The 140,900-nt window shown below is 40.5% G+C and overlaps 9 protein-coding genes across 21 annotated transcripts in view; 3 read left to right on the forward strand and 6 right to left on the reverse strand.

Moving 5' to 3' along the window:
* Positions 1-2,908: 2,908 nt before the first annotated feature.
* Positions 2,909-25,786, reverse strand: LOC308074955 (MICAL-like protein 2). Its single transcript, XM_080414522.1, has 16 exons — positions 25,386-25,786; positions 22,362-22,410; positions 19,081-19,222; positions 17,415-17,617; positions 16,521-16,651; positions 14,533-15,345; positions 14,071-14,279; positions 13,444-13,513; positions 11,636-11,739; positions 11,496-11,554; positions 11,093-11,219; positions 9,665-9,761; positions 8,898-8,971; positions 7,994-8,108; positions 6,813-6,859; positions 2,909-5,629 (listed from the first exon to the last, which is right to left on the reverse strand). Exons 1-16 carry the CDS (start codon positions 25,526-25,528, stop codon positions 5,559-5,561), a joined length of 2,454 nt encoding a protein of 817 aa, XP_080270648.1. The 5' UTR covers positions 25,529-25,786; the 3' UTR covers positions 2,909-5,558.
* Positions 25,787-30,956: 5,170 nt separating this feature from the next.
* On the reverse strand, positions 30,957-44,180 carry gaa2 (alpha glucosidase 2). Of its 3 annotated transcripts, none has more exons than XM_080445345.1 (21): positions 43,990-44,180; positions 42,955-43,052; positions 41,721-42,278; positions 40,435-40,580; positions 40,094-40,259; positions 39,693-39,789; positions 39,172-39,291; positions 38,784-38,902; positions 37,876-38,007; positions 37,674-37,784; positions 36,355-36,468; positions 36,135-36,219; positions 35,934-36,051; positions 35,622-35,755; positions 34,772-34,923; positions 34,469-34,617; positions 34,245-34,386; positions 33,989-34,087; positions 33,568-33,732; positions 32,635-32,781; positions 30,957-32,534 (listed from the first exon to the last, which is right to left on the reverse strand). In XM_080445345.1, exons 2-21 carry the CDS (start codon positions 43,039-43,041, stop codon positions 32,469-32,471), a joined length of 2,907 nt encoding a protein of 968 aa, XP_080301471.1. In that variant the 5' UTR covers positions 43,042-43,052; positions 43,990-44,180; the 3' UTR covers positions 30,957-32,468. The 3 variants fall into 3 exon arrangements, with proteins under 3 accessions (XP_080301471.1, XP_080301470.1, XP_080301469.1); XM_080445344.1 differs by having other exon boundaries at positions 30,957-32,531; positions 42,946-43,052; XM_080445343.1 differs by having other exon boundaries at positions 42,946-43,052.
* Positions 44,181-45,015: 835 nt separating this feature from the next.
* On the reverse strand, positions 45,016-52,418 carry LOC308104288 (uncharacterized protein). Of its 3 annotated transcripts, none has more exons than XM_080454685.1 (6): positions 52,222-52,418; positions 50,421-50,557; positions 49,070-50,016; positions 48,183-48,369; positions 47,954-48,073; positions 45,016-47,433 (listed from the first exon to the last, which is right to left on the reverse strand). In XM_080454685.1, the coding sequence occupies exons 2-6, from the start codon at positions 50,536-50,538 to the stop codon at positions 46,277-46,279; spliced, it is 2,529 nt and encodes an 842-aa protein (XP_080310811.1). In that variant the 5' UTR covers positions 50,539-50,557; positions 52,222-52,418; the 3' UTR covers positions 45,016-46,276. The 3 variants fall into 3 exon arrangements, with proteins under 3 accessions (XP_080310811.1, XP_080310813.1, XP_080310812.1); XM_080454687.1 differs by having other exon boundaries at positions 50,421-50,607; XM_080454686.1 differs by having other exon boundaries at positions 52,021-52,418.
* A 710-nt stretch (positions 52,419-53,128) lies between these two features.
* On the reverse strand, positions 53,129-63,849 carry LOC308103065 (uncharacterized protein). The gene is made up of 11 exons (XM_080452913.1): positions 63,639-63,849; positions 62,203-62,616; positions 61,674-62,099; positions 60,954-61,295; positions 59,919-60,407; positions 58,830-59,549; positions 57,803-57,864; positions 57,512-57,664; positions 56,831-57,062; positions 55,752-56,018; positions 53,129-54,451 (listed from the first exon to the last, which is right to left on the reverse strand). The coding sequence occupies exons 2-11, from the start codon at positions 62,294-62,296 to the stop codon at positions 53,823-53,825; spliced, it is 3,414 nt and encodes a 1,137-aa protein (XP_080309039.1). The 5' UTR covers positions 62,297-62,616; positions 63,639-63,849; the 3' UTR covers positions 53,129-53,822.
* Positions 63,850-65,190: 1,341 nt separating this feature from the next.
* On the reverse strand, positions 65,191-74,756 carry LOC308100148 (uncharacterized protein). Of its 4 annotated transcripts, none has more exons than XM_080449064.1 (12): positions 74,620-74,756; positions 73,080-73,859; positions 71,539-71,719; positions 70,998-71,053; positions 70,014-70,179; positions 69,736-69,828; positions 69,555-69,635; positions 69,357-69,449; positions 69,190-69,270; positions 67,724-67,804; positions 67,305-67,547; positions 65,191-67,056 (listed from the first exon to the last, which is right to left on the reverse strand). In XM_080449064.1, the coding sequence occupies exons 2-12, from the start codon at positions 73,284-73,286 to the stop codon at positions 66,245-66,247; spliced, it is 2,094 nt and encodes a 697-aa protein (XP_080305190.1). In that variant the 5' UTR covers positions 73,287-73,859; positions 74,620-74,756; the 3' UTR covers positions 65,191-66,244. The 4 variants fall into 4 exon arrangements, with proteins under 4 accessions (XP_080305190.1, XP_080305191.1, XP_080305189.1 ...); XM_080449065.1 differs by having other exon boundaries at positions 67,739-67,804; positions 71,527-71,719; XM_080449063.1 differs by having other exon boundaries at positions 71,527-71,719.
* Positions 74,757-85,025: 10,269 nt separating this feature from the next.
* Positions 85,026-96,960, forward strand: LOC308073873 (bifunctional apoptosis regulator-like). The gene is made up of 9 exons (XM_080413099.1): positions 85,026-85,201; positions 86,613-86,942; positions 88,265-88,363; positions 88,779-88,872; positions 91,091-91,263; positions 91,759-91,903; positions 94,152-94,334; positions 94,913-95,109; positions 95,240-96,960. Exons 2-9 carry the CDS (start codon positions 86,620-86,622, stop codon positions 95,445-95,447), a joined length of 1,422 nt encoding a protein of 473 aa, XP_080269225.1. The 5' UTR covers positions 85,026-85,201; positions 86,613-86,619; the 3' UTR covers positions 95,448-96,960.
* Positions 96,961-99,200: 2,240 nt separating this feature from the next.
* Positions 99,201-108,623, forward strand: txndc11 (thioredoxin domain containing 11). Of its 2 annotated transcripts, XR_013932470.1 has the most exons (14): positions 99,201-99,493; positions 100,059-100,155; positions 100,347-100,466; positions 101,187-101,284; positions 102,582-102,711; positions 103,470-103,563; positions 103,710-103,822; positions 103,953-104,156; positions 104,520-105,252; positions 105,535-105,707; positions 106,096-106,208; positions 106,388-106,468; positions 107,125-107,956; positions 108,000-108,623. XR_013932470.1 is itself a non-coding variant. In XM_080418903.1 (13 exons), the coding sequence occupies exons 1-13, from the start codon at positions 99,369-99,371 to the stop codon at positions 107,651-107,653; spliced, it is 2,610 nt and encodes an 869-aa protein (XP_080275029.1). In that variant the 5' UTR covers positions 99,201-99,368; the 3' UTR covers positions 107,654-108,623. The 2 variants fall into 2 exon arrangements, 1 of the variants encoding a protein (XP_080275029.1); XM_080418903.1 differs by having other exon boundaries at positions 107,125-108,623.
* A 1,362-nt stretch (positions 108,624-109,985) lies between these two features.
* On the forward strand, positions 109,986-113,986 carry LOC308078061 (lipopolysaccharide-induced tumor necrosis factor-alpha factor homolog). The gene is made up of 4 exons (XM_080419121.1): positions 109,986-110,041; positions 110,803-110,835; positions 111,085-111,217; positions 113,237-113,986. The coding sequence occupies exons 2-4, from the start codon at positions 110,808-110,810 to the stop codon at positions 113,343-113,345; spliced, it is 270 nt and encodes an 89-aa protein (XP_080275247.1). The 5' UTR covers positions 109,986-110,041; positions 110,803-110,807; the 3' UTR covers positions 113,346-113,986.
* A 129-nt stretch (positions 113,987-114,115) lies between these two features.
* The window catches only part of mslnb (mesothelin b), a 55,662-nt gene continuing 28,877 nt past the window's right edge, over positions 114,116-140,900 (reverse strand). For 4 of the 5 annotated variants that reach the window (XM_080419082.1, XM_080419083.1, XM_080419084.1 and 1 more), the window contains 51 exons: positions 140,673-140,767; positions 140,463-140,575; positions 140,168-140,335; positions 140,052-140,083; positions 139,834-139,931; positions 139,673-139,695; positions 139,554-139,575; positions 139,026-139,053; positions 138,834-138,918; positions 138,199-138,345; positions 137,844-138,055; positions 137,566-137,666; positions 137,054-137,166; positions 136,757-136,924; positions 136,639-136,670; positions 136,433-136,530; positions 136,291-136,313; positions 136,172-136,193; positions 136,043-136,070; positions 135,865-135,949; positions 135,582-135,743; positions 134,744-134,955; positions 134,113-134,216; positions 133,797-133,915; positions 133,344-133,499; positions 132,813-133,027; positions 131,996-132,081; positions 131,769-131,905; positions 130,816-130,941; positions 130,169-130,359; positions 129,592-129,680; positions 129,345-129,472; positions 128,703-128,830; positions 128,343-128,460; positions 128,036-128,254; positions 127,696-127,866; positions 127,214-127,357; positions 126,795-126,847; positions 126,435-126,564; positions 126,027-126,112; positions 125,238-125,367; positions 124,629-124,819; positions 120,643-120,733; positions 120,066-120,198; positions 118,912-119,102; positions 117,924-118,085; positions 117,550-117,686; positions 116,874-117,016; positions 116,477-116,571; positions 115,588-115,984; positions 114,116-114,961 (listed from right to left, as the gene is read on the reverse strand). In XM_080419082.1, coding sequence (XP_080275208.1) covers positions 114,870-114,961; positions 115,588-115,984; positions 116,477-116,571; positions 116,874-117,016; positions 117,550-117,686; positions 117,924-118,085; positions 118,912-119,102; positions 120,066-120,198; positions 120,643-120,733; positions 124,629-124,819; positions 125,238-125,367; positions 126,027-126,112; positions 126,435-126,564; positions 126,795-126,847; positions 127,214-127,357; positions 127,696-127,866; positions 128,036-128,254; positions 128,343-128,460; positions 128,703-128,830; positions 129,345-129,472; positions 129,592-129,680; positions 130,169-130,359; positions 130,816-130,941; positions 131,769-131,905; positions 131,996-132,081; positions 132,813-133,027; positions 133,344-133,499; positions 133,797-133,915; positions 134,113-134,216; positions 134,744-134,955; positions 135,582-135,743; positions 135,865-135,949; positions 136,043-136,070; positions 136,172-136,193; positions 136,291-136,313; positions 136,433-136,530; positions 136,639-136,670; positions 136,757-136,924; positions 137,054-137,166; positions 137,566-137,666; positions 137,844-138,055; positions 138,199-138,345; positions 138,834-138,918; positions 139,026-139,053; positions 139,554-139,575; positions 139,673-139,695; positions 139,834-139,931; positions 140,052-140,083; positions 140,168-140,335; positions 140,463-140,575; positions 140,673-140,767 — 6,229 coding nt within the window. In that variant the 3' untranslated portion in view covers positions 114,116-114,869. The remainder of the gene's footprint in view (positions 114,962-115,587; positions 115,985-116,476; positions 116,572-116,873; positions 117,017-117,549; positions 117,687-117,923; positions 118,086-118,911; positions 119,103-120,065; positions 120,199-120,642; positions 120,734-124,628; positions 124,820-125,237; positions 125,368-126,026; positions 126,113-126,434; positions 126,565-126,794; positions 126,848-127,213; positions 127,358-127,695; positions 127,867-128,035; positions 128,255-128,342; positions 128,461-128,702; positions 128,831-129,344; positions 129,473-129,591; positions 129,681-130,168; positions 130,360-130,815; positions 130,942-131,768; positions 131,906-131,995; positions 132,082-132,812; positions 133,028-133,343; positions 133,500-133,796; positions 133,916-134,112; positions 134,217-134,743; positions 134,956-135,581; positions 135,744-135,864; positions 135,950-136,042; positions 136,071-136,171; positions 136,194-136,290; positions 136,314-136,432; positions 136,531-136,638; positions 136,671-136,756; positions 136,925-137,053; positions 137,167-137,565; positions 137,667-137,843; positions 138,056-138,198; positions 138,346-138,833; positions 138,919-139,025; positions 139,054-139,553; positions 139,576-139,672; positions 139,696-139,833; positions 139,932-140,051; positions 140,084-140,167; positions 140,336-140,462; positions 140,576-140,672; positions 140,768-140,900) is intronic. The other variant, XM_080419085.1, reaches the window with a different exon arrangement.

Here is a 140,900-nt window from a genome sequence, read left to right on the forward strand (position 1 = left end):
CACTTCTACACCTCATTCTCAATGTCTGTTTTAACAAGGTAAAACTGCTTTGTGGTGTGTGTGTGTGTGTGTGTGTGTGTGTGTGTGTGTGTGTGTGTGTGTGCACACGCGTGTCTCCCTCCTAAAGAGTCTTATCCAAACACAGACTAGAATACGTACAGCTGTTTTAACCTGTAAACCGGCCTGCAAAATTACATTATGGTACTTTAAACCTTCTTATATGGTCCTCTTTAGGAGCACTTGCTGATTTTACAAGAACCTCACAAAAGCCATCAGCATACACAGACGGACGGGAAGGTCACTTCTCACTTGTAATCACACCAAAGTTACGTTTATAGAGAGGATAATTTCATACTTGCAGCTCCCGCTGAAATACAGGAACCTACAATACACGTAGACTGACTTAGGGGATCAAAGACTGCGTTCTGAATGGAAAACCAGACACAGTGGAATCCTGAGTTAATTTAACATTGAGAGTGTAAGAATGACCTGTAAAGGTTATATTTTACATACAATTTGTCTCTCACTCACACACCAATTATTAAAATGTTTGTATGAAGTGGTGACGTTTGAATGTAGGCATGGGGCATAGAGTTAAAATGTGATTTCTGGGGGCCTCAAAGAGGCTTTGATTTTGCTCATTTCATTATAATATCCCAAAAAGTCCAAAGGAGATACTTTGTTCATTGAAGTAGCACCGAAACATGTGCAGAACATTTTTCTTTCCAGCAGCCTACTGGTGTTATGTTTTGTGCCAATGCAAATACGGAGGCAATACTCATAATCCCCCATGTACAGAGCTAAAGTGAGACATTGGCATTTTGTTAGCATCCCAGTTTTAGCGTCACAGGACAGAATTCATGTGCGCAACGGAGATAGAGAAAGAGTGAGAGAAAGAAAAAGATAGCAGGACAAAGAGAAATGGAAAAGAGGAAGGAGACGGTGTAATTGTGGATGCAGCTTCTCTCATGACCATGAAAGAGGGAAGAAAAGAGGATGAAAGTGTGTCCAGCAACAATAACAGCGAGTTGGACTGGAAAACATGGGAGATCAGACTGTTTAACATGGATAGAGCTCCGCTTCTATAAAAAAAGAAAACATAAAGAGACCATGGTTCAATCACATTACTCACAGACTAGGGCAGCTAGCTGCACTAAAACCCACTAAACTGGTTAAAGACCCCTATGAATGTGTGTACTGTGTTATGTAAATGAACCACCTCAAGGGTATAATTGCAGTCGGTTGAGCACTGAGGTTGCACTCTCTCCGTCATTATAAATGTACCTTACTGAGTCACCTTCTAAAAACACATTTTCACCCCCCCAAAAAAGATAAACACTTGCGTTCCAGTTAGGATGAGATGTGATTGATTCAGACACATGGCAGCGGAGCAGCGATGGAACAGTTTATTACCGTATGAGGAGGGAATCAACAAATGCTTTCACACGTAACAACAGGAACCGATGTTGCCTTTGGAGGGGATGAAGTTACAGAGGCTTGTATTTTCACACCAACAGATAAAAACAACCAGAAGCTAAAAGTCAATTTCCCACCCCCCTCGGTTTTTATTTCTCGCTTTCTCTCTCTCTCTCCTCCTTCCATTAAATGGATATTTTATCACAGTGAGGAGAATTCCTGTAATGTCTTTGCGCTGTGACCCCATCACTCCAAAGGCCTGTTGCCGTGCTTTTGTGGCAGTAGAAACTTCCCATAGTGGCGGACATAAGGGTCCTTTTGCAGACTTTTTCCTTGTCCAAACACAGTTTCTCTGTATATGCTCTACATACAGTACGTAATGACTCCCCACCTTCATGGTGCTGCAGGAAATGACGGAGAGGGAAGTGCTCACTTTTATTGAAGAATCCTGTAGGCTAATGCCAGCAGCCAACACATGGGGGGGCAAGGGGGCTTTGAACAGCTATGTGTAGGGTTCAATTCATTTCAAGAATAGCTGAAAATACTCCAAAACATTCAGAATATTGTTTTATTAAAATGTTTTATTCCAAATAAAGTTTTTGTCTTGATGCTATTGTAGCTGCTCCATGGTATTTGTCTACTATAGAAAATAAACACACAAGGTGAAGGTGAAAGATGCATGCTACCCCCTGGTGTTAATATGGTGGAAATGCCTCATGGCTGCAATGCATCCAACTCAGCCTCCTTGACAGACATCATTCAGTCTTGGTTCAGGGTATGAATTAAGCATCAGGATACTATGTGCATCAAATGAAACACAGTCAGATTCATGTAATGTGTATCTCCTGGATATGTACCTGAAGAAGACCGTTTCAGGTCTAAACATGGTACAACAACATTAACTAGTTTAATTGGGAGCATTCAAAGGGGATGTTTTTTCTTATGTCCTGGATCTGAACTTCAAATGCTGCATATGATACACATTCAGTCATATAATATGTCAAATATTTCCGTGATGGCTTAACAGGAGATTCATATAAAATACCAAAGGGTTTCTGGCAATCGAGGAAAATGTATTACCTTTAAAAGGAGTAGTTCACCCCAAAAAATTACTTATTTTCTATCAATTACATAAGCCTGAATTCATGGAGATTTGTTAGTTTTTGTCGCATTCCTGAGACAATAATTTGATGACCGGCGGAGACTCAAGAGTCTCCTACTGAGTCTCCTACTGAGCGATGACCTGGTCATCAAATTATTTGTTTAGGAATGTGACAGAAACAAAGCATATCTCCATGAATTCAAGACTTCATTGGATGCGTAATTGATTGAAAATAAGTATTTTTTTGGGTGAACTCTTAATGGTGCAACTATGATTATATGGTTTCAGTCATAAATAATGTCAATGTAGTGAAGAAAGTCACCTTTCTTAGCATAATTACATTTAATAATATTATTTCCCACAAAAGCAAACAAAAGTCACAGTGCCAAATTTCAAGATTTAAATGATAACATTTATGCATGGTAAGGCTAGTGCGTCCAAATTGTAGTTTGGTCACACCACAGGCAGTTCAGTGTTTCTGAAACAGCAGATACAAGCTCTGACACGCACATAACATCATGTACAATCCTACCATATCGATATCGTAAAAAACAACAACAATAATCTCCCATTAATGAACTTTCTCTTTCTAAAAAAGTGCTTTTACAGTTCATAGAATGCATGAAAGCAGATATTTCAGTTTGGCCATTGTGCTGCTAAGACTCAAGCCTGATTTACAGTATACTTCGCCATGTGACAGTATTGTCCGCTGAAAATAGACGATCTACAAGCTCACAGCGCATCACATCACGATGCATTGTGAGCTTGTAGATCTGCAATTTTTAGCATGCGACACCATCTTACGACAGTGTATGAATTAAGCATAGGTTAACATACAGTGCACTTGTCTTGCATATCGTTGCGGTCGGGTGGAAACCTTGCATCTCCAAAACTGTTACTTTACAGGAAATGGAAAATAATAACCTCCGTTCCAATGGATCCAGTGGTTAGTATTTAGTCACAAGCTCTTTACTAATACTTTTCTCTGGTTAAATAATTATTTATAAAACCCAGAGACACACTTAACCACTTTCATTTTCACTATAAATATTTTCAAAAATAGCAAAAAAAACAAGACGATCTACAAGCTCACAACAAATGTGACACGTTGTGAGCTTGTAGATCGGTTAACTTTGCTACTTTTGTGCAACACTGTAGTATGACGAAGTAGGATATTAATTTACAGAAGAAAAGAAAAGTTGAACAAGGTTTCTGACCCGACAGCAACGATATTGAACACAGCTCACTCACGCTGGGAGACTGAATATTTATGCAATCAACCAAACTTATTCTTAATTAAAAGACTCAGTCACACACACACACCATACAAAGAAGAAACATACCCCTCCACTGTTTTCCTAACAATAAAACTAAAATGATCACTGTATCTAACACAGGAGTAGCAGGAATGCAGTTAAAAGTAAATTATGAGTATACAGTCCACTGCCCTGCGTTCAATTAAATAGAATATTGTATATGGATAGTAATAAAAGGAATCAGCGCGCGCGCGTGCGTGCGTGTGTGTGTGTGTATGGATGAGGGGGTCCAAGAATCTTGTCAAATTGAAATATCAAAGTAGGTCTGGAGAGGATAGCAATCCGTGAAAACTGTTCTATGATGGTAATTTAACAAATGGCATGTTATTATATCAATGGAAACGGTTAATGGCGCAACAATAAATTAAATGTATTGGTGTAAACAAATCAACTAGTTTGTGTAATAATGTATGTAATCCTTACTCTATATAGATTAGCTGTCTCTTACAAAGTGTAAATTAGACCCCACAGGCCTGAGGGCATGTATATATAAAAACACACTCATCTTAAAGAGTATGACAGGGTCATGACCTGGAAGTTACACATTCACAAGAAGGGCAGAATAAAACATGGTCAGATCTACAGAGAGCATCAACACGAGTCGTGTTCTCCAGGGCTCATAGTCACAAGTGTACTGTATACACACAACATTTCAATAAGCCGCGCAAGTGATGGGTTTTGCGCAGTTTTGTGTGTGTGTGTGTGTGTGTGTGTGTGTGTGTGTGTGTGTGTGTGTGTGTGTGTGTGTGTGTGTGTGTGTGTGTTAAATAGAGTGTATGCGTGTGTTAAATAGAGGGATTAAGATTAGAAGAGGATTAAACTAACAACTGGGGCATTGAATCAGTCACATCACTGCTAATACTGGTGAGTCATTAACCTTTCAACATTATATATGTATATGCATCGGTGTGTGTTGTGGGCCAGGTTGATCCTGAATGATGAAATAGACAGAGGGAAGGGCACTTTTCCTCAAGGCACTGGGAAAAATTACACACACACACACACACACACACACACACACACACACACACACACACACACACACACACACACACACACACACACACACACACACACACACACACACACACACACACACACACACACACACACACACACACACACACACACACACACACACACACACACACACACACACACACCTCCAAACATGGAGTATAGGATCATTGACATAGTGTACCATGAATCACAGGCCAACTGGCATTAAACCCATCAAATCCGGGAACGCATCTCTTGTCATTTTAGATTTCTTTGGCTATTCAAAAATAGCAGATATACAAGCTCATAGCGCAGCACCGAGTGCCGCGCTATGAGCTTGTAGATCTGCTATTTTATTTTTTAATCGTGAAAATGTGTGCAAATCCTTGAATATATATTTTTTAAAGCGAACATTTGTAAAATATTTTGTTCCAGGGAACCCCAGAAGCAAAGATTTGAGTTACAAATGTTCGCTAAAAAAAACAATCTATATATTCAAAGATTTGCACAAATTCTCACGATTTTTCAAAAATAGCAGATATACAAGCTCATGAGTTTGTATATCTGCTATTTTTGAATAGCCAAAGAAATCTAAAATGACAAGAGATGCGTTCCCGGATTGAATGGGTTAAGAAGACCACACAAAGAAAGAGCAGCAAAAAAAACATCATTAAAAGCAGCAGCACACGTGCTTGTTTCCCAGAGTTTGTTTGTTTCCCTCGGTATCATCCCTCCTTCTTGTTCCCCCAGGGAAACTTGAACGGAGATTTTTTCTTCGGCTTGTCTTTCTTTAGGTCTGACAACGGAGGGTGGGTTAGGGCAGGGGGGGTATTAGGGGAGTTGATAGGGGGCGATACAAGATGATACAAAATTAGAGATGAGACAAAAATGGCGAATCGAAGTCAAGAACACTCATCACCTTCAAATGATCTGCTGTATGTGCAAGCCAGTAATCAATGCACAAGCGAAAGCAAGCAAATAGAGAAGGTTCTACGGAAACCGTAAGAACTAAGCAAAAATATTATTTTTTAAATATATATATATATATATATATATATATATATATATATATATATATATATATATATATATATATATATATATATATATATATATATATATATATAGTATAAACTATGAAATCAGTTGCCAGAGTGGGAATGAACTGTGAAACTTTTATATTAACTTTTTGAATACATTAAATCTAAATGGCTATTCTTTAGCCTGCGGTCGACGTTCACTCGTGGTAACATAACGACCTTACGCTGGAGCTCAATAAATCTCCTCAATTTCAGCCCTGCTTTCTCAGTCATGAATTGCAAATTGGGCGAAGCTTTAACTCTGTTCTATCGGTGGGTCAAATTAACCAGCTACATTATCCATTTGGCTAATAGGAACTCAGCTGACAAAAAAGAGGGGTAACATTTTTTGTTTGATGCTTTTTCCATTAGCAGTCATTAGATCAAATGAGATGCAAACATCGCCCAGAAGCACCTTCAACACACACCTACACACACACCCACACACACACACACACACACACGTACAGAACATGTCCGTTTCCTAAAATCCACAACGGGAGAATTCTATCTGCGTCAATTAGAGAGGTTCATGATGGAATTCCAGCAGTAAATTGGATATCGTCGCCGTCAGGTGGAAAACTTGTATCTCCAAAACCGTTCCCTTTTCTATTATTGTCATTTGTTTTAGATTTAAATAGTGAAAATAGCTGATCTACAAGCTCACAACGTGTCGCATCGCGGCACGTTGTGAGCTTGTAAATCTGCCGTTTTCACTACTTTTGTGCGACGTTTATGACTAAGTAGGGCAATACTTTACAGAAAAACATTAAAAAGTTGAAATATGGAGATACAAGGTTTCTGACCGACAGCAACGATATATCCGAAGCCGACTAAGCGGAGGTGACAGAGAGGTTGTGATGCCTAATGGACAAATGGCCGTGGGGTATCGAGACTCACCGAAAGTCTCCATCATCTTGTTTAGCTGCTCGTCCTCCTCTACCTCCCTGAGAAAAGTAAAGAGCACGTTACAATTAATATGCTCATTGATGGAACAAACGCACACAAAGAATGCACACAATGCATTAGAATATCATGGTGTTATGGCTCTGGGTTTAGAGGCTCACAGGGTGGTGCAGTTAACTCATAAAGACCGGGAACGCATCTGTGTAATTTTTTTTATTTCTTTGGCTATTCAAAAATAGCAGATATACAAGCTCATAGCGCGGCAGAGAAATGAAAAGAAATCGTGAAAATGTGTGCAAATCTTTGAATATATATATATATTTTTTAAACTAAAATCTTTGCTTCTGGGGGGGTCCCTGGAAGTGAGAACCACTGATATTATAGCAACATACGTTTTTTTTCAAAAAAAAAAAATTAGGATTTAGAAGACATTTGTAGAATCCCCAGAAGCAAAGATTCAAGTTAAAACATTTCGCTTTAAAAAACATATTTTCAAAGATTTGCACAAATGTTCACGATAAAATAAAATAAAAAGCAGATCTACAAGCTTGTAGCGCAGAACTCGGTGCTGCGCTATAAACTTGTATATATCTGCAATTTCTTTATAGCCCAAAGTGTAAAATAATGGTTATAGCTAAAAAAAATCTAAAATGACACAGTATATGCGTTCCCGGATTGAATGAGTTAAGTGCCAGAGTAAAGGAACCATCATAAATAAGTTTAGCATAGTGAGAGCAGGGTTCTTGTCATTGAATTAGGGTGTGATGTTCATTTTCCTGGGCTCAAATTGAACCAGGGAGAGAGTGTGATTGCCCAAACCTATTGAATATTTAATGAACAATACACTGTGGGGTGGGCTTTCTGTGAAAACCCCTGGTTGTGGCCCAATAGTGTATCCTTCCAACACAACTCTAGCAGCTTGCTGAGTCCATGCACAGACAAGACTGAAAAAGGTGGGCCAATGCCACCTTAAGAAACCTTTAGAAACTTTGTGCACGTGTGTTTATTTTGGTTTGTACCATGCACACCCCATTTCAAATTAAGCCTGATTCATAGCCAAGTTGTGCTTCAGTTAAGTGCACCAAAAATAGCAGATCGACAAGCTCGCAACGCGTCACGCTGCAATGCCTTGGGAGCTTGTAGATCTACTCTCACACACACTCACACACACACACCTTAGCCTGTCTTCGTCCAGATTATCAACGATGTTATTTCTGTCATTGACGATCTCAAACAGCTTGGTCATCAGCTCTTCCTCTCGCCTCCGGTCCCACGATGTCTTTAAATGTTCTGCATGTACAGTAGACAAACATTTTAGCCTTGTAGGGCTGCATCCAACAGCTCTGTTCATAATCCATTCATCTGACCATTTGTTACACATGGCTTTGAAAGAGGTTAGCTGTCTATAAGAGGGTCTGTCTGTCCGTCTGTCTGTTTGTCTGGACTGATAAAAGCTACATTTCGAGTGCGCACCGTCACTAGGCTAACGTAGAACCCCACTAATTTGTTTTCGCATGAAGTCTGAGATACACATGAACCAACGCTGTTAATAGGCCCCATCTGGTTTTACTTCGGATTATTCGATTCATCTATATGTGATTAATTTAGTTATTTTGATTTAGTTGATAATGACGGAGATAATAAAGCATACAATTATGGCAAATGCTCATCACATCTGTCAACCCAAAACATACACCAGCAGTCGAAAACATAACTTTTCATTTTATAATTTGGAGGGGAAAAACAGCATTCACATTATGGTTATATAACACATTATGTTACACTGATATACATCGTCTCTGGCGGGTGGAAACCTCATATGTCCAAAACCGTTTCAGGATTCAAATTCAAAAATAGCAAAAGTAGTAGATTGACTTTGGCTTCGTGCCGCTTTTCGAGGTTTGCAGATCTACTACTTTTGATGCTTTTGTGTGACGCTGTAGTATGAAAAAACACAAAAAGTAAAAATATGGAGATAAGCGGTTTCTGCCCGACAGCAATGACGATATGTAATTTGATAAATGTTCTGTGTCGCAGATCCATGCATGTTGATTCATGTAAATATAAGTGTCTCTTCACCTGGTTTGTCCATCAGTCTTCTGAGCTCCTGTTCAACAGTGGGCTGATGTTCCTCTAAGTCCTGGTTTTTCGCTCTACACGCCCCAAAACACAGGAGAGAGAGATAGAGGATTCTCAAAATGCATATATAAAAAGGTGGAGCACATGGGAGCTCGGGTGGCATTCAGCTTTGTCGAGCGTCTATACGAACACAATGTTCCAGGGAGGGAAGCCGGGGTAAAAAGCAACGAAAATAAATGGGGGGGGGGGGGTGGGTGCACACAGGTTTAAGTGGTTAAGCATTATAGTCACAGCTATACCGTACAATGTTGGACACAAAAAACAGGTTTCCCCCTTTGGCTACTTATAAGCCTAAAGCCAACTATTAGTCCCGTGCGAATGGGGCTTTAGAAACAACTCAAAGAAAAGGTTTTAAACTTATTTAATTTACGGCAGCCAGCAGTCTAATGAACAGACGCGTTTGGGCCCCTCATGCCTGTGTCCGTTCAGTAGACTGCTGCTGCGGAAAACATTTATGAATTTTCTGCGAGTGCGGATTGTTTCTTAAGACTGTTGGCTGTGAGTCTGCACTCTGCACCCATCCTTGATTCTCTAAGCTCCTCCTGTCAGTAGAGCACACAAAGTTTGGAACTAAGCACTTCTCTAAGCACAACTAAGCACACACAGGATTAACTGAACACCTTATCATTAGTTGTTGAGGGAGGTGATGAACAACATTACTTCAATGTTCCACAGAATGGTCAGTACCAGTTCATGATTGTACTTACATGTGGACCAGTTCTGACTCACGGCGCATGGCCTGCTGCTTGTTCCTGATCAAGGTGAACCATTCAACCATCAGCGCATCAGAATCCTCTTCTCCCTCTGACACATACACATATTGATTCAATCTTTATTTGACAACAAACATCAATTGAGAGCAAGCTCTCCTTTACAATGACATAGAAAGCTTCGTGCATTTTGAAAAGTAATCCCAGAGTAAATAGTTTTGAACTCTTTTTCATATAATTCAAAATGGTGGGAGATCTAAGGGTCCGAGGTCATAGATTACAGCACCACATTTGTTCCTCATAAGGAGACGCATATGTGTATTGAAGTTTTATTGCTGTCGGTCAAACGGTTCATGAGCTATGATGCCTGTTCAAAGTTTGCATTTTCAATTGATTGCTATAGCGCCACGCTTTGGCCAATGATTGTGGGTTTTGTGTCTTTGTCATTTGACATGGCCCTCTACCATATTGCAGAGTTTCGTAAAAACAGACTGCATGGTTAGGCTAATACTGCGAAAAACGGCAGAAGAATAATAAAACCAAGGAAAACAATTGGGGACCACGGCACTAAGTGCTTGGCCCCCTAATAAAGACCTTAAATGATTCCAACAGGGGAAACTACTTTTCAGCTCGACCCAGCTGAGGTGGTCATATTTAGCACTCAAGGGAGCAATTAGGGGTTAGGAACCCCACTCATGGACACCTCAACCCATGGCCGGTGACAGGACTCGAATCCTTGACCTTCAGACTCACAGGCTGCCACACTACCAATTGAGCTAGAGCTTTGGCCAACCTGATGGTGTCTGTTGAAGAGCATAAACTCTTGCCTTCCGTCATGAAACAAGCCCCTGTTTCACCAACACTACTCTAGATCGGTGGTTCACAAACCATTTACCGATAGAGAAATTTGATGTCTCCTCGGAACCGAAACTAGTGAAAACAGCCGAGCTACAAGCTCACAACGCGTTGCTATCCAAAAAGTTGTGAGCTTGTAGATCGGCTATTTTTGCAAGGAAATGTGTCATACATTGAAAATAAATACCCTGAAAGTAGCATTTCATGTTATCTTTAAAAAGTGTGCATTAATTAATACGGTCATGATTTGTGCGCTGCAATTTAAATGAAGCCTGCATAAGGTAAGGCATTACCATATTGCCGAGTTTAGTAAAAACCGACGGCATGGTTAGGCTAATACGGCAATAGAGAAACAATAGCAGACCATTAGCACTATGTGCTTGGCCCCCAACAATCAAATTGAAATGTATCGTGTTAGAAACAGATGCAGATTGTGGAAGGATTACTGGTCGAGGATCTTCTCATGGCCCTGTTTTGATTATGAACCTTAGTCGACATTGCCAGCATATACTGTGTAAAGGGGAGTATTACTGTACGTGTGTGTGTGGGTGTGTGTGTGGGGGGTTCCACCTTCTTCACTGTCCCGAAGGCGCTTCTCCAGATCCACTCCCCTCTTCTCCAACTCGTTGAGATTGTCTTCAATCTCCTGCAACTCCTTCAGAATATTCTCCTTGGGGATGTAGTCTGGCTTTATATGCTGCACATACACACACACACACACACACACACACACAGAGTACACATTCAACATGGGGGACAAATATTTAAAAAACACAATCCAATCAAGATGTACAGTAGTGTAGAGCCAAGGATTACGTAACCGATTATAGAGGGGTTGATAAAACTGATCAGATACGTTACATGTTCACTTGGACTGATGAAACGTTTTATCTAATATTTATCTAAATACATGTGTGCGCAGGCAACGCCAATCAAACATATTTTCCCAGTGAGATATGGAATACATAGCCACCTTGGAGGACTTTGACTCTGTCTTGGTATTATTGGCACTTGCAGCTCCATTCAGAAAGCCTGAGGAAAAAAAGAGAGGAAATGAATGGAGTAAATAAATAAACGGGTGTGACAAGTCTGCAGATGGGACAGTGTTCTTACCTCTGGTCCCTTGTTGAGAGTCAGGTGTGCCAGCACTGGGGAGATGAGTAGATGAAGGACCAGATCCAGGACCCCAGGGCTTAGAGGGGCTATCTGAGACAAGCCTGAGGAGGGATGGGTGGAGGGATAGATGGATGGGAGAAAGAGAGAGACAGACAGACAGTCAATTTGAGTAATGAGTAGAAATCAATCGAAACTAGAAACAGAGGGATAGTTTGGAACATGCCCTTAACACAGTCCTACAGCATAATACATCTCTTGTGTGTTATTCTTCTATTTTTATTTAGGAACCTCACTGAGCACATTAGAATCAACACACTCTACACATGTACAACAGCAGGTAGAAACTGTCAGACAATTGTCTTTCCAGGTGCAATGAAATAAGCATGTGCAACTCCCTTAATATATAAAAGGATATCCACAGGAATAAGATAGAAGAAATAGAGACAATTCAACATACAATACTAAAGCAAAGAAAGGCTGTACCAGCCAAAAAATGGACAAATATAATGTACAGTAACAGTAGCATGATTTCTTATGGAGGCATTGCGTGCTGATCATAGTAGACGCACATTGCACTCATAGACACACAGTGTCTTTGTCTGCATTGCACTTGGGGGAGAGAGAGAGATTGTTGTCTTTATAATACTGGTGTGTGTGTGGGTGGGGGGGGGGTATTGTGCTGAGCATGAGCATAAATTCAGTTCAAGTATTGTCCATTGTCCTAGCAGACGGAGGAGGGCATGGCTGGGGTGTTTGGTGGATGAGTGGAAGGATCTAAATAATATGATACTGCCATGGTGCCTCTAGTGCAGCGGTTCTCAAACTATGGGTCGCGACCCAAAGTGGGGTCGCGGGAAGGTGCCGTTGGGGTCGCGCTTGGCAACCAAAAGAAAATTATTGCTTTGAATCAAGAAACGGTAATATTAAAAAAACGCCCACTAGTCAAGTGGGCCTCATAGCCTACTCACACAGCTCCGCCTCCAACACCGACGGAAAACAAGCAGCAACACGAGACAACACACAGAAGCCCTTGCAGAGGCTGAGGCACACAAACTGATTTAGGGTCCATTTGGTTCCATCTGTACCCTCGCAGAGTTGAGCCGTGTATATTTTATCTGTTGGAACTTGTAACCAGCAAACCAAGCCCCCCGAATTGGCATTTGAGTCAACAAACCGTTCAATTTACGGAATTGCGATGTAACATTACCGAGCGGGCCAGGGAGAACATTCTCACAGACAGACACCCTGAACCAGATCAGTTACCAACAGCTGTCGCGATGGAGAAAAACGATGGTCGGTGGCCAATGACAAAGTCAAGAGTTGAATCAAGAAACTCCAGTGGTTCTAGCAACATATTTTCGCTAAATGCGCTTCAGTTGTGGGTACAGAACCACTTCCATAGCTGTTATTGATATCGTAGTGTTTTTGTTCAGATCTGCTACTTTTGAAAAGTAACAGTTTTGGACATGTGACCCGACAGAGACGATATGCACCTTGTGAGCACAAGGACCTGGGTTCGAATCCAAAGCAGTCTTATCGCACATGTCTCTCCTCTCTCTCTGCCCTTCGTTTCCGGTCTCTCTACACACTATCTGAAATAAAGCATAAAATGCCTAAAATAAATCTATAAATAATCTATTGATACTGCTGTGAGGTCGATCAGGTGAGCTTGCCTCCTGCTACAGCAATGGGTTATGAGTGGAAATGGACAAATGTTGGATTCACATAACAAATGACAGGATAAGAACGATATAGTAGGATGAATGTCAGGGTAGGAATCATTTAGGTCGACATCACAATCTTACTTGTTTTCTTTGTAGATGGGTTTGAGTCTAGACCTCCACTCTGCAGGGGCACCACTGTTCTCTGACGTTTCTGAAAGAGAAATTTGGGGAGAACATCAGCGATTTTCCCCTTTTTGGGTCAATGTCTTCATCGCACCTCTGTTTTACACCATTTCCTATCATATGTCTTTGTTATTATATTCAGGGCATGGTCTGTATAATTGAAATGTCATTTGTGACCTAGAAGACAAAGGACTACTGAAAAGAGTAGAAACCTTACAGAAGACAATTTGCTGTATAATTAAGGTCAGGAATAAATAGTTTTGCACTAGTTTGCAGTGCACAAGGAATTATAGAATGTGGAATTAAAGGTTTTGAATTAGTCATGAAGTCTGTAAATGTCATATATTGGTAACTAGTCAGCCATAAAGAGTAATGTAGTCTTGGTCAAAGAAATTATCTAAATAAAAAAAAAGTTATTTTTAGCCAGCACACACAATATCAGGAATTGACACACCCCCCCCCCCCCCCCCCCCCCCCCCCCCCCCCACACACACACACACACACACACACACACACACCCACACCCCCCCCCCTGGTGGACAAACCAATCTGTGTAGTGTTAATGGAAAGTATTGAATTTTTAACCTGTGGTATTGGGTGATGCTGTGTTGGGAGGTTTGAGGGAGCCGGTCTTGCCACCCAGCCCACTCCTACTAGCCAGGCCTGGAGTAGGGCTAGGAGTGTTTATCACAGACGGAACGTACAAGTCGGCCAGAAGCGAGGGATCTGCTTTTAGCACCTTTTTCCCTCGAACCCCCGCTGTCTCATTCTTAGGAGGCTGAACTGGAGAAGATCTGAGAAAAGCGATTGAGTACTAACTACAAATCTTGCATAGCAAAGGTGCATCTAGTTTTTTTTATAATATTTGCTGCAGTTGATAGAGAGGGAAGGGTACAATGTATGTATGTATGTATGTATGTATGTATGTATGTATGTATGTATGTATGTATGTATGTATGTATGTATGTATGTATGTATGTATGTATGTGTGTGTGTGTGTGTGTGTGTGTACGCGTACATGCACACATGTGTGCGTAGGTTACTAACTTGTCAGTCTTTTTGAGTGCTGCATTGGCCCACGTTGGCTTAGTGTTGTTGTTCTCCTCAGGCAGTTTCTTAGAGAGGAAGGCTGCTGCCTGGCTCTTGCTATTGCTAGTGTTCTCCTCTTTGGACCAAACCTTTCCAGAAGCTCCACTGGGTCCAGCTGCTTTAGCCCCATTTCTAGACCCGTCATGATCATCCAAACCAGCCGTACTCACAAACACTCTCACATCCTGCCCCGTCCTTAACCCCTGAACTTGACTGTCCACATTCAACCACCTATTCTGGGCCGGTGTCTTCTTCTTGTCCTGCTCTTCAGCAGCAGTGTTATCAGGCCCAGTTTGGAAGAATTTGAGCTTGGCCTGGTGTGTTTTAGTTGAGGCGGCTGAGGTTCGTGGGGATGGAGTGGGTGTGGCGGAGATCGTGGATGTGGGGATATGACTACTCCGTGGGGATGCAGGTGGCCTTGGAGTGATGGTGATAGTGGTGGTGGTGGTGGTGGTGGTTGTGGGGTCACGAGTGCTCCGTGAGGCTGGGATGGGGAAGGGGGTGGTGGTGGTGGTGGTGGATGCAGGAGCACCTCCAGAAGAGAGACCCGAAGCAGGCCTCCATGGAGATGAAGTGGGCAGATTCCCAGAGGTGGTGGCTTGAGGGCTGGACTTCTCTGTCTTGGAGTTAAACCAGGTAGGGCCCAGTTTGGAAGGTGCAGGTGTCGGGTTAGCAGTGTTGGTTTTTAAAGGGACTGATTGAGGTGCGCTTCTGTTAACTGCTGTGTTTTTGGCCACGTCTCTTAATGGTGTACTTTCAGGGAACACAGACCTGCAGCATGGAGACAAAGGAACTCAGAGTGAATGAAGGTTATTTTTATTGGCTTCAAATGTTGTATAATAGTCAAGAGGAATTACCGGCACTCACAAAAATGTCCTTCAGGCACTTTTATTCAGTTGGCACGAGCAGCAAACATAGCTAAGTATGGCTATCTTATGCAGCGTTATACCGGTTATAGCGCTGAATAAGCCATTCCCTTTACGCCAAAACGTGTACATTGCTATGTTTAATACCCATACATAAAGGTGCTTGAAGCACATTTCCACGAGTGTTGGTAAGTCCTCTGACTGAAAATAAGCTTTTTGAGACTATGCACAGAGTAATAAATTGCCAGAAGAAACTTGATCAGTGCCCGTATAAGTTATATACTTCAGCTTTAACCCACCTCTTTTGGACTTCTCCAAATTTGCATAATTGTCTAGTGTTTCAGTGGTACTCTACTGTATAGGCAAGTTGTGCAAAGGTATAGTACATATTTGAATTCCTATTTGATTCCATTTTTTTCACATACAGTGGTCTCCCTCCTCATGCATTTTACTCTGCTGTGTTTGAAATAGAACCTGACCCAGAAACTGCTTTGCTTGGACAATCCACTATTCTTATAAGACTCGACCCCAGCACCCATGCAGTGGTAGTGTATGGTATGACAAGAGATGCCTTCTTAGGCTGTGGAAATAGGACGCTGTTGCCTACTAGCCATGAGTCAAACTGAGGGGTTTGACTCATGGCTGAGAGAGCTGATAGGCATTAAAGACTGAGGTCGGATAGGCTGGTAAAATTCTCTGGAATATAAGGCCCGGTGCTTTTTTTTGCGACAGGCAGGCCGTGCTGGCCTGGAGCCTATATTTCTTCACTGTAAAAATGAAAGTCACTACCTTTTGAGAACTCAATGGGCCTTAGGTTTTGGGGGAGGCAGATTGTCGAGGAATTGGTTGGAATGCAACCAACGTCAGGACATCAGCGCTGCTATGTAAACTCACAACCAATGACAGTGATGAAAATAGAGAACCCAAAAACAGAATAAAAATACTATTACAAAAAATGATATACTTCAAATATATACCTTACAGTAGCAGTTGTGGAAAACAAACAGGATTATAAATAAACTAAGATTATTTACAGTTACAAGACAAACTAAGAACAGTGGAACTGGAACAAAACCTTACTTTGCACAGTTCCTGTGATAGAGCTTCCCATCCACTAGATGTCGCTGCACCAAGTGAACATGCGTGTTACAGGACACACACTTGCTGCTTAGAGTGCCTGCCCGATTGGAGCGGTCATGTAACACCTTGGTCTGATGGGAGATTGAGATGGAAGGAACCGGAAGAGAAAGGAGTTACTGTACAGTTGAAGGAGTAAGAAAAGCAAGAAATTCCAAACTTGAATGTATTTAAAAAGGGTCACAGACGTATCAAAGACTTCATGAAGTCAGAGAGAGCATTGAAGTCAATGTTCTGTTTTACAAAAAAGCTACTGCAGTCTGTTAATCTGTGTATAAACAAAGTAACTAAGAGGTTTTTGATATGTATTAGGTAGGTATTTTTGCTAGCTATGGAAATACTCTTTGGCTTGTCATCTCCTCAAAAGTGCCTGCTTAGATAAATTACATAACTCCCGTCAATATATTTCACTCAGAAGTGTAAAGCCACCGACTACCCAGCAATGGAGGGACAGGCTAAAACGCATATATCTGATGGAAAGCATTACAGCTAGACTACATCTGAGGACAGAGGATTTCAATATCAGATGGACACCGGTAGTACTGCAGCTGAAGGTCATGTATGGACGATTGGTGCTGTTAGAATAATGATCTTTGGTTGCCTGTGTCTGTGATGAGTTTTTCTTTGATGTGTCTGATGATGTTGAATGTGTGATGCGATTACATTTTTTCGTTTTTGTCTGTTTTTGTCCATATAATGTGATTACAGAATGTATTAAAATAGAAATAAAAGTTAAGTGCAAAAAATATATATATTTCACTCAATGTGTGTTGTTTAAGGAGCCAATCAAAGTTGTAACTCTGTGGGGCTGAAGTGCAATGAGACCAGGCAGTCTACCTGTGATGTAGCGCTGACTGTTGTTGTTGAGGGTCTGGCAGGTGAGGAGGTGGGGTTGATGATGGGGTTGGAGGAGGGAGGGCGGTTCTCTGTGGCAGGTTTGGAGGAAGGGTACGCCTTAGCGACCACAGGCTGGTTCTTCTTCCCAGATGGTTCTTCTGCAGAGCCATCTGCTGGGCGCTTTATACCTGCCATACCTCCAACTGCAGTGGAATCACAGACACAGACACAGACACACGCACACGCACGCGCACGCACACGCACACGCACACACACACACACACACACACACACACACACGGTCAATAACACTCTAATTTATCTGAACAAGCTGCTGAGGTAAGGCTAGTGTAGTACAGTACTAGGATTTGAACTGGACAATCTGGAGGTGGTTGCAGAGGAAAGGGTGAGGAGGAAGTTGGACGCTATCCTGGTGAACTCCTCCCATCCCCTCTGTGATATGCTATTGAAGATGAGGAGCACATTCAGCCACAGAGTCATCCCTCCTCAGCACTATCCACAAAGCGTCTTGGACGGTCCTTCGTGCCGGTAGCCATAAGGCTCCACAACCAAGCTTGAGCCCGGCTCATATGACCCCAACTTTCAGACCTGCACTGTCTGTCTGCTACTGACTTTTGACTACTGACACCTGCATGGACTCTGGCACAATTGCATATGGACTATTAGGATGTACATCGCTGAACTGTCTGAGAGATGACTGTTAAGCATGACTGTACTTATATTCACTATATTATTGTTGTTTGTTGATAGATTGTACATATTCATCTGGATACATCTGGATACTCACAAAGTCTGTTGACTTACTGTATATTCATTCTCATATTCACTGTTGATACTGTACACTACCCCAGTATATACAATGAATTTAAGAATGGGTATGTGTACAGTGTACACATAACCATTCTTAAATTCATTGTATATACTGGGGTACATACATACATAGCCTCAAAGAGACCCGGCCACGGCCGGAAAAACAAGCGCTTTCCCACATGAACATTAATTAATACGTAGCCTGTGAGGTTAGTTCAGGCAGTATATAATCGAGAGGTTACATGCATGCTCATTACTCATGTGGGTGTATACAGTATTATGCAAGACCCATTCGTCATACACTGACATGGCAATCAGCTGACCAATGGGGCGGGTTATTTAAGTTCACCTAAATCTGCGTTCCTTCCACTGTATTGTGTCCTGGTTTGTTGTTATGCGGCTGTTTGCTCCCGCCGCCACCCCAGCACCACCAGTGGGCTCTGCTATTGGTTCCGTTTCCCATGGGGGGTTGTTATTGTATATCTATCTCCCTGCTCTTAATGGTTAATGATGGTTGTCTAATTGTGCCGAGCAGGGAGAAAAATGTAGCAGAGCCACACTTGTATTCTCATTCTATAATATTGGTTCAATCTATTTGTTCTATTATATTTGTTCAATCTATTCGTGAGTTATCTGACTGAATTACATTTATGTATTCATTCACTCTTATTTATCTTGGTTTGGTTCTTCATTCTCACTGCTGTTGCTGCTTTGACACCTCCGGGGATCAATACATTTTAATCTTATCTTATCACTAGGCCATCCTGTCTAATACACAGATGAAGAGCAGAGAAGAGAGGCAGAACCAAACAATAGGGAAAACTCTTCAACTCACTCGGCGAGCGACCATGGAAGTAGTTGTAGTACTGGGAGACGTATGTGATGACACTGAGGCGGTCAGGGATTTTCATAGCCACCATGTCCTCTGCATCCAACAGGGCTGGAATCCCCAGCTGCTCATGTGCCACCTGGAATGCCTAGAAATAAAATGAAATACATTTTACCCAAAAGATTAAAATGAAGTTCAGCCTTGTTTTGGCAGCCATGGGGATGTGGTTCAGGGATGGCACTGACTTGAAAATAATTAAAAGCAGATTTTTATAGAATTGAAATATTTCTCTACCTGGCCAGGCTTCATCTCATTCTTTGCACACTTCTACATAACTCGGTGTGTGTGTGTGTGTGTGCTAAAACTAACGTCTTTTTTATTTATTTAGATAATTTCTTTGACCAAGACTACATTGCTCTTTATGGCTGATTTGTTACCAATTGGGGATCAAACATCATACAGTACATGACATTTACAGACTTCATAACCAATTCAAAACATTTCATTCCACATTCTATAATTCCTTGTTCCATTCTTGCAATGACAATTTGAAGTGATTTCCCAGACAGTGCAAAACTATTTATTCCCGACCTTAATTATACAGCAAATTGTCTTCTGTAAGGTTTCTACTCTTTTCAGTAATCCTTTGTCTTCTAGGTCACAAATGACATTTCAATTATACGGACAGTGGTAGTGGTGATTTTTTAACTGGTGGGACGCCATTTTAATGATGTCACTCTCACTCGCGCGCATGCATTTTACTAATACCAATAATGCTTTTGTAAGCTTTGGTAAGCCGTGTGAATGGTTGTTTTTGATCGATACGCGAGGTAGACACACTCTGAAACCCGTTGTCTCCAACCTTGGAGTCAAATTTGACAATGTGCTCAAATTAGACAAACAGGTAAATGCTGTGGTCAGCTCCAGTTTCTATCATCTGAGACTGCTTGCCCGAATTAAGTCAGTTCTTTCTTTCGATGATTTTGAGCGCGTCATTCACGCCTTTATTTCCACACGCCTTGACTACTGTAACGCTTTGTATGTCGGGCTAAATCAAGCCTCCTTGGCACGCCTGCAGCTGGTCCAAAATTCTGCGGCACGCCTCCTGACAGGAACCAGTAGGCGTGAGCACATTACGCCCGTGCTGGCCTCACTCCACTGGCTACCTGTTCGCTTCAGAATTGATAAAAAATAATTATTGTTTGTTTTTAAATCCCTGAATGGCTTGGCACCACAGTACCTCTCTGACCTCATAAAGGTCTATACCCCCCCAAGGTCACTGCGGTCTGCCGGCCAGCTAAATCTCGAGGTCACAGTAAAGACAAACTTAAAGACCAGAGGCGACCGAGCCTTTATACCTTGGCCTTTTAACCCCTCTTGAGAGTTTCTGTGGTCTATGTCTTATGTGTTTTCTGTGTTTTTGCTGATGTTTTTTAGCATGTTTTAACAGTGGATTTTGCCTATGATTTTCTGTACAGCACTTTGTAAACCCTGGTTGTGAAATGTTCTATACAAATAAAGTGGATTGGATTGGATTGGACTCTCACAGTTACACACATAGACGGATGTGCGTGCTCCTGCTCAAAAGACTGGCAGGATGCCGTGGTACAGCGTGCAATGATCACTGCACCACTGTATACGTACCATGCCCTGAATATAATAACAAAGATATATGGTATAGGAATTGGTGTATGGATAATGTAATACAGAGGTGTGATGAAGACAGAGGTGTGTGTACAATTTGTTTTTCTTATACTCCCATATAAGTGTGTGGGAAAAACAGATTGAATGACAATACACTAAAATGGCCTAATGTTTGTTTGTGAACCAAACAAAAATGCCATATTATTTCTTCCTGACAAATCTACACGTGTGTGACACAGAGAAAAGAGAGAAGTGGAGTTTATCACCTGGATTCCATAAAGCAGTTCCAGGGGAACTGCAGGAGGGGAAAACAGACTTAATGACAAGCAGAGGCATGTCCTCAGCAACACACACACACACACACACACGCACACACGCACGCACGGCGCACGCACGGAGCACGCACGCACACACACACTTCCTGAGCTATAAAACTGTGTTTATTATCATAAAGCCTTTTGAGCCTTTGCTATTGTTTGTTTCAATTTTAGTTTCCTATGTTTCATTGATAGTTTTAATGTGATAATGGAGTAAGCAAAAACAAACTTGAAAGTATTTTGTTTATTATATTAGGTTGTTGTCACCATGTATGCTTGGCTCTTTCATAAACAGCTATTTGCAGAAATTACACACAATATTTCAATTACTCATCATTATTTCATAGAGCAGACCTAGCCTTTACAGTAAGTTGGGAGGAGATATTGTGTGTACACAATGACAGAGCATTTTCTTTGAATGAGAACAGCATATTAATAATTAATCTGGAGGAGTCTCTCTTCTCTTATCTTAGATTATGACAAAGCTCAAAAGTTTAATTTCATATTTCAGTTTCTATGTCTAGTTTCCTTTGGTGGCTTTAAGCTGCGTTCACAGTGGCAGATACAAAAGATACAAAGATGCAAAGATACACAGCATATTTGTAGCTGTGTATCTGCAGTTGAAACCAGGTCAACTTATTTGTAGCTTTGTAGCTGTTGTAGCTTTTGTAGCGGCTACACACATAAGATGTATCTTTGTATCTGCATGTCGCTGGTGTCCATTGAAAAATAATGGTAGCCTGTATCTTTGCATCTGCCAGTGTGAACGCTCGATCATTAGAGCTGGTTTCAGGCCAGTATATCCTTATATAACTACTGTGATGACACTTTCACTTTTGAAATGAGGTCAGCCTGTAGAATACAGATTGTAATGTTAATTCACTTGACAGAGGCAGGCCTTTAATTTCTCTAACTAACACCACAATCATCCTGGGAATGCATTGTGTTGCAATACGTTGCTTTTCTCAGCCACATGTACACCCTACAACTGTTATTTTTACTTTCACTTCTCTTCAATTTATACGACAGCTGTGACATAAATGTCACATTTATTGACCAGAGAATGAGCTGCACCATCTGTCCAACCTCAAGCAGCGCTGCCATTCTGTATACACGACCAAGACAGTTTTGTGTTAAACCAAGGAGCTGGAGTGAGTCAAAAACAGAGCATTGGTGATGGATGAGAGATTGTGAATGAGTATATGAAGCAAAGTTGCATCCTATAGTATTTATTCAGTTTACTGATAATGGTACATTAGTGGCAGAATGTTGGGGAATAATTCAATATGCCATGCAAAAAAATTGCACAATCCACACACATCTTACCAGTTTGTTGTTTTCATAGACATCGTCCTTCTTCAGGGATTCAAAATTGCTGCCAGAGAGAGAGAGGGGGGGGTTAATTAAGTCATATTATCAATGTAACCAATAATGGCACTTCATTATTTTGTTGACAAATAGTGTTGTTCTTTGTTTGTCTCATTCAGACATTTATACACAAATCCCTCATAAATTATCTGACACCCTTGAGCGTCTATAATTCTACCACCAGTGCCACTTCATTTTGTGACTAATATTCACTTTGAATGGATGTTCTCATTGTGGCATTCTTACATTCATTTACAAAACTGAATAAAAGTTATGTAACAGACAAAAGCGTATTCAAAATGGTTCCCCGGCCTCTAATGACATTTTCACAGAGATTGCTTTGATAAAAGCTTGTCAGAATTATTTATTATAGCGACTCAGCGAGTAATCTTGTGCCCAGAAGTCTGCACACAGAGACACTCAAGTGCTTCACTTGAGATATCTAAACAAAACAATCCCAAAACAAGTCCTGGCATTTTTGCTTGCCCAAACGCATCAGCATTCCAACAACACAGATTTTTTTTTGTTTTTCGTTTTTTCTGTCGAAAGAATAAAAGGAAATAAATGAAGCAAATTATATATTCAAGAGCCTTGAACCTTCTGGGGGAAAACAACCCAAGAGGAGCCTTCTTCCAATGTGTTGTCTTTGGATTATTTGAAGCACCTTCAAAGAGCACCATGACTACAATAACTCTGTGACTGTACAGCCCAATATTCCCAGGTGAGTGCATACAATCCCAAAACATATTTGATAATGTACTACAAGCTGTTTAACCCATTAAGACCTGAGGCTTTCCGGTTTTCTGATAAATATATGTTGCCATATCAGTGGTGCTCAAACCTTTTCATGTCAAGGACCCCCAAAATTATATGTATTTGGCCGCAGACCCCCCCCCCCATCTCATTTGTTTTTATTCCCAGAAGCAAAGATTTGAGTTACATTTTTCACTTTTTTTATTGTGTTTATTTTTTTTTTGTGGAAACTTACTAGCACTAATCGAGTAGTAGTTAACTCTCTGGGCCCTAGGCCCTGGCTGTCCCTCTCTGAACCCACATTATGCCCCAGCCTGTCCTTGCAGCAGCACCAAAAGGCCTCTCTCTCCCATGATTCCCTCACAGCCTTTCTTATTCTAATGAAGACAAAATACCAAAAGAGGGAGTGGATCACCCAGACACCCACTCTCTTTAAACAATATTTCATTAAAAAGGAAGAGGGAGCAGCTCTTCCTGCAGTAGTTAAATCACTAGGATACCATATATCATATCATAAGTGACCATGGCATGGGAGGTGAGAGTCTTTCACCTCCCATGCCATGATCACTTATGATATGGTATCTCGCAATGTGTCATTTCAAGCTCAGTAAGAGTAAAAGGAACCTACATTCACAGGTCTATACGACACACACTATGCACCAAATAACATCTGGGTGAGGCATAAATTGCAGAGAAAATGCATAGCTGAGCATACAGTAAATAGCCTAAATAAGATGGGGGGAAAAACATTATTCTGACCAGGTGTAAATTACAAAATTCACCATAAAATTACATCAACAATAACCCATGGGGTCAGTGAGGTTATTGCAGACACCCTCTGATACACAGTAGATGTGATTCTAACCCGTTTTCATTTCAAGGAACCCCAATTTGATATGCATGTTTGTTTACCCAAGATACAGATATAGTTAAACTGATCAACTGAACAAAATAGCCATTCTTGTATGTGCTCTGGATATGCATAATGGTGAAGATTAACTATCAGTGATTTAGCTGGAACACCCTCAAGGACCAGGGGTCCCATCATGACTCCCATCCCCGGACAACCAGACCACTAGCCTGCCTCAGTGGTTCTCAAATGGGGGTCTCCAGAGGGACCCACAGGGTTCCTTTGGGGGGGGGTTCCAAATGGACCCTACAGGTCTGAAACTCTCAAAGAGTTATGGGGGTCCATTCAATTAAAACGTTGTTTGAGAACCACGCTAACAAGGCACTACCTGAACTGAAACTGAATTCTGGACTTTTACTTGTAACAGAGTATTTCTATATTGCAATATTGGTACTTTTACTTAAAGTAAAGAATTTTAGTACTTTTTCCACCACTGAACATCACTGACATCTCTCTAGGGGGCGTAACGTCCTCCCTCTAGGGGGCGCCCTCCCACCGTGGTGTGCATTCCGTTCTGCCACTCCACACATATTCCCCAGGGTTCACTGACATTCATGTAGTCACTACATGCCAACAGAGCAACAAATCCCATTCCCAACAAAACCTACAAGTTACATACTTTATGTTATAGCCTGTTCACATAATAGCTACACGAAAGACATTTTGCGACGTGAAAGAAGTGTTGCAAGAAATCGTAACTAAGCATGCAGTTTTGTGCTGTGCGAGAGAAGTGGCTGTAAGTAACGAGTGGGTTGTAGATGGTGTGAGTCCTACGGTAGGACTCATACCAGTGGTGGAAAAAGTACTACATTTGTTTTACTTAAGTAAAAGTATCAATACTGCAATGTAGAATTACTCTGTTACAAGTAAAAGCCCGGAATTAACAATGTACTTGAGTAAAAGTACAAAAGTATTGGCGTCAAAATACTTAAGTACTAAAAGTAAAAGTACTCATTATGCACAATATCGCATTTCACATGTTTCCAAATGTATAAAAAATACTTTGGAAAAATATCAGATCTACAAGCTCACAACGCGTTGCTTTGCGACGCGTTGAGAGCTTGTATATCGGCGCTTTTCAAATAGCCATGGCTGAAGTGGTAACTACAGTAGTAACTTTTTTGCAAAGTTTTTCAAATAATGATAGGAGTAAAAGTACAATATTTGCCTCCGAGATGTAGTGGAGTAGTTCAGTATTAAGCATTGAACATTGTTATAATACTCAAGTAAAAGTACAAAAAACTACTCAAAAGTACTCAAGTACAACAGTACTTGAGTAAAAGTACTCAAGTTACTTTTACGGTCCTTCTATTACTTACATGAGGTCAGGTCTGTGTGTGTGTATGAGGGCGCAGAACGCCAGGCCGTCCCTGAAGGACGTGGTCATGTTGGTGACAGCGACGTCCCGGTATCCCTGGACCTGGAGCTTACACCACTGCTGGAGAGCCTTCACGGCCGACATGATGAGCACAAACCGCCGGACAACAGCTCACTGACTGACTGGGTGGTGATGACGGTGTCAGAGGAGAGACCAAGCCCCCAACGGACGGAGGAGAGGAGAAACAAACCCCCAAAAGTTTCCTAGTCAGCCAGTAATAAGGCTGTGTATATCCGGAACATGGGCATTCTGGGGAAGGCTTTCAGTTCCAGAGAAACTGGAAGTCGTGGAACGTAGGACTCATGTACTTGACACCTGCAAAGGTCTCTCCAGTGACGTAGCATGGGTGGAGTTCTGCTTTTTATGGCTTTGTTTCTCCCTCATGTTGTACATGTAGGTGTGTGTGTGTGTGTGTGTGTGTCAGTGACTCAGTGGTGTAAAGTAATTAAGTACATTTACTCAAGTACTGTACTTATAAGTAAACATTTGTAGGTATTTTTACTTCACTAGAGTATTTCCAATTTTCCTTACTTTTACTTCTACTCTCCACTACATCTCAAAGAGGCAAATATTATACTAGGCTTATAGATTTGGATTAATATTATAAAACATACATGATTAACCTAACCACTTCAGCTCTGTATACAATTCGTTCATTTGAAAATAGCAGATCTACAAGCTCACAATACGCATTGTGAGCTTGTAGATCTGCTATTTTCAAAAGATTTGTATACTACATTTTATACATTTTAAAACTTGTGAAATATGGGACATTCTGCATAATGAGTAGCCTACTTTGTACTTTTAGTACTTTAAGTACATTTTGATACCAATACTTTTGTATTTTTACTCCAGTAAATTTAGAATTTCTGGACTTTATTGTAACAGTATAAGAGTATTTCTACATTGCAGTATTGGTACTTTTACTTACTGTAAGTAAAACAATTGAGTACTTTTTCCACCACGTGTGTGTGTGTGTGTGTGTGTGTGTGTGTGTGTGTGTGTGTGTGTGTGTGTGTGTGTGTGTGTGTGTGTGTGTGTGTGTGTGTGTGTGTGTGTGTGTGTGTGTGTGTGTGTGTGTGTGTGTGTGTGTGTGTGTGTGTGTGTGTGTGAGAGAGAGTCTGAGAGAGAGAGAGAGAGAGAGACACACACACACACACACACACACACACACACACACACACACACACACACACACAGCACACACAAAGCACGCATAATAGTCCACTGACCAACACACCCAGTTTACAGTGGATAAAGCAGAAGAGTCTTAATCTTAATGCGTGCCATGTCAAGGAACTGCGTGAAACCACACAAACACAATAGGTGTGTCCCTTTTGTACAGGCTATACAGCCATAACCTGCCCTGTCCTGTCCTGTCTGGTGGGTGTGTTCACCAAGCAACATGACACCAGCCACACAATTCTGTATTAAATGCAGGTCATAAAACGGCCCACTGAGCCAGTGGACCTTTGGGACACTCACACTCCCATACAAAAACACTCACTCAAATACATACTAACATTAGCGGAGGCATCAAAGGTAAAGTGCCTGTGTTTTTGATTATTTTTGTTTAATAAATCAGCATTTTTACATATCCACTTCTCGTTGCATGGCTTTGTTGTAATTTGGATCAAAGGTCCCTTTTTAAATTCACATATTTAGTCAAACAAAATCCTCTGTCTGCGAAGGTCAGGGTAGTGTTGTTGATGCAATGTTTTGGTAAAATAAAAGCTTTTAGCGTTCATCCTGTGAAACACAAGCTATATCTCTTTTGATACTTGATTTTAATCTGTTGCTGCAGAACCTGTGGCAAGAAAGAAGATCTGGCAAAAAAGTGGAACTATTAGTATTTTCTTTAAGAGAACTAAATTCATAACTAAAGCAATGCATGGATTATGGGTTTTGGAATAACATGTATGAGTATATTAAATGATTTCAAACTGGATGAGTGTGTGGGAAATAATACATTTATATTACTTAAGTATTCCAAAAGTAATTTCTCTTGGTACAAATCGAGAGAATTGGAGTGAATATCGAATGTAATTGGTTCTGGTTGCACAACAGTCTTGAAAAGGGATGTATAATTGATTCAGATCATCTTACTGTATGCATGCAGTCTAAACCAAACTTTACCAAAATGCTTGAATAAAATTGCCTGTAAAATGATGTAAGCATGAGTGTAAAGTTTTATGTATGTATGTTTGTATGTATGTATGTGTATAATTTATATAATATGATCAGATTTTTCATGTTGCAATATTTTTCTTGTTAAAATCTGAGTATGAATTATAAATGTACATTTATGAATAATTGAGTACAAAGGACCCCAATGGAAACAAGCCAAAGTGCTTTCTTGGGTTTAAAATCCTCTTAACAGACCTTGTATTGAACTGTACTTCCCTGTGCTTGTCTTTGCAAACTGTAAATAAAGTATTCAATCAATCAAAAACATATGCTAACATCCACATAAACTCTGTTTTATTTGTTTATTTGTTTGTTTGTTTGTTTGTTTGCTTGAATTATCCGTATTTGGATTGTGTGTCCCACTATACACATGCTGACCTCACACACACACAAACGTAATCCCTGAAAATCCAGACAGGAAGTGTCCCAGTCAGCAGAGGAGAATGCATTTGACAGAACCCTGCTGTCTCTCGTCCCTGCACTCTCTCTCTCTCTCTCTCTCTCTCTCTCTCTCTCTCTCTCTCTCTCTCTCTCTCTCTCTCTGTGTTTCTCTCTCTAAAACCTTGTTCCCTGTTAAATGATAGGCCTATATATGCCCTGTAGACAGTCCCATCTGGAAACAGTTAGCCAGCCAGTGAATGTTCGCTTGGAGCCAATGAAAACATGTTGATTGTGAGAGCAGTTTATCAGTAGTACTGTGTAGGTAATAAGGTAGAGTGGATATTTGCTTTCACTTGCAGGGACATGGTAATTGAGCGTATCACCTGTGTGTATACATGTATACGTTTAAGAAAAAGAATGCTGTGTGGTATGGTGGCTTGTTATCTACAGTATTTTGGCATCAGTCCAGGACCCTGTTTTGTCCATATATCCACACCATCTATGGTAAAGAGAGCAGAAGTTGTGAGATATATGTGCAGTCAGTGCAAGTGGAGGAGCTGTGTTTAAGTGATTAGAGAGAAACCCATTTATCTCAGTTCTCCCCAGAGACCACCTTATCTTAATGACACACACATCCTGAGACTCTCCGCTTATGACAGGTCAGGTCCAAGTTTATTTGTCATGTTTAAAAAACAGACCGCTGTGTAAGGAACAATGAAATGCTTATTTACGGCTCCCTTGCGACCAACTCATCCCAACAATTGCAAAAGACAGGGCAACACAGATAACAGTCATACAACACGCTAATGAGTCACAGCACACGAGTCAACACAATAATAGAACAACAGCAACACTTAAGTTAAAGTGCAGTCATGCATTAGTCCAGGCATTTGTTGATAAGCATATGAATGGCATGGACAATATAGTCATTGTTCATATGCTGTAGCGGGGGGGCCATGGTAAAGAATATAAACAATAGCAGCATAGAGAAATATTGAGATTTCCCATCCTCAGGGATGAGAAATGTATTAATGTGACACTTGACAGATGGTCTCAAGTAATCTAAAGTATACATTGATGTGAACATGCACGGTACATCATTATCAGACTTCATTTTATCCTTCAGCTACTTGTTTATGCACCAAAATGACATGGTTTTGTAGCAATTTGTAGCAATTGTTGAAATATTAGACCTTAATTATCGAATGTTTAAGCATGTTCTAACCATGTATACTTTACTTTGCTTAAAACATTTTCCAAATATTTAATGTTTTTAAATATTTTGGAGAAAATAGCCAATTTAACACTGAGGTGCCCACTCTTCCTTGGTGCCCACCTATCCTCTTACCACTGAGAGAGCTAAAGAGAGGACTGAAAATAGAGTGCCCTATAGTGCCCTGAAGATACCAAAAGAGACAGAGGTGGACAGACTGACATGTCTGTTAACGTGAGCCTGCAGAGATTTCCTAGAAATCTTTCAATTTCAATCAGGCTTGTGTCTATGATTATGCACAAATAAATAAACAAATAAAGGGCCCAATTAAGATCCCACAGGCCTTCTACAAAGGCCCTGAGAGCATCCTGACTGGATGCATGCACCTGGTATGGGAACTGCACGGCCCTCAATTGCAAAGCACTGCAGTGCAGACGATCGTGTGGACCGCCCAGAGCATCAGTGGATGTGAGCCTCCCTCTATCCAGATTTCACCGGCCATTGTGTCAGTAAAGCCCATCGGATTATTAAGGGCCCTAGCCGAACCATGGACTGTTTGTTTCTGCTGCTAACGTCTGGCAAGTGGTTTCGCAGCCTCAAGGCCCGGACCGTCAGGCTGACAGGCTCTGAGAGTTACTTCCACCAGGCATCTAGGCTTATGAACAATAGACCCTATAAAGGCCTGTTGCCTGTCTGCCTACCGCACGCACGTACACACGCACAGACACACACATGCTTCACACTCACTCATTTATGAAGGTAGGACCTACAGTACACACATAGAACCATGACTATAATATTTCACTTTATATGACTGTACTGTACACATAAACATACATACCCACAGTAAAACACTTCACAAAAGCACCTCAGAGGTGTGAAATGATTACTGTACATATTAATGAAATGTATAGGCTATATTATTATTATTATATTAATTGCCTTGCACAAGGAAAAAAATAAGCTTGCACACTCAGTGGCATTGCTCAAGAAGAATAGCCAGCACTCCGAAGTCCTTCTGGTACACAGACGAGTTTTGGCATCAAGCCTTCCTCAGTTTGTATCAGCAATATTTAGCTTGCCGCCAAAACGTGTCTGTGTATGCCCCATAGACTGTACAATGATATTCCCATGCCTTATTAATTAAAAAGTACCAGAAGGACTTCGGAGTGCTGGCTATTCTTTGTTTTAAAGCAGTTGTTATTCGCTAACCCCTGCTACATTTTCTGGTTTTGTTTTTTAAACTGATTTCTCTAAATCTGACATGCTCAAGGCAGGGCCTAATGTTATGTACAATCAATGGACCACTAGATAATTAAATACAAACTAATGCAGTATACATGTCCTAAAGTGGAATATTAATGTTAAATATCAGAGGGGGCTACTGGAATGGCAATAATACAATTAGAATCAGCAAAACAATTATAAAGCTATAGAAAGGTATATTCTATTCTACAGTACAGCTAGCCACTGGTTTTGCGTTTGCAACTCATTTTATTGGTTGTATTGATTCACTTTTGTTTTAACTTTCTCTTCTGTCTGTTTTTCTTGATGCACTTGAGAGTTTCCTTGAATGGGACATAATGTCATATTGATAATGGTTAATAGTACAATGGGGGCATTGAACTGTCATGTAACATGAAATGAAGAAAGTGGGACCCCTAGTGGTACTGTGGATATCATCTTGCACCTGAGAAAGAAAACAATGGACTCGAGCTCAAAAGTACATGGTCACCATGAAAATACAATTTATTTAAAAAAAATACAAAACAAAAATACTACAATGGTGTTGAAAATATATTGAACATGATTCCATATATTATGAATGAAAACAAGAAAACAAACTATAACTGCATTACCCCAAAAAAAACACCACCCAAAATGCAGCCTTCACATTCCAAAATGTTATTATAGTTGGTTTTGGTGTCACCATATTGCTGGTAATGCCGCTTCTCAAAATTCCTTTCACACCAGCCAGTTCTACAAATAATGTACATTTATAATAAATTCTCAGATTTTAACAAGAAAAATATTGCAACATGAAATATCAGATGTTCATATTATATAAATTATACACATACATACAAACATACATAAAACTTCACACTCATGCTTACATCATTTTTTACAGGCCATTTTATTCAAGCATTTTGGTAAAGTTTGCTTTAGACTGCATGCATACTGTACAGTAAGATGTTCTGAATCAATTATACATCCCTTTTCAAGACTGTTGTGCAACAAGAACCATTACATTCGATTTTCACTCCAATTCACTCAATTTGTACCAAGAGAAATTCTGATCAAATTAAGGGTTTCAAATCTGGTTAAATCACCTGCACTTATCTTGGACATTTTACTGGACTGATAACTTTGCTATATTTTAGGTTCACAGAAGGCCTGTTCACATAAAAAGCAATTCCAGAGCACTTTTAGCTGTTCTATAGCGGGTTGCAACTAAAGCTGTCCTCAAGTATAGTAGTTCTATAATCCTTAGGATTCACAACAGGCTTACAACACATGACTGATCAAGGTTTCTCATGGAACTAATCCAGAGACACTGGAATATTAACATAATTTAGATCCTTTGTAAGGCACCTGCAACTACAGTCACAATACTGTCAGATTCATTAGTGCAAAACAGGCTTTTGAACAATATTCAAGTATACAAATACAGTATTTCATGAAACAGTTTGATCTGTATGGTTGCCATCTAGTCTCTACATTCAAGCGAAACACTCATAGTTGTGGGGGAAGTAGAAAGTCATCGACTATATATTGCGCCAAAACGTGTACGTTTGCTTTGTTTGCTACCCCTGCCAACTAAATAAAACTACCTGAAGGACATTTCCATTAGTGCTGGTAATCCCTCTGACTGTAAAAGTATTTTTCTACACAAATCACCCGGTAAGAAATTACTAGAAGAAATTTGAGTAGTGCTCGCATCCTCCTAAGTTATGAAGTATAAATTAATTTCATTTATCTCTTTCATTTATATTATTGCACTTAAACTTTTGACCAAAAAAGAAAAAAAAATCTACTTGTGATCTAAGCAGCAAAGATGTGCCAATCCAAGTATGTTGTAGCTTGGGATTCTTTAGCTAAGTCTAAATCAAGCAAACAAAAAATGTGCATCATCAAAAACAACAAAAAAACTAAACAACAAAAACACAGTTGAATTTCTTTTTCTTTGATCAACCTCTCAGGTTGTGACAACAATATCCAGTGAGGAAACCATCAGACAGGTCACATCCAGCCGATGGTGAAGTTCTGGGTAAGGTTAAGCCCGAGATCTGTTACCGTTAACACCTGCTGGAAGGGCAGGAGAAGAAAAAAAACAACCAGAAAAAATTAAAACAGCCTTTCACTGGTCTGGTCTGATGAAACACAAAAGCTTTGCACCCGGCCTCACCTGATTGGCTCTGTAAGTGAACACTGCATCCTGGGAGTTTACCAACACTCTAGTAGGCTCCTGCTTCACGCCGTAGAAGGAGGTCGTTTCCACCGTGATGTAGGTGGCCTCCGAGTGGCTATGGAGCACCTGTGATGTCATCACATTCTGGGAAGCAACATGGTGTGGTAATTAGTCACACATCAATACATGGAATTCTCAGTTAAGCATCGCTTAAGCTCTGGAAAGCAAAGGAGGATGGAGGTAAGGTGGCATTAAGACTAGGAAGGAAGGCTTTTTATAAAGCAGTTTTTTATTGTAGCAGATGTGTAAATGCTAAGGTAGCTGACCGGATAGTGTGTCGACCAAACAATCGCAACATCCCCCAAAAATAATTGGCCTGAGACCTAGGTTGTCCTTCCACCTCTCTGCCCTCATTTTTCTTTCTCTCTACTGTCTTGTCTTATCTAGATAAACAGCCTAAGCAAAACGTAAGAGTCTAATGACAGTGTGACCTTCCTGTTCAACCTTTAGCTATTAATAGATAGTTAAGTAACTAGGTGTGCAGTTTAAGACCAAAGCGGCTCAGTATTGTATAAACATTAATAGTGACCCTGTGCAAATAACATTTTTGCTGAGCACGATTTCCCGTTTTAAATAGCATAAATTTAGCCTAAATTATCCTTCTTAATTGGCTGTTGCCAAGCTGTTGTTAGACAACTAACTAGCAATTCCAGAGCTGTCCTTCCAGGTTATGGGATATAAACAGCACACAGGGCTACCGGGTATGGGAGCGAAAATGATAATGTGCGCACAAAGAATCTACGGAATTGTGATCCATTTGGATCTAAGAGCTCTAATTTTGGGAAGGCAACCCTGTGAGATATGAGAAGCATGCACAGAAGAGTGTCACGTAAGATTGGAAAAGTTGAAAATGACAAACAAAACATGTACCTGTGTTACGTTGAAGATTATGTAAGCATACTGATCGTTCTCGTAGGTGTCAAGGCTCTCCCCGTCATCCCAGAACATGTCTCCACTGGCTGAGCCATCATCAGAGAGGGCAGAGATCAGATGGAGAGGCTGACCACTGCTCACCCACAGAGTAAGGTTGGGCCTCTACACACACACACACACACACACACACACACACACACACACACACACACACACACACACACACACACACACACACACACACACACACACACACACACACACACACACACACACACACACACACACACACACACACACACACACACACACACACACACGGAAAGGTGAGTCGAAATGTATAAACTTGAAAATACTGAACTGAAATAAACCATTGACGTGGTCTTTGTGTTTTTTGGGGGGATAAAATCATATTTACCTGAGTAGGTATGACAGTGCCCTCCCGCAAATGCAAGTTGATCTTATCCAGAGGTGCCTGGAGCCTCAGCTCTTCTCCTTTACTATGCACCGAGTCACCCTGGACAGAAGAACAGAGCTTGAACTGAGCACCTGCTTTTGAGCAGGCTAGTATCTACAGATGTGCTGAACGATGTAATTACGTAAATAATGTAGATAAAAACTGGTAAATTCATCAACGGTTAAGTAAGTCTGTGTGAGATGCATGCACATCTTACCGTGAAGTAGTCATACCACAGTCCCTCAGGGAAGTAGCCAGCGACGTAGTCTACACCAGGATCCAAAACTGGTGTCACCAGTAAACTCTTACCCCAGAGAAACTGCCTGTCAATCCCATATGTTCTTATATCCTGGGGGAACCTAAATAGATACAAGATGCAATAAAGTAGGAAAGGATGTACAACAACTGGACTGTTGGTGTGCGTTCTGGTGTGTTACTCACTCAAACATCAGGGGTCGTGCGACAGTATGTCCAAGTACGTGTGCATGATGGAAGAGTGTGTAAAGCACAGGGAAGAGAGAATAGCGCAACAGCAATGCCTCTTTCATGGCAGTACGAGCCAGCGGGCTGAAGACTGTTGGGTCTTGGGGCTAAAATGGACAAAACAAATAACAACAAAACAGGTCAAGTCTAAAGTAGTTCAGTGACTCCCCTGAAGGGAGCACTCTCCCTCCCTCCAGACATACACAAGTTGGTATTACTCTTCTGCTGTTTCACATGGGCACGGTGGCACCGATATCCTACCTTCACATCCAAAGTATTGTGGTTGCGTGTGAAGGGGTAGAGCGCTCCCAGCTGTGTCCAACGGACACACAACTCCTCCTGCGGCTCCTCACTGAAGCCACAAATGTCTGCTCCCACCAACGGAATGCCCAAAATGTTAAAGGTCAAGATGCCTGGAGGAGAGAGGAGAAGTGGGCAGGGTGACGTCATGATAGGAACTCTGCGGCTGTGATAATGAGTAGACAACATGACAATGAGAGATCTGAAGCCTCCATAAGATGTCCAACCAAATATCTGACTGGCCTTAGGGCTCACACTTTGCCTGTCACTTTTCCATAATTAATAACAGTGTGGCCTCTGTGTCAAAACTTTAGCTATCAATTTTAAGTTACTATGTGAGTATGTGTGCAGTCTATGAACAAAGCCACAAAAAACATGATAGAGTGTTGGTTGAGTGGCGAAACCTCACTATACAGGCTGGCTGCATGTGTGAATGTCAGCTAGTGTGGAGACGTTCTGGGCCTCCATTGGAGTCAAAAGAAATGAAATTTTATTCATAAGCAGTAGACACACTGGGGTGTCACTGACCTGAATCTTTATTTCTGAAAAGATACATGCAGACCTGTATGTGCTGTAAGATGACTTGAGACCATTAAACTAGAAATTCTAGTAACCTTCAAATAAGTAGTTTCATAAAAGCTTCATAAGCTGCATAAGAAATCTCAGCAATGGAGATGTGTCAGTGGACAGAGAAGTTACAATAAATAAACCTTACGTTTGGATCATCAAACTCCAGAGATACTGGGCCTACTGCAGTACCACACTTATGTAGTTGAATAAAGGGTGTATGTATATTTATATGTGCACTGACCTGCTATAGAAGTATAAAGGTCTTTCCACTGGCTTCGATTGTCTCCCAACCAGTGACCAGAATAAAGCCCCTGACTGGGGAAAGTGGAGCGCGAGATCACAAACGCTCTCTTACCAAGAATACGTTTCAGGGCACTGAAAAACAAGTAAAGAAAGGGTAGAGGAGGAGAGGGACGGATGCACAGACAGACAACATGACAGATTTAAAGAGGCAACAGGCACAACATGGTTGAAATAGCAAAAGCAGTTGTTTAAATATACTGTATCGTAATGTATGTTTGTATTATGAGTGCATGTTTGTGTTTGTGGGTACCTTGCAGAGGCCTTCGCCTCCATAAGTCCATAGAGACTGTGCATGTTATAGTGCGAAGACATTTTCTGCTCTGCTGACGCACACACAGTTTTAGCTCTTAGCAATCCCCCAAGGACACCTACAAGTGAAAGATTACAATTTGGTTTACAGACAATTACATGTGTGTGTACTTGCGTGCGTGCGTGCGTGTGTGCGCTTCACCTGGTGTATAAGGTGGATTTTCCAAACTGTTTGATGGACAGCCCTTGGTGGACCCATCCAGGAAGTTGGATGGCTCATTCATATCCTAAAAGCAAACATGACACAGTTCAAAGGAGCGTGGCATTTGATTTTAGACTAAAGCGTGTCAAAAGCAAATTGTAGTAATACTATAAATCAAAAGTCAAGTCTTTCCAATGTATTTTTCCACCCATACACTTACGATCCACAAGCCATCAAACGGCACCTTCTCATGGAACTTTCTTAGGTTGTCATACCACCATTCATGGGTCACAGGATCAGAGAAATCAGGATATGCAGTCAGACCGGGCCACACCTGCAGGGGGGCAAGGAGAGTTCGAATTCTACCACACTTTTATAGTTTACATCTGAAAACAAACAATAGCACAGACATACAGTACCCTTTACTAAACTACTCCAAAACCAGAGATGTGATGTTAAATCATTTCTACTGAAACAGCAATCCTCTATATATACTCAACCAATAGGGTCATTACTTGGTCCCCTCCTTTTTTACCCTTCTACACAGACCCCTTGGTCCTGTCATCTCTGAACACAAGTTATCGCATTACCGCTACACAATTGACAAAGAACTGTGTTTTTCTCCTTTCCTTCCTCTGCCAGTGCCACACAGGTCGAAGAGCACATCTCTGAATGCCTCCATGTAGCTTACATATCATTGGATGTCTTCCGCCGACCTCAAGCTCAACATAAACCAAAAAGAGCTTCTCTTCTTCCCTGGCAAGTCATGCCTCCTCTTTCAATTTCCATTCACAACACCCTGGTGACTCCTGGCCATTATTGTCAAGAACCTGGGATCCTAAACAGCGATCTCTCCTTCAAGGCACACATTGCAGCAATCATTTGGTCCAGTAGGTTTGCACTTTACAACATCCAGAGAATCTGAACTGTCAAGGAGTTGGCCCAACTCCTTATTCAGGCATGTTTCTGTCATCTCTTAAAATCGCTCTGGATAAGAGCGTCAGCTAAATCCCTAAACTGTAAATTGTCGCCGAAAATAGTCCCTGGAGAAAAGATTGATTTACGAATGAAAATTTGCACATCCATTACTTATTAACCACGCAATGATGTTTAGCCAACACCGACTTAATTATTCAGTTAAGTTTAGTAATGTTGCAATGAATATGGAGGCAATGTAAATTAACATGAAATCGAAAAATAAAGCCATTAACGGGAAAATAGTCTGTTTATGTACGACAGCTTTTATGGACAAACTTGTGAATAAACATCAGCATGTATTGATGGTCCTTTAAGATGAATAAATAAATAAAACCATGTAAAAAATTAATATGAAAGAAATTAAAATTTTGACTTTAAATCAAGCCAAAATACCAGGCCGTACCCATGCACTCAAAGAATGTAGAGGTAAGGAGAGGGAAATACAGAGAGAAGAAATGTATAGATAAAGAAGATATTCATTAAGGTTCCAAATTATGAATAATCTACTCAATAATTTAACAAATGTTACCAACTGCTGTCCACTAGGTACATGTGTCTCACCTGTCCAATAAGTGTGTCGCCAGAGGAGTCCTTAATAAAGATTCCTTTCTTCAGCCCTTCATCATATGGCCAGTACGAGCCCTCAGCCTGGGAGCTACTGATACCTGGATCCTAGATAAGGAGAAATAAGGGTTGCATATTATGAACTTCCCACCTTCGTACATTAACACACAGGTGCTCACACTCATTACAACAGACGTACCAGGATCATGACGTAGCGCTGGTCATGAGCGTGGAGGTCCTTGACCATGTCAGGAAGTGTGGAGAAACTGGCAGGGTCATAGGTAAAGTCCAGGAAATGCTCCATGTAGTCAATGTCGTTCCACTGTACATCCTACAAAACAACAAAGACACGTGTACACACACACACATTATTTCACAAATCTCTGGAAGGTAAGACGAGCAGAGGTTATATAGTGATTTTTGACCCATTTAATCCGGGAACGCATCTGTGTCATTTTAGATTTTTAGCTATAGCCTATATAACCATTATTTTATACTTTGGCTATTCAAAAATAGCATATATAAGCTCATAGGCTATGAGCTTGTAGATCTGCTATATTTTTGTGTGAAAATGTGTGCAAATCTTTGAACATTAATCTTTTTTTAAACAACCTTTTCAACTAAAATCTTTGCTTCTGGGGGTCCCTGGAACAAAACTTTTTCATGTCAAGGCCATGTTGGCCACGGACCCCCCCCCCCCCCCTCTCAAATGTTTTTGTTCCAGGGATTTTTAACAAAATGTTGAGTAGATAATTACATGCCCATTTGCCCAAAATAGGGATGTAAGGTTGATTTTTGGTGCCCTCCCAAGGTGAACACGGACACCAGGTTGGGAAACACTGGTTTAATTTAACATTTTTGGTGTATTGAATTTAAATTAGTGTGTATTGCACACTTGATGGCAGTCATCTTCATATTTGGGCAAAATTTCAGCCCATTTAAAAGGTGCTGGAGCTGAGCAGCAGGTGCGATTTGGAAGGAGGTGGTGCTCAGCTCAGACTGGCTCTGTCTCCCCCTGTTATAACGTGTTTCTTTTGCTTAATGATTAAATTGCCTTGCTGTTGAAATGTGCTATACAAATAAACATGCCTAAATGTTTTGACTCACCTGGGGTATGCCATAATTTCTCAGTTTCTTGACTACCTCCCAAGTAGCATTGCTAGAGTTGTAGCCCCAGCGACAGAGATGGTAACCTAGCGCCCAATAGATTGGCATTGTAGGGTAGCCTGTGTGGGAAGGAGAAGTGAGGAGAAGACAGAATAGGAATAGAGAGAGACAGGGAATTAAGAAATCCTTTGTCAATGTTTGTGTTGATTTTTTTTTGGTGTGTCTTTTGCCAATATATTTTCTTGCTTCCACTTTATTAGTTGAGAGCAAAGCAAAAACTACTGTAATAAAGCTGTCTTTTTGTTAGTTTGTAACATTATCTTACAGTTATCGTAATGCATACACACTGAACTGTCTGATGTTTACTAGAGGTTCCTGACATACTGACCCACAACGTCTAGGTACTGTCCAATTACTGAAGCAGGATCAGGACCCAGGAAAACATAAAAGTCTAGGATACCACCAATCGTACGCCAGGTGATGGCTGGAGCAGGCTGGAGGGCGACATCTGGCAAAATATATAGAAAAAACAACAACAATTATGAATAAATAAATACATATTTATAAAGTATCAGCTTGAAGGTATCATGAAGCTGGACTTAATTAATAAAGTTGTACTGTATATATAGCATGGGTATAGGATACAATGAGTGTTTGTCATTTAGTTAATGCTAGTGTCCAATTATACTACAGATCTTACTTTAGCACAACTGGGCACTTCATTCATGTCTTAGACAGCTCCACCTATGACCAGCAGGTGGAGCTGTTGAGTGGTAAGCATCAATAAAATCCCTTAACTTTTGCACATGACTATGGTGACTTCAGGCTACTTCCAATAACTGACCTTCCATATGGCATGCATACATACCAAATACTAACATAAGACTGAATTCAAATTCGCACACTGACCCATTGCGTTGCTGTTTAGGAGGAAGAAGCCATGTGCATTCCCTCCCTCTTCCATGGCAAGATAGAAAGGATGTGCTCCATATAAGTTAGTCATTTCCTAGATGGTAGAGAGGGAGACATCGCTGTCAGTGCTACCAATATTCAGGATGTAATGTGAGTTTGAAGGCAACTTTTTCAAAGCAAGTAAAGTTAAAAAGTTAACATTATAATGAAGTTAGCATTGCAATAGGCCTTTTTGTTGTAGATCTGCTATTATTATTAGGAAAAAGAAAAATAGGAATGACAGGGGAAGACCCTAGAGGTTAGCCTCTTCATTGGCAACAACTATTTATGTTAATATGGCTACCATGAAAAAGGTCCATTGTATGTTAGCTAATTAGGTGAGCTTGTGCTAACATTACCATAGGAGGCACATCTCTTGCCCACATAGTAAGGGTGTTCCAGTGGACATCGTGAAGAAAAGAGGAGCGGTGCTCACCCAGGCCATAGACAAACTGGGTAGGCAAGGAGCTGGAGAACTGAAGGAACTGATCTGCATAGAACAGCGGCGCTACGGTCGTGTCCAGACTGGGAAGAAACAGGAGCAGAGCAGCAAATCAAATACACTTCATTTATTTAATGTCCCTTCGAGGGAAACTTAGTACTATAATTAATATTCAGTCTAAATGGTATATTGGAAATGGTATTTTAAATCCAGGCACCGACCTAAATCTCTAAGCAACGTAAGCATAACCAAACTTACAGTATAGCTCCTGTAGAGGTCCTCTTGACAATGAGACCAAATGGTTCCTTGGATAGCTCAACGGTGTAGGCTGGACTTGTTGCCTTCTTTGTGGCATCGGGGACAGAAATTGGTACTTCGAACCGTGAATTTGAGGGGTCTGTAATCTAAATATGGAAAAAATACACACAGAGAAGAGGGCAGTTTGTTAGAGGCAAGTGATATTCAACTGGCGGCCCGCGGGCCAAATTCGGCCCGTGCTGAGTTTTCTTGTGGAAACACATTCCACTCTCCAAAACAATTAGACTAATCTTGGATGGTTGTACGGGATGACCATTTTGAATGTTTTTCATAAGCGTTAACCAAAACTCGTTAATGGTTAATAATTAAGGGGCCATTGTGTGCTATAGTACAACATGATGTCCATTGTTATGTGCTATAGGTCGGTAATGGACATATTATGTCCATTTTGGTGACATACTACTTTTAGTTTTTTGCTTATTGTTTATATGCAAAAATACATACAGCCATGTACTCATGACATTCAGCCTGGGACGCTATTATAGGTGATTGGAGTACACTCAAAACTCAAAAATAGGTAGCTACAAATTGAGGGAGATGGCATGTAATGGGCGAACTGCACTCAAAATTCATGTTGTGCTCTTCCCTGCTGATGTGCCACTGAAAATGTAGGGATTTAGCTTTCATTCTTAAAGTTGTGAATCTAGTCAGAAGCTACTTGGCTAAGCTAGGCACACTGATGTGTGAAATTATTCACCTGAAAGAATGGTATTGGGACAAATTATCCAGTCTCTTTATTGCTTTAACATAAAAGTTAAAATCATTCATTTTAAAACCTTAATACTGATTGCAATTATTAAAATTGCAATCAGTTATTAAAAACAAGCAACAGACATAATTATTACACCGGGAATGCCAGCCGTGGTCATTTAACACTTCCTGCTCCAAGAACTGATCTCCTCAAACACACAGTTATTTATCAATCAATATCAATCATATTTATTTGTGGTGAGTTTACGGAAATGGTGCACATGACAAACACCACACTGGCAAACAATGTTTTCTACAGCCTTGTCGAGGCCTTGGACATAGTGGGGTTGACTGGATTCACACACAGTGGGTAGTTAACTGCGATCTATTGCTTTCCAAGTATACACAACAGCGGTTGTGTGTACTTCCCAAAATCATCCCTCGGGCCAGATTTGACTGCCACTAGCTTGATACCTCTAGTTTGAAGATGGAAGGAGTTGTATCAATGTGTCTGGCCATCAGAGTGCTCTACTCACCCTGACACGTAGCCTCGTCTCCGTCTCGTGGCGTATCTCCAGATCTAGAGTGAGGATGTCTCCAGGGTAGTAGGTCTTAACCTCTTTCACCAGCCTGCCTTTCTCTCCCAGAGCTGTGTCATCCATAGACACCACTGAGTAAGAGGGGAACTCTGGGGGGTAGAAGCACCAAGGAACACCGTTCTTCTTACCCGACTCTGGGATGAAGCAGCAGTTCCTGGCTTCACACAAGTCTCTGGTCACGACCACCCCTTTCTCCGGGTAACAGTCAAACCTCCAGGCTTCAGAGGTAGAACCGCACGCCTCAGACTCATGACCGGGCGCGGCAGGAGGATCCCCCTCCGTCCATCCTTCGGCGTGTTGTTTCCATGCAGGGGCGTGCGGCGGGGGCCGGTGTGGCTGTGGGATGGAGGGAGAATGCAGCCAGAACATGGTGGCGAGGAGCCAGCCCCCGCAGAGAAGCAGCAGCAGAGAGCCCAGCGCCAGGAGGGCTGTGGTCGCAGAGCAGGATGGCCTGCGAGGAAGCAAGGCCTGCTCACATTCTTCTGGCTCCGTCACCTTGAAACAGAGACACAAAGTCAGATACAGACAATATAGGCCTATATACTGTATATACACACACACGCAGTACTGTGTAGGGTGATCCTCGACTAAATACATTCTTGATTCTGGATTTGTTTATTTCATCGACAAATTTGTCAAATATACGTCTTTAAATCTAGTTCAGGCCAGTGATGCACTAATCATCTTTCAAGAAATAAGTTTGAATAAGTCTTTCAAACTAGTAAAAAACATAAAATCGACTAATTGTCTAAGTCTTGGCCAACTGAGACCAAAGATATACGGCATGTCTAGCATGACTAGACTGTTAGCAAAACCCTAACCAGAAGCAGAACATGCAGTATTTTGTCCCTTAATCCAAGGAATCACCTGAGCGACAATGAGGGCATGTCTGTTCTTAGCCCACATGCAGTTACGTACCTGTGTTTAATTCAGAAAATCATCCAGACTATGTCTTAAGACAGTTGTTCTCAAACCTTTTTAAGGACCCCCGTTTGATTCAAGTTTTATCTCTGGGACCCCAATCTGTAGTGTCAAATCCTCAGTGTTAATTTAACTCTGAGAGTGTATTGGAACCTAACTATCAATTATTTCGCTGGGTAGTGGGCCATGTTGAGAACCAGTGTCTTACGACATATACAGTATCTATCTGCTATTAGCTCACCAGAACTACCTCTTGGACAGCAGCAGGATCCTCTGGCACTGCTGCAGCATTGTAAAACTGCACATCCTCTGGGTTCAGGCGCTTGTATGATGCCATCCTGATTGTGTCTGAAGGAACATTTGAGTTAGGTTTGGGGGGATAAAAAAATAAAAATAACCCTAAATGTATATCTTCAAATCAAAACAATGATGGATTGGGCGTTTAAAGCCAAATACCACTATTTGTGAAATATTTCTATAACCCAGGAAATTATCTATTGATCAACTTCAAATCAAACACATTTAGAGGAAATCTAAGAATGTGTTTCATGTGTGAGTCTGCAGTTCTTTGTTCTTTAATCCATTAAAACCGGGAAAGCATCGGTGTAACCACTTTAACTATTATTTTATACTTTGACTATTCAAAAATAACCACAACAACCAGCATAGTCGTCAACATCTTCTGCATTCTGGTACAGTTCCTGACACCATAACCACAAATACCAGTAAGGGATGGCTTAAGTTAAAAGCACTTATACACATACATTCTCAATAACTGAGGTTGTAGATGGAAAATATGTGACTTTCTTACCCCATCAAAATAGTTTACAAACATTACAGTTATAAACAAACCTATATTACAGACCCCAAAACAGTTTTTCCCACTAGCCTAGGCATTATAGTCCTATAAAGAGCTGAGTCAATAATGAAAATGTCTCCACTGCTAATTCATTTCTGGAAGATTGAGCCTTCTGTAACATGAATAACATGATCATGGCACTGACTGACTGTACATTTGGTTAACGTACAAACTTAGGTCATTATGGCTGTGTTGTTAGCTTGCTAAACCCAAAAGACAAAGTTCACCAGCCCAGAGAATCAGGTGCTTTGGGCTAGCAAAATAATACATACACACATACAATTCAATGACTTCCCAAGTAATACACGATCAAATAAGTGACAGTGTTACTTATAGTTAAGTGACATGCATCATAAAATCTATTTTTAGCAGGACTGCCATTATATTAGCAACCAAAACAAGGACACCACATCATGTGTTGTTTACCTGCTTATGTCTTCATTAATAACGAGGTTGTTGGAGAATAGACCAGCAGAATGTCCACTGACATGAGGCTTAATGGACGGCTGTCACTGTGTGCACGGCCAGCACAGCGTTTGTTTATGTTTACCTAATGTTCTGGCTGCTAGCCTAGCATGCTAGCCGTCTCCAGATGATTTTGTTGATCCATCCACAAGTTGCCTTCGCGAGAACTCGTAAGTCGTAATCAGTGTTGCCAAATTTTGTGAGAGAAATAAGCAACCAGGTCTAGGAAAACAAGCCCAAAAGAAGCAACTTAGGCCACATCATGAGTAGCCTGGTAAAGCCCCTCCCTCCGGAATTCTCATTTCCATTTGATTTCAGGAGTGAAATAAAATACAAATGAGATTTCTGGAGGGAGGGTTTACCAGGCTACATCATGAGCACTTGTATGTGCTTTTTTTTTTTAAATAGCCGATCTACAAGCTCACAACGCTGTTTTTTTAAACCATGCTAACAAATGCTCCCCTGGGCACAAAGCATTTTCATGAACATATTTGAAAACCACTGGTTTAAATAATAATAATAATAATAATAAATAAGCAACTATACACTTAAGAAACAAGCCCAAAAAACGCCAACCCGCAACAACTTTTTACAAGCAACTTCACCGAAAAATAAGCCCAAAGTCGCTTATAATAAGCCGACATGGCAACGCTATTCGGAATCTCGACGATGTTCAGTTCGGCTGTAGTGCACCAGTCAGAGGCAGGGAATTATACCCATAGTTATAATATATATCAAGAATAAGATTATACTAAGACGTTGCAAATTAACGTTCTCTATAGTCTTGCTACTAAACGTCACAGACGCTTAATCAATTACCCATTGCTTCAGGTGCAAACTATTTGAATGAATTATCATCAAATTAAAACAGTTTAGTCTGACAGTTTATAACTGTTATATTGACTCAAATCTGTTTGTCCCATCAGTTTCAAGAATCATTCAACTAGTAAGTGATTTCCATAATATTATTTTATTTTTTTAGATCAGTGTATAGCACATATTCCAGACAATAAGACATGAGCAACAATGGGCAGTTAGTAAAATTACCCATCAACAATGCTTATAAAGGCTACCTTTGTGACATAGCTTAATCAGGATAATACCAGTTTTTTGTTTTTTTTGTTTTACAATACTCAAGATTTGTATTTGGCCATAAGACTTGTCTAGGAACCAGGTGAAACTTGAAGGCACGGTTTGGTTCAGTTTTAATTGCAGACAAACCGTAAAATCGAGCTGCTGATAATGCTACATGACTGGGAATCATAAGACAAACAGTGACATGTTGCATAAGTATTAGTTAAAAATACCACCAATCAATAACACTTTTCATAATATTATTTCTTCCAAAAATGCTGATGGTCCTCTGACTTGACATTCATTTACCACTGGCAGCCGACATTTGCATGGCTAGACCTAACAATTACAGTTTTACTTGTTTCCTAGACTACTCTCAGACATTATTATTCCATCTAATAATCATTATAATCCCTTAATATTTCCATCAAATATCCACATACATAAGTTTGAATGTAAAGTACTGCATGGATACAATTTATATTCTGCCTTGAAATGAAGTTATTTGTACTACGACAAATCATCTTAATATTTGTGTGACTTGATATCTAAAAAAGAATCACTTAAAATGTCAATTAACACGTTGCATACCCCTCCTACAGTAGATACACGGTCCCATACTGTATGCGTTTCATTCAGTGAGGTCAGAGTACAGGGTCACCTGTAGATGTGAATCAGCCACCCTCCAGTCACCTGGAGTACACACTCCTGTTCATGCCGAGGATCGAACCAGCAACCTTTGAATCACCAGTCCGCCTCCCAGTCCCTACGTCAAGGGCAACCTGCCAAATGTGACAACTGCAACATGGAGTGCTTAACAAGTCAAGAGATCTCACAGGGCCCTTCATACATTAATGATTTAAAAAGACACAGTTTCTAATTTTTTAGGGATGTGCGGCCTCAGATGGATGTTTATCTGGACTTTGTTGTCATTGTTTGTTGCGGGCTTAAAGCTTTCATTTGCTTGCCTGACCTATAGTCTCATTTTAACAGTGTAGAGCCAAAATGGCATTCAGTGGTCTAGGATGGGCATTATATGTTGAGGCACTTCCTGGACTGGTCCCTTTCTCTGTATATATTTTTTAACACCTAAAACTTTACAAACTGTGTCTTTGATATTTGATATAAAACTTCTATTTATACGTCTGTGGTTCATACACTGACTAATACGTAATTAGTCATTCTGCTCTGCGACACAGCTGTCATCAACAAGAGAATCATTGTCATCCTGTGAAGAGTAGTCGTCTTCATTCAGCTCTCCAACACAGGTGTCATCAACATGACAATCATTGTCATTCTTTGAAGAGTCATCTTCATTCAGCTCTCCAACACAGTAGTCGTCATCATCTGGAGAATCATTGTCATTCTGTGAAGAGTCATCTTCATTCAGCTCTGCAACACAGCAGTCATCAACTGGAGAATCATTGTCATTCTTTGAAGAGTCGTCTTCATTCTGATCAGCAACACAGGTGTCATCGACGGGTGAATCGTCATTCTGTGAAGAGTCGTCTTCGTTCTTCACACAAAATAAAGACTCGTCGTCGGTCTGACCCTGCCCGTGCTTACGCTTGTGAAGCCTCAGGCTCTGAGAGCGACTGAAACCCCTACCACATATGTTACAGCAGTATGGTCTCTCTCCAGTGTGAAGCCTAAAATGGTTCTTCAGACTCGATGGTCTCGTGAAACTCTTCCCGCATTCGGGACAGTCATACTTCTCTCCAAAATGAACCTTCTCGTGTTCCCTCAAGCGACCAGACTGGTTGAAACTCCTGTCACACACAGAGCAGTGGTAGGGCTTCTCCCCTGTATGTGTGAGGCGATGCCGGTTCATCGCCCCGGAATGAGCAAAACTCTTGCCACAGTCAGGACAAGAAAATGGCCTCTCTCCAGTGTGAACTTTCTGGTGGCCTTTGAGCTGACCTTTCTGCGTAAACTGCTTCCCACAAACATTACACTGAAACGGCTTCTCTCCTGAGTGAATTCTCATGTGTATTTGCAGAGCAGACAGCTTATGGCAGTCTCTTCCACACAGCCCACAGCAGTAGGAACTCTTTGTATCATTAGTCTCTCCAGTGTGAATTTTTTGGTGGCCTTTGAGCTGACTTTTCTGGGTAAACTGCTTCCCGCAAACAGCACACTGAAAAGGCTTCTCTCCGGAGTGAATTCTCATGTGTATTTGCAGTGCAGACATCTTATGACAGTCTCTTCCACACAGCCCACAGCAGTAGGACTTCTTTGTGGTCTTGTTCTTCGTTTTCTGCTGATGGTGTGAGGCGGGAGGACTTTCCTCCTCAGCAATAATGATGTGATCAGGATCATACGCTGATAAGTCTGAAACAGAAATAGGTAAAACATTAAATATACACATATACACAAGTGCTTTTGTTCTCAAAATTTACTAGCTTACAGTGCATTATCCCACTTGCACCATGGCTAACTTGCAAAGATTCTATAATTGCCCAAAAATATTAAATGTTACATTACATATTCCATGATTCTCATTGATCCATTCAGTTATTGTACAGTAACATATTTTTGTCACCACCAGGTGTCACTAATTACAACATGAATGAATTAAGAAGTACATTGTACAGTAAGGTGTGCACATTTCATTTTTTTATTCCATCTGTTCTTGTTAGCAGGGTTGTAGATAAATAATGATCACTCTCGGACAATCAGAATAGAGTATTTTGCCAAGATGGACTGTTATTTATTTATGCTTGGATATGATATTGTATACATACTTGCTTATCATTCACAAATGTCACACAAGGATTATCTTGAGGATCACTTTGAATAATGACTCCACAATTGTCATTTACATTCCTATAATACATTTTCCTCATCTTACCATCAGCAGCTTCCTCTTCCTCATCTTTCACCATAACTTCAAATTCTGTGCTGCTCTCCTGGTGCTGACTTCCCGCCATGGAGTTATCCTCACTAGCAGATGTATGATCAGACACATTTACTGTGAGGAAAATAATAATTATGATTAGAGGAAAATATTTGTCACATTTCACTCCATAATATGAAGTAAGGGTTTTGCAATAGGAAATGTCATGTCATGCTTCTTGTACCACATAAGGGTTCCTCCTCTTCCTCCTCTTTCACTAGTATAACATTCATATGTTGAGGACTGGAACCAGTTTCATCCACTACATCCTCTGGTACACTGAGCTCGCTTCCATACTGGGCCTGGCTACAATCAGGGCCCTCTGAGGAATTGGCTTCAACTTCCTCCGCCGTAGTCTGGAGAGCAGAAGCCTATAAATACAGATCAGAGTAGGAAGCAAGAGTTCAGTTATAGATTACCTTGACTAGAGCTATGGATACTGACAGCTACTGACAGCTAGTTGGACCTATGGCCGTCTGGGGTATTGGTGTTATGAGTTTTGAAGGCATTGTTTAAAGTTGTCCGCTCACATAGAAAGTTGACAGTGAAAACAAAAAAGTAAAACTATTTATTAATTTAGCAGCACAGTGGATGTCAAAGTGGGGTTCCCGGGGACCAGCAGGAGTCTTTGAGGGGGTTCCAGGGGGTCCCCAGCAAAATTAGTTGATATAGCAGCATCAAAATCACTTTAACCACTTTAACCACTTTAACCCCATTAGGGACCCCATGTAGGCAGTTTGAAAATAGCCAATGTGACGCGTTGTGAGGTTGTAAATCTGCTATTTTCAAAACAAATCTTGAAAGAAAGTGAAAAATGTGTAATATTTTTTCACATTTTTAATCCCTGGCACAAGTTATGTTCTGATGGGGTCCGTGGCCAAATACATATTAATTTGGGAGTCCTTAACATGAAAAGGTTTGAGAAACACTGATTTAGCAGGCACTTTAATACAGAGTGACTTACACATTGCAAGATCAAAGCAGTGCTTAGAAAAGAAAAAAAATGCAGGAATAGGCCTACATCAAACCTGGCATCTGTCTAAATAACATCAAAACGTGATTTGCACTTACCTCACAGCTAATGTTGGCTATCAGCCCCTGTGATGGTTCACCGCTAGTAACTTGAATAAGGATGGTGTCTGTGTCTGATCCGTTCTTCACATGAGTACATGACCGCTTGTGGTTCCGCAGAGTTCCTGCCAGAGAGAAGTTTCTGCCGCAGTCAGTGCAGGTGTATGGTTTTTCCCCAGTGTGAATCCTCATGTGTCTCCTGAGTTCCCCCGGGGCAATGAAAGCTCTTTCGCAGTGTGTGCAGGCGTATGGTTTCTCCCCGGTGTGTGTCCGCATGTGTGTGGTTAAGGTCCACTGTTGTGCGAACGTCTTCCCACAGTCAGCGCAGCGGTAGGGTGTGATGCCTGTATGGAGGCGTTCGTGTCTCACTAGTGTACCGGTCAAGGCAAACCTTTTGTCACAGTAAGAGCATTGGTACGGCCTTTCCCCAGTATGTGTTCTCTGGTGATCCCTTAGCTCTGCTGCGGAGTTACATTTCTTATCACAGTCAGAGCAAGGAAACTTTTTCCTCGCAAAGCCGGCAACAATTGCTGCATGCATCGCCTCTAGATGAGTTTTCAGGTGCCAATGACGAGAGAATCTCTTTCCACACATAGTGCAGTGATATGGCCTCTCGCCAGTATGTGTCCGTTTGTGCAGCCTCAGCTCCCCCTGACTGGCAAACTTTTTCTCACAGTCAGTGCAAGGAAATGGTTTCTCTCCTGTATGTACCCTTTCGTGAATCATGAGTTGGCCCTTTTCTGGAAATCTCTTCTCACACATAGAACAAGGGTAGGGCTTCTCTCCCGAGTGAGTCCGTAGGTGGCGCTGCAGCTTAGAGCCATTGAGGAATACTTTGCCACACACTGTGCAGCCGTATATGGGCTCTGCCTTTCCATTCTCACTTAGATCTAATGGCTCTGATGGCAGAGTATCCACCTCTGGGAACTCAGGGTCCTCACACTCTCCTATTTGAAAAAATTGAAAAAAAACATGAAAATGAAAAACAATGGGAAACCTTTTTTCCTCCATAATCAATCCCTGACATCTTAGTATTAGTTGGCCTTATCTCCCAGTTGTCAAATATATTTGGGTACATGTGTGCTTTGATTTCTGTGAGCCTCAGTTTATTTTGCAATTAGGCTTTTTTATGGAATAAGAATAAATGTTTTCAGCTTTATCATTCCTACATGATATATTCAAGGATGGTATTTATGTCATAAAAACTTATTTCTGTTGTGAAAGCTAGAAATACACTATTCAAGCTCATCATCCTTTTCTCAGTGCAAATCATTAAAGAAAAGTGATACACAAGCCAATACAGATAAATACAGAAAACAAAGCATTCTACAATTAAACTTCATATACATACTGATCTCAGTAAACGATACTTCTTCTCCATCAGAATTGATCAGGCCTCCTATTTCTTGCTGATCATCCTCGACCAGTATCAGAGCTTGGCTGAAGTCCAATGGATTTTCAGAGCCCATCTTTTATATGATGAACAACCTTGTGGGGTTACACAGACATGGTGGTAGGTGAACATTCGATATTCTACCCTAAGACCAAGCAAAAAAGGTTAGCTGTGCATCATCATGGGAAGGAAGTAATACTTCAACTTTATAGTTAACCTTCTCCTGGTCCCAAACCACACGTACAGAGCTTTCCAGCATCCATTAACCACTTAAACCCTCTATACTTTGTAAACTGCACATGAGTTGCCTGTATACTTGATGCACTCTTTTCCCCTCTACACCAAATCTCTTTGCCAAAAATAGCCGATCTACAAGCTCACTCAGTCACAAAGCGTAACAACACAACACATTGTGAGCTTGTAGATCTGCTATGTTTGGCAAATGTTCCCCCAAGAATAGGGATGCTGGGGTTCAAGTGCTTAATATAGTATCCATTGTATCAATTAATAGCCAGCCAGCCTGATTATTAAACTAGGTATCCCAAGTAGCATTCAAATGATGCAAACATTGTGGGTTGCATTCAATTGTTGTTGTTCAAATAAATGAAATTGAACTTGTGCTTATATGACTCATGAGAAAAATAAATGTAAACAACTTTACCCCAAAGCCAAAACCAGATGATGTAATATTTGGAACAGTTTAATAAACAAGGTCATTGATTTTCTTTGGGGACAGAAAATGTCCCACTTGCATATTTGAGTTTTAATCTATAAGCTTGGGCTTGCCCACTGTAAAAAAAAAAAACACTTTCACCATCTTTCTTACATATTGTCTTTCTTAAAAAATAAATAAATTCCACCCATAGTTGCTTTGAATTTTGAGTTCATGTTTATATGACATAATATAACCATTAACAACATGAGAAACATCATAGCAACCATCGCTGGAAATTGATATGGAGATGTAATAAAGATGGTGACAGTCCAGTCAGTACATGATGTACTGATTGGACTGTCACTGTCCTCTGGGATGATGTACATGCTTTGAGTGGTGATACCCCTTTAAATTCAAAGACAGCAAACAATATGGGTTGCACCGTTTGAGTCCACTACTGACAACCCAGTCATTGTAAATGCCTCAAAGACAGTCGTTTTACTTGATAGGTTGACATTTGATTTCCAGTGGCTTTGATGTTCTTTTGCAAAAAAATATATTCCACGAAGCCCTTCACAAGTTCACATGCATCTTAATTCTAGCCTAACTGAACAACGTTAGCTTGCTGCAACAAATGACTTCTACATTTGCACCATGCATGCATCAACATCCCTGTAGGCTAAGGCAGAAGTTAAGTCAACTGGTGATCCATCATCCTGGGAAACCCATCATATAATATTGTTGAAAGAAACAAGTTGTTGCAAAAAACTGCAACAAGCCAATAATGACCTTACACAAGTCTCATTCATTAACAACACAGGGATCTCAGTGCAGATCTCAGTGCTGCTCAGCACCATTTTAACAGCTATACAGGGTCCTAACATGGTTATTATAATAGCTTACCTAGCCTAGGACATAATTGGAAGCATCATTAGCCATTGATGCTGCAATCCAAGGCAAAACACTACAGATAGAAGTGTACAACCGCATCCCATCATGTCCCAGTGATATAACAGTAACGTTTCTAACATCTCTGCAGAAAAACTAGTGGCTATATGTTAAGCTAGCTAATGTCTAACAAGAGACAATAGGTCTTTGACAAACCTCGGCATGGATTTTCCCTTAGATACAGACAGAGTATTCGCTCGGTAGTTAACCAACAAAGATTTGGTCATATATTTTACTGCTTTGTCACGTTTGTGCTCATTATCATCAAGCAAAGTGTTTTTTTTTTTTTATCAGCTAGTGACTTAAAGTAATAACTACTACCGTCGGCTGTTGCACCTAAACTAGCCCTTTAGCCGCTAGCCTACTGCCATTAGTGTAACAGCTTCCGGTTCATTTGGTTTTTCCCATCAAAATAAAAGCAAAGCTTTGGTTGTTTCCAAATCCCTTATGTCAGTGGTTCTCAAAGTGGGGTCCGGGGACCCTTAGGGGTCCTTGGGGGCGTTCCAGGGGGTCTCCCGGAAAAGTATAGCATCACAATCATTTTACTCACTTTATCCATTTATATATTGGCTAATAGCTATTAAAAAATAGCAGATCTACAAGCTATGCAAGCTTGTATATTTGCTATTTCTTTTACATTTTGACAAATGTTGAAAGCGAAAAAAAAATGGGGGTCCTTCACTCCCTGGCACAAGTCATTTTCAGATGGGGGGTCCACGGCCAAATATATATTAATTTGGCACATTAATTAATCCTTGGCACAAAAAAGTTTGAGAACCACTGCCTTATGTATTCAGCAAACAACTTCTCAATCACAGAAGCAGCATGCCATGCTTCAATATACAGAACTGTTTCAAGTAGATAAACCCCTTAAAGCAATATTAATGTTAATATTAAAATTAATATTCATATTTCCAGAAAATGAATACTGCAGACCGGGCATCACCTCCGGAATATGAATTCACTAAACAAACTGATAAAACTAAAAGTTGTTTGAGCAATACAGTATTTTAAAACTTTTAATTTATTTTATTGCAGCTGGCAGAACCAAGCATAAACCAGTGATCAATATGACATTGGCCTGCAGATACAATCAGAGTGTATATTGTAATGAACAGATCATACATAAACCACATTTTGGGCTGAACAGTCAGGAGGACACTCCATTTTAGATTCAAGACTATATATTATTTTGTCAGTTTGGTCCATTAGCCCCACACAGTCTAGTATTACTAAATACCCATTACATTTCCCAAGCAAAATAAAGGGAATCTGAATAGCATCCATGGGTCAGAAATACAAGTGTTTTACAGTAGTAATAAGTAACTTAAACGTAAATACAAAAAATAAACCAAAACGTTGTTGAATATACCACAGTAACATTCCGGGCTGACCAAAAGGCAGTTACACAAGACAGTTACATAAATATGACCCGATCAGAAAATATAACAATGATAAACTGACACTATATAGAAATGTTTATATATATTTATTATTTTTTTATTTATTGCAAAACTTATTTGCAGCATTAAAAAAAAAAAAAGTATTAATCGTGAGCTAAATTGAGCTAAGGCAACCCACAAATGAAGAAAATTAAAAGTTTTTTTTTTTAAAGGATTTCTTTTCTCTTTTCATTTCCATATACTCTTAATGATAAATTGCATGAGGTTGATAGTACACATCACAATCAATCGATACTAAAAATGTTTTAATACGCATAAAAATTCACAAAATAAAAGATAGGTAAGTACTCAACATTAATCATCCGTCTCGTCGGTTAGTGATTTTTGTTTTGGTCTACCTAATGTTTTCGTTGGTCGTTTTGGCTTCTTCTCGTGAGTCTTTAGATGTGCCCGATAACCTTGAGAGTAATAGAAGCACTTCCCACATGTCTCACACGTGTAAGGCTTCTCCCCTGTGTGAACTCGTAGGTGAACTTTGAGATCACAGGCTTTGGAGTAACTCTTGCCACAGATGGAGCATAGGTGAGGCCTCTCACCAGTGTGCGTTTTGAGGTGCACATACAAGTGGGCCGATTGCATGAACGCCCGTCCACATTGATCGCAGTGGAATTTCTTTTCTCCGGTGTGCGTTAATTCGTGTTTCTTAAGGACATCTAGTGTGACACAACTCTTCCCGCACTCTGAACAAAGGAAAGGTGTGTCCCCGGTGTGAAGGCGCTTATGTATTTTAAAGTAATATTCATTTTTGAACCTCTTGTCACAGTGTGGACAGGCATAAGGTTTGTCATGGACCTTTTGGTGTTCTTCAAGCTGTTTCTTTTCAGGGAAGTCCATCCCACAATCTCCACACACATGGAATGTTACGGCAGGTTCTTCGGGTTCAGGAATGCTCTCTTGAACTTCTGCATCAGTGGGTCCCTCTCCTGTAAGGGAAACACACTCAATTCAGAGCAGTTTTTGTATTTTAAGAACACACCAAGTGGAACTCCTGAAATAATCAGGTCATTTCACTTCTAGGCACACTTGTTGCAGAACCGGGAACCATGGGCACCAATTAAGTTTCTGCCGGTGGGTGCTCAAAACTGTCGAATCCCCCCCCCCTACCCCCAAACAAACCCGATAACAATCGCTCTGGTGCATGTGCCCGTTTCAGAAACCAATTGGTGTACAATGCACTCCTCTGATACAAACACGTACTCTATACAGGGGTATAGGGATCCTACCCCTGGGCACCCAGCACCATGGACAGCAGCACTGTTGCAAAAATGCACGTCATCCAAGTTTTAAGCCACGTTTTTTAATGGTTAGGCTAGGTTTTAATGAGACGAGACCATGGTATTTTGAGACAGTCAATAAATTCTCTCTTTTTCTTTGACAGAGAGAGAGGGAGAACACGAGAGAGCGAGAGAGTGTATATTTCAGGTCGTACATTTTGATTGGCAGATGCTAAAAACATAACTGCACAAGGAATTAACAATCAGAAATTTGAGATTACAGATGCCAAATCTGTTCAGAATTACGTGTGGTATCATGACATTATGCGCTTGTTACAATCCATTACATACAGCCACCCAAAGAATCGGCGCCTATGCCGGGAACGACTGTGATCTTATTGCTGCACCAGTACTAATTCCATGCACCTTGCGAGTAGGTGAAGTTCAACCCAACCTCAACTAATGTTTAATGCTTAAGAAATGTTTAATCTGCACACTGGATCATGCTCCCGTAGATATTTAATTCTTACCAACAAAGGTAGTTGATCAGAAATCTCCACCTACCGATACGTCTGGTGACTTCTAAATACAAAGTAGTGGTGAAAACTGGGTGGAAACAATCTAGAGATTTAAAAAAATAACCACATTGCAGAACCAATACAAAGGGCAGTCCTTCATGGGATGGTATCAGAATTGGTTTTCAAAGCAGTCAGTATAGGTTTGTTAGGGGTTTTCTCCACTGCACTGGTTCAAGTGTCTAGCTCTTCCTCGGATGCTCAAAGCCTCATCTTTGGTGGTAATGTAATCCATGGGAGCATGAATGTCCAGTGGTCGGACTCTATTTAGTTCTTCTTTCCAGTACCTGGAATTTTATCGTTTGGATGTGCGTGCCTTTGTAAACTTTTAGCTTTTATAGCAGTGGTCAACAGACAATATCAGCCATGTATGGTGACTACTAAAAGTAGACTGCCTGCCAACATAAGATACAATTTAAACATTCTAGACTGACCTTTGTGCACTTTCATGTGTGTTTTGAGATTCCCACTCTGGGTGAATCCTTTCCCACATAAGGAGCAGTTGAACGGTCTCTTTCCAGTGTGGATTACAAGGTGTCGTCCTAGGCCCGTGTTATTAGAGAACACTTTTCCACATGTTGGACAATCATAGGTTTTCCTTGGCTTGCGTGTCCCCTGGAATAGTTTTCGCTCCTCAGGCTGTTTTTCTTCAGCTTGCTTGTGTGTTTTTGGAACAGCTGTCTTCTCACAACAAACTTCACCTACAGGATAAATGATAAGTTCATTCATTCTTCATGATCACACTGAAATATGTATGCATTATGCTCATTCAGAGGGTTATCATGACAACCTCACAAAAACTATTTTTTGACCACAAAGTGAGGCCCCTGAGTGACAATAAGTGTGTATAAATCTGGCACAGTTTACATTTAAAGAGAAGTATCTTAATGTCACTCTACATGGAAGTTAGACCTGTTCAGTATAGCTAAGAGAGGCCACAGTATGTCTATATATTCTGTTGTATGATAAGTTTAGATTCTGTAGAATAAAAAAATTATATGGGTCTATAAATGCAATATTACACGAGAGGGTGTTCTGTATTGTTCTTTACAGTTATTACTTCTTATTATATGAAAACCAATGTCCCTTTGGACTTAATTTTTAACACTGTGTAGAATACAATTCCTCATTGTTCTAATATAATCATATGTATGTCAGAAGAACTTGCCATTTAGATTACTCCCAATTCAAAGAGATTGGAGACTTGTCTTGTTAGCCAGAATGTAATGCCCAGAAGACTTCCAAGTTGGTGACCGAATTAAGCTGACTTTTCTTAAAAAATACTTTGATGTGACTTATCAAGACTTCTAACCACCATGTCAGATCAGTGAATTAAATGATGTGACGGGAGACCTGCATTGTGCAAACACTTAATGCTGCAATTCCTACATTCAGTTCAGCACCTGCCCAGATGGTTTTATTTGGATGTGTGTTTACACTCTTATCTATTGCTCTACATCACAGCAATCATAATGATGAATTCTGGGCTTTAATAATATTCCCAAAAGGTCACCTAAGGGTGATGATGTCTGTTGGTCCTGGTCCTGTGTTGTCTCTCGCTCTAGTTCGTCCTCAGTGCTCTCTTCAGGACAGTCGTCCATCTCTGTGGTCCTCTTGCTGGAGTCTGGTTTCTGTGATGTGGTGTTGAGCGGGTCAGAGGGTCCCAGCCCATGTTCTGAAGGTGGAGGTACAAGGGGAATTGCAGAACGCCATGCTATGCAATTGTCCTGGACCTGCTCTTCCTCCTAAAATTTGAACACTGAGTTGTATTATTCTTTTATGATAACATACATTTTGCCCATAATGTGGTCAGGGCACAGTGACATGGTACTTTACATTTCAATGACAGATATCAAGCTATGTTTTTTCCAAGTTATGAGTCTTGCCTGTTCTTCAGTAATATTAAAATGTAATTAAGACTTCTGCAGTAGTTATGGCCAAACAATTCCATCCTATTGATTCAAACCATTGTGATGTGGTATGTATTCTTCGCCACAAAATAATAAAGTGGCTGATTTATTAGTGCCACATTGTAGTCGGCTCTATAGCATCAGTGAATTATTTCAACATTCTTTTCAAGTCATTTTTCACGCTATTCCTGTTAGCAAGTGAAGCCCAAAAACATACTGTTATGTATTTGTATTCTCAACCTCAAATGTAAACAATAACAATGAATGCCACAAGCATCACTTACAGTCGAACTCCTGAGCAGGGCACTAAAACTCATGCTAGGCTCTCCTGGGCCATAGTATTGCTGGTGGGCCTCTGTTCCTCTCCAGTAAGATGTGTTTGGATGTTGTCCCCAGGGGTTGAATGCGGTGTATTGATCATAGCTCCACTGAGATATCTAGAAAACTCACAGAAATAAACACGTTAATGACATCATTCTGGTGCAAGGACTTTGCACTATGTGTGCAAGTTTAGTATAATCGTATCATACTGTACTACTATAACAGTATCCACTGTGTGATGTCATTTCCCTCACCTGGCTGTGGTCAGGTGCCGTAAGATTTTCTTGGCTACCAGGGTGATGGTTAGGACTATCTCCTGCATCAGATTACATAAATTAAAAAAATACACCTGTTGCAAACCCTGCCTGCATTAACATCTATTGTTCTACGTCTCTCCATTATGCTTTTTCTTTTCTTTTTTTTACCTTGCTCCTGATCACCATGACCTTTAAATGTTTTAACCCAAAAGTCCATCATCTCTTCGGCTGATCATTCCCACTAAGTATCATAAAAATACACCCATCCCATCTTTAGTCATTTTGTTCACAGACGCAGGACCGACTGCAATACCCTGTGACAAGCTAACCTTGGACCAAGATTTAAGAGATTACATTTTTGATCGATTCTGACATTTGTGTATCTCTGTCAGTCTTGGACGACAGATATAAACCGTCTGTGCGAGTGTAATAATGGTTTTCACCTGCTGCAAAAGCCCCACTACACTAAGAATACAGTGAAGTTCAGGCCCAGACGTGATTAAAACAACTTTTTATTGAACAATAAGGAATATTACGGAACACGAGGGCCCGACAGGAAACATACGTGGCTTTAGGGTAAGCACTTTATATTTTAAATTTGCACAATGTGGTACAGGGCCTACGGGCATTAAAGTTAGAGACGGATGTCCAGTGTATATTTGGGGGTGTCGTCCAAGACTGACAGTGATACACAAATCATATCATTTGAATCGATAAAAACTAATCTCTGTCAGTCTTGGTCCAAGGCTATACCACACACATGCGTGTAAGTTCTTCATTAATTAAACGCATACAGTGATTATCTCTACCAAATAAACAAACTATAAAGTTAACCAAACCAAGTATATTTTATTTCTATCCTGGCCACATGAAATGTGTGGCAGGGTATAATAATCACTCCTGTCTGTGTGTGTGTGCGGACAAGATAATGAATGGGTGGATTTTTGTAAAACTCAGTGGGAATGAATGATCAGTAGACTGCCCCAGGAGAAGAAAAATGTTGGGTCAAAAACCTAGCACCTACCAAGATTAGGAGGCTCCCAGGTCAGATCTTCTTCTCCGTCTGAATCAGGTACGCGTCTCCGTGGGATCCTCTTGGTCTTACTAGCCTTCCTGGGACTGCCTTGCTGTCTAGGCCTTCCTAGCTGTCTCGTGGGCCCAATGGGCTTGGCGTTATGAGTCTTCTTATGGTTGTTGAAGCCCTGCCTATAGTAGAAACTCTTACCACATTCATCACACTGGTAAGGCTTCTCTCCGGTGTGAACTCTTAAGTGGACCTTTAGCTCCTCAGCCCTGGTATAACTTTTCCCACATATGGAGCAGAGGTAAGGCCTCTCTCCAGAATGGGTTATGTAATGTGCTCTCAAAGTCGATGCTTGCTTGAACCTTTTTCCACATATAGTGCACGGGAAAGGTTTTTCTCCGGTATGATCTCTCATGTGGTTCTCAAGTCCCTGTGGCGTTTGAAAACCTTTCTCACACTGTGTGCACTGATGAGGTTTCACGCCCTCGTGCCCAGCTTGATGCTCTTTTAGTTTCTGAACATGCGTAAATCTCTTGCTGCATTCGGTGCAGGCGTACGGTTTCTTCGACTCATGGACCTGTTTCATGTGTTCTTCCAATAGCCCTTTCTCTGAAAATTGTGTCCAACATAAAGGACAGATACAGATTCCCACTGATAGCGGAGCCTCTTCAGGTGTAGCAGAACTCTTCTCATTCACTACGTCATTGGTGGGTTTCACCCCTGCAAAAAAGACACAATAAGCAATAAGTACTATGTAGCTACTTATTTATATACAATTAGTAGTATATACTATGTATGTGCAGTTTTGTGCATATTATAGTGCTTATAGAAAAGAATGAGTAGTGATGCAAATGAACACATTCCTAATGTACTACTTTTATACATTTATATGATGTTTCTAATTCATGTCCAGTTTATCAGTTACCTGCTTAAATTGAAGCAGCACTTGAAAATCTTCCCTCATTTTATCTCCACCTTTGTCACCTTTTACTATATTACAAACTAGAACACTAGGCCATTTCTTCAGACAGAGAGACAGACAGACAGACAGAGACAGACAGATAGATCGATTGACCTCAAGATTCTCACCTTTGTGGACTTTCTGGTGTGTTTTAAGGTTTCCAATCTGCGTGAAACCCCTTCCACACACAGGACACTTGTATGGCCTCTTTCCTGAGTGAATGATCAGATGTCTACTTAGAGACGCACTGGTAGGGAATTCCTTTCCACATGTTGAACAGAGGTGCTTCTTTGGAACCCTGGATTGCTCCTGAGGTTCGACCGGGACAACTAACGATGGATGATAGATACGCCGGTGAACCATCAGGCTTCGATTGGCTCTAAATGTCTTCTCACAGTCTGAACACTTGTGACGAAGGTTTTTGTCATGCTTCTCTCTCAAATGCCGATCTCTGGTGTATACGCTCCGGAACTTCTTATCACAGTCCTCGCAGCTGAAGAGATCCCCAGAATCCTCTTTCCTTCGACGCTTCCTGGGTCTCAGTCTTCGAGTGTGTTTAGGCTTTGCTGGTGTCGTGGTACTCTCATCATCGGACGTTTCTGCATCTGAAGCCTCTCCTGCACATAACGATATAAGCGTTAGACAAGGTATACGTTCAACAACACCAGCACGCTAAGACTTGGCAACCTGTTTGCTTTTAGTCACTTGCCTGTTATATTGACCACCGAAAATACTGCAACTAAATTATAGCGTAGGTTAGAAATGGTTGATCATAGTCAAATGAAGCCAATAATACTATCAATACATGATAGCACCACCTTGAAAATCTGGTTCTCTTAGCTACCTTTCATAGTTGTGAGGATCTACACCGCGCTTGTGTGCGCATTGCAATAGTTTCTGCAGCAGTAAACGAGATGAAATGAGATTCTAGAGTCTAAAGTTCTGGTTTTATTTTTCTTTGGGAAATGTAATGACAATGGTTTGCCTGTTTTCTTTCAAGTATGCTCAAAAAGGTTTCCCATATTATCAAATACTAACTTAAAGGGAAAGTCTACATAGAATCCACATGCACATGCAAGTAGAGTAAACCAGGAGAAACTGAATTTTCATCCCTGTCATTTTATTTGCTCAAGTGAAAATGAAAAAGATTGCCACGAAGAGACCTTGGGTTGGCGTTCTTCCCTCCTCTTTTAATTCAGCCCTTTCCTTGTTTTCTCCTAACGAGGTTCTGCCGCGTGCCTCCCGCAGAGCCATCATCCTGCACCGCGTGCGCGTTAAAATCTTCTTTGTCAAGTGATTTCTTACATGTTTCTTCAGATTATGGTGGAATCTGAATCTCAGCCCACACCTGACACACTGGTAAGGCCTGTCTTTAGTGTGGTCCCTCTCATTTCGGGACAAGGAACTCTGAGAAGAATCAAAGTCATTCCCACTGACATCAGAGCGAAGACGCCGTGTACTGCTAGCGTCAATCTGTTGATCACCTGTCCAGTTCATGTCAACAGCTAGAAGATGGAAAGGAAAAGGCCAAATTAGAATAATGATAGAGAAACTATGTCAAAAATGTAAGTGTTTTAAAATACAGATCCTACAACTCACATGCACTGTCATAGAATCTACAGTCAGCTACATGATAAATTCATGTAAGCATTAGGCAAAGTGTTGGAATGGGAAACTGGTTGGTCTCAAAAACAGAAAAGCGATTGCTGCAACTGTAAGGTGTTGTTAAGCATATCAAAGGGCGATATCATCCTGATAAAAGGTTTATTTGGGTTAATAGTATCTCATAGCTACTTAGCTAGTATTGCCAAGTATACTGTTTGGCATTATATGTCCATGAAGACATTTCAACAGTAATTCTACCATTGGATATTTCCACTCACCATAAGTGGAAGGATCCCATTCAACGTCCTCTCCATCCGAGTTGATAAAACCACTGACTGCTTCATCGCCCTCCTCCACCCCACTGGTTGTACCAGTGGGTTTTTTGGTGTGTGTGTTGTTATGAGATCTTGCACGGCCTGGTTTACCACTCACAGGGCACGGTGATGGTCTCCGTTTAGTGTGGATTGGTAGGTGAACTTTCAGGGCATTTTGATGAGCAAACCTTTTCCCACAGTGGACACACTCAAAGGTTTTGACTCCTCTGTGATTCTTCTTATGTCGACTAAGTCTACTTAGACTACCAAACTCTTTCCCACACAATTTACAGCGATGTTTGACAATAGTCTGGTTTCCTTGGTGTTGTTTATTTTTTTCTGATGCATTCTGATGTAGTACCTTGTCATCAGAGAAGGGTTTCTCATCGCCTATAGAGAAAACAACGTGGATTAAAACATTATGTGTCAGTAAGGTAAATAAGTTCAGTCTCTTTGATTTTCAAGCAATGAACAAAACCGAGCTTCAACTCACCATCACCAAGACTGGCAAGTTCCCAATCAACAAACTCCCCATCTGAGTTGATCAAACCAGACACTAAATCCTCTCCCTCTTGCATGTTGGTCATCACAGAGGTCTTTGTGTTCAGTATTGTTAAGTGAGATATTATTTGGCCCCTGGCCTCAGAGAAAATATTTCGCGAAACGCATGGCAGATTAGATTAATAAGGGTTGCGTTTCGACAGGCGAATCTATTTCCTCTGGGCACAATTGTGAGGACTTATTCTTCCATGGTGATCCTCCTCATGCTGACACAACATAATGAGAGTACCAGGTGTTTTGCTGCATCTTTGATAGTAACATCTCCCTGCGGTCTGACTCTGGTCCTCCCGGTACAGTTTAGGTTGTTCTAATGCAGTTCGCCTCCCTGTGGAGAGCACTTTCATTCCTAAAAGAAGAAATACAAGTGATTTAGCAAAACTATTTACATTAAGTCTGACCAGTTCATTTTCACGTAGATTTAAAGATGAGCTACACTTGTTGGATGCCGTAAGACGTTAAGATACTGTTTCTGTGTATTCGATCTGATTCGATTTTGGTAAAAGAAATACAAGTAATCACAATATAACTTAAACCAAGGATAAACACTGCAACATAAATACAAAATAAATAGTCAACACATTGTGAACTTGCAGATCTGCTTTTCGGTGCACAAGACAGCACACAACCAAATATAGCCCAGGCTTAATGTTAATTCACAAGAAGTTAAGAAGAATCGTAAAAGAGAGATGAGACATTGGCAGCCTAATTTTCTTGTATGCCACCAATAATATAGCCTCGAACTCCAGGCTTTTATTGTTTAGTGTTGCTAAAAAATAACCAATAATATGACACAATCATCAATTCATCATTGTCGAAATAACACAACTTACTATCTGTTACAGTCACTGATCCAAATAATAATTTCTTCCATTGTTCCATTGATATAATAAGGAAGGTTAGTTGTTATTTCATTATCACATTAGATGTGATGTGACATCAAAGTAACAGAGTAAAGGCATAAAATAATAAGTCCAGAACATCATTTAAAATAGATTGAAATACTTTAAACTGCATCAGTTACAGACTTCAATGTAGAGGAAAAATTACTGCTTCTTGAAGCACTTCCTAAAATATGTCAGGTCATAGTTAGCCTAAATCTATATGGATATGTAATGAGAAAAGGGGTATTTTGAAAAAAAGGAGGGTGAAAAGTGTAATAACACACTAATAGAACGTGTAATATGTGACATTTTACCTACAAGGTGGTCAAATAAAGCCCTTCTTGGGACGTAGGATAAACCTAATCTCAGTTGCCATCATAAACTTTGACTTTACCACTAAAATAAATAAATCATGACTGTTAGTTGTTGTTAGCCAGTTAGCAGCTAGTACAGTATGTTGCACTGATTGAGCCTCCTGCATACTCACCACATTCAAGGATTCAAGTGGCTGGGTTAGCATTACCTAAAGATTAAAGTTCTTCGTAACAACATCCCTTGAAATGGTCAAATTGGCTTGTTTGATTATGCATTCGAGCAATAATGATGATACTGTCCTATTAGCATCTGATGCTAATGAAGTAGTTGCCAATGCACGGCCAGTGTTGCCAGGTTTCGCGAGAGAAACAAGCAAACGGTTCTATGAAAACAAGCCCAAAAGAAGCGGCTAGGCTTGGGGGTCCTTGACATGAAAAGTGTTTTAGAAACACTGGTTTAAACAACATTAGGAAAAGCCCAAATAATCAACTAAACTTTAGAAACAAACCCCAAAAAACAGCAACCACCAACTATATTTACAAGCAACTTTACAGAAGAACAAGCCCAAATCTGCTTATAATAAGCAGACATGGCAACACTGGGCCCGGGTTCTTCAGCTCTGGCAGAGTCGTGTATAAGAGAGTTATGACACTAGCGTTGACTCCCATTGTAATAATGGAATGCAGAAGTGCTCTGTCTATCTCAATAAGATAGAAAGCGTGACGTTACTCTCTCTTCTCTACACTCAGAGTTCTGGGGGTTCTTATCAGGTTCTTCTACCTTGACTTATTTGGCGGAGTGCGTCTGGTAAAGCGCATACCGCCACCTAGTGGATCAAACGCACACAGGGGACTAAACATGTTGGACAGCAGTCACAGCACAGCATGACTCGTGTGCTTTCTCTGTTCTTCTTGATCTGTTTGCACACAGCAAATGTATTCAAGAGCCCTTTATGATGTAATATTGCCGTTGTGCGCTACAAACCAGAGAATAAGTTTGAATGTGAAACCTGCACGATTTGAATATCATGGCCTCCTTTGAATCAATCTTTTCAATTGTGTAATAACTAATAATCAACTCGTGTGACTGGCTCTGGGTTTGGTTAAAGCCAAGGTGCTGTAAGTTATTTTTTTGTGATTTGTTTTATTGTTAAAAAGTTAAAGCTTTTTTGTTCAGTAATAGCTAGAGTCTCCCCAGCTCTTTAATAGACAAGTCTTGCTGGGTTAAATACTTATGGCCCATAGAATAATGAATAGATAGGAAATAAGTGTCCTTCTTCCATAGGTTCAGGATACCTGCTGGAGTACCTGAGGACACTTAATGCCATGGTGGATACAGAGACATTAGTGGGCTGAACACAGATGATAGACAGTGGAGCTGGTAGACAGTTGATTGAATATAATACAATTAATTAACTGCTCTTGTAGTGTTGGATAAAGTCATCTCAAGATAGTTATGGCAATATTTGATTAACAATCATACCTTCAGGATTCCTAAATACCACTGTAATACCTTGATAACGCCCACCTGGTTCTGTTCATTGACTTAACCTGGTATAGCCATATGTTGTTGTTTTTGCCTGGGTATTTGTACTGGGTTAAATTAAGTGCTGCCAGTAATTAAAAAAAGAAGGGAAAAAGGTCATTGGAGTCAATAAAAGGGATGTGTCCCTCCCTGACCAAACTTGCATCATGTAAAGAATTGCACATAATTGGGAGAGAAAAAGCAACATTTTATTTAAAATTCTTCTACTTCTTCATTCAGTATGGATTTTAACATAACAAAGGTAATGTGCATACTTGGCAACAGTGAATATAATTTGCCATGCAAGGTATAAAGGCACTCAAAATTGAACATACTGGACTTCTAAATAAGTTCACAACATAGAAATGTGGGTATTAGTTTAAGACACATATTTCATTCTGTCCTTTTTTTTTACAGAACACATAGGTCTCAAATGGTACACATACATGGACTGTTGTTAAAGATTCAACCCTGTTTTACTCATTGTTTGACTTGAAAACAAAATGAGAGGCATGCCCTCTTTTTATAAGAATTATATCTTAATGGAAAGATAATAAACCATCAAAATGTTTGAGTAATCTTTTTGTTCTCCACCAGGAGATCATGTTTTCAACCCTGTCTGTGTCTGTGTGGGTATACTGTATGTCGCATACTACAATGTATTGTATGTTTTATGTTTGTCCTAGTGATGACAACATGCCACACTACTTTTTGACCCCCAAACATTTGACTCCATATAACCTGTCTACTTTGGTTGCACCGTAGTTATCTAATAACAGTTTTTTATGATAGCCCTTCCCCCACTGCCCCTTGCCTTATACTCGCACACAACCCCAAAACATTGTCATCACATGCCCTAGAAGACAGACAGAACTATATCAGATTTACATGTAACTTCACTAGACAGTGAACAGGCATAAAAGGGAAGTGGCTGGCTATATACAGTCCTCTATGAATCTAAAGGCAAAATACTTGTTCAGAGAAATATTCCACTCATTCGTCTTGTTGCCTCAGAGCTCACTGTCTAGAGAGAAGCTGCATCAGTCATGTTCCAACTGAATCTTTCCACAAAATAAATCGCATTTCTGTCAGTCTGTGTATGGTAAAATAATACACTTTAGTAACTTTTTTAACTACATGAATTGACATAGCTTCAAAAGACAATAAGGAAGAAATAAATGCAAAAGAAAAGTGGACTAGATTAATAGCCCTAGCATAAAACCAATTTACAAAACCATTCCACAGTGTATTGTGTCATTCTTGGCAGTCATCCTGCCTGGCCTGTTGCTTGGGTCTACCAAGTTGTTTCGTGGGACCCACACGCCTTCCAGCATGAGTGCGTTGATGTTGTCTCAGGCCCTGGCGATAACTGAACTTCTTCCCACACAGAGCACACTGGTAGGGTCTCTCTCCTGTGTGAAGCCTGTGGTGCACCTTAAGTTCCTCAGCTCTGGCATAACCCTTCCCACAAACACTACAGAGGAAGGGTCTATCCTTAATATGGGTCTGGTAATGTGCCAACAGATAGGAATTTATGCGAAACCTCTTCCCACATAGGGAGCAAGCAAATGGTCTGTCTCCCGAATGCTGCATCTCATGCAGCTTGAGGGATGAAGCTGTGTGGTATCCTTTACCACAATGGGAGCAAAGGAACGGCTTCTCCCCGGTATGGAGGCGCTGATGAACTTGAACGTAACTCTCGGTGATAAACCTCTTACCACAATCAGGGCAGGCGTAGGGTTTCTCTTTGACGTGGCTTTTCGTGTGCTCCTCCAGCAGCTCTTTTTTACTGTACTGAACCTCACAGTAACGGCAGGCATACAACATTAGTGCACTCACTGCACTGGACTCAACCTCCTGTGTGTCAGCTGCTGCCTGTGTATGTATCGTGATGTGATGTGCTTGTAAGGCTGAGAGGTTTTCACACTCTTTTCCGCATTCCAGGCAACGTAGAGATGACTCATTTCTGGACGGTTCTTCTGGTGACTTCTCCACATATTCAGGATCAGGGAGCCCCCCTGTCACGGGACCAACGTCACCAGACCAATCCTTGATGCCTTTACCGCCTACATAAAGAAACAGGAGACAAATTATGCTTTGTTTTAGCTGTCTTCACTTCAACATTTTATGCAATGTCAAAATGATCTGCACGCAGTGCATGTGAGCTATTATTTCTTTTAAGATACTCAAATCATTTCACTGAACTCTGAGAATACTATGACACATCAAAATAATGTACAAAAACAATTGGTATAAGTCAGGTGAAAACATTGTAAATGGCAATGTGTGTTGCACTGTGGTGATCATTTCTCACCTGTGTGAACCTTATAATGCGTTTTAAGATTTCCCTTCTGGTTGAAACCCCTGGCACAGATTGAACAGCGGTAAGGTTTCTCGCCTGTGTGTGTCAATTCATGCCTCTCCAGTTTGTATCCATTAGGAAAATCTTTGGCACACAATGAACAGTGGTACTCTAACTTCTCTCTGGGCTTCTTCAGGAGCTCCGGTGGTATTTCTATTGGTACAGGAATTTTCTTTCTGCCAGGGCGTCTATTGGCTGCTCAGAGAAAAAAAGAGAACAGTGCGGACTTAATTATTTTGTAATTTAACACAGAAGTAAGTTGTAATTAAATGCATTTTAGAATAAAACAGACAGCAAAAAAATATTAATCACATAAAGTATTTGCTCTGTACTACATTTTAAATAGCACTAAAGATTCCCTCTGCTCTTACCAGAAAGGTTAATTCCTGTATTATTTTCTGTTTCTCCGTCCGTGTGTGTAAGAGATTTCCTCTTTCTGTAGCGTCTCTTTCCTTTGTTAGAAAAAAGAATGAACTGAATAAACATGGGGAACAACTTAAACTCACATTAAAACAAGGCAAGAGCACACAATTCAACATGCTGGAGTGCCCATGACTGACCACTGTCTGGAAGCAAGTGGCCATGGTACTGTATTTGCAGTGCAATTTGACCATTACTTACAACTAGGGATGTGTCGGGGTGTACACTAATTTCACGATACAATACATGATATTGGGCTCACAATATCGATACGATACTATATATTATTTATTTATTCTAATTATCATCAACATTGGCCATCATCTTCAGTTTAAAATTGCTTTATTTATAAAACACATAAAAAAGGGTTGTACACACAAAAATAAATACAATTATACAAGCTTAAGGAACAAGTGAAGTACGTTTTCACTATAAAGCCCTTTGTTTCAGAGACATATAAGACACTAATAACAAATATAATATTTACTGCATAAATATAAATTCCACTAAAATCATAGTCATATTCTTGTCATCTGGACTTTTACCAACCAAGTGTAGTCTAGTTATTAACAACAGCTTGAACAAAATATCTATAAGCCAGAGAGGGTCACTTCTATGCCAAAATCTATGGCTTTGATGCTATAGATTAGATGTACAGGCCTATTTTACCGTGCAGAAACCTTGATGCATGTAACATTAACGAGCGTCAACGAGCATCAACTGGACACAGACACACACACCTCCCCTCTGCAGTGCTCTAAACTGAAAGTGACTGGAGTCTCATTTCTCTCCAATAGCCCTTGAATATTATTAAGGATTACTGTGATTATGGTAAGCTCACATTTCATATAACACACACCATACAGTAAGAACTCCTCTAACTTTCACTAGCCCTAAAAATATTGCGTTACAGTATGACGTCACGACGATACATATCGTCACGTTTTAATATTGCAATATATCGCGCCGGAACGATATAGCTGGCACACCCCTACTTAAAACTATTTGGATGCATTCCATGTAGGGATTTAAATCTCTAAACCTCACAAAGGTTCAATTCAATAATTATTTTTAGGCAACAATGCTCATGCAATGCCTAATTTCACCATGATAAAAATTCTATTTGATTATTTTGGTACAATTAATTGATTTCAAAACTGAATTATGTTTAAAAATACATTGAATTCAAAAATTTAACTGGAAGAACTGATTTATTCAGTATTAATATCTATTCAAAGAAACATCAATATGTTTCCAAAATCTTCCAAAATTGCAAAAGTAGCCAATCTACAAACTCACGTCACGTCACTTTGTGAGCATGTAGATAGTAGATCGGTTATATGCGGCATGTATAAAACAGGGCTTAAGTGGTGCTCAAATTGACAAATTGACACTTTTACATTTTATCTGCTCTTACCAGGAACAGTTTCAAAAGACGTGCTGTCCTTTTCCAGTGCTTTAGATAGAGTGGTAACTCTCCTCCTGTAAGGTCGCTTTGCTGGTTGATAAAAATATTGTTTAATTAAAAACACAAATGTCACAACTAAGGCTGTAATGTCTGTTCTACTTTTTTTATGCTCTTACCAGGAGAAGGTGGGACAGCTTTTGAGTCCATTTCACCCTGTGAGGACACCACTGCAGTAGGAAATGCCCTCTTTCTTCGGGAATACCTTTTAACTACGAGGTAGTACGTGAGTTTCAATTAATAAAATAATCATTTTAAAAAACAGAACAATAAAATGGTCAGAGTTTATCTTTTTAAGTGTAAAAAGGCACACTCACCAGGATTGAGGCGGGAATTATCAATTTCATCTTCAACTGGAATCACTGGAATCGCTGGTATCATCCTCTTACTTCTCCTCCCTGAGTATGAGAAAGGTTTTCACAGACTCTCCCATTTACCCCCGTATAATCTTGCCACTGCTGCTTTGCTTGGGTCTCTCTAACATAATCATTTTCTCACCGGGATATGGACCAATTATTTTCTCCTCCTCAGGGGTGTCCAAAGACACCACTATTTCTGCCGGAGCCTTCTTTCTCCTGCCACGTCTCTTTCCTGTTAACAGTGGGGGCACAGACATCAGCAAACCAATACGCCTGGAGCCCAATTTATACCTCTGTTGTACGGATGCGTAGGTTGAACATCAGTAGTTTTTGGCAAGCCACAGGGTCACACAACAAAGTGTTATTTAGGCCTAACAAGTGTTAACTTCTAACCACCACTATTGTGACTTTATTTACCATGGTATGTGGGAGAAACAGTTATCTTTACTACTCGCTCTTCTTTCTCTCCTCCCTCTGAAGCTCCCGTTTCACCCTCAGTTGTGACTTCCATCATGAGGGTTGGACTGCTGCTCGCCCTCTGGTCAGCACATTCCAGATGGGACACTGAGGGAATGCTGTCACCCTGGAGTCAAAACGTAACAATTAACCAGTGGTGGAAAAGGTACTCAAATGTTTTACTTAAGTAAAAGTATCAATACTGCAATGTAGAAATACTCTGTTACAAGTAAAAGTCCGGAATTCAAAATCTACTTGCGTAAAAGTACAAAAGTATTGATATCAAAACGTACTTAAAGTACAATATATAGTATAAAAATCTTTAGAAGCTCACAATGCGTCGCATCGCGACGCATTGTGAGCTTGTAGATCTGCTATTTTCAAATGGCCGAAATGTATATAGGGCTGAAGTGGGTAATGTATGTTTTGTAATAATAATCCAAATCAAAAAAGTTTTCAAATAATTGTAGTGGAGTAAAAGTATAATATTTGCCTCTGAGATGTAGTGGAGTAGAAGTAAAAGTACTGAAAATTGGAAGTACTCTAGTAAAGTAAAAGTACCTCAAAATTGTACTTAAGTACAGTACTTGAGTAAATGTACTTAGTTACTTTACACCACTGCAATTAACCACATAATGTCCTATTGCATCACATCACATGTGAGCTTGTAGATCTTTTATTTCTGGGGTGGGCTGTCACAAGTTGAAAGGTTTTGCCTATACTGACAAGCCCAAAATAGGGACACCAGGGTTAAAAGGGTTAAAGAGCCTATAAAGCCCTCTTTAGATTCTGCTGGGATGTACAGGAAATAAATAAATGCCTCATTAAAGTGATAACATCAGGGTGAGAAACTTTTGTCAAAGTGATGGCAATCAATTTCTTTCATTTGAAGAATTACGGGATGATGCAGTTATTGAGCAATCTTTTTTTATTTTTTGTATTTACCTTGCTAGTAGTAGTGGTTTGTGTTGTTTGAGGGTCTTCTGTGTTATCACAGCAGCCTATCACAATAAAGTCATGCAGAGAATGAGATACTTCACAGACAGTACAGACATGAAATACAACAGTCTTACAAAATGCTATGTAGTGTACCTAGGCCTAGTTTGCAGGTTATATCATAATGGTCCAAACTGCAAGTTCTGCAGTCTTTTATAGTAGTACAACATAAGAATTTAAGGTAGATACATTTATTGTATGGTATTTGAAATACGTTTTGCTGATTTATGGCAGTTTTGACAAATCATACCCATGGTATCCCTATTGAGTGTCTAGCATTAACTGTGGTTACATTTTCCTGGCGTTTGTGTGACTATCATCACAGAAGGGCCAGGCATCCGAAATTCTCCCCAAATAATTTATTGAAACACTTTGATGAAAATTTTAATATTAAATGAAATAACAGCCATCGTCCTTTCTTTGTGAGAATGTGTATTTCTTCCACCACTGGTGGATATGCAGTGTTTTTCCTACTTACTAGGATACTTACTAGGATCCCATTCAACCGTTTCACCATCAGAGTTGATCAAACCACCTATGACTTCTTCTCTCTCCTCTTGCTGATCCTCTTCCTGTTGCAGCCTGACAGTCAGATGGAGTGTTTCATCCTTCACATTTCCTGGTGCAATCTTCACAGCTTGAGGAATCGTCTGTTTTAATTCGCCAGACCCCTAATTGCATAAGAAGTTGGTATCAAACATCAGGTTCAGCATTTGTTGGAAAGAAAACTTCAATGACTGTGGTTTACATTTATAGTTGAAGATTACATCAACCCAATCAGGCTTTGTAAAAAAAAGAAAAAAAAAATCACAGGCAGATTTTGCATCGCTGTTGAAAGTGATATGGCTTCAAAATTTACATTTTGCTGTTTTTGGAATGCCAAGCAAAAGGATGTCTGTGATCCATGAATCAACGTAGCAGTAATGGGACCAAATAAATATCTAACTAGAAAATGTGCTCCTCGGAGCACAGGTCTCCCTCTGCCAGGCCAGGTAGTAGAAGTCAATCTTAGGCCATCAGGATGAAATATGAAAAATTGGACATGTGCGTCTTGATGACATGACTATAGAGATAATGTGTACTGATTTACCGATATTAAGGCATATTTGGCTTATTAGCCAGGGATCCTTTTAAACTGTAATTTCTGTCCTTTTTTTGTAAACTGTTAATAAAGCATTCATTCAATCAATCACTTCTGGTCTCCTAAAGGGGTGACCGCCTACAGTAAAAGCCAGTTGGGCTGTTTTGCTCTATTTGTCTTGGCACCTACTGTACGAAGGTGTTGTGTGTTTCCGGTTCAACTCTACTGCTGAGCCAATCAAATGAAACTATGAGAAACTAACCCGGAACGGGAATGCCACCCTCTGGGAAAGGGAACTACAGTCATGCACAGAGCCTATTCAGGACTCCACCACAAGCTACTGTAGTTCATCACTTTGTTTTTAGAAAGCTATCTGAGAATGGTTATGAATGCGTAATGGTAGCGTACCACAAAATAATATATTGTGTTTAGTACCCTAATATTCTGCATTCTAAGACCAGGGTCTCAGCCTGAATTTATTGTCTACGCCAGGCCGAGGGTGTGACCGAGACTATGTTTTCGCCCCTGTCTGTCCGTGTGTGGGTGTGTGTGTGTGTGTGTGTGTCTGTCTGTCTGTCCGTGTGTCCGTCCGTCCGTCCGTCCGTGTACAGCTAATCTCCGATTTTTCATATTTCATCCTGATTGACTTCTACTACCTGGCCTGGTGGAAACCTGTGCTCTGTGTTCATCTGTTTTCAAAACAAAGTATTTAATTCCTAAACCAATCAAAGCGATTGAAGCTCACATTGCTTCTAGACAACACAACGAGGTCTGTGGGGTCAGGGGTCAAAACATTTTCAAAGCATTGCAGCCACAATTGTGAACTGGTACTTTAAAGAACCACTACCATACAGGAAATATAGGAGCTGACTTTGAATTAATACTTTCTTTATGAATCTAATAAATCCTCATATTGTAGTACATACAGTAGTAAATTCATGTGGACCTACTCGGTGGTCAGATGCCGTCTTTCCATTTTGATCCTCGGGTTCTCCACACAAAGTTGTGCTTTGCTCATCACCTGCATTCTGGTCCTGAGCACAGCGCTCTGGGCGGGGCTGTGGGTCAGCCATTAGGTTGGCCCTCCCAGAGAAGCCTTTGCCATAGTCAGAACGTTGGTACTGCTCGCCTGCATTCGACCTTTCGTGGGCTTTCATGTTCTCTTTCTGGATGATGTTGTTCTCACAGGCACAGCATGAGTTGTTCTTCCGTGTTTTATGTGGCGATTTATAGTCACGTCTCCTGGTTGGGAGAAGATCCACTAAGAATGCAGGAGTACGTTTTCAGAGTATATAAGTGTAGCAGTAGTAGCTCAGAGCCTCTGCCTGAGGACCAAAAGCCTATTATCTCCCCTGGCCAAGAGGGAATTCCCCTTTAGGCTAGTGGATAAGATGTAGGCTTTCCAAGCGGGAGAGAGCCGGGTTTGATTCCTGTGCGTTACATTAACATGTGGCTCTCCTGTACATCTGGTAAAATAGACCAGACGAAAGAGAGGTTGACTAAATGGCTTCTGTCCAAGGCCACCTGATTCCTGAAAACATTGACATACATGGGACTTTAGACCGTCTGCACAAGACAATGCATTTCCCACACTTTGAGTAGTCAAAAGATTTTCTCCAGTGTGACTATTCAGTCACTATGCTTTAGTGTCCGCTGGGCAGCGGTGGTGTTGACATGCACCTTTGAAATTCCCTCCTCTTCGTTTGACGCGCAACAAGTAGAGCTCTAACCTGGACAGTTTGAGGGAAAATAAAATGACACAATGAAGCTCAAATCTGTGGCTATTTTAAAGGGGTATTTCACTTTAATATTTGATTTGATTTCCATTCAAATTGATATCACGCATTAGAAAGACAATGGAGTTTGTACAGGAAAGGGGGCATGTTTGATTCATATAAAATATCTAAATATTGAATCAAGCAACTTAAAAACTGTCTGGGGTGCACACAAAAGCCTGAGTAGACGTTAAACATGCCAACCATAATTATTTTAAAGTGAAATACCCCTTTAATATGGTTATATTCCCATCTATCATATTAAATTATTTAAGAATATATGTGAATAAGACCATCATTTATATATGTTTAAAACAATATCTGATTGGGTCTATTTAAGTCCCTAAGTATTTAACAATAAAACCATGTAAAACAATCACATTTTCAACATTCTGAGTTCTCTTGAATGCAGCACTGGTTATAGGTTGACAACACATTAGCTATTTTGGCTAACGTTAGCTAACCAATTATGTGGCATTAAACATTAGATATAAAACCCGTTATTCACAAGTAATAAAGCAATTATAACGTTAACTTAAGCAAATTAAGCCAATGTTATCGCTAGACACAATGTTATCGCTAAACATCATTTCTCTAATAGTTTGGTAAATCTGCAGTCGCTAGTTAGCTATATATTTGAGAACTAGCAGCAAATGTATGCAATAATAATATGAACGTTATTGTTATGTTGACAGAACTTGAATACGATCTATACCTCAAGCATTTGTAATGGTTGCCGTGTTCGATGGCTCTTTGTTGTATCATTAATAATAACCCACAAGAAGCAGAGTAAAAGAATACATGAAATGAAGTTTTATATTGGATGTGAAGCAGAGCGAGAAACTACTGACTGGTCTGGTGGGCTAGCAGCGTTGCCAGATTCTGCGAGGGAGATAAGCAACAATTTCTATGAAAACAAGCGCAGAAGAAGCGACGTAGGCTACTACGGCTATTTGAAAATAGCCGTAGTATCTCTACAATATCTACAAGCTCACAACTTGTAGATCTGAGCTTGTAGATCTGCTATTTTTTTTAAAGAAGAAAGAAGGTAATTTTGGAACTTTTATTTAAAAAAAAAAAATTTAACAACACAAAAACACAACACTTGTGTGGGGCTGGCGGGGGGGGTCCCTGGCACAAAATATTTTCCGGTTGGGTCTATGGACAATTACATTCATTTGGGGGTCCTTGATATGAAAATGTTTGAGAAACACCGCAATCCGCAACCACCAATGTTTACAAGCAGCTTTACAGAAAAACAAGCCCAAAGTCGCTTATAATAAGCGGACATGGCAACACTGTAGGCTCGGTGCGTTTAGCTCATATTCATATGTCGTCGCACAACGGTGTCTTCACTGTCTTGGCAAGTTGGCAGACCTACAAGCTCACAACGCGTTCCGATAACGTCGCGCTGTGAGCTTGGAGATCTGCTACTTTCGGCGCCGAAGCACAATTTGGCTTTATCTTCTTCTTCTGGGCTGGGCCCACGGTACTTATTTTTCTTCTTCTTTGGGGTTTAACGGCAGCTTGCATCCCTTTGTGTTGCATTGCTGCCACCTTCTGGAGTTAGTTACTGGTTAACTCCATAACTCCTACATACACAGTGTACAGTTTGACAGATTTGTCCCATTCTGAAAGCCGAGCAGATCGATGCATTCCTTGCCCACTTCCAATGCACACTCCAGTAGGCTATGCTCTTTAAATCTGCTCCTGTCATTCCAGCTCTTTCCATTCCCTCCATCATGTCCTTTCTTTCAGATGTACTGTATCATGTATGTCCTGAAGTTTGCAAGTGTTCTTCTGAAGTTTCCCAACCTAAGAACATTATACATTGTAGATTGGCTATTTTTTGCTATTTATACAAGAATTATGTAGGCTTAGTCAGTGGTTATGTCTGAAAAACACAAATGCTTGTGTTGCACATGACACGTGCGCACATGACACGTGGTGGAAGTAAACGGCACCCAGTCCCCCCCCTACCTGTGACTTGTGGTGTTCCTCAAGGAAGTATACTAGGACCTTTACTGTTCCTGATATATGTGAATGATATGTCATCAGCCTGCGACTGCAAACTGTTCCTGTTCGCAGATGACTCGGCCCTGCTAGTCTCGGACAGGGACAGGCTGCAGGTTGAGAAAACTCAGCTCTGAACTCAGCAAGATCTGCATCTGGCTCTCTGACAACTTTCACATGGGTAAAACTGAATCCATCCTCTTTGGGTCCAGTCCTAACCTTAGCAAGGCAGAGAGTTTCACGATCAAAGTGGGTGATGATGTCATCAAAAGAAAGGATGAAATTACCTACCTGGGCTCCATCTTGGAGGCAAACCTCTCTGGTAACAAAAACGCCGAAAAAGTGATCAAAAATGTCAACCAAACAACACGCTATTTGTGGAGGATTGATCGTCTAGTCAGTAAGAATACTCTGAAGATTCTTGCAGGGGCCGTCATTCAAGGTCATTATGATTATGCATGCACTTCATGGTATCACAACACCTCCAAGGCCTTAAAAACAAGGCTCCAAACATCCCAAAACAAACTTGTAAGGCTACTTCTTGGCCTCAATCACAAAACCCATCTAACCCCTGCTCATTTTGCTAGGATTGGATGGCTTAGGGTTGAGGACAGAGTACAGCAACTTGCTATGGGCCTGGTCTTCAAGATACACCACAACATTGGGATCCCCCTGTATTTGTCAAAATACTTCCAAAATGTTAATGAAGTCCATGATCATAACACCAGAGGCAGCTCCACAAATCATGTTCAACCCAGATTTGGCTCAACTAAGGGAATGAACTCGTTCTCATGCTATTCATCAAAAATGTGGAATGCCTTACCAAAAGGAGTAAAGGAGTGTAAAACCCTACTCACTTTCAAAACTGCCCTAAAGATACACCTTCAGGAGGCTGCAATTCGAAAATGGCCCCTGTCTAAGTCTTAACCTACCCCCCCCCCCCCACCCCCCCCCCCTCTTTATTTTTCCTCTTTTGTATATATATTTTTTCTCTCTTCATACCAGTAACCTGAAAGCTGATTGTATGACATTCTGTATAGTAGTGTGTATATCTGTCTGTCTCATCATGATTTGTGTGCATGGGGTTCTCATCTTAAACAAGCTGCGTGCTTAACTGAGTCTTCCAGTTTAGTAGACCTTGTATTCTGAATTTTGTACTTCCATGTACTGTGATTCTCATGTCTTACTAAATAAAAGTACATCAATCAATCAATCAAACACAAGTGTGGGGGTCTCAGCCTTTGTCAGAGGGGGGGGGGGTCCAAGGAAAAAAGGTTGGGAGCCTCAATAAAATGGAACAAAATCATTTAAAAAGCTCAAGTCCTTTGGACAGGTGAGTTTATTAATTATTAGTTATTATGCGTTAATTAATCATAACTACTTAAATCCTATATATTTTGTTGAGTGGTGTCCCCCAAAGACACCAGACGTGATGTGATGTGAGCTTAGATCTGCTATTTCTGAAGAATGTTATATGTAGCCATAACCCATTCATCCCACAGTAGACTAGAGCATAGCACCATATATGGGAAGGCATACATCATCAATAAGTTATGACGAGACAGATCTGTAGCCTGCAGCTGTGGCATATATAATAAGTCTGGTGAACCACTAGACTCTAAGCCTTGCACACAGACTCAAGTGTTTGTTCCCAAAAATACTTAAAACGAAAATTAAAAACAAAAACAAGCTACGGCCTGCCACTGTATTTAGGCCTGTCTGATGTTTTTGCATGAAAAAAGAAAAGGAAAAGAAAAGAGAAACGCACGATAATTTTTAAACGAACATTGTACGACCCGCTACCTGGACAGTTTATAACGCTGACTACAGTTCCAAAAGTCAGCCTTCAATATGGAGACCATCAAGCAGACCCTTACTAACAATTACCTGGTGAAGAAGAAGCAGATGGGGTGCCAGGGTGTGGTGGTTGCCACCAAGGAGGCCTTTGGGTTCATCCAGAGGGCTGACGTGGTTAAGGAGATATTTTTTCATTACAGTGAATTCAAAGGTGATCTGGAGACTTTGCAGGAGGGAGATGATGTGGAGTTCACCATTGAAGAAAGACAGGCTAAAGAGGTGGCCATTGACGTGCGGCTGCTCCCCCAGGGAACAGTGGTGTTCGACGACGTCAGCGACAAGCAGTTTGAAGGCATTGTCACAAAGGTTATCCCCAAAGTTCTGAGCAAGAACCAGAACGACCCACTACCAGGCCGCATCACTGCCAGAATTGTCTCCACTGACAAGGACCTGCAGTTCGGGCAGAGAGACACAATATCCAAGGTGACCCTCCTGGAAGGGGACCATGTCCAGTTCAACATCTCCATCGACCGCAGAGACAAGTTGGAGAGAGCTACCAACATCGAAATCCTCCCTGACACCTTCAGCTTCACCAAGGAAAGTCGTGAAATGGGTGTGGTCGCCGCTATGCGTGAAGGCTTTGGTTTTGTCACATGCGTGAATCGGGATGCCAGGATGTTCTTTCACTTCAGCCAGGTCCTGGAAGACAGCCAGCTGCACATCTCAGACGAAGTGGAGTTCACAGTCGTACCCGACACTATGTCCGCTCAAAGGAACCATGCAGTGCGCATCAAGAAGCTGCCTAAGGGCACTGTGTCTTTTCACACGCAGTTAGAGGACTGTTCTGCAGGTGTAGTGGAGAAGGAAGTGGTGGCAGCCTCCACCAAGAATACCAGTCCCAGCAAGGGAAAGGAAAAGGAAGCCGAGGAGGGAGTTGTTGCATATGAAGACATCAGAGTGAAGCTGGTGGCGACCCTACATCTTGATCGGCCATGTGCGAACCCGCGTCCCGATCGGCTGGTGGCGACCCCGCGTCCCGATCGGCTGGTGAATCGAGTCAAGAGCACCATCCTGGACAATGCCAGTGGTCCCCGCCTTGTTATTGTGAGGCAGCCCCGTGGTCCTAATCCTAACAACTCAAAGGGCTTCAATGTGGAGTGGAAGATTCGTCAGCCCGGTGTCATCGACTGAGCAATCATTGACTCTGGGAGAGAGAGGGTGTGACCCGAGCAACATGTCGCTCTGGTCACCTTTTCATTTTTAAAAACTTCTTTCAAACATTCTAAGAGGTCTAAGCAGCAATGTATGTTAGGATTATTCTTTGCTCAAAGGTATCTGTAACCTGGCAGCTATTGTATCCTAACTTGATGCACCTGTTGGGATGCTAGGTCTAAGCTTCATTGCCCAGTCCTGGGCCGTCACAAATGCTAAAACCTTTCCACATTCTACAGTTATATGTTAATTTCACTGTGTAACAGGTTTGGCCAATTCGTTGTATAAAGTTTGTTAGGATTATACTTCGGCAGGATCTATTTTAGAAACTGGAACAGTTCTGGAACAGTTCTCAAACTTGACACATCTCAAATGACATAAAATTGCATATCTGGACCATGTTTCCTTGCAGTTTTGAAATTATATATTTGTATGTTTTTAAATATTGTACAGTAAAACTGTAAAACATTTCTTTGACATTTGACATTCGATCAAACATCACCAAAATATTTCACCATACACTCAAAATCAGCATCAAGTGTGATACATTTTTTTCTTGAATTCTCTCACCAACATTTTGACTAGTGTAAGCGTTTTTAAGTTCAAACAGACAACAATGACAGAAAGTGCGCGGAAATTCATGTCTCCCATGGTGCAGTCAGTCACTCATAGAGGTCAAAACAAGCGGGAGGCTTCCAGTCTGAAAAAGCCAACATGAGTCTTAAACCTGTAGGCCTATTCTATTCAATTACCAACAGGGGATGACTCCACTGATTGCTCAGACGTGTGATTGTATAGAAGTCTATGGGAAGATAATTTTACTTCTCAATAGAAGAATTTATTACCTCAATAAACATTTTCTTTATGAAAATTTTCTAAATACTTGGTTTCAATTTTCCTCACCAAATCATAATGTAGTTTTTGTAAATGATGGTCCCATTTAGAGTAAAATAGACAATAAAGTAGAGTATACTTTAGGACGGTAGTGGCTACCGTGTCATTGACAATAAATAATTTGTAATAAACTACCACAGCAATCAGGATAGAGGCATAGCAATGTGTATACCCCCAGCTCCACCCTCTTATCTAAATATGAGTTCCATGATGGCGACCTCCGTATCAAAGATGTAGACGAACTCTCTCTGCTTCAAAACAGGAATGTACAAAGCTATGGGTGATGCTACAACCAGTATGCCCATTATTTTTTTGCCGTCTGTTCCAAATATTCCAACCATATAGCAATTTATACTTGTAGCATGTTTTCATATTCTGAAGGTCATTTAATGTAACTCACTTACCTTCTTAGATTACCATTGTGTTTAAACCAGTGGATAAGGATTTCATGAAACAATGTTTGCGATTTTCTCAACAGTTTTGGAGAACTAGACTATACTGTCTGTGTTATTTGATATACAGTACCTCTTTAATCACATTAAGACACTGGTGTTAAGATTATGGCAGATGTATTGTATTAAGGGAAGTTGAGAGCAAAGGATATTCTTGAACATTACAACCACCTCTAAGTGCACAAACCTTCCAACGCATGTAAAATCTCACTACAAGTAGGGTTGTGAATTAAACAACCAAATTATGTTTTTTTCTGTTTCTTCATCGGACATCTTCTGTCCTTGGACCTCCATTTGTTGCAGAATATTTATTGCATTCTGCTTTATTCAGATAGGAGATTGTTTTTGTTGTTTTCTGATCATGTTTTATAGAAGTTTGCCATGGCTGTAGTAACATTTATAAAAAGATGAATCTACAACCAGTCACAGCCATTATTAGGTTTCTTGGTCTGTACAAGGCCCTGAAACTAACGTTTGTGTTATCAGTCCTGTTGTTCATCCTGGGCCAAGGTTCCAGCTACAGTACAGAGAGAGAGAGAGAGAGAGAGAGAGAGAGAGAGAGAGAGAGAGAGAGAGAGAGAGAGAGAGAGAGAGAGAGAGAGAGAGAGAGAGAGAGAGATCCACATGCATGATTCTCCATTCTCCAAATCCAAGGTAGGTGTGGAAGAATGTTATATTTCATATTATTTACATTTATTTGCATTTATTAATCATGTGATTATGTAATTATGTTACCTATGACCCGTAGGTGGGTCAGGGGGCCAGGTGACGGGTGATGGCACTTTTTTTTATAACTGACTAGAAAAGAAAAAAGGCATACACATTTTGGGGTGAGTATTTTTCATGCTTGACACAATTTTAAGGCAAGCCATGTACAATTGTATTTTAAACTAGTGTAGTACCCGTTATCAGAGGACTTGGAGGAGGTAAGAGTAAGACTAGTCTCTCAAGCCTGACAACTCTTCCACAATCTTCGAATGCTATGAGAGTCTGAAACTGAATCTCAACTTCTGCTTAGCAGCAAGCTAGATAGGCTTTGACTCATTTCGATTTACAGTAGGACTTATTTACTTGACTGCAAAGGCAAAAGGTAAGACATCCGCTTCATTTTCTACGCATTTTTCAGTGCTTCTAATTTACAGATTAGCCAGAAGCCTTCGAAAATTGTGTGAGCCAACAGTGTGCCTTGAGAGACCAAAAAGACACACACACACAGATTCATAGAATGTATTTGATATTAGGGTGATGCTCATTGGGGACAATGCTTGTGGAGAACAAATCCCATTGAGAACAATTCCTGTTGAGAACACTGCCCGTTGGGAACGCATGCCACTCCAATAATGCAATACCCGTACCTTTTTCACCCATTGTAATTGGTGCAGTAGCTATAAGCACTATCATAGTACTTGGAGGCCAGACTATCAGGGATCTCCATTCTCCATATATGGGTATAAAGGACACAGACAAGTTAGACAGACAGACAGACAGACAGACAGACAGACAGACAGACAGACAGACAGACAGACAGACAGACAGACAGACAGACAGACAGACAGACAGACAGACAGACAGACAGAGACAGACACGCATGGCGATTGGCTAATTTATATAGATATACTGTAGTTCTGGACAACCGCCAATCCAACCGACATCCCGCTTGCCACATCACTGTGAAGTCGATCGTTCTATGCAGAGATTCTGTGCATAATTTCCTTTTGTTTCACGTGAGTTATTTATGTCGTTATCTTGAGAAAACAATTTTTTCTTGTGATAATTACTTCATTTCCTTTACTTTCTCATGATCTCAAGTCAATTATGTTGTCATCTCGATATTAATAAATATTAATAAACCGATATTAACCAAGATAGAAATAAATCACAATCTCAAGTCAAACAAGTGTAGACCAGAGCCATTGAGACAGAAGCTGCATTTATTGTTTTTTTAAACACAGGGCAAAGTTACATTCTATGCCTTTAACTATTTTTAATAAATATGGCAGCAGTACGAAGGCTAGTGTAGAAGTGAGTGAGTGGCATTTTCAATAACCAATACAGCACAAATAATTGATCATTGAACATTTCTAAATAAATATACAGTATTTACCCTATAAATAATAAGGAAAAAAATATGGTTTTATCCCCCAAATTCTTTGAGTATACAGCCTCGCAGAAAATGGTGTCGTTCTTTTCTTTCTTTGTTTTCTGGGGAAACATTCTAATTGTGCCCCCCATAAGTTCGGCTTGTATGGCTGTGTACATGCTGTGTATATGCTTACATACATACTGTACCACTACCTACTGTTCCTACATGAAAGCACACGCAAGCACGCACGCACACACACACACACACACACACACACACACACACACACACACACACACACACACACACACACACACACACACACACACACACACACACACACACACACACACACACACACACACACACAGGAAGAATAGCTCCTGGATAAACGTAAAGGACCACTTCACTCCTTTTCAGCCTATCGTCATATAATTGGTCCTCAGTAATGCTCATTGCATTAATAAACAAAAAGAAGAAATTACCAAACCTGCTTACTGATGATGACACTGATAGGCAGGTTTCTAATCTGTCCACAGCCCTCCTCTGAGACACAAAGTGAGTAGATAGAAATGGTGCCATCTTATACTGAACATTAGGACCCTTTATGGCTGTCTTCAATCGGAAGGTTCCCAGTTCGATCCCCATGCTCCTCCTGGCGGACCTCAGCATACGGCCTGCAAAATTGTTGTAACCACGCTTGCTGCCATGTCCCTGTTTTACATTTACATGCACTGTCTATCACAGTGAAAAAGTGTTTCACATTGACATGCACTGTCTATCACAGTGAAAAAGTGTTTCACATTGACATGCACTGTCTATCACAGTGAAAAAGTGTTTCACATTGACATGCACTGCCTATCACAGTGAAAAGGTGTTTCACATTGACATGCACTGTCTATCACAGTGAAAAGGTGTTTCACATTGACATGCACTGTCTATCACAGTGAAAAGGTGTTTCACATTGACATGCACTGTCTATCAGTGAAAAAGTGTTTCACATTGACATGCACTGTCTATCACAGTGAAAAAGTGTTTCACATTGACATGCACTGTCTATCAGTGAAAAAGTGTTTCACATTGACATGCACTGTCTATCACAGTGAAAAAGTGTTTCACATTGACATGCACTGTCTATCAGTGAAAAAGTGTTTCACATTGACATGCACTGTCTATCACAGTGAAAAAGTGTTTCACATTGACATGCACTGTCTATCACAGTGAAAAACTGTTCCACATTGACATACAGTACACTGTCTGTCACAGTGAACATTTGTTTCAGCATGTTCTGTCTTCAGATTTGAAGAAAATCAAGCTTCGTTGAGTGCTTTTAACTTGTAGGCTAATTGCTGAAAAATAGGACTGGGCATAGCGATCTGCTGAGTGCGTTAAACATTTCCATGGCAACAAAGAGGTCCACCAATCAGAGACATCGCTGTTACACTTAGGATTGTGGGCATTGTAGTATGTCTCTACTGTATGTATGTATGATGCATCTCGATGTGAGATGTGATGCATTGTAAGCTTGTAGATCGTCTATTTTCACTATATTTGAAAATAGGGCTGAAGTAGTTCATTCATAATATATTTTTGTAAGTTTGGGTCCCAAGACAGTCCCTTCCTAGAGATGTAAAAGTAGAATATTTCTATCTGAAATGTAGCGGAGTGAAAGTCATGTGATTGCAAAAAAAAAGGAGAAAAAAATTAAATGTACTTAGGTACAGTAACTTACAGTACTCAAGTAAATGCAATAAGTTGCTGTCCACCACCACTACTACATTTTGGCTAATAATGAAATAATCTATGTCGAATATCCATTTTGCTAGGATGGGATGGCTCAGGGTAGAGTACAGCAACTTGCAATGGGCCTGGTCTACAGCAAGACACACTACACCACAAAGACACCCATGTACCTGTCAAACTACTTCAAAAACGTCAAAGACGTCCACAAAAACAACACCAGAGGGCCGGAGCTCCACACATCACGTTCAACACAGATTTGGTTCAAACAAGGGGTTAAATTCGTCCACCCAAATGTGGAATGCACCACCAACAGTCATAAAAAAGTGTGAATCCTTTACTCTCCCTGAAAACCGCTCTAAAAGAGCACTTACAGGTGGCTGCAATTCGGAACTGGCCCCTGTAAAAAGTCCAAGCCTATCTCCAGTAATCCCCCCCCCCCTAAATTGTTTACTGTACATATTTTTCTTTTTGATTACTACTCATTTATATGATGTTTTTGCATAGTATATGTGTCAGTCATTAAATGTTTTGATTAATTGAATACACAGGACCCCAATGGAAACAAGCCATAGTGCTTTCTTGGGTTTTAATACTTTTAGCAGACCTTAGAACTGTACTTTCTGTGCTTTTTTGGGGGCAAACTGTTAATAAAGTATTCAATCAATCAATCAATCAATCAATCAATCAATCAATCAATCAATCAATCAATCAATCAATCAATCAATCAATCAATCAAAACGCTTCCGGGTAACTCACTATGCTCGTTCATGTGCTGCTCGTACCCAGGCTTCGCGTCTCGTAGGCGTGGTCTTCATGGAAAGAGTCCAGCCAATGAGGAGAGCGTCTCTCTGCCCTCGTGAGTCGTGACAGGCTGTTACGTGAGTGTGTGCGGTGCGTGCAGTGCGTGCGTAAGGGTTTTCTTTCTAAAGCACAGTGCGCAGCTATGGCGGCGGCCAGTTGTACTCTAGTCTGTTTGTGTCTGCGATAGTGTTCATTTTAAGCTCTAGCGATGGTCCACACGAAGCATACTTTACTCTAGGTAGATAACATAGTTATGTGTTGTTCCTCCAGCTTGTCTCCGCACAAGAGCAATTCCTATTAAGGTAAGCATTAACTGTTGATGAGGGCGAATGACGTTTATCTTGCAGTTTCGTTTACCTCTTAACCCAGCCAGTGGTTCTCAAACTTTTTCGCATCAAGGATCCCCGAATTGACACATATTGGCCCACGGACCCCCAATGGAAAAGATATGCCAGAGACTCAAACATTTTAAGTTCTTGGGGGTCCCTAATCTACAATGTAGTATCCTCATCGGTGTTAATTTAACTCGGGAGTCCGAGTGTCGGGTCCATTTGGGTCCATGTAAACACTCAGAGTTACAGACACATAAGGGTCAATTTGGTTCCCATTGCCAACTATTAATTTGGCTGGGGACCCCCTGGAAGTTAACCCCCTCAAGGACCCCTGGGTGTCCCCGGACCCCACTTTGAGAACCACTGCCTTAATCAGCTGAGCACTACGCCACGCCCAGCTTCAACCAAAAGGGCAACTTTAATTCATGTGTTAAAGCAGTGTTTCTCAAGCTTTTTATTAATGTCAATGACCTCCATAACTCTTAAGAGTCTCTCCAAATAGACCCATAAGGGTCCCATTTATCACAGACCTGAGTTACAGACCTGTAAGGGTCTATTTGGATTCCTGGGTGGGAGCCCCAGGAACCCTGAGGGTCCCTGGACCCCACTTAGAGAAACACTGTACTAAAGGGCTTATATTATAATAATATACCTTGTCACTGTCAATTGTGTTGCTAGGGAACCGCACTTGGGTCCAAATGTATTTCCTGTGTCAGCTAACCTTACTGATATTCAAACACTGCAACGAGAATTAAACTTGGATCCATTTAGAATGTTTATGTTGTCAAGTGTAAAAAGTACAGGTCCCCTAGCAGGTCCCTGTATATTTAGGTTCTCTTTTGTAACTAGGAACCTTGTCTTTTGTTATTGTAATGGTATGGTATAGCAAGCAAGCAACACTCCGTCTGAGTAAAAGTGGCTCAGGGGTAGAGTGGCCGGGTAGAGTGAACTGGAAACCGCAAGGTTCCCAGTTCGATCCCGGGCTGGGGGGCTCCCCCAGAGTTAGTGTCGATGCGTCCTTGAGCAAGACGCTGAACCCCTAATTGCTCCTGATGAGCAGGTTGGTGCCTTGCATGGTTTCCTCCGCCATCGGTGTGTGAATGTAATGCACAATCTATGTAAAGCGCTTTGGATAAAAGCGCTATACAAATGCACCATTTAAAAGGCAGGTACATTTTACTTAGCCAAAGGCTTTTCTTCTATTAGTTATGTTAGATCTCTGACCAAAAAAAAACAAAAACATTACCCAACAAAATGCACTGGCAGTGTCTCGAATAAATACAATCTCTATAAATGAATGTCTTTTTTTGTTGAGTAAATCCCTCTCCATTCCTCTTTCTTTAATCACAGTGTCCTTTTATTATGTTTTTTTCACCTGCAGACCTGAAATGTTGCATCATCGACAGATGGAGAGAGATTCACCCTGTGACGGTCCAGACTGTTTTATAGTTGATGACTACTCATCAGAATTAACTAATGGCCGCTCATCAGAAGAATCCTCTCGGACCACCCATGCCAGCACCAGCATCTCAGACCACGAGTTCTCGTGTCACTGTTGCTATGACATACTGGTGAACCCCACGACTTTGAACTGTGGCCATAACTTCTGCCGTCACTGTCTGGCTCTGTGGTGGGAGTCTTCACGCAAGACTGAGTGTCCTGAGTGTCGAGATAAGTGGGAGGGATTCCCAAAAGTCAACATACTCCTGAGGTACGTATATCAAAATCTGAGTCTGTTGGCCAAGGATTTTCACATATAAGGAATTTGACTTGCTGCATTTCTCTCAGACACATAATGTAGGGAAGCAGATAAGAGAAAAAAAACATAAAATATAAGAGTATGGTATAAATGGCAAACATACAGTAAGTATAAAATATAAGTAATATAAGTGTGTACTAGGGATGGCCAAATGGTGACATTTTATTAATCGGTTGCGGTTAGGCCTTACCGATTAATTAATCATTAACCGTTAAGGAAATGTGTTCCCAAAAAAAAAGCACTATTTACCAATTAAAAGAAGAAAAATACAGTTTTTTTAAATACCAAACACCACTTCTCTTTGCTCGTGCTTCTTTTTGTGTTTACTAGTGTTAGTTTAGTGGAAGTCACGTGTGGTTGAAGTTGTAGACTTGTTCCTTCAAAATAATATATACATCCCTAGTGTGTACTGTGTATACATATGAGCAGTATGAACAATTTGAATAGTATTAGATGTGTATATGTGAATGAAACAAGGCGTACAGTATCATACATAATATACAGAGCAGTTAGAAATATATTAATAATACTGAATATCATATTGCATGGCTGAAATTAGCAAGAACAGGTGATGTGTGGAATGCTGGATACCAGGTCTTATAGTCCAGTGAATGTATGCCATTCAGCTGCTGAGTAGTGCAACGGGACGTGAGAAAAAAAGTTTGTAAGATTGTATACCTGGTTCATGGTTTTGATTACCAGAGTCACTTCCCAGTGGGGAAAACTTGAAAGAAAGAGTTTGTGGGCAGGACTCAGGATGAGATGGTCAGATGATTACGTCCGCTTGCTTCTTGGAAGCATACAGTTCGTTGATGGGGGGCAGTTGTAAATTTCCCATTGGGAATTAACCAGAAATAAAAAAGAGATATACAGGTTATTTGCTCAGGCTGTATTTATCATGTCATATGCAGATAATAATAATACACTTTATTTGTATAGCACCTTTCATGACATGAAATGCAGCTCAAAGTGCTTTACAGAGCAAGAATACAATTACAGAAAAAGTAAACTAATTTAACAATAAAGATAGAATCCAACCTTTTTTGAATAATAGGCAGAAAAAGACCTCTAAAAAAAGTCCCCTCAGGCCTCAATATCCTCTCCATGGACTTTGTCAATGTCAGACTCTGCAATGTCTCATTTAGTTCAGATGACGTTTTATTAAATTTATTAAATGACTCATTTAACATTGTAATATAATCAAAAACATCCCCATTCATGACTCAACTACAGTATGTTTGCCTCTAGTTTATCTAGTATTTTCTTCCTTTCAGGGATGCAGCAGACAAATTTTTCAGTGAGATTGTGCAAAGGAGGAGAGCAGAAATTCAGGCTGACCCCAAGATCTCTAGCAGTTTGCTGGCGTTCCAGAGGTGAAGTATATATAATGGGATATTTAAAATAAATGTATGATTACCAGTATTCAAATGAAACATGTTTATAAAAAGGGAGCCAGTAACTTCAGCATTGATTAATTGTATACACTGACCAATATTGTTGTAAATTTACTACTGTAGACTATGAACCTATTAAGAAACATTGGAAACCCATTGCCTCAATCAGAAAGAATACTGCATTTGAAGGCATCAAGAATTGTCCCAATTGCAGTTTGCATAAAATACTGCCTTTTAAATTTGTTTTCTGGTACCATCACATAAAAACTATTGCCTTCAAATGATAGTGACTTATCAGGCAGCTTTCCACTAATTGGGACAGAGCTATAAATTGGCCTGAGCCTATTGTATTATGACACAAATTGTCTGGTTTAGATAATCTGTATAATTTCAGGTATGGTGACACTTTAAGAAGACCGAGGACCAACCAGCACAGAGGAGCTGGCTGCTTCTTCTCTGGAGTACTCACTGCACTCACATGTGTGGCTGTAAGTGTACACAGAAATTTATACACACTTAAGTGCTTTATTACATACCAGTTAAAGTACCCTACCAGTGTCCTACTTGTCTGTTCACAGCTTTGGCCGCATATATTGTAATGTACATTAACATAGACCATTTTACTCTTAATAGCTTTATTTTTACACTTTTACATTTTGTCCAAAGTTATTAAAACCTTGCTTAACGTACTAGAATAATTGAGTCAATGTTGAATGTTTGAATTATGTTGGTAAATCATCAATAATTTCCTCAGGGACTATTTTAAAATCAATCTGTGCTTTTAAAAAGCAAGAAAAAGTAACAATAACATGCATATGTTGAGTGTTGAATTATGTATTCTAAGAAAGTTTCAAGTCTCTGAAAATAGATTTTCATACTGTACCAAAATGAACTTAATCCAATATCTTCCTCAATCAAACTACGGTATGTTATGGTGTATGGTATGCTAAAAATGCCACACCACCGATATGGTCCTTTAAATTCAAGAAATGTTTACTATGGGTAAATGTTACATATGTGCAATTTTGAAACGGGTGGTACACAGGACATTGCAGCGTTTATTGACAGAAAGTTTCTCGTATCATAATGGTGAATTTGTTTGAAACAGTCTTGACAGAGACAAAGAGGATAACCCAAGCTGTCCGTAGTGGGGCAATATTGGTGTTTAGCGTCATTTCATACAAGATAGTATTTTTCGGTTTTAAAAATGGGACTATGGAAGGAATTGCAACTTAAAGGTTAGACCCTCTTTAAGTAACTTGCGGTTAGGTTAGTACAGAAACAACTTAACCTTCTGCTTTGCCAGTTTGTCAATTAACCACAGACTTGGTGCTTTTGTGGTCTGCAACAGAAAAAGTATACAGTTTCTGTCACTCGTCCTTCATCTGTAATACTTTTGGTGTAAAATCTAAAAGAAAGTTGACATATACTGTCCTACTATCAACTTATCTCCTGTTCTCTTGTTCTTAGCCAATTATTTAAATAATTTGAGTTTTACATGAAACAAGGTTTGAGATCATTATTACATTTTGTCTTCATGTTTGTTTTCCTTTCATAGTGAAAGTTTTATCATCAAAAATGTAATTCTTGCGCTGGTATGTATGGAAGTTAAATGTGTTTTTTTATATAACGCTGGTCTCTAACTCTGATGATTTTGTGAATGGAGAACATAGGCGTGTGGACTATGTTTATTTTGTTCATGTGGCAGTAGGGAGCAACGTCTCTATGTGCCTTGCTCTGTGGCAGTTAAATGTGTGTGCTGCCGTTCGCATGAGATTGTAAATAGATTACGGCATTGTGTTTGAATGGCATAACCTGACACTCACCCTGAATTTACATTACATTTCAACACGTTTCTAGAAAGGGGACATGATACCGATGTAGCTTGTCCAAGGCCATGAATGCCATTCGTGGAAACATAAATATTGAAGTGGCAGGGCTACTGTATCCCACCAAAAAGTAGTTTTCACTTCACAAGACTGATAGCACTGTGCTATCTGTCTTGTTCTTCCTTGGGTCTTTTGACCCAAGTAAAGAGATTGTCATTGTTGATGATTAATCTTTCACGGTATTCAAAACAGCCATTACACTATAATCTTATTCATCCTTAACTTTTAGTTTTTAGAGCTAGATTAAAATACAATAATATACTTGCATTAATCTTTCTTGTTGAACTTCTCCATACATCTAATCCTGTCTCCAACTTCATCTAATTAAGTGTCATTTCTCTGTGCAAGAACTATACTGGTCCCTGGATTTGTTGATACTGGTGATGTGTTGACATGGCTTGACTTGTTTTATGGAAAAATTAACTCACTGTTTCCTGACAGCAAAATCATTTGTATTACAACTCTTTGTAAGATTGAAGTACCATCCAGCAAACAGTACATTTAGCAGGAATAGAACTCAGTCCTTCAAACAAGACTGACATTATGGGGAAGTACATTAGTACTTAAAGAAAGAGAACCTTTATAGATGTATATATTTTTTTAATCATCTTGAGAATGCAGTAGAGTGGTCACTAGTAAGCAACTTTCTACAGTACATAGTATATCGAAAAAGGCTAAGGAGGCATTAATACAGATATTTCTTCTACACTTCTGTAGGTGCAAAAGTTAGGTTTTTGGTTACATTTATGTTTCCTTCAGAGAGATGCAGATAGTTTTTTTTTCCCAAACCAGCAATTGTCTATATGTTTGTCATCAGGCGATGCTGTTGGTGTATCATTGGAGCAGTGGTGAGGGTGAGCAGCATGACCTGCTGATCAGTAAACCTGTGACCCGTTGGACCACAGAGGAAGTCCTGTCTTGGCTTGAACACTTGGGGCCCTGGGCTCAGCTCTACAGAGAACCCTTCCAGCAAGAGAATGTGAATGGACGGTAAGAACTAATTAAATATATAATCAGAGTTCATTTGTAGGCATGCCTGTCAAATACAGTTACAGTAGATATACGGTACCTTCCCTGTTTACTCACTGAGTGAAAGTAAACGGGCATAAAAGCCAGACCGCAGCAATGCAACTAGTTGCAACTCCTTGCAACAAGGCCAGTCCACCACACCAGTGCAACTCCTTGCAAATTATTGGGGATAATGGTCGCAAGTAGTTGCATGTTGCAAGGAGTTTCATTGGTGCGGTCTGGCCTTAACTTATCAATTCTACTTGGTGGTTAAGTTATGGCTAACCTGTAGGAATGTACTGTTTTGTCCAATTTTTTAAATGTATTTTCATGATGTGTCTGTCTCTCTCTGTGTGTGTGTGTGTGTGTACATTTTCTTATATTGTTTCTTTCAATCAAGTACTGTATTATCAGTAATTTACAAACATTTCTACATGAAACGTTCTACTGTAGTTGTGTTTTTTTTCCTGTGCTCAGGTTACTGCTGATGTTGGGGGAGAAAGAACTGTCCAGCCCTAACTTCAACATAGAGAATCAGGCTCACAGACAGGCCATTCTGTTTGAACTAGACAGAGTTAAAACCCTGGGGCTCAAACCACCACAGAATCTCTGGGAATACAAGGTACTTTATATCCCTATGCAGTGATTCCCAACCTTTTTTCTTTAGAGACCCCACTTTTACATCTGACAAAGCAGAGACCACCTACATGTGTGCGCACACACTATCCCTCTAATACCACGACTTGAAAGAATAGCCAATTTTAAAACTTTTCGAAAAACGTTTTTTACATTATAGTATAATTAAATGACCAAAATAGTGATGTCAGGTTGAAAGTGGAGGAAAGCTAGTTATTTTGTACAACATGTTAAAAATGTACATCCAAATGCAGACCTGTGATCTTTGGCACCTCCCTAAGGGGGGCCCGGACAACAGGTTGGGAAACAACCTGCTGTATGTTCTACTGCTGTATATAAATCTACAGATCAATAGACACTTAATTGTCTCCGCCAGGCCGAAAGGCATGGCGAGAGAGTATGTTTTACCCCCTGTCCGTCCGTCCGTGTGTCCGTCCGTCCGTCCATCTGTCTGCGAGCGGCTAATCTCCGGCACCGTTGGCCCGGCCGCTGCGAAACTGTGCACACATACTCCCTGGATCCCAAATTTTTTAGATTGGCCTGTTATAGCGCCACCAGGAGGCCAATTTGTGCAAAATCAATTTTTTTGATATTACTCCTACATATTGTATCCAAACATCACGCAAATCATTACACAGTATCTCTATAGTCATGTGATCAACACGGATCTGTCTGATTTTCCATATTCCATCCTGATTGGCTAAGGTTGGCTTCCAAAGTTTGCAGGATTGGTACATTTTGAATTAAATGCCTCAAATCATGAACGCAGCTTGCGATTTCCGTGAAATTTCACATGCACATTCCCACTAGAGGGAGGAAGAAATGCCACTTGAAAATTTTCAAATCAGCCTCATGGTGGCGCTATAAAAGGCCAAATTGCGTTTTTAACTGTAACTGCACCGATCTGCGTGAAACTTTGCACGCATACTCTCTAGAGGCCAAGGAAAAACATCTGCCCTGCATTTTTCACATTAGCCTTTCATAGCGCCACCAGGAGGCCGACTTATGTAAAATACATATTTTGAGATTAAGCCTTCAGATTTTATCCAAATGTCACGCAAATCGGTACACATGATCTCTATAGTCATGTGATCAAGATGGATCTGTTTGATTTTTCATATTTCATCCTGATTGGCTAAAATTGACATCTAAAGTTTGCAGGAGTGGCCCGTTTTGAACAAAATGCCGCAAATCATGAACGCAGCGTCCGATTGCGGTGGAACTTTGCACGTACATTCGCACTACTTTGAAGAACAAACGCCATCCTTTTAACATTGCCCTATTATAGCGCCACCAGGAGGCCGATTTTTCTTTTTTTTTATTACTCCTACAAATTTTGTCCAAACATCATGCAAATCAGTACACATTATCTCTATAGTCAAGTGATCAAGACGGTTCCCTACGATTTTTTATATTCCATCCTGACTGGCAAATTCTGAACATTGCTGGCCCACAATTACCTACCTGACCTGGCGGAGACCTGTGCTCCCCTAGTTTTTTAATGTATTAAAAGCCAATACTCTAAAATACTGGTATGCTATACATAATGTAATACATATATGGAACCTGTAGAATGTAGGAGGAAGTATGATGAATTGTCAACCAATTCACTCACCATTACCTGAGTGTATATTATGTACTGTTATAGAGCACCGAAGTCTGACGTAATTTACGCATCCTACCTGGGTCGTGTTTTTTTCCCCTCCATTCTGAATTCCCATAGACGTGTTTAATATCGCGTCAAATAAGAACTGTGTTCCAAAAATAAACAAATGATCCCGGTGGTTTGACTTCTATGGATATGGAGCATCAACTGACGGTGAGAAAACGCTAATGTTACTTCTGCCGAATTAGTTAAATTTTCGCCCGAAACAGACTGTATCAAATATGAGTGACTGACTATCATAAACGATACAGAGCCACCTCCCTGACAATATCACAGAGACAGTTTGTTTATTTTTGGACCACAATTCTTATGAGACGATTCTAAGATGACCCAATGTTATTCTCCATAGATAAATTACTTCTGCGACCCAGGGGATGAACGAGTGACGCCAGGACGTCTGTACTCTATTGATACCAAGCTTCAGTCTGCCAAGGATGTTAGTTAGTTGCTAAGCTCCAGTAGTATTACAATACTTCAATTTGAGAATAGATCTCACTTTTAAAGAGTTTCAAAACTGTTGCATCGACCAAAAATATTTAAATTGTTCTGTTTGTATTCTCCCTGCTAGGCGGTTAATCCAGGGAAATCTCTGTTCTTGCTGTATGCTCTGAAGAACTCCCCTCGACTCACACTCTTCTACCTGTACCTGTTTGACTATTCCGAAACCTTCCTTCCCTTCCTGCACACATGCTGTCCAGCTGTCTCACACACTGACCAACCAATGGAGAACAGTCTCCCTCTCGTCACACAGGTACTATTTTACATTAGAAAACGGATATTGTGTTCTCAAACTTTCTTATACTAGTGTACCCCTGCTATGATTTTTTTCAGCTAAGTACCCCATTCACCTGCACAAAACATTATTCCTAATACCGATACATTTTTGGTATTTCTGTCTTCTTTGAACTTGTTTTGATTGTGTTTCAACTTTCAACCAACCTTTCCGATTTTGGCTTTCATATTCGGAACTTCCATCAAGGGGTTAAAAATTATGCAATGAGCTGGGCCAACTCGTTTTTTTAGGGGATTTTCGTTTGAAAATATATGGCATATACAAGATTTCTCAAACATGTATGATAGTTTCCAGATTCAACTGATTTTATGAACGTGGGATAAATTGTTCACAGACAATTATTTTAGATATTTTCTGAATACCCCTAAAAGTACCCCCATTTGAGAAATACTGCTATAGATTCAACTGATAAAAATAATATCTTATTTTGTATTGTTTTTTATTTTTGCTTGAAAGTCTCACAATCTTTGGCTTTCATTATTTGACCAATTCTCTTTCCTTACTTTAATTTTAATGCTCTTTTTTTTATTTGCCAGTTGGAACCCACCTGGCACCAATGGTTTGAGTTTCTGGTGAAGTACTTCCTGCTCCCATACCAGCTGATAGCAGAATTTGCTTGGGATTGGCTATTAGTCCACTACTGGTCGTCTCGATTTATCATTGTTAATGCCATGCTGCTGTCTGTGCTTGAAGTGTGTGCCCTGTGGAGACTCTGGAAAGGAGCAAGGATCAGGTATGCACACACTCTACTCTGACACCTGCACACACTTAACACTCACACAATGACATTTACACTCGTACTGTACATAATACATATATATATATATATATATATACTTAAACTAGAATTCCTACTCCCCCAGGACTCTTCCAAGCAGGATGTGGAGCCACTTGTGGAAGATCGCATCTCAGGGCTTTGCCTTTGCCCTTCTTTGGCCTCTCATTCCCCAGTTTGTGTGCAATTGTCTGTTTTACTGGGCTCTCTACTTCAACCCTATTATTAATATAGACCTGGTGGTGCAGCAGCTGCTGTACCCAGAGACACAGTTGCTGCAGTGGAATGCACTTTAAGTCTGCATCCCAGTTGATGACGTTGTTGCCAAAATAAATGGCCAGAAATGCAGTTCCTGTGGAGGACGGGTATTTACATTTAGCAGTGTCCCAAAGGACATAACCCTCATACAAGATAAGATAAAATAATATTTATTGATCTCTGGAGGGACCTGGGATATGAGAGCGGCTCTTCCTTTTGTTTCATGTCTCTACTAAACCGTTGAAAGTGGAACAATAGAAGAACTGCACCATAGAAGAAGCTAAGCTAAACCAAAACACAGATTTGAAACAAAATTATAAGCCAGTGCCAGAAATAAGCCCTCTACCGCCCTGATCTCCATGCATAATACTTTTCACAGTTCACGCTGAAATGTTACATCAGGTTAGAATGCAGATGATTCAAATCGCAGAAACAGGGTTGTCAAGAGAGATTAGCCAAATACCGGTAAGTAGGGGGTGTTTCCTAATTAGCAGCGGAGTTTTATAGAATTGTGATGACGTTATTTAAGTGACTGCTAAATGTTTTTTTCATCTCAATTTGTATTAAGGACTTTTCACTTTAGCTAGGTCACTAGGTGTAGAATCGGTTTGCAATACACATTACAATACAAATTGCCTTTCCAAAATTATTCATCAATACTTATGACATGCACTTCACAAGCTGGGCTTTAGCAGTCAAATTTTTGATACCTTTAAAATGTCACTTTTCACTTTAGCTAGGTCATTAGGAGTAGAATCGGTTTGCAATAGACATTACAATACAAATTGCCTTTCCAAAATTATTCATCAATACTTATGACATGCAATTCACAAGCTGGGCTTTAGCAGTCACATTTTCAATACCAACTTAAGTTGCTGTTGAATAAATATTATCACATGTATAAAACCTTTCTGTGCAATTTTTGCAGTGCTTCAGTCTTAGAGGTGCTGACTTCTGTGGAAAGAGAATTTTGGTGCTAGACAGCTTCTGAAAACTAAGGTCTGATTAGGTTTGGTAAGGTCTGGTTAGGTTTGGTAGCATGATTGTGTAACATGTCACGTGAAATGTCAGGATGTACATGGCTTTGCATCCTGCTGTGAACCTAGGGCCTTAGAACATGAATAATGCACTCTTTGGAGAGCAATGTAAAATAAGTTAATTGTACAGTTCCATTGTTTCCTTCAATAAGAGGTATGGCACTTATTTTTTAAATAAGACTTTTCTTCTATTGAAAAGCAATTCAGAGAATTTATATTGATTTCTTCTAATTTCTTTTAATGATTTTATGGAAAACCCATTTGTACAGCGTGGCACTGTTAAGCAATGAGCGCAAGCTTGTATGGCCCTGAAAAATGTAATTTACTTTTTTTTTGTTTTATTGTTCAAAGATATTGCTGGCATTATTTTTCCATAATGGTGTTTTAGTTGAGTTGATCAAAAACGTTTTACATTATTTTGCACTTAAAGTACTACACTGTGATTATTATGCTCTGCATATGAGTTCTTATTGTTCAGAATGACTTAAATATAAATAAAGGATTTTTTAAAGAATTAGATAATTGATTGTGTATTTGTTAGAATGTTGAGCAAATTTTGCTCAAAAAAGACAAAGAAGACATCAGAGTGAGAATATCATATGGATGTCTCATCTGAGGAGCAGAACTAGGCCACAATTACTACATAATCGACGCCTAATCGCAATTATTTGAGATGATCACAATTTTTTCATAATGTAAATCTTTTCCATGTTGAGAAAGTTTCATACATTGTGAAAAAATATATACTAATAGTGGAAATAGCAGATCTACAAGCTCACAGCGTGTCGCATCGGCTATTTCCACTGTTTTGTAACATTTTTAGTATAATATATTAAATATGGCGTATTTTGTATTGGTACGGTCGGTCACTGTCAGTCATTTCTTTGTGAATGTTTTTTGTCACCTGCCCCGTGCAACTTTTTTTTACAAAGCCTAAAAGCCACACAATTAAATCTCTAATTGCCATTATTTGTAGGACAATTATTTGTCAAGTAAAATGTCATAATTGTGTGAGCCCTAATCAGAACTAGATAAGTGAAATGGTCAACTGTTTATCAGATACCTCCCGTGTACATGTTTTATAACCTGATCATTCATGTGTCTATAAATTGCTTATTTCTTGTCTATCTAGTAAAGTTTATAATTAAGTTTACACTGTGTCATCCTACATTTTGCATCTTCAACATATTTATTTTTGCTACAGCGATCATGTCCTCCTAGTATTTGCGAATAGGGGAAGGGAGTCAAGCTTATTGGTCAAATACCCGGATGTGTGTCTTAAAGAATTGTTACACCATCTGCACAACAGCAAGCAAATAATGCAGCTATGGCTGTTGGTTTGAAGCTGTCAATAATTCAGAATCTGCAATACTGCATTGTAACATCAAATGTATAACCAATGTTGCCAAATCATGGTAGCCTGTCCTTTAAACAGGGTGTAACCCTATAGTGACCTCTAGCTGGCTAATTAAGTGGCTGACTAATACATGTGTTCCGTTCATGTAATGGATAGTGCACAGATATAGTCATCCTAACCTTTCCTATTAGCTGAGCACTATAGCAGGCAAATATATAACATTGTATTTATATCCAAAATAGGACTGCAACTGACTCATTTTCTTAGTGGTAATTATTCTATAATTTTTTTCCCTCAATTAAAGGTGAAATTTCTTTTTTTGTAAAAAGTTAAAGCTCTACAATATTCTGATGGTAAGCATTGCTGGTGGCTTCAGCAATGGGGGTCTCCCTGCCCCCAGCTCTTTAGTAAACAGAAAACATTTTCAGATGGGTCAACAATCCAATCAAGAAAGAGAACCCGTTTATCAGCTTCAATTTCAATATTGTCAGCAAATGTATTATTATCAGATGACAGGATATACGGAGAACGAGCGCCATCTACTGCTCACAAACCCTTACAGCACGGACGAAACCTTGACGAGGTAGGGAGTAGGGACTGTCTGAAACACGCATCTTGGTACAAAACGTGTAATTATTTATTGACCGTATGTAAACGAACGGTAACGACACACTTCGTAAATATTACCTGGACGGCTACGACAGCCTGCCCAGTTTAGGCTCCGTCCGAGCATTTATATTTCTATATCGTTGCCTTAACTGTCAACAAGAACACTACTACTGCGGTAGCCCTGATACATGACTGTCATATCATGACAGTAATGGATGAACTTCAACATGGTGTTTGTACTTTCTCCCTTTTAGGCCCGTACATCTACACAAACGTTCAGATTTCAAATATAAAGTGCTTCCCATGGCCACGGATGTTACAATTCTGTCCGGGCCCTCAGAAGTACCCGTATCTTCCGTATTATTCAATAAAAAGCATTTTAATCCGATCGGTGGCCATGTTCTCCGTATTTTTCATCGTATGCTTTCAACTACGTGACCCTATCGGTTGGGAGGTGTATTGCACTTCAACACGGTATAACTATGAGAAAATGGCCACCGATCGGATTAAAAATATTTTTATTGAACAATAAGGAATATACGGGTACTTCTGAGGGCCCGTACATAATTGTAACATCGGTGGCCATGGGGTAAGCACTTTATATTTGAAATCTGAACGTTTATGTAGATGTACGGACCAAAAATGGAGAAAGTGCAAATACGAAGTTGAAGTTCATCCATGACCGTCGTGTGAATGTGATCCATGCGTTTAAACGAGCAACAATCCTCTGACGACCGTCCCTTGGCGTCATGATTGCGGAAGTGCTAAGTCTACGTGGGGAAGAAAGGTTGGCCTGGCCGTGTGTTTGAAAACCTGATTCATAAACAGCTCCTCCAATGTCCAATCCAGAATAACTCGTTTCTTCTCAGACAGTCTCTCCTTCCTTCCCCACCCAGTTTAGACAAATGGACGCGTCCCTCACCACCTCCCGGGGAGTATAAATAAATGGACCTGTAATGCTGCGCCGGGTGCGGCAGTCCTTACGGCAGGTGCTGGTTCTGATGGCCCGGAGACCTGGTCTAGTCTGTGGGGCCATCGTGCTCAGTGGTCTCCTCATACTGGCTGTCATGTTCACATGCAGGTAAACAGTACACACTGCAGTTAAACAGGGACTTTAGTGCACTTACTGTGAACTTGGCTTTGTTTAGTTGGGCTTCAGCTGCTGTTGTAGCATAACTTGTGTGCTATCATTTCATATGAGAGAGAGGTGAGGATTAGTTTGTATTGGGTTTGTCATTATTACATATAATAATAACAGCTTAATGATGGTCTGTAATAATGTACAGTAGCCATTTGAAACCATATGACGTGTAGTACTCCAAGACATTTCTTACATTATAATGCTGAAATTAATACAGTATGAGTAGGCTATTACCTTTTCAACTTAGGTTTCTTGTTATTGTTGTGGAAATTAAAAGGGCACTATTACACTAAAGACTAAGGAAAACATTGTATTGACCTTGTATTCCCATTACCCGAGTAATTCCTACCCATCCATGGAAATTCAAACTTAGCCTATAAGCAAATGCATTAAAGAGGCAAATGGTCTCAGCCTTGGGTCCTACTCTCAGCCTATTATTTTCTAAGCTATAAAACCATCATTCATCATACATGTTTTCCCATTATCCTCCAAATTTTGTTTCTAGTCGTGCTAAGAATGTGGTGGCAGCAGCACGTCCTCCTGTGCGGTTCTTCTCTGTTGAGGCACCAGTGGTGGACTTATACTTGGGCCAGCTGGACCAGGTATAACACACACAGAATATGCAAACATTTAACAAGGCGATTATCAGAGGTATCTATCTACATGTACATGCTGTAATAGAAACGCACTTACAACATGTCAAATCTATCTTAACTATTGTACCTATACTGTACGGTCATTTATTCAACATAACAACCATATCTTGTGAATAACCTATAAGATCTGTCAACAGGTTGAACGTCTGCGGGGGGTGGCAGAAGTGTCTCTCATCTTCTTCTACGCTCCCTGGTGTGCTCACTCTATGGCTGCACGACACGAAGTGCAACAGGTGGCCAAGAGGCTGGCCAAACAGGTGATACCTACCCGAGAACACATAACTATAATACATGTAAAATGGAACAGGATTTGCATGGAATTGTGTGATTACTGACTAATACTATATATCATTGTGTCCTCCAATAGTCACCTCAGTAGTCCCCTTACACCAGCTATGTATATGAATAAACATGTATACTACTGGTACAACAACAAAGGTCTACTGGCTTTGCAACATGGAGGTCATGAAAAGGGTTGCAAGTGACCTTCATCTCAGTTGTGTGAGTGGATTAAATGTTGAGTCTTAGGCTCCGTCCACACGTACCGGAGTATTTTTAAAAACATAGCTATTTATATGCGTTTGGGGGGGTTCGTCACACGCAAACACGTTTTGGCTCATGTAAACGCATCTTTTTGAGAACTCCGGCCACAGTGTAGATTAAAAAAAAACGCAGTTTATGCGTCGTCTTGTGGACGACATAAACGTACAGGACCAGTCATCCATGGCTTTTTATAGTACAAAATCCTTTGTTTAAAATGTAACATAAAATAACTGTAATGTATGGAAGCAAAGTGAAATGGATAAGATGATCAAATGTAGAGACCTTTTCCACAGAATAATAAGTTGACAAATATTTAGTGAGGAAAATGGCAGTGACCCCCGCCTGTGTGAATGACAAATAAACTGGCAATGTCAACATTGCATGTTCAAGGCTGCTCTGTGGTTTTGAAAGAGTGTAACGGTTGAAACCCACAGGTGCAGTTTGTGGCTGTGAACTGCTGGTGGAGTCAGGGAAAGTGTCGGAAGCAGAATCGCTTGTATGAGTACCCGGTGATCCACCTGTTCTACAGAAGGTAAGGAAGAAATGTATTGTGGCTAGTGCTCAATCTCAACAGTTTCATATATTTTTTTAAATAGTGTAGGGCAGTGGTTCTCAAACTTTTTCATGTCAAGGACCCCTAAATTGATATGTTTTTGGCCGCGGACCCCCATCTGAAAATGTTTTGTACCAGGGACCCCCAGAAGAAAAGATTTATGTAAAATAAAAATAAATGAAAATTATCAATAGGAGATGATCTGCAATTTTTGAATAGCCAACGTATAAATGGATAAAGTGGTCAAGATGTTTGTAATGCTATATTAACACGTTTTGCTGGGGACCCCTGGAACCCCCCCCCCCCACTTTGAGAACCACTGGTGTAGGGTAAATGTGAAGGAACAGCTTGATATATTGCAGTGCAACCCAGCAAGCTATCGCCTACTTGTTGTCATAAACACGAGGCCTATCCAAATTTAAGAAGTCTTAAAGCTGCAAGCCATGACTACCATCAGGAAAATTACCTCTATTGACCATCAAATACACTGGTACCTTCTTGTCTAATTTGTTTGTCGTCTCCATTAGTTTGCTGGCTAGCTTATTTGTAGAGTTTTATTTCACAACCGCAAAAGGTTATAAGGTGAAAGTTTAATCAAGAGTCAATATAAAACTGACTAGTTAGGAACATGCACCAACTCTACATGGTGGAGTCCAACTCCTCAGCTACAGCATAATGACTGGACAACATATGCAAAACACCATCAGAGGTTTCTCCCTAGTGCAGTGGTTCCCAAACTGGGGGACGAGACCCCCAGGGGGGTCCCCAAAATTATATATTTTTTGGGGGGGTCCCCAGATAATTAGCTTAACTCTCTCAGTGCCAAGAACGAGTTATCCCGAGTTTAAAATAAATAAAGAATTTTCAGAACCCAAGATATCGTGATCCGAAGATTTGCTGCTCCTTTCACTTCTTGTTTAACTTATTATTATTATTTTGTTTTACTAAAATTGCTGGCACAGTATGAACATATTTTTTTATTTCATTGGCACTGAGAGAGTTAATGTGCAACATTGTTTTCTCACTCAACAGTAAACAAACCAACATACAGTATAAGTGTATACAGGGTATCTGCACATGTCTAAAGTTACAATTCAAGGACCTTTAAGGCCTTTTTAATACCAAATTGGCCAAATATTATGTAAGAAAGAGGCAAATATTATTAAAATATTTTATTATTTTGGGGGGGTTGCGGCCTGAATAGTTTGGGAACCCTTGCCCCTAGTGGGATAAAGATACATGATGTGTTTTGTAACTGTGGGTCTATATACTCTAGGTTCGGGCCTATAGAATACAAGGGTCCGTTTATGGCTGCCTATGTGGAGAGTTTTGTCCTCAGAGTCATCACACCACTCACCTACCTGCCATCACAAGCCATGCTCCAAGATTTCCTCTCCTACCACGAGGTAGCTCTCTGGGGTTAGAGCCAAATGAAGGAAGGGGATCGTAAACATGGGGGCTACGTAGAGGGATATATAGGGGGATATAGGGGAATGCTCCTCACATGTATGCTGTGCATGCTGGTTGATCAAGGAAGTGAAATGTTAACCCATTCAATCCGAGAACGCCATCTACAAATGTCTTCTAAATCCTAATCCTGAAAAAACGTATGTTGTTGCTATATCAGTGGTGCTCAAACCTTTTCATGTCAAGGACTCCCCGAAAATGATATGTATTTGGCCGCGGACCCCCATCTCAAAATATTTAGTTCCAGGGACCCCCAGAAGCAAAGATTTGAGTTACAAATGTTCGCTTAAAAAATATATATATATTCATAGATTTGCACAAATTTTCACGATTAAAAAAAATAAATAGCAGATCTACAAGCTCATAGCGCGGCACTCGTTGCAGCGCTATGAGCTTGTATATCTGCTATTTTTGAATCGTTTTGAATAATGGTTATAGCTAAAATCTAAAATGACACAGATGCGTTCCTGGACTGGATGGGTTAAACTGTATCAAGTGTTACTTTTTTTGAGGTCCCTCATTCACAAAATGAGTTGGCTGAACTGACTACATTTATCGCTATCTCTACTATAGTGTCTTCAGTATAATATTGTTTCACATGATATATATTCCACATCTGACCAAAGTGCCATTGCATTTATTGCATTTCCATGTTTTAATCTTACTGTCATCTTACTGTCTCTGCTGTGTCCTATAGCCAAGAGTGGTTGGTTTCTTTCAGTTCAACTCCTCTCCTCAGCCACCAGGGTACATCACATATCTATCATCTGCCCTGCAAGCGCTGAAGAGAGGTAAGCTCTGTTGTCTTTAAGTTAAGAGTCAGTGTAGCCACTTCTTTCTGTAATCCTTAAAGGGAGTCAAAGTAGTAGTAGTATGGAACATGAAAATGGCTTTCATTGCACACCTTTAAGCACACTTGAACTGTTTTCCTGTTCAGATTTTCGAGGTGTGGTGCGTTTTGGGGTGGTGACCAATAGGCAGGTGGCAGAGGCCATCTCCGTCACTGAGGACGAGACGGTCTACCTCCACAGAAGATTCAACGCTTCCTTGGTAAATGGTGTCGTCAGGCTGCAATAGACGGCAACATAAAAGCATTAGTTGCTGTTGTTCAGTAGTACTAGGAAAAAAAGGAAAAAAATATATATATACACACTGACTGTATATCTTTTTTCTTTCTTAGATTTTCCCTCGCTGGGAACGCAACTTCACCTCAGAGGGAATCTGTAGCTGGGTGTTTGAAAACAGAGAGACCGTCCTCCACTGGCTGCAGCCACCAGGAACAAAGTCGCATCTCCTGGAGCAGGAGCTTACCAAAGGCCCTGCACTGCTGCTGTTTCTACCACACAATCCACTCGGGTCCAAGCCTAACCCAACAATGATGCAGGTCAGTGAAGATCTTCTACTGCAACGTGATGATTTTACAAATGTGCTGCTAGCTTTTAAATACTGAGGTGGATTCTACAAATGCTTTCTAAATCTGTAGTTCTCACATCTTTCAAGATTTTTCAAAAATGTACAAAAATAGAAGATGTACAAGCTCGCAGCTTGGCACAAAGTAAAGTACTGTGAGCTTGTATGTTTGCTATTTTTTAATAGACAACACAAAAATCTAAGATGACACGGATGCTTTCCTGATTTTAATGGGTTAAAAAATGTAAGGTGCAGTAAGTGATAAAAACGTCACCTCATAACTTTCCTGCGTCACTTCCATGCTTTCCTCTGCACTTTGTTTCCCCTCATTTCATAGATTGCCGACATCGCTGTGCGTTATCATTCCTGTTTCGACACCTATCACTACAGCCTGGACAGCAGTGGTGCCTCTCTGTGCTGCCAGTCGGTGCTTCTTCCTCAGTCCAGCGCCGGCGTGTGTGAGCTGTGCCTCGTCTTGTCCCGGCCCGACGCGGTCGACCCGGACACACGCTGCTCTTTCCCGTCGGCGGCTCGGGAAGGAACCGCGTTTCATTCTTACCTCAGAAGCTGCTGTCTCCGCCGACCACCGCCTGCCTCCGCGTTTCCAATCACCGCGGCTTCAGTTGCCTGTAGCAACTTCCTAAGTAGCTACCACAGCCTATTTGGGCTATACAGTGCCTGCTGCAGAGGAATACAACCTCAACTCAGTGACACTCCCTCGCAGGTCAAAGAAGGGCTACGCTCACATGGACCACCCCTTGCTGCAGCACCACCTCGCTCCTCCTCCTCCATCCATCTATCCTCTGTTCCGTACCAGGAAGAAGAGGGCGGGGTCACAGGGCTGCGGTGTCGGACCAATAAAACACTACGGTTCTATTTGCTCGATGTTGACCTGAACTGGCCTCTGGCCATGCGCCTCGGGGCGCCGAGCAACAGAAATGCTTCCCAACAACATGGGGAGCGAGATAAGGAGAGCAGTGATTTGTCATTTGCCACCATCGTAAACCTTAAGGACGAGGTGCATTATGTTCTCCATCAGAATCCAGCCACCACGCTGAGAGAGTCTCTGGGTAAGAATGGGGCAGTTTTTAGGTGCTGTAGATTCAGCAAAATGCATCATTCAGTGCAATAAGGCATCGGTCTTTTTAATGCAGCTATTTGACCAAAATAAATAGTTTAACCCCATGAACCCTAGCATCCCAATTCTGGAGCAAACATTCAGAGAAAATAGCAGATCTACCTGTATTTGATGTAGTTATTCACAACTACTAGAATGTTATGCAACATGTCACTGTCAGAAATAAATTGATTTTGATATACTTCTGCTACTATTGTGTGTGTGTGTGTTACAGAGGCCTTTATCTCGAACTTCAGTGCCCCATACAGCCCCTTGCAGAGACACCTGGTGGGACAGAGGGGGGGACAGGGGAAGGAGGGCAAGGAGGGCAAGGAGGCGGATGTCAGACCTCTCATCACAGAGCTCACCACCACTACATTCATCCCCTCTGTCATGGAACTGGACAAGGTACAATCTTAACTCTCTACACATTGTTGTACTTTGCCAAACTCAACTGTGTTCTGATTTGTTGACTGATTTGTTATTCAAACACCCTACAAGCACCCTAAAGCACTCCTACAGCATTCTGGGCATGTCATTGTAGGTCATGTCATATCTCACAACTGTGTGTGTGTGTGTGTGTGTGTGTGTGTGTGTGTGTGTGTGTGTGTGTGTGTGTGTGTGTGTGTGTGTGTGTGTGTGTGTGTGTGTGTGTGTGTGTGTGTGTGTGTGTGTGTGTGTGTGTGTGTGTGTGTGTGTGTGTGTGTGTGTGTGTGTGTGTGTGTGTGTGTGTGTGTGGAACTGGAATAAATATGACCAGGCAAGTCATTTAATTGGTGTGTTGTGTCCCTTCAAGGATGTGCTACTCTTCTACTATACCCAGTGGTGTGGATTCTGCTCTGCGCTCAACCACATTATCATTCAGCTGGCCAGATTATTCCAGGGTAACAGTACTGTCACAATTGCCAGGTAGGGCATGTTTGTTATTTGTGTGTAAGATTGTTGATGGATGCGTTTCTATGTATTTCTATGAGAAAAGTTGTTGTGAGGGTCTGGTGTCATTGTATTTCTTATCACAATGCTGGTTATGTAATGCAATCAACTATACCTTTTTGATATAAATGTGCTGTCATAACTACTTTGTTCAGGGTGAATGTTGCCCGTAATGACCTTCCATGGGAGTTCATGGTGGATCACGTTCCCTCCATTCTCCTCTTTCCTAGATACAGGTGAATCGCCATTTTTTTGTTGTTGTATTTGTTCCACTGTAATGTATTGTTGTCAGTACATAGCCGTCACATAGGCGGGTGATGAAAACATGAGTAACAGCTTGTGATCATTTTCATAGCCGTAAATGCTAATAACAGTAGCCTAAGTAACACAAGTACTGTACTTAAGTACACTTTACTGGAGTATTCCCACTTTCAATACTTTTACTTCTACTCCACTACATCTCAGAGGCAAATATTGCACTTTTACTCCACTACAATTATTTGACAGCTTTAGTTACTTTGCAGATTTAGATTATTATCACAAAACATACATTAAGTACTTCAGCCCTATATACATTTCGGCCATTTGAAAATAGCCGATCTACATGCTCACAATGCGTCGCATCGCGAGCTTGTAGATCGGCTATTTTCAAAAGATGTTTATACATTCACAACTTGTGAAATGGGACATTCTGCACAATGAGTACTTTTACTTTTGGTACTTCAAGTATATTTTGATGCTAATACTTTTGTACTTTTACTCAAGTACATTTTGATTACCGGACTTTTACTTGTAACTAATTTCTACGCATTATTGATACTTTTACTTAAGTAAAAAAAAAAAAAACTTTTTCCACCACTGGGTAACAACCTGTGTTCTCCCACTCTTCAAGGAAACATCTGAGCGTGAAATTCCCCCACGACACGCCCATCACACTACCCAACTTATTACACTTCATCCTGAAGCACTCGGGCTCCGCCCACCACACGGTGGACGGCACGACGAACGCGTCCAGCCAGGGCGGCGAGCCGGCGCGCAGCGCCCTCCTCCGAGCCGAGTTCCTGGCGCTCCAAGGCGAGGTCCAGGCGCTGCATCTTGCTCGCGAGCATCTCTCCCGACAGCTGGCTCAGCTTTGGCACGACAACCGGCAGCTGACTCTCGACGCGCGCGCGCTGGAGGCCCAGAATGTGGCGCTGCAGCGAGAGAGGCAAAGCCTGGAGGAGCAGCACCGGGAGAAGAGCCGCCAGCTCGGGGAGGCGGTGAGGAGACTGCAGGAGCTGGCGGACACCTCCGAGAGCCTGCTGAACGAGAACATCCTGCTCAGGGTTCTGCTGAGGGCGCTGAAGGACAGGACCGAGGCGATGGGGGAGGAGGTGGAAGGGAAGGAGGGAGAACAGAAGAGAAGCCATATGGCCTCGTGACCAGCGGTCTGCAGAGACTCTTGAGAGCATATAAGAGGGGAGGCTATGGGGCGGAGGTAAGAGAGACGGGAGATTATGAAGATCATTTTTTGGAGGGTGGAGATGAATAATTTAAACGTATTGAGGTGTGGTGAAAGACACTAACTAACACAAGCCGAGGAACAAAGTGGCCTCATAGCTGAGAGCAGGGTAAGGCAGTTATTGTCATGTTTGGAGAAATGACAATGCTACAGAGGAAACATTTAATGGAAAGAGGAGAAACGCAACAGGAGCTGTGACCAAAATCATGAAAGAAAAGTGTAGGTGGTCTGGGTTTAGGACAGGTTTTGAGGAACAAGGGGTTTAGTAAAAAATAAAACTCAAAAGGATGCTGTGATGACAGCTGTCCATGCTTAGAATTTAGAACAGTTGTTTTGGAATACTTGGTGCACTTAGAATGTGCATTTCGTGCCAACTGTCCAGTCAAAGGGCTCTGTTCTGATTTGATAAGAATACGTTGTTATTGCTCCAACAGAGACTGCACTTAACTTTCATATTGTCCTGAAAGTATGTACTCATCGACTACCCTACAAGCTTAGGGCAGGTGCACATGATTTCTGTCCTCAATCCTATGTTTTTAGATTGATGTATGGTAGGAGGTAGGTGTATGGATAAAGGATAGTGATCAGTAATTTGGATGCAGGGACAAATAATGAAGCTGAGTTATATTTGATAATAAAAATAAACATGCAGCACCTGTCACTGAAATATAGGTGGGCCTTTGAAGACTTGAACTGATTAGAGAAAACATTTTTTGAAGCAGATAATAGTTTCCTGGAGAATTCTTTTTTTGTTTTGTTAAATTCATCTATTTTTACATCCTAAAAATCACTAATCACAGTTTTTATGGAATATTCAGGTATAAGATGCTGCAATTGTTTACATGTGAAATATTGCACCCGTTTTTACTGATTAAAAACATGCAATTTGATTGTTTCTCCTGAGTTTTGTGAATGTTGACAAAAAATGTGTTACTGACTATTTGATTTGGTTTTGTAAATCGTGTTCTCTCCCAAACTGAGATACAAATGGAAGTGTTTGCATTTCAAATACAATCTACAGATCATGTCAGTCAAATTGTCCTGTTTAAAATGGACTCTATGGCAATCACCTTTAATTGAACATACAGTAGAGAACACCAGCTCATCTGGCTCTACACTTGAAACTTGAGCCTGCCTTATGTTTTCTTTTTGTTTTGATCTTGTGCTACGGTAGTAGTCTTATTACATTTCATTATGATTGCCTGTTCAGTTGAGCCACAGAACAAACTCGGCGTCAGTATTCTGGAACGAGAGTATGCTGTTTTTAATGCATAGCTGCAACACGCAAAGCTGAACAGGGTGTTGTTTGCATTTAACTTTGACCCAAACCATAACCTGAAGAAAAGATACAAAGGTTACAAGAGTTTTAATTACTCTGTGTGTGTGTGTGTGTGCCAAAAATTGGAAGCAAAATCTAATTTGGAACATGTGCTGTTTATTTCAGATTGAATGGAAGGCAGTTTGTCAGGAATTCAGCGTCACCCTTCACTAGTTGTCTCACCAAAAGAAGTCTATTCTATCTAAGTCTAAGTCTATTATGTCATTCTTTCTTCTCATTGTGCAGCTATTCTCATCATTAATTCCTGTTAATGAATGGTGAAGTCAATATAACTTGACCAAAGCTAATACATCATTAGTTAAGTTGTTTTTTTGCTGGCTTTTATGCCCATAGGCGGGTAGCAGTGGCGAGGACGGTCGGTCTGTACTCGCTAGTGGTAGTTTTTCATGATTCATTTTATGCATGCTTACAATAGTTTTAGAAGGCGAGACAGAGAACTGTAGCCTTTTTTGTCCATTGTTTGAGGATACTGAATAGAGCCATTGATTCTGAGGCTTCGTTCCATATTGTTTCATGTTTTGTGTGTTCCTCCTCACTCGTTTGATATTTCTTTACAAAGTGTATAAGATATGAGGCTGAATTTAACACACATACTCCTGCTGAGCATTGCTCTGTCTGGCACAGATCTAGGAACTGCTGTAATCTTCTGAAGATAGATACAAAGTTGTGGGTGGGGTTGAGGATGGCTGCTTTTTTCACTCACTTCCACAGATTTGATTTTACACTAATCCAATATGTTCTGCTGTGTGGAAGTGATTGAACAAAGTTACATTTGAAGGTATTTCCCATACACAAACAGGGCCAGCCACCATAACTGCAGAGAGGAGGACACAAGGATGTAAGGGAAGGTGGTATCGTCCAGAATGGCATGATGACCACTGGGAAATCTCTCCTCCCTCCTTTGACAGTTTTGTCTTGGCTGCTTGCAGATCCAACCGAGAGGAACTCAAGGTTGCTACCCCAAAGCTTGTAAGTACCATGCATTATGTTGAATTATTTGGTCCTCATAGATTTATTTCATTTTTCATTTTTTACATGGAGGGTTTACATGAAAAAATTAAATGAAGAAATGAATAGAAAAATGACAATCCCCTCATGCATTATAAAGACGATATCATGTCATCAGAACAAGGGACGTGTTTTCAATGAGTCTAACATGGTTAATGTGGAGTTTGATATTATGATGTGCTTTGGAGGGGAGTGTGTATTATCAAATTAATATCTAAATATTGAATCAAGCAACTTAAAAACTGAGGCGCACACAAAAGTCTGAAATAGACGTGAAAATGAACCCATAAGTGTTTTAAAGTGAAACAACCCTTTAAGTCTTATATACTTCGTCACACGCCGAATAGCAAAGATAGTCTATAAGCTCACAACGGATGGCATCGCTTGTAGATCAGCTATTTTGGAAAGTTTTAAAGCTGTACTGTGTAACTTCTTTAGTGATTACAATGTTATTTTGTCCTATCTGTATGGTAGAGTATGTTAATATGACATTGTGACAGTGTCTAGTTTGACATGACTGGTTGACAACTGTTAATTTTGTCGACAGAAAATGCTGATCTACAAGCTCACTGTAGAAAGATTGTGAAAATGTGCTGAATAGGACTGCCAAGGTTAATTAACTGTTGCACTGTACAGCCTGCCAATATGCATCAGTAAACATGAATATTAAAATAGAAATGCTTTGCATTGTGTATTTAAGTACATACTGTATCTGATCACAGGCACAATGGCAAATCCTCATGTGGTGGTGGTTGGTGAGTTGGACTAATTTCTTTGACTACTAGAACAAAACTTTCAACTCTTACTGTAGATCTCTCCTGTACTGGAATGGTGTAAATTATATCCTATAATTATATTTATGTATGTATTTATTTAGTTCCAATTGTCTCTTCCTTATTTCTCCCTTTGGATTAAGACGCAATGAATTATTATTTGTTGAATGACATACAACAAAGTGTAAATTAGACTTCAAGTTTATACTCTCTTCATCTATTTGTTCTCAGCGACCATCGGCCAACTGAGAGATAATACAGTTCAGATTACCTGCCACAACTGTCACCAGACTGTTCTCACTAAGGTTGAGTTCACCTCCGGTTTGATCACCTACCTGTTCTGTGGAGGCCTCATGTTCTTTGGGTATGTGCTGTAGGAGGGAAATATTAATCAGCTCCTCCTACACCCTGTCTTTGAGCTGTAAATGAAAATGGAGTGAGCATGTGTCACATTGATCTGGACCGCATTATTTAGGCATGTGATAAAGATGTGCGACTGTGATCAAAGGTCATTGTGTTGTGAAATAATACTATCTGCTCTCTTGTTGACCAATGATTTATCTAAATTAATGTTAGACAGGCTGTCCCCTCATGATCGAATAATTGATTAAATCAGTCTCTAAATCAGGGGAAGACATTGCGACTAAGGTCGCAATGTCTTCCCCTGAAAGTGAAAAGAAACTTAGATTTTGTATAGAAATAATAGAAATTTCAATATGAAAACAAAGAAACTGTTGTTGTCTGCTTTGATCCAGAGTCACCTCGACTATGCCTGTTCTGCTTGGTACAGTAGTGTATCTGTGAGATAGGGATAGGTTACAGACGGTACAAAACAACATCAATTGATAATTTTGTTGAATGCTCCTCCTAGGACACATTGGTTAAACCAGTTTAGGGAGGTGGGGATGCTTCCTTTGCAGTACAGGGTGGATCAACTTGAACTTGGTCACATTTTAATGAAATTTTAATGGGAGTAATGCTAAATTGATTTCACATCATCTTGAAGCCTTTTCATTCTTTTTCATAAATCAGTGCTATTGAACACCCTTTAGGTCTGTGTTGGTTAAAAATTGAACCAAGGAAAAGTATTCATTCATTCGCTTCTCAAACTTTCTGCTAAACCAGCTAACTCCACGGGGGTGGAGTTAGCTGGTTTCGCTGACTCCAGGCTCCACACCGTTTTTACCTCCAACATCATTGTGAGCTTGGAGGTCCAGTCAGCTGTTCTTATCAATGATGAAGAAAACCTCCTAACTCCACTTTTTGTTTTGTTTTTTCATTTCCTGAAAAATGTTAATTTTGGAGGTTTCTGGTCGACAGCAGAAATATGTGATAGGTAACTTCAAGAGTCAAAGGTTGTGGCAAGAGTTCTTTCATATACACATGTGTTCTCTTTGGAATGACCTGCCTCTAACTGTCAGGCAGTCTAGAAAAAGCTACAGGCTAGTGAGGTACTTTAATTAGTAGTATTAATGGTTGTTATTGTTAGCATTGATTTTATTTATTTTCAGGACCACATTACATACAGTAAGTGTACATTCTGGGTTGAAGTTATATTCAGTTGGAACTTTTTTCCATGCTCAATTAATTATTTCTTGAAAAATGATTATCACAAATCTTGTAAATTCTAGATATAACCCTTCATTTCTACCAGTCTTTGTACAGTAGGTCAATAGCCAGTAGCCACTGTGAAATCAACATTAGGATGTTCAGTTCTCAACCTCACCAACCTGAAAAAGCTCGTCTCCACATGACTGCATGTGGCAAACACAATTATACACATTTGTCCATTAACCACTTAACCCCATTTCATACTTCTTCGTACAAGCGTGGTGTGTATAGCCGATCTACAAGCTCAACATGTACAGTACAGTATTGCAACGCATTCTAAGCTTATAGATCTGCTATTTTCCGAAATATTCAGCAAAGATTTTTGCCTATTATGACATGTCCAAAGTAGGGACGCCAAGTCGAATCGATTAGTCAACAAATTCCTGATTATTGCCAGCAAGAATGTCTTTAGTCAAGGACTGCCCTAGACTCTTAACCTATTAAAGCCGGGAAAGCAATTGTGTAATTTTAGATTTTGAGCTATATGTAGCAACATATGTTTTTTTTCAGAAAACTCTTAGGATTTAGAACAGTGCTTTAAAACAGTGGTTCTCAAAAATAGCAGATATGCAAACTCCAAAAATGCGTGATTTTTTTTAACACACCTTCTCTTCTGGGAGTCCCTGTCACAAAACATTTTCAGATGGGGGTCCATGGCCAAATACAATTTTTGGGGGGGGGGGGTTGAGAACTACTGATTTAGAAGGCATTTGTAGAATCGGCCTCAGGTCTTAATGGGTTAACTGACCAGGGTCTTCCCTCCTTCCTCCAGGTTTGTTCTAGGTTGCTGCCTCATCCCCTTCTGTGTGGACCGTCTGAGAAATGCCAAACACATCTGTCCTGCCTGCAAGACTGTGCTGGGCGTGTATAAACGCTTATAGCTGTGATAACGTCTGCTTTTTGGAACTGAACAACACCAGTGATTCTGAACCTGTGGGCCGCCGGGGCCCACCGTGAGAAGATTGTAATGATAATATAACATTAATATATATATTTAAAAAAAGGAAATCTTGTAAGTGTCTGTGGCCCACCCATCTGACCACTTGTTAAGTGGTCAGATATGGTGGGCCGCGAACATGTTCAAGATTTACAAGTGGGTGAGAAAAGGTTGAGAACCACTGAACTACACCACACCGTTCTGCTCTAAACACGAGTAGAGGCAGCAGGCTTCTCATCCTGGGAGATGAATGCACCATGTGTTGAATTGGATAAATCAGCCTAACCTAATTAAGCTGAATCTAATTGTTAGGGAGGTTGTCATTCACTGTAGCTATGTTGTGCCCTTGTTACAATGTTTAGTTAGATGTTGCTTTGGCAACAGCCAAAGTGGTTGAACATTTTTGTTTTGGAAAATAATGTGGTGTTCACTTTGATGTAACTTGCTTTAAAATCAACACAGTCAGCTGCAAGGTTTGTGCAAATGAATTGTTGAATTTGTCAGTTACTTATGACAACCTGGGCCTAAATTATGATGTGCAGCTGTGTGTAACTAAGCCTACGTTGTTGTGGATCTATAACTAGAACAATGGCCCAGTTTAAATATATTGGTTTGCTAAGCCCTGGCCTATACTGTACCTCTGTCCATGACCCTGAGATAATACAATGAACTGTAAAGGTAAAGCATACCATTGACACCACAATAAAAAATAACTTTGACTGTGCAGCAATATACGGTTTTAGTAGCAAAATAGTACAACTCCAGGTTAAAATAAATTGGCTACTTAAAAATAGGTGCTAGCTCAAATAGGATATCGTTGCTGTTGGTTGGAAACCTTGTATGTCCAAAACTGTCAACCCACAGACAGATTCAACCACTTACAGTACACAACAAAAAACAATGTTCTATAATAGCGTAATTAGACGATCTACATGTTCACAACGCGTCACGATGCAACGCGTTGTAAGCTTGTAGATCGGCAATATTCACTTCTTTTGCACGACACTCTTCTAACTAAGTAGGGCATTCATTTACCAAAACATTTTTTAAAACATTTAAATATGGAGATACAAGATTTCTGCCCGACAGCAACAATATATACAGTATATAGGTTTTCTCAAACACAGATTTGTGCAGTTAAATCTTCATTAAAATCCTCAGAAACATTCAACCACCAAGACAAAACGACACGACGAAACATAAGAAAGCAAATTCATAAGTGCAAAATTGAGGTATGAAAAGATTCATTGTATAACTGTGTTAAGTATACAATCTTTTAAATAAGGCAGTATAGCAAGGCAGTTACTACTGTTAATAGGTTAATAAATCATAAGACATTACTTTCTGATGTTTGAATTGTAACTTCATAATGTATTGTTCCCCTTAGAGATAAATATATCCCAAATAATTACATAAATTCATTATATTTCTTTCTGGATCCTGAATTCTGTAGCCGAATGCTGTTCCATCACTGCAGAATGTGCCGTGAAAAGATGATGAGGGCAAAGGCGACAAGCAAGGAGATCCTTGCGTCTGCTCTGATGTTAGCGCCTCCGCTGCCTAAAACACACACACACACACACACACACACACACACACACACACACACACACACACACACACACACACACACACACACACACACACACACACACACACACACACACACACACAGAGAGAGATAGATATGTAACAGTAGCAAACCCTCCACTCATTTATGGAAACAGCAACAAGGTAATGTATTTAACTCTTGTACTCACTACAAATGGACAGGGCTGTCAGGATTACAAATTTAAGTTGACGATTAATTGTCACTCAAATAATTGCGATTAACGATTTAATTGTGTGTTTGACCATTGAACATTGGAACATATGAATAAAAAAAAAAATGGTTGCCTTTTAGGCTTCTTTTTGTAAAGTATGGACATATTTAATAATTGTATACAAATTGCAGAAATGGCTGATCTACAAGCTCACAACAAGTGAGCTTGTAGATTAGCTATTTCCGCTTTTTTCATATTTGAAAATGTGTGAACATTTTTCAACATGGAAACGATTATGACGATTATGCAAAAATAATTGCGATTATCTCAAATAATTGCGATTAGACGATTATGTCGTGACAGGCCTACAAATAGACCACTCTCAGGGTTAAATGAACACTCTATTACAGCATAGTCAGTTACCTGTGGTGGCAGTCCCTGCAGCAGTTGTTGCTGCTCCTGGTGCAGCAGTTGTTGCTGCTCCTGGTGCCGCTGTTGTTGCTGCTCCTGGTGCAGCAGTTGTTGCTGCTCCTGGTGCAGCAGTTGTTGCTGCTCCTGGTGCCGCTGTTGTTGCTGCTCCTGGTGCAGCAGTTGTTGCTGCTCCTGGTGCAGCAGTTGTTGCTGCTCCTGGTGCCGCTGTTGTTGGTGCTACTGTTACTACTGGGTCCGCCCTGCCTCCCGTCAGCCCGATGCCGAGCGTTTCCAGTTCTGACTGTAACTGACTGGCGACCCAGCTGCTCACCACCGCCTCGTTCTCAAACGACTTCAACTCCGCCAGGTTGGAACCCAGAAGACCGCTAACCTCTGATACAGTCAGTGCCTGAGGAAAGCAAGGAGTTAAATGTATTTTTTTATCATGGCAAGGCAAAGCAGTTTTATTTGCATAGCACATTTCAACAACAAGGCAATTCAATGTGCTTTACACAGAACATAAAGTAAAGGAAACACAATTATAAAATGAATAAAAGTAGTATTAGGATGCATAAAACTAAATAATAAAAAAATAATGGACAGTTACAGTGCAGAAGAGAAAAGAAAAGAGAAAAAAGAAAAATAACTCAATCAAAGCCAGCGGCAAACAGAAAGGTCTTTAGTTGTGTTTTAAAAGAAATAAGAGTGGCAGTAGACCTGCAGTTTTCTGGGAGTTTGTTCCAGATATGTGGTGCATAAAAACTAAATGCTGCTTCCCCACGTTTATTTTTGGTTATAGGGACAGAAAGCAGGCCTTTCCCAGATGTACCACACACACACACACAGACACACACGTACGTACTGTACTGTACACGCACATACACACGCACACGCCACTAACCTGTACAACGCTCGGGTCCAGATTGACGAAGGTATCCAGGTCCATGTTGACATTGGAGGCAGAGGCACTTCTCACATAGGAAAGGGATGCACCACCTACAGGTCATAAAGAAAATACTGAATTTATCCATCTCAGAATTGTGCGTGCGTGCATGCGTGCGTGAGTGCGTGCGTGAGTGCGTGCGTACTTGTGGGGCCAAATGTCCTCACAGGTAAAGTATAATTTGAGAAATAGACATTGTGAGGATTTTTGAGTTAGGCTATTACCACTGGTATACAGTAGGCCTATAGACAGTTGTGTATGAACTTGGGGGTCCTTGACATGGAAATGTTTGAGAACCGCTGCACTATACAGTATGTGTTTGTACACATGTACACGTGAATGAATGCTTGCTTACCCAAAAATGGCTCTGTATTCTGGAAGCTGGTAGTGCTGATGGCTGTAGTGCGGCTGACTCCAGAGAAGGCTTTTTCTGCGATGTTAAACAGCACTTTCTTCTTCTCCAGCGTACAGCTGGACACTACCAGCAAACTGGAATAACTGGAAACACCAGGAAACACACAGCACACATCTCAAAAGAGTGCTACAACATTTTCAACCACAAATGTCATTTATTCAGTCTCTTACACATCTTATTTACCTATAGACTTTTAGATAATATGTCATGGAATCACACACTCTTTTATAATTTGTTGTGCGATGTCGCTTGTAGATATGTATGCTATTTTTACTACTTTCTTTTTTATTTGTGAAAATGTGTGAATTATTATTATTAGGACTAGTTTTGGGTGGGGCGCCCGCTGGCCTAGCAGTCCAGGCGCATACCATATATAGGCTCTAATACAGTCTGACAGCGTGTTGCGAGTTTGAATCCCGGTCCCGATAACCTTTGCTGCATGTCATTCCCCATCTCTCTCTCCCTGTTTCCTGTCTCGCTCAACTAAACACTGTTTTTTTTAAATAATAATAGTTTTGTGGATTAATGTCGATGTTCAAGTGTGTGCAAGTAGTGAAGAAATACTAAAGTAAACATGATTTTCGATACCACTGGCACCCTCCCCAACACTCCTCACCTGAGGGTATCCTCTGAGATGCTCTGTAGGACACTGGCATCCAGGGAACACAGGTTGGGTCCCTTGACACAACTGAGCTCTGCACTGCCAAGACTGTTGCCCTCCGTAGTCAGATACTTGGAAATGATGGCCTTGGCCTTGATCGTGACAAAAAATGTGTTAGTGCCATATACATGTACTGCACACATTTACGAGCACACATGCAAAAATGTGTAAATATAATCACAACGCATTATGTTTTCTCACTTTTACACTGATCACACTGCCTGCCAGCCAGACAGACTGACAGACGCTCTACCTCCTGAGCCACTGCCGCCCCCATGTATTTTTGTCAATAACACCATCAATCAATCAAAAATCATTTGTATACTTACCAGAGCTGAATCCCACTCCCCATCTGAAGAGTCCATTAAAGAACACAGTGTGTCAATCTTTGTGATGTTCCACATGGTGATGTCATCGGTAGTGGCGTTGCGTGACGCAGGCCCCAGCACCTGGACTTTCTCTTCTGGGATGAATGACTCATTGACATAGGCCTGACGTTGTGGATAGAGACATATTAGACGGGACACCAGATTAGAAATGCAACTGGAATCACTTTATTTGCGATACCTGTTCATTCATTCAATACATTTACAATACTTTTATTTGGTGGTAATGTGGTCAGACAATATTAAATATTATTATGGTAAAAGGACAACAGCCTCACATGCAAGAATACAATGCAAAATACATTGGAAACAGACTTTCCAAATGTCTTCATGAAGTTATCATTTAACTGGATGAAATAAGCCAGGCGCACAAGAAAATACCAATTGTTGACCACTTAAGCCTTATTATATATTTTGTTTTATATGCTAGTGCTATTTTCAAAAATATCTAGCAGATCTTTGAAGGTAGGGTAAGTGATTTTTTTAGTTTTTTTGTTAAAACATTAAAGTACTATATTCTGATAGTAATAATTGCTACAGAGCTACAGACCCCTGTTCGGTCACAGGGGTCTCTCCAGCTCTTTAGTAAACAGAATTATGTACATTTTCAGGTAGGTGACAACATTTAAGCCAATCAGGAGAGAGCACTGAAAATACATTTTCTGTTTAATAAAGAGCTGGAGAGACATAGAGACTCCTTTTACTGAACAAACACTCTATAGCAATGAGTACTATCAGAATATAGAGCTACAGTATTTAACACTTATTTTAACAAAAGTAAATCACTTACCCTACCTTTAAGTTTTGCCTGTAATGACATGCCCAAAATAGGCACGCCAGGTTGAAAGTGGTTAATTGAACTCAGACAATCTAAAACATGGACCTTTACCGGTCCATTTGGGGGGTTGTCGCTTCATATTCAGTGACCCACCTCTCGCAGCTTGGTGAGAACAATGCTGGTGTACTCCTCTTGGTCCACTTTGTCCAAGATGGCGGCCAGGTTGTGTTTCACAGTCGTCGCACTGAGGCAAGAGTCGAACTGTGTCTCGTCGTCGTAGTCGAAGGGGAAGGTCTCGTCGCTGATCGTCACCTGTGTGATTTGTCCCACCGTGCATTCAGTCGCTGAGACAGAGCAGGAGAAGGCAGGGAAGGACAGCTTGTTACACACATCGTGGGTGTTAACCACATAAGCCAAGGCCTTTGGCTTAAAGGGATAGTTCAGCCACAAAAATACTTATTTTCTATCGATTAGTCACGCCATGGAGACTTGAAATCATGGATATTTTTTGTTTTTGTCGCATTCCTAAGCCAATAAGATTATGACCGGCAGCGGTTCCGGTAGGAGGCATAAAGAGTCTCCTTTGTATCTCCTACCCGAACCACTGCCTACCGGTCCACTGGTCATCACATTATTGACTTGCGGAATGCGACAAGAACAAAAAATATCCATGAATTCAAGTCTCCATGGGGTGACTAATTGATAAAAAAAACATATATTTTTTGGGTGAACTATTCCTTAAGTGGTTTTATACAAAAAGTTTTGAAAATTACGAAAATTGCTGATCTACAAGCTCATACAGGTCGTGTGATCTTGCAGATCTGCTATTTTTGCAACAGTATTTAACATTTCTTGAAATTCTTTTACAAATGTTTCCCCTACGATGACAAGCCCAAAATAGGGACGGCAGGTTTAAAGTGGTTAGGTCAGGTCACCGATGGAAACGAATGCACCAAGACAGTGGTTCCCAAAGTGGGGTCCAGGGACCCCATGGAAACCCCCTAAGGGTTTCCCAAACAGTGGGTCAGAAGCGGACGCATTTTTATGGGGCGCGAGTAAATATATATATTTCCTACATGAATAAAAAAATATATATTTCAAAAGATTGTGAAAAGAAAGTAGTGAAAAGTAGTGAAAATAGCTTATCTACATCTACAAGCACACAACGTTGTGCACGTGTAGATAAGCTATTTTCCCAGGGAGACATCACATTTATCTTTTTGGTCTCGAGCCAAAACGTTTGGGAACCACTGAGACTGCACTGAGAGATGACAGCAGGCAGAAATACTGTAGGAGCTGAGACTTACTGGTGGATCGTTTGGTCCTGCTGTTCTTAATGGACTGCCTGATGGCTTTCTTCATTCTCCTCTTCTTCCACCTCTTCACTCCATCCTGCCTAAGGACTTTAAGGAATGCCTTCAGGAACTGTCGCTTAGTTTTCTGCTCGGGCAAAATGAAAACGCCAAACTCAATAAAAGTGATGGACAAACAAACAGACATGACCAAATGCACGAAGCAACAGAAAAGTGGAAATTATGTTAAAGGGATAGACACCCCCAAAATGACTTTTTTTTCCTATCAATTAGTCACCCCATGGAGACTTGAATTCATGGTTATTTTTTTGTTTTTGTCGCATTCCTAAGCCAATAATTTGATGACCGGCAGCGGTTCCGGTAGGAGACACGAAGAGTAGTCTCCTTTGTATCTCCTACCGGAACCGCTGCCTACCGGTCCACTGGTCACCAAATTATTGGCTTAGGAATGCGACAAAAACAAAAAAATATCCATGAATTCAAGTCTTCATGGGGTGACTAATCGATAGAAAAAAAGTATTTGTTTGGGTGAACTATCCCTTTAACAGAGCCAAGGCTATCTATTACTCACTTTATCAAACGTATCGTAGAAGGTTGATGATAAGTACAGTGGCAGAATGCCCAGGTTGTTCAAAGTGTCTCTATTCCATGTTGCAGGATCTCTGGGCACACAAAAACATTTAATACGGTTGTCATTAAAAAGCAAAAAACAAATACTGTATTAACTGTAAGGCCATTGTTATGGCTATCTCCTGGTATCGTATCACACAAACTGGGGGGTTCATCAACGTTCATATTGTCGGAGGTGGGCAGAAACCTTGTATGTCCAAAACCATTACTTTTCAGCAAATGGGGAAAATAACCTGTTGTCCAATGGATCCCATGTGGTTGTTTGTCGCATGCTCTTGTTAATACTTTTCACTTATGCCATATTTATAAATCCCACAGACAGACTGGTGACCCTATTTTGGTCATGTTATTATCAGTGGTGTAAATTAACTAAGTGCATGTACTCAAGTACTGTACTTAAGTACAATTTTGAGGTATTTTTACTTTACTGGAGTATTTCCAATTTTCAGTACTTTTACTTCTACTCCACTACATCTCAGAGGCAAATATAAACTAGACGCGTCGCAATTCAGGGCAATTGCAGAGTGTGGTTGCGCCGACGCGAGTCGCGGGTCGCTGCCGCCGGGACTCGAGGAATACGCTGGGAGGAATACCGTCGGAGGCTGCGCCAATTACATTGTCACGCAACTCCTGAGATCACTTGCGTTTCATTTTGAGAGGATTGGTCAAACATATGGTTTTTGCATCAAAAGGTTACATTTTGAGCATTTGCGGCGCCCCCTATGGATCAAAGTGGAAATTCTTTTGGGGATTTGTTGAGTAAACCACACTTGACATGTGATTCAAATTTGGGATTGACTGGACGTTTTGTTCGTGATTTGTGGGCTTTTTTGTAAAACGGGCCCCTCCCACTAACTTCGGAAGCCATTTACGGACGAACGGTAAAGACTTTCAAAATTCTGTTTCGGTCCAGATTATCGCATGGGTCCAGAGATCATGTGTACCGATTTTTGTAAATTTTGGACAAAATATGTGGGAGGAGGAGCTAAAAGTGTGTTTTGAAGAAAATTCAAAATGGCGGAAAATCTCTCCTGACGCAAATGGGCGTGGCCTATATGGGAAGTTGCTTCTTGACCCAAGGAATCTACGGATTTTTTATTTTATTTTACGACCTACGGTTCAAGAGTTATAGGCCAAAAGGTAAAGTGGGCTGTTATAGCGCCACCATGTGGCCGACTGGTGTGATTATTTTTTAAATAATTTTGCAATAAACTATTAACCTCCCCTCAAAGTCTTTTAACTCTAGCCCTTACGGTTTCCGAGAAAAAAATACTTGAATGGGAGTTTTTGCAATTCACATTAACCCTTTAACTCTTTCAGTGCCAAGAGTATTTTCATAAAGTACTCCCAAACTGCCAGGAATTTGCGTTTTTTTTTATTTTGTAATTTTGTAATTTTTCATTCAAATAAATGATCTGATTGGGGTTTTAAACCCATAATACAGTTCTACCAGTAGAGAGCAACAAATCGACACATTGATGATCTCGCTGGCTCACTCGCCCCCTCCCAAACAGGCTGACGTCATATCCGGTCAGAACCGGATGTTGACATTTTCGTTGATCGCGCTAAATTACGATGCGATACACGACTACGATGACTGATCGTCACCCAGACCAAAGAGAGTAGACGTGGACCTCTCCGTTCGCTTTTTATACCGTGTGAAAAAACTTGACTTTCCCTATTCTGGCCGAAAATCACCGGAGAAAAACAACGTGACCCGGAACTGAATTTTTTTTTTTTACATCCGGCTCCGGGTGAGTCTGATGTAGTCAGGAAGCGAAAGTGATCATGAAAAATAAACAGAATAACGCGACCACAGTCAAAAGTAAAAACTCGGGATTTCTCGTGCTGGCACTGAGGGTACTCGGGAAAAACTCGGGATATGTCGGGGCGTGGCACTGAGAGAGTTAACAGTCTGCTCAACCAATTGGTAGAGCACATTTTAAGTCACTATTTCTCATTGACAACATTGCTGAACTTAACTCAACCTGATTGAGCCCTTTCTACCATTTGGTTGAGGTATGTTATGGCAAAAAAAAGGTCCACCAGATGTCACTGTTTCCCAGTCACATGGATTCTCAGGTAGCCACTTTTTAGGAAGTGAAAATCAATTAATCCACTCCTGAAAGGTGGGATTTTTTTGGTTGAAATTTCAGAGGTAAGATTTTTTTTTGTCATATTATCATCTCAGAGGTGTTACTGAACCTGATTATGTAGCTTGATACAATAAAAAAAAATCTAATAATGGTCTAATAATTTTCTGAAAACATGCTCTACCAAACGGGTTGTTTGTCACTTTATGGTAAGTAGTGAAGCTAAACTAAAGTAATTAAAATGTACTATTTGCTATGGATAAATAGGGCTTTTGCTAATTCAGTGTTGTTAATATAATACATATAATGTTATTTCATTATATTTATGTATTAGTATGATTTTATTCCTATCTAAAAAAACATGCTCAACCAAATGGTTGAATTGTCATTTAATGGTAAAGGTTAGTGGTGCTGAAATAAAAAATGGACTATTTTGATGATCTGTGTGATGAAGAAGATGACCAAACAGATGATGCTGATCAACTCTCACAAGCAGAAGAGACTGGGAACATAATGGGAGACATATTTCTCAGTGAATGCATATAAATCAATGTATATGCATGAAACTTTTACCATTACCATAAAGTGACATCTCAACCGTTTGGTAGAGGCCTATATTTGGAAAACTGTTGGGTCTGTTAAAGAAATTATAATTGATAGTTGTTACTATTGCCCCAAATAAATAAAAAATGCAAAGAAATAATTTTTCCAATGCTTTTTTCTTGGGGTGACCTTTAAAGGGTTAAAGTGGATGGGGAAATGTAATGCACTAATAAATCAATATCAAAAAATCTATCCAGACGCAAATGGGCATGGCCTATATGGGGAGATGCGTCGTGACCCAATGAATCCAGGGAAAAATACATTTTGATTTTACGACCTACGGTTCAAGAGTTATAGGCCAAAACGTAAAGTGGGCTGTTATAGCGCCACCATGTGGCCAACTGGTGTAATTCTTTTATTAATAATTTCGCAATAAAGTATGAACCTCCCCTCAAAGTCTTTTAACTCTAGCCCTTACGGTTTCCGAGAAAAAAATACTTGAATTTGAGTTTTTTCATTTTCCCATTGAAGTGGATGGGGACATTTAATGCACTAATAAATCAATATCAACCAATCTCTGGCACAAAATTTGGAAAAATAAACTGTGGGAGAAATAGCGCGTGAGAAAAAAGTTTATCCAGTGAAATAAAGTCGGTAGAGTACTATAGAATGGGCAACCACACTAATAATAAATAATAATATTTATTTTTGTAGATTTTGATTATTATTACAAAACCACTTCAGCCCTATATACATTTCGGCTATTTGAAAATAGCTGATCAACAAGTTCACAATGCATCGGGATGTGACGCATTGTGAGCTTGTAGATCTGCTATTTTCAAAAGATTTGTGTGAATTTTACTTGAAAAACATTCTGCATAATGAGTACTTGAACTACTTTTGGTACTTTAAGTATATTTTGATGCCAATACTTTTGTACTTTTACGCAAGTCAATTTTGATTACCGGACTTTTACTTTTTACTTTTACTAAGTAAAAAGTTTCTACATTGCTGTATTGATACTTTTACTTAAAGGGATACTTCACTTTAGGGCCGGGGACACATTTAAAAAAAATATTAAAAATAAATGAAAAAAGTTATGGAAAATTCATGGCCCCCTCACGTATTAGAGTGTCCTACTAATGCGTGAGGGGGCCATGAATTTTCCATAACTTTTTTCATTTATTTTTAATATTTTTTTTAAATGTGTCCCCGGCCCGAGAGTGAAGTATCCCTTTAAGTAAAAAAATTGATAACTGCTAATAACTGAACTGTGCTTGTCGTTGCTTACCCGTATGTCGTTGTCCCTGAAAACAGGAGGGTTTCCATGGCAGCCGCTCGATTTGTGTTGATATTTGGGCAGTTCTTTAGTTTCTCCAGGATGGATGAGTGAGAATTCGTAATATAAGCCGCACCAATCTTACAGCACATGTTACCCAAAACTGATATGTTATCCTCTGTCAAGGTTGTGGTTGTTATACCCTAAGACAGAAAAAAATGAAAAAAATGACGAATAGACTTAAGCACATGAAATCTGTGAAAATAGCAGATCTACAAGCTCATAGATTGGCTATATTCGGAAGAGAGATTTTGTGTACAGGGAAAAAAATAGGCAGCCTAATATAGACCCCTGGGGGACTCTGGTCAATGAAGTGGTTAAAGGTTTCGGTTCATTCGTGAAAATAATGGCATCAGAACTATTAGTATCACAGCATTGAAATTGGATTGTAAGCCATCTATATTGTCCTGTATAACTGTTATATGTTAGTTATAATGTGAAGGTTTGAAGATCATCTGTACAATGTTCTCCCTGAGACCCAATGTCAGTGGATTTGACTGTCATTATCAGTGATAGTTGAATTTGTGTGGGCCCAGGGGTTACTGGTTACTCTCAACTCACCAGGCAAGTCCTGGCATTTTTGAACAGAGTAGTACGTTTGTAGCTGAGAGCACTGGAGAAGACGGAGAAATCTGCATCAGCCAGCTCTTGGAAATAGGCTCTGCAGTTTGCCTCTGGCACCAGAGAGTAGCTGCATGGGAAGAGGCGGGGGAACACTTGAATATTCGTTTTGAAATAACCATCATTGCAATTAAATATCACAAAAACTAAATTGAACCAATCCCATCATAGCCCGTAAGCGAAGCCTTGCACTTGTATTTCTATTTGCAAGGTGGCTGGACCATTTATCAAACGTAATCTATAAATTTTATTTAGGTAGAAATCTCTTAACAGCGATAACAATAAAATAAGACAAAGAAAATACCATAATATAAAATGATAAATAAATTAGCTATTTAAATACTATAACATTTTATTAACTAAAATAGCTTTTTAAACAGATTTAGCAGTACAAAGTATAAATTGTAGACTTGGAATTGTCATTCCACAACATTGGTGTCCTATCACCTCATTTTAACAAGCCCTGTATTTTCAAACTTAAAACCCATTAAAACCGGTGTCATTTTAGATTTTAGCGTTGGCCATTAAAAAATAGCAGATCTCCAAGCTCACAGAGCGTCACTTCGTGCCGCGCTGCGAGCTTGTACATCTGCTATTTTTTGAACATTTTTGTAAAAATCTTGAAAGAACTACTGGTTTAGAAGGCATTCGCAGAATCGGCCTCAGGTCTTAATGGGTTAAGCCCATATCATTAAGGGCAGCTGTGAGTATCATTCATACTGTACTTACTCATAATAGAGGAGAACATCTGGAGGGTAGTCGCTGAAGGTGGTGACATCTGCTTCTCCTTTGATGTAGTTGTACATGCAGGTCAGCTGTTGGTGAGGCAAACAGCAAACATTGTCACACAGTGGTTCTCAAAGTATGGTCCCCCATCCTTGAGGAGGTTCCAGGGGGGCCCAGCATCACCAAAACCACTTTAACCCAATATACATCTACAAGCTCATAACGCATTGCGATGCGACACAGTGTGAGCTTGTCGATTCAGCTATTTAAAAAAAAATCTTGAAACATGGGAATAATTTGGAATATTTTTTAAACATTTGGACAACACACATCTTATATGGGGGTCCCTGGCACAAAATATTTTCAGGTGGACAAACACACACACACACACACACACACACACACACTCACCTGAGTCTCCTTCAGTACGACCTTCCTCCTGTTCTTCCTCCTACAGGTTTTGACCAGCTTCTTGATGAGAACCTTGGTCATAGTCGTCACTCTGGTGCATGTGAACCCTTGGAGCACGTATGATGTCAAACTATACACACACACACACACACACACACACACACACACACACACACACACACACACACACACACACACACACACACACACACACACACACACACACACACACACACACACACACACACACACACACACACATTACCCGTTACACTGTGTCATACCAAATGCCACATTACTTTGGCCACCTTGGAATTTATTTTATTTTATTTATTTAGAAGAAATGTGTTCACAACTTACTTATCTGGACTGCTTTCATATCCAGTAGCTACTGTGTCAAAGAACAATACTGCCTGGAAAAAGAAAATAAGCAGCTTGTTTGAACATACATCTACCTGTATGTGTGTGTGTGCGTGTGCGTGTGCGTGTGCGTGTGCGTGCGTGTGCGTGTGCGCGTGCGTGTGTGTGTGTGTGTGTGTTTGTATGTGTGTGTGTGTGTGTGTGTGTGTGTGTGTGTGTGTGTGTGTGTGTGTGTGTGTGTGTGTGTGTGTGTGTGTGTGTGTGTGTGTGTGTGTGTGTGTGCGCCTGCGCAAGTGTGTGTGCCTGCGCAAGTGTGTGTGCCTGCGCAAGTGTGTGTGTGCCTGTGCAAGTGTGTGTGTGTGTGTTTCTGTGTTGACTTTATGTGTACATGAAGTATGCATGTGTGTTGCATTCCCTACCTGCTCTTGTTTCCATTTCTTTCGGTTGAGCACAGTGACAGTGGAGCTGGTGAAGCCCTGCAGCAGGCCGCGAGGGATCTCGCCAGCCAGATCATCAGGAACATTCTGTATGATGTTCGCACTGTTGCTGTTCACTGATATAATCTAGTGTGAGGAAGAAAAAATGGCGGAGCGTAATTGTTATATACGAGCCTGCAGGAGATCACAACCCCCCAGTAGAGAAGCAGACATAATAATAATAATGAAAAATAAATCAGTATCAGCATCAGTAATGAATCACTTCCATTTTCTTCTGTTCTCTTTTATCCTTTCCTTTTTCTCCCAGTTTTAGTGGTTATGTCAATTCTACAACATGCTCAGTTTGATTGAGTCCACAATGCTATATGCAAGATACTTTGTAATGCTCTTGTTTTCTAAGCACTGTATTTACTCTAGCATCTATCTAAATAACATGCATACAGTAGCACATGTAACTCTCATACCTGGGTGACAACGCTCTGCTTGATGACTTGTGGCGCAGTCACCATGTGTGTCACAAACGTGGGATTCTGGGAGGCAGTAAGAAGCTGAGAGCTGCTGATGCCATTGATGGTGGATGCAGGAAGGCCCACCACCAGAGAACCCAGAGTGAACAACGATGAGGCACTGTTGATCTGTGGATGGAAGCATGGGGATAGGTTACCACACGCATGAGAGCATGACTGATGTTGTACATCTTTATCTTTGACACGTGAGAGACCTTGTTTTCCATTTTCCTTCTGTGAATCCAGGACAATTCACACACACACACAAGAACGCACACGCACACGCACATAAACCGACCTGAAACAATCCTGAAGTCATCAGGGCTTGGATGATTGCCATGGCCTGACCCAGATTCCAGCCGCTTACAGCGCTGAGAATGCCAAGCGAGGCATGGATGTCTCCCGGCGTGGCGCCGGCGAGTTGGCCGGAGGATAAGCCCACGCTCTGACTGCCGAGGGCAGTGATGTAGTCTGCATTGAGGTTGTCACCACTGTTGCCTGCCAAAGCAGCAGCAATCTACAGCAAATGGGAGATTAAGGGTTAAACACAACCCGTCAGTGTCAAAAGCATGAATGTGTGCGGCGCGTGTGTGTGAATGTGTTACCTCTGGGTCGAGGTCTGTGCAGTGTGTTGTCAGGTTGTACAGAATGATCATGCTCTGTGTGGGGGTCAGCTGACTGAACGATGCACCAGGGGCAAGGCATCGACACAGCAGAGGAAGCCTGGAAGCAGTGAGTGGAGATCGTCAGTGAGCTGACACATTTAGGCACAGGGTTTGATTTGTAAAAATTAAAATAAAAACACTGGGGGATACATTACTTTGCGTACAACAAATAGTGAAAGTAGTTCATCTATGTCATGATGCAATGATTTGTGAGCTTGTAGATCTGCAACGGGATATTCGTATTTTCGTGTAAAATAGGGATGCCAGGGTTAAGCTCATGGTTTCACAGTCCAGACTTACAGCAGGGGGTTGAAGTTGGGGTCCTGTAGGTAGATCAGTTCAGTGTAGTAGGCGGTGAAGTTGGCGTCCAGAACTGAGTGGTTGAGCAGAGCAATGTTCAGCGGGTTTACAGTGAACACCTGGATGACCTAGACAGGATATAAACACAGAGGAGTTAGGATGTCCACTATCCCTCACAATTACATGCATTTCTCATCCGTCCATTCATCTTCTACATGCATAAAGTACATACATGCGTATCATCACTGTCAAGCCGAAACCTTGTATAAATAAATGCCGTATTTGATACTTTTCCGTAAGACAGTGTCACGCAAAAGTAGCATAAATAGCAGATCAGTAAGCTCACAAAATGTTGCATCACGATGCGTTGTGACCTTGTAGATCTGTAGATTATTTGCAAATTCGCCTCTGCCATGCCAAAAATAGGGAGGCAAGGCTGACAGTGATTAAGTGGGTTCTAATATTTAACCAAAAGTACTTGGGACAAAAATAATAGCTACATTGGATCCATTTGAACACAGGTTCTTTTTTCCATTTCCTGAAAAGTAACAGTTTTGGACATACAAGGTTTCCACCCAACAGCGATGATATGTATACTGTACATGCATCCAAATATAAAGTTTCCTTCCTACTGAGCAATACCTGTATAGAACCAAAAGTATTGAGGTCCTGTATTGTGAGGAAAGGCATGAAGGGGCCTATGTACTGAGCGAACCAGGCGGTAGAGTTCAGTTCCGGATCGTTGGCATTGTAACACTTGGGGTCCGTTCCTGCAAACACAATAAAGTATAAAAATGTATACGCGGTAACACATTTTTGGAATCAAATCTTGAATCCAAACTTGTAAAAAAACAACAACAAAAACAAATAACAACGATGAAAAAGTGACCTGAGACAAGGTAGGTCTTGATGACGCCGTACACATCGCTCTCTGCAAAGTCTGCGATGCTGTAGTTGTGTGTGCCCAGAACTGAAACACTAAAGAATTGAACAAACTATTAAGTCAAAACAGACAAAACAAGTGAAATCATGACGTATGGCTATGAAAAATAGTTTTACATAAAATACCGTACAGTGTAATGTAGAACCACAATCACAGACACTATAGCTGTGCAGAACTGGAGTACATTAATATCAAGCTTATCCCATTTAACTAAAGCATTTTGATTTCCCACGATTTTGTAACCCCATTTTTTACACCCAGTGCCAATTGTCTATGTAATCCTGGGCACTACACTCCCTCTGCCAACCTAGGGAGGCCAGGGCCGAGCTCATGCCTCCTTCAATGCATGAGAGCCAACTGACCTTCTTATCACCTGACAGGGGGATGTTTCCCCGGTTGGACGTAGCGCGTGGAAGGAACACGTTATTCCAACCAGTTCCTTTCCCCTCCATCAGGCGCCCCGGCTGGCCAGGGGGAGGCAGTATTGTTGTTTATTGTTAAAAAGCATTTTTAGTCCACTTACAGTTTTTGGAAGGACAGACAGGTGGCACCCTGTGTGGTGGTGGAGGTGAGCAGGTTCTTGTTGAGGAAGACCAAGTAATCGCTGAGACTGCGATCGAACCAGAAGTTGACCTGTGACCTATCACTGCTGTTGAGAGCCAGGGGCCAGACGCAAGGCAGCGTGGGACGCCGCACAACCGCAGGGAGTCTCTCCTGCAGTCAACATACAATACAGGACTTAAAGTGGGGTCCTTGAGGGAGTTCACAGTACAAAGGACCACAATACTAACAAGCTTTTTATGTTATAACTTTTGACTGTACTGTAAACTAACGTGTTAAAGTATTCAATCAATCAATCAGTTCCAGGGGGTCCACAGACAAATTAGTTAGTATAGCATCACAACGCATTGCACCGCAATGCTTTGTGAGCTTGTAGATCCATTTTCGAAACTTTTTGAAGTTGTAGAACCTTTCTTTTTAATATTTTAGTTTTTAACAAATCTTCTCTTATGGGGTCTCTGGACTGCGGCCAAATGGGGGTCTGCGTCCAAATACATAGCAATTTGGGGGTCCTTGAAATGTTAGAACAACTGCTCTATACTGTGTACAGTATCATGTATACACTATATATACACATGAGTGTCTGCTCTGTGGTTGTGTAGTGCCTACGTTCTCCAGGAACTCAGTAGTCTGAATGTAGTTCTGGTAGATCTGGCAGAGTTGTCCCTCATCGTCAACAATACCAGGGCGACGGAGGAAACTGCCAAGGTCTGAAGGTGGCATGGAGTTCAGCAGCTGAAGACACAGTTACAGTAGCATAACGGAAACGTGAGCATTATTCACACAGCAGCCATTTTTCTCATATGGGCTGTGTCCACCAAGGAGTTTTTTCCCCCCGAGTACAGCGTATGTTTTGAATTGTTTTCAATAGGAGCGCTGCGTTACCACTATGCTGGAAACCACAGCAACGTGATGATACCCTGAGCGTCTATTTTGTGCTGCACTTTCAGGTCTTTAGCGCATTTTATCTTGGAAAAAGAACTATTTGGGGCCTGGGCCCAAATCGTGACGGGCGTGACGGTCCAGGCACCCTAGGCTGCAATGCCAGTCTGACAGCGTGTCACAGGTTCGACTCCCGTTCCCGACGACCTTTGCTGTGTGTCACCCCCCATTTCCTGTCAGCCTACAAAAGTAAAGGCATAAAAAGCCCCCAAAAAAAACTTAAAAAAAAAAAAAAAATTGGTGGGCACACGGCCACACTATACACGACCACATGACACAATTTGTGCATCCAGGATAGAGACTTTTGCAAATGTTATCCCCAGTGGTGGAAAAAGTACTCACATAATAATCAAAATCTACAAAGTAGCAAGTAAGTAAAGTTTTCAAATAATTGTAGTTGAGTAAAAAGTACAATATTTGTCTCTGAGATGTAGTGAAGTAGAAGCAAAAGTAAAAATTCCTCAAAATTGTCCATAAGTACAATACATGTACTTAGTCACTTTAGACCACTGGTTATCCCCCCCCCCCACACACACACGCGCACACGCACACGCACACGCACACACACACACACACACACACACACACACACACACACACACACACACACACACACACACCTGAGGCATCCTGTCGCTGGGCATGAGCGACATGAACGTGGTCAGGTTGGGGAACTGGAATCCCATGAATGAGCTCTCCAGGAAACCATAGAAACTGCTGTTGTAGTTGTCACCATAGCAGCGGAGAGGAGTTGATCCTATAAGAACAGGGGAGATGTACAGTAAGAACGCTGCCTGTCATTCATTCATTCATGAGCTACAGTGTTTACTTTGCGGTCGTCCTTTACCTTTGAGAGACTCAATGATGTGGTTGTGTATCTCCGTCTGTGTGACGTCACCAAGCGTTGATAGAATCGCATTCAGGACAGTAACTCTGCGTCACAAAAAGAGAAGGCATACTAAAAGGTCAAATTCTAAAGATATTGTTACTGTGCCACTAGTTTGTAGGTCAACAACAATAAAAAAGTAAGTGTGTCAACCAGGATATATTATATTATAGTATTATATTACAAGATAATATAATACTTTTTACCCCATGATCTCTCACCCACTGGGAATACACCCAATGTTTCCCACCAAAAACCTTCAGCTAAAGGGCAATCCCCCCCTGGCCATGGAAAAGAACAGGTAAAGGTGCTCCACTTCTTACGCAGTGGTGTAAAGTAACTAAGTACATGTACTCAAGTACTGTACTTAAGTACAATTTTGAGGTATTTTTTACTTTACTGGGATATTTCCAATTTTCAGCACTTTTACTTCTACTCCACTACATATCAGAGGCAAATATTATACTTTTACTCCACTACAATTATTTGAAAACTTGAGTTACTAGTTACTTTGTAGATTTTGATTATTATTACAGCCCTATATACATTTCGGCCATTTGAAAATAGCCGATCTACAAGTTCACAATGCGTCGCGATGCGACGCATTGTGAGCTTGTAGATCTGCTATTTTCTACAGTACATTGCAGTATTGATACTTTTACTTAAGTAAAAAAATGCAGTACTTATTTCACCACTGATGTTTCCCACCAAAAACCTTTAGCTAAAGGGCAATCCCCCTATCCCCAAGGAAAAGAACAGGTAAAGGTGCTCCACTTACGCTTGCTGCTCTGTGGCACAGCTCCTCCCTGCCACTATGTTGAAGTAAGGGCTGACGTGGCTCGGTGAGAGGTCAACCAGTAGGGGGCGGAGGCGGCTATGGAGCCACGCTTGCACACTGCTGTCATCCACAGAGGGCTCAGAGAGGTTGGCGCGGTCAAACACGACTTGTAACATGGCAGACCTCACTGTAGCGGGGAACGAACTCTCCTGACCCTGCAGAAAAAGAGAGTAATGAAATGGAGATTAAGTCAGTAATTGGTTAATATTATACATATGTTTTGTATTGATAATCCAAATTTTCAAAGTAACTAGTAACTAAAGTTTTCAAATGATTGTAGTGGAGTAAATGTACTAGATTTGCCTCTGAGATGCAGTGGAGTAGAAGTATAGTATAGTATTGAAAGATTGACATACTCAAGTAAAGTCAAAGTACCTCTAAATCTAAATATACCTCTACCGCCTAAATATACTTAGTTACTTTACATCACTGGAAAAGGCAGTTTAATGTTGAAATGTGTCCCCCTCTCACCATGATGGCAGGCGAGAAGTCATCGAAGAAAGCTGTGAGGTGTTTGTTGGGAACGTGGCTCATCACCATGGCGACCTGAGAAGATGAGGTGAGCTGACCAGGTGTGGAAGAGACCTCTGCTAACTGTGTCACTGTAAGCTGGGGCAGGGCGTCCATCTGCAAGCATACAGTACACACGCACACACACACACACACACACACACACACACACACACACACACACACACACACACACACACACACACACACACACACACACACACACACACACACACACACACACACACACACACACACACACACACACACACACACACACACACACACGTACAGTGAGTGGATGCACAATATCACAAACAGTGTAGAGAGATTTAAAATGAACAGCAAACCATAGAGATTTTAAGACAGGAAACAAATTCTATTCTATAAACAAAATTAACATTTAAACAATACCGCTGAAAAGTTGGAGTAGAGCGTCCTTAGGTCACGGAATGAGACAACAGCAGAGAAGGCTCCAAAGTTCTTCTTCAGCCATTCTCCACTGGCTGGGTATTGTGAACTACAGCTAGGATCTGGACCAGGAAGTACATAATACATCAATGTGGATATTTATTTTATAAACTGGTAAACTCAAACGGGGGTCTGTGGCCTAATCAATGCATAATTGGGGGTCTTTGAAATATACAGAATCACTGCTGTAGGAGATAAGGTATTCATCAAGCTTGTGCCATTGATTTCCAGTTACGATGAATGGAAGTGGAGTCCTAACCTGTGGTTGTGTTCCTGGTGAGGAAGGCCTTGATGAAGTACAGGTACACAGTGACCGTTCTGGAGGGCTCCATCGTTGACTGGTGCTCACCCAGGACCTCAACACTGTGGTCGACAGGGAGCAGTTGAAAGGTCATTCATTATATCATATTTAGTTTAGCAGCGAAGTGATTGGGAAAATGTTGTATTGAATGTATGTATGTATGTATGTATGTATGTATGTATGTATGTATGTATGTATGTATGTATGTATGTATGTATGTATGTATGTATGTATGTATGTATGTATGTACATAAACCTGTATATTTGATCGTCAAAGTTCAAGGTCAGGAAAGTAAATTATTGATCAACACATTGTCATACGTAACTTCTACACTACCCATGGTGGTCATCTGCCAATGAACCACGCAGCTCAACTATGAACACCCCTAGCATAGGGGCCCTTGTATAGTTACATTCATATTGTTTGAGTTTACTGATCGTTGGCTCCTGTAGCAAAGAACAGGTCTGATGTACAGCACATATACTGTGTAATGACATGTATGAGTGGAGCACTCTGGTACAAGACGACAGTGAAGCTCACAGCCAGGTTATGTACAACAGTTACAGTGTTGGGGGCTATGACACTTACAGGGCTTGGTAGGAGAGGCAATTTAGGTCTTTAGTGGTGAGACAGGACAGGAAATCTTTGGACACAGCTGGCAGGAATGGGCTGAGCCTTTGCTTGAACCACAGATCAATGAACGCAGGTTTCTCAAAGTTGTCTGAGCTGAAAGTGTCCAGTCGGATCTCTCCAATGGAATCCAGAATCAGCGATGTTGCAGGGTTGCTAGGGTTAAACGTCTACAAGGAACGGGGAGATGCAAGCAGAATTCTTCAAAAATGTTTATCATAAGATTTATATTAGTAATTTTTTTATTTTAAAGATAAGGACATTTGGAGTATGAAGTAGTGGTTAGGGATTATAAATGGTATTATAATAGGATTCGAGTTCATAACTTGATGGGAGAGTAGTTTCATTTTATGTAGTCCAATAGCAACTCCTGGCCAGTTAAGAAAAAAATGCAATACATCCTATAGTTCTAAACAAGGCAATATCTCAGAATGTGAGATAGGTGAAAAGCCAAGGAAATAACCAAGTTTCAAAACCCAGAACCATCTTTATTTCATTTCCCACATACAGTATGGGCTCATTGCTTATTGAACGAGCCAGTAAAGTTAGAACATAATATCTCATGTTATTGGTATTTAAAATATATTATCACACTTACTATTTAATAATTTCACAGTGCTTTATGGACATGCGTTTAGCGTATTTAAATACATGGAATTTAACAATGAACCATAGATATTCAATACCTATTTAATTTGAGCAATCAGTTATTCTTTCCTCAACATACAGTAAATTGTAAAACCTAGCAGTTATTTTTTTAGTTTTTTCTGTGTCTAGTTATAACTAAATCTTTTACCGTGTTGGCAAGAAGATCCAGAGCTGCATCCAGCACACCAGAGGCCTTGGACAGGAACAGCTTCCAGACTGGTTTGGAACCAGTGGAGTTGGAACCAGTGGAGTTGGGGGACTGGTAACATTTTAAAACTGCTGCAAGATCCTGTGCTGTCAACATGGACAGCTGGATGGAGATAATGGACAGAGTAGAACAGAAAGAAATACAGGAAAAGTTGAAAGAAGTCAAGATGAGAAAGGGTAGCCTACTGTTGAGTTAAATATGAGAGACATAATTAGTGGCTTACTGAAGCACAAGCGTATTCTTCAATGCCGTAATCGCAAAAACGTCCACTCATCTGTCCATTGTTGAGGAGGAGCTGTAGTGCAGTGCTTTAGAAGAACGGAAAATAAAATAAAACATTTCTTACAAAATGATGCTTCATAAAATAAATCTGATCAGAAGCGTTGCCTCAGAAAACGTACCTGTTTACTCCAACACAAATGTCTGTTTCTGAAAAGACAAAGGAGTAAATGGATTAATGATTATAATTAACAAAACATTTACAAGTATATTTAACATGAATAAGTCAAGAAAATGTATATAATACTTACCATTTGTAGGAGTAACATTGCACTTGGGGGAAAAAAGATTGAAATGGTTGTGAATTAGGAGACAATGAGCCACTACTCTGCTTAACATTTAATGCTTAAATTCAAATGAAGGTACTTACCTCTCCGGTGTATATTGTGCAGCCTAAGAAAAGAAAATTGGATATAATAAGGATCTGGTTCAATTTTAAGAACACCATGGCTAAACAAAATGACCATTGCAAATTAAGTGTAAACATATACAGCAGATCTAGAAGATCTCACCTGGTGGAACTTGCTGAAGTAAAGCCAGCTTGTTGTTTGTGACGGATGATGCTAAACTCTGAGGAAGAGTAAGCAAGGCCTGGTCCAGTCTGGTGAAACTGAGACCCAAAAAGTTGCGGTTAACATAGGCCAATAATAATGAATGAAATAACTTCGACCTGGTCTTCAAAAAACAAAACAATACAAAAATATTGATATAAACTTACACTATTTTGTATGATGAGCAGGAAATGTTTCCCTGTCAAATGACAAAAAAAGAGGTTGTCATTTCAAAACAAACATACACAATTACTGTTTCTCTCATTATTATGCTATAGTTTTTACCGTTTCAGAGAACATAACAAGGTGGGACAGAAACTCAGCCAATCCCCTCTCCTCTGGGGACGCAGTCAGGTAGTCAAACACTGAGTTGATGACATCGTCTTTCTCAGCAAGAGGCAACACCACAAGTTCTGCTCTCTGCTTTGGAGAAAGGAGCCTTACAGCCTCCAGCTGGACCGAAAAAAAACATACAGAAAAATATTAACACCTCCACTGGATGTTATATTACAGTAACAAAGTAATTACGGGTAGGTTTAATAATGTTTCCATGTTATGTGTGTAGCAGCTCGAAAGTCTTACAGGGGAGAAGCCCGGGTTGAGATTCATGAATTCGCTGACGGACACAAGGACTGAGAATGGACCAAAGTTGTTCTGCAACCAGTCAACACTGCTGTTGGACACACAGCCTCGGTCTGGAGGGGACAGATCAGAAGGAAACATTAATAGTTCACCCCCAAAATGACATTTTTTCTATCGATTAGTCACCCCACGGAGACTTGAATTCATGGATATGTTTTTGTCGCATTCCTAAGCCAATAATTTGATGACCGGCAGCGTTTCCGGTGGGAGACACAGAGTCTCCTTTGTGTCTGCTACCGGAACCGCTGCCTACCGGTCCACTGGTCATCAAATGATTGGCTTAGGAATGTGACAAAAACAACAAAACTTTTTTTTTGGGTGAACTATCCCTTTAAGGCTTTCAAACAAAAGGGTGTATGAAAATGTCAGTCAATAGTAAATTATCCAGTAAAAAGAGCCCATTCAGAACCAAGTATAGACTCAGTTATTGAGATAATGTAGTTAGTCAGTACCTGACTGTGGCTTGGACAGGAAAGGGAGGATTAGCTCCTTCAGGACCAAATGATGCTGCTGGGAGGTCATGTTGTCAAACTGATGGCTAAACTCCTTCAAACTGTGAATAAAGCAAAACACAATGAGAAATAATCTTCTCTATAAACCTTATGGGGACCTAAACTCTTCAATCAAACAAAATGTCATATCAAACCAATAATTCAATGTGCATTACATTTGCACACATTAATGTGATTGGGTTATAATGATGATTAATAGCCTTCAGGTCAATACTTACACTTGCTGGTATGTGGGACAGCTGAGGTTCCTGCTGCTGAGGCATTGTAGAAACCATCCCGATGCAGATGACAGGAACCCTCTCAAACGTCCAGAGAACCACTTCCTGATGACATCACTGTCCCTCAGCTGTTCATTACTCAGCATCGATAGTCTCATCTCTCCAATCACATCCAGAGCCACAGATGCCGATGGACCAGTCATGGTCTCAGACTAAACGAAGGATTACATGTGTCAATATGATGTTTAACTAAATTACTTTCAGTGTTTGGTCATTGTTGTATATAAATTCATTACACAGTTTAGCAGTTTAATTTGAGTTTATTTCAGTGTCTGGTTAAAGCTAATTTTTATACCGTGTTGGCAAGAAGATCCAGCGCTGCATCCAACACCCCAAAGGACTTGGACAAGAACAGCTTCCAGACTGGTCTGGAACCAGTGGAGCTGGGGGACTGGTTACACTTCATCACTGCTGCCAGATCCTGTGCTGTCAACATGGACACCTGGATGGAGATAATGGAGAGAGTAGAACAGATAGAAATACAGGAAATGTTTAAAGAAGTCAAGATGAGAAAAGGTTCTGTTGTTCAAAATATGAGTGCAACGAAGGGGGACACCTCCGGTTACTTTTAAATGGAATATACTGTTTGAGGGGGCGAACATGGACTAGATTCCGGTCAGAGAATCAGGGGAGTCTGGAGAAGGGATTTCTTTCCAATCATTTATTTCTCTCCAAAGGGCATTGGGTTATTGGTCTTACAACAGTATGAATGTGTGAGGGTGAATGTGTGGTATCGTTTCATGAACGCAAAAAGGATAGGGGATCAAGGAACAAGGGAACAGAAAGAAACATACAGAGATGGTCGTGTATGACTGGTCCTGCTTATGTCAAACACTCTACTGACTAAATAGACTGTCAGTGGGTAAGTACCATGTCAGGCCACTAGGCGTCGCTGAAAGGCTTTCTACATGAGGGACTTGAGTGACTTACTGAAGCACAAGCGTATTCTTCAATGCCATAGTCACAGAAACCTCCGCTCATCTGCCCGCTGTTGAGGAGGAGCTGTAGTGCAGTGCTTTGGTAAAGGAAAGAAAAAAAAGGTTCAATCATTTCCTACAATACAACAACATGATTATTTATTAAATAAATGTGAGATGTGATGCTTCGGAGAAAGAAAATCACCTGTTAACTCCAAGACAAATGTCTGCTTCTGTGAAAACAGAGCAAACGAATTAAAGGATTGAAAAAAATAACTAGAGAATATGTTCTGGGAATGTATAGTGGTTTGGAAACTATTTCTGTTCAAAGGGATTTAGGAAGGCATGGTGTCTCTGACGCGTGTGTTTTTGAAACACAAAACCAGTAATGACATAAGTTCCATGTGTTGGTGTCTCAACATAAGGACAGACGCTCCTGCACAATACAATACTCATTTATTGCTGATATTGTTCAACTTGACTGAAAAAGTTAAAACTATAACTGCACTTTGACCATCATTTTTTATGCCATTCATTAAAATTTTCTCCATATTCTATAGTCTATTTGTTTCTTGATATATATATTTTTCTCTTAATTGCCTTTTTTATGCCTTATGTAAAGAATATTGATACTGCCTTTGTGTATGAATTCTGCGTTTACAAATACATTTGGCTTGCCATACTTGACAATGTTTCACAAAATACTAGGTCAAGAAAAGTATACAACACTTACCACTTGCTGGAATAAAGTTGCACTTGGGGGAGAAAGGGGGGAAATAGTTGTGAATTTGATGACATTCAACTAATACTCTACTTAACGTTTAAAACTTGAAAACAAATGAAGGCAAATACCTCTCCACTGTATATGATGCAGCCTAAGAAAAAAAGTTCAGATACTGTAAGGCCTTTGTTCACTCTTAAAACACCATGGCATAACAAAATGACCATTGCAAATCAAAAGTAAATGTAACAGCTAAGTTATCACTTTACGTCCTTTCGATAGAAGATCTCACCTGGTGGAACTTGCTGGAATAAAGCCAGCTTGTTGTATGTGATGGATGATGCTACACCCAGAGGAAGAGTAGGCAAGGCCTGGTCCAGTCTGGTGAAACTGAAGATCAACAAGTCGGGGGTTAACTTCAGCTAATAATAATGAATGGAATCCCATCTACCAAGTCTTCAAAATCCACAATATATTGATGGATTGACGGATATACACTTTAACACTTACATTATTTTGTATGATGAGCAGGAAATGTTTTCCTGAAAAGTTACAAAAATACGTTATAATTTCAAACCAAATGTGCACAGTTACTGTTTCTATTATCTTTACTTTATTGATTTTACCTTCTCAGAGAACATAACAAGGTGGGACACAAACTCCTCCAATCCTTTCTCATTTGGAGATGCAGTCAGGTAGTCAAACACTGCGTTGATGACAACGTCTTTCTGAGCAAGAGGCAACACCACAAGTTCTGCACTCTGCTTTGGAGACAGGAGCTTTACAGCCTCCAGCTGCACAGAAAGAAAAACAAGAAAAACTCATTGCTGGATTGTATTTTATTTTTAAAAAAATCTAGTAATTAATATATAGGTCTAATCATTCTTTAGTGTTTTATATGTGGCAGCTATGAGGTCTTACAGGGGAGAAGCCTGGGTTGAGATTCAGGAATTCTCTGACAGAAACAAGACTTGAGAACGGTCCAAAGTTGTTCTGCAACCAGTAAACACTGCTGTTGGACACACAGCCTTGGCCTGGAGGGGACAGATCAGAATGAAACATATTCAAACTGAAAGGTGTCTGGAAATAATACATTTTCCATACGATCTGTTATTGAGATATTGTAGTTACCTGACTGGTACAGGAAAGGGAGGATTAGTTTCATCAGGACCAAATGCTGCTGCTGTGAGGTCATGTTGTCAAACTGATGACTAAACTCCTGCAATCTGTGAAGAAAACACAAGACAGAATCAGAAATACTTGCTTTCAACTAGCCTCCCTGGATGATTGATTAGTATAGATAGGGGAACAAAAAACGTTTAAAAATAATTGTGACTTAAAGCTACATTATGTAACTTT

This window comes from Gymnoscopelus braueri, assembly GCF_963280865.1.
Source record: "Gymnoscopelus braueri genome assembly, chromosome: 2".
Classification (NCBI taxonomy): Eukaryota; Metazoa; Chordata; class Actinopteri; order Myctophiformes; family Myctophidae; genus Gymnoscopelus; species Gymnoscopelus braueri.

What these genes read in the sequence shown, in the direction of transcription:
- LOC308078061 (XM_080419121.1), top strand. Translation starts at nt 110,808, where the DNA reads ATGGCAAATCCTCATGTGGTGGTGGTTG. An exon ending in TCCTCATGTGGTGGTGGTTG is followed by an intron (nt 110,836 to 111,084) that starts GTGAGTTGGACT and finishes ATTTGTTCTCAG; the next exon opens with CGACCATCGGCCAACTGAGA. An exon ending in GGAGGCCTCATGTTCTTTGG is followed by an intron (nt 111,218 to 113,236) that starts GTATGTGCTGTA and finishes TCCTTCCTCCAG; the next exon opens with GTTTGTTCTAGGTTGCTGCC.
- LOC308074955 (XM_080414522.1), bottom strand. Translation starts at nt 25,528, where the DNA reads ATGTCGGCCGTGAAGGCTCTCCAGCAGTGGTGTAAGCTCCAGGTCCAG. An exon ending in AGCATCACCCAATACCACAG is followed by an intron (nt 13,514 to 14,070) that starts GTTAAAAATTCA and finishes TTTCTCTTTCAG; the next exon opens with AAACGTCAGAGAACAGTGGT. An exon ending in CAGAGTCAAAGTCCTCCAAG is followed by an intron (nt 11,220 to 11,495) that starts GTGGCTATGTAT and finishes GTGTATGTGCAG; the next exon opens with CATATAAAGCCAGACTACAT.
- LOC308100148 (XM_080449063.1), bottom strand. Translation starts at nt 73,286, where the DNA reads ATGAAAGCCCACGAAAGGTCGAATGCAGGCGAGCAGTACCAACGTTCT. An exon ending in AGACGGCATCTGACCACCGA is followed by an intron (nt 71,720 to 73,079) that starts GTAGGTCCACAT and finishes TTATGCAATTAG; the next exon opens with GGGTCTGGCGAATTAAAACA. An exon ending in GGATCCTAGTAAGTATCCTA is followed by an intron (nt 71,054 to 71,526) that starts GTAAGTAGGAAA and finishes TTATTGTGATAG; the next exon opens with GCTGCTGTGATAACACAGAA.
- txndc11 (XM_080418903.1), top strand. Translation starts at nt 99,369, where the DNA reads ATGCTGCGCCGGGTGCGGCAGTCCTTACGGCAGGTGCTGGTTCTGATG. An exon ending in CCAAGAGGCTGGCCAAACAG is followed by an intron (nt 100,467 to 101,186) that starts GTGATACCTACC and finishes TGAAACCCACAG; the next exon opens with GTGCAGTTTGTGGCTGTGAA. An exon ending in AGTACTGTCACAATTGCCAG is followed by an intron (nt 106,209 to 106,387) that starts GTAGGGCATGTT and finishes TACTTTGTTCAG; the next exon opens with GGTGAATGTTGCCCGTAATG.
- gaa2 (XM_080445343.1), bottom strand. Translation starts at nt 43,041, where the DNA reads ATGGCATCATACAAGCGCCTGAACCCAGAGGATGTGCAGTTTTACAAT. An exon ending in AAATCCACCTTATACACCAG is followed by an intron (nt 36,052 to 36,134) that starts GTGAAGCGCACA and finishes TTTCACTTGTAG; the next exon opens with GTGTCCTTGGGGGATTGCTA. An exon ending in GAGGCGAAGGCCTCTGCAAG is followed by an intron (nt 35,756 to 35,933) that starts GTACCCACAAAC and finishes CTTGTTTTTCAG; the next exon opens with TGCCCTGAAACGTATTCTTG.
- LOC308104288 (XM_080454685.1), bottom strand. Translation starts at nt 50,538, where the DNA reads ATGGGCTCTGAAAATCCATTGGACTTCAGCCAAGCTCTGATACTGGTC. An exon ending in AGTATCGTTTACTGAGATCA is followed by an intron (nt 50,017 to 50,420) that starts GTATGTATATGA and finishes TTTTTCAAATAG; the next exon opens with GAGAGTGTGAGGACCCTGAG. An exon ending in TAGCCAACATTAGCTGTGAG is followed by an intron (nt 48,370 to 49,069) that starts GTAAGTGCAAAT and finishes CTGTATTTATAG; the next exon opens with GCTTCTGCTCTCCAGACTAC.
- LOC308103065 (XM_080452913.1), bottom strand. Translation starts at nt 62,296, where the DNA reads ATGACCAACATGCAAGAGGGAGAGGATTTAGTGTCTGGTTTGATCAAC. An exon ending in ACACCAGAAAGTCCACAAAG is followed by an intron (nt 59,550 to 59,918) that starts GTGAGAATCTTG and finishes TCTTTTTTGCAG; the next exon opens with GGGTGAAACCCACCAATGAC. An exon ending in CGGCACCTGACCACAGCCAG is followed by an intron (nt 57,665 to 57,802) that starts GTGAGGGAAATG and finishes TGAGTTTTCTAG; the next exon opens with ATATCTCAGTGGAGCTATGA.
- LOC308073873 (XM_080413099.1), top strand. Translation starts at nt 86,620, where the DNA reads ATGTTGCATCATCGACAGATGGAGAGAGATTCACCCTGTGACGGTCCA. An exon ending in AGTTTGCTGGCGTTCCAGAG is followed by an intron (nt 88,364 to 88,778) that starts GTGAAGTATATA and finishes GTATAATTTCAG; the next exon opens with GTATGGTGACACTTTAAGAA. An exon ending in GTCTCCCTCTCGTCACACAG is followed by an intron (nt 94,335 to 94,912) that starts GTACTATTTTAC and finishes TTTATTTGCCAG; the next exon opens with TTGGAACCCACCTGGCACCA.